Here is a 143,851-nt window from a genome sequence, read left to right as displayed (position 1 = left end):
CGAGAACTCACTGTCACAAAGAGAGCACCAAGCCATGAAGGATCCACCCCCATAATCAAAACACCTCCCACCAGGCCCCACCTCCAGCATTGGGGATTAAAATTCAACATGAGATTTGGGCAGGGACAAATATCCAAATGATATCAAATATTTTTGTCCACTTTTTCTGTGGTTTGTAGTCAAAAGCATTCCTAACTTATATTAATAAGTGAGACTTCAATAGCCGAAGATGCTTCAGGGAGAGAATTTTTGGCACAAAGCACAGCCTGAACAGGAGTACAGAAATAGGGAGCCTAAGGGCCATGTATGACGAAAGCAAGACCTCTAGTGTGGCTTGAGAACAATGTTACTAAGGCCAAGTAACTGAAAACATTTTTAAAAAATTGCAGGTCATAGGCCGGGTGTGGTGATTCATGCCTATAATCCCAGCACTTTGGAAGGCCGAGGCAGGTGGATCGCCTGAGATCAGGAGTTTGAGACCAGCCTGGCCAACATGGCAAAACCCCATCTCTACTAAAAATACAAAAATTAGCTGGATGTGGTGGCAGGCGCCTGTAATCCCAGCTACTTGGGAGACTGAGGCATGAGAATTGCTTGAACTCGGGAGGTGGAAGTTGCAGTGAGCTAAGATTGTCCCACTGCACTCCAGCCTTGGTGACAGAGTGAGACTCTGTCTCAAAAAAGAAAAAAAAAAAAAAAAATGCAGGTCATGCCCATTCATTGGCCATGAAATCAATTTAGTGGGCTGTAACCAGCATTTGTTTAGTTTTGTTATCTACATGAATTTTTAATAGCTTTATTTATAATAGCACCAAAGCGGAAACAACCCAAATGTCCTTCAACTGGGAAACAGTTAAACTGTGTTACATCCATGTCATGGAGTACTACTCAGCAATAAAAAAGAATGAATCATTGATACAGGAAACAACTTGAATGGATCTCAAGGGAATCATGCTAAGCAAAAAAAAAAAAAAAAAAAAAAAAAAGGCAATATTAAAAGGTTACTTACTAAATGGTCCATTTTCACAATATCATTGAAATAGCAAAATTATAAAAATGGAGAACAGATTAGTTCAATGGTCCCCAAACTTTTTGACACCAGAGACCGGTTTCATGGGAGACAATTTTTCCATGGATGGGGAGCAGGGGTATGGTTTTGAGATGAAACTGTTTCACCTCAGATCATCAGGCATTAGGTTCTCAGGAGGACCATGCAACCTAGATCCCTAGCATGTGCAGTTCACAATAGGGTTCCACTCCTATGAGAATCTAACACGGTGGCTGATCTGACAGGAGGCGAAGCTCAGGCAGCAATGCTTGCTTACCTGCCACTCACCTCCTGCGGTGCAGCCTGGTATCAGAAAGTGGCCGGAGGTTGGGGACCCCTAGATTAGTAGATGCCAAAGGTTAGGGGAGGAGGAAGGGCAGGATGTGGCTGTGGTTTTAAAAGTGCAGCATGAGGAATCCCCAGGATGAAACTTTTCCATATCCGACTGTGGTGGTGGTCATACAATTCAATACCTGTGATAAACTATATAGAACTAAATGTGCACACACACACACACACAACTGGGTGCATGTAAAACTGGTGAAATTTGAACAAGATGAGCGTATTGTATCAACATCAACTTCCTGGTTGTAATATTGTACTATAGTTATGCAAGATGTTACATTGAGGGAAACTGGTGAAGGGTATGGGAGATTTCTCTGTAACATTTCTCACAATTGTGAGTCTACAAGTATCTCAGAATAAAAAGTTAAAAAATATATGAAACACAACTTGGTGGCTGGAGGTTGGCAAGGTCTACGAGAAAAGGATACAAGATGTTACTGAAAGATAGAGGAATGTGTTCATAACAGAGATGGGGAGTGCTGAGAATATCAATGTGCAGCAAGCCAGCTCCTTTCAACTGAAACTTGTTATATCAACATTAATGCAAACTTCCTTTTTACTCCCTTAATTCTATTTCAAGTGACTAAAGATCTGCTATATTTTAGGTAACTTGACAGAACATTTTCTACTGGCTTCCCTTGAATTAAATTTAAAAAAATGAGCTCTTCTTGGGGGAAACTTTGAATGTGTAAACACTTTGATTTATATTGAAAATGCTACTTACTTCATTTCCTGTTCATATATCAGACAAAAAAAGACTTTTCTTAAAATATTCAATATGTCACTAAACAACTGATTCTTAAAATTAAAGACAGAAATAGGCCAGGTGCGGTAATCCCACCTTTGGGAGGCCAAGGCAGGTGGATCACCTAAGGTCAGGAGTTCGAGACCAGCCTTGCCAACATAGTGAAACCCTGTCTCTACTAAAAATACAAAAATTAGCTGGGCTAATTCCTTCAACTGGGAAAAATTCCTTCAACTGGGAAACAGTTAAACTGTGTTACATCCATGTCATGGAGTGCTACTTAGCAATAAAAAAGAATGAATAATTGATACAGGAAACAACTTGAATGGATCTCAAAGGAATCATACTAAGCAAAAAAAAAAAAAAAAAAAGCACACCTGTAATCTCAGCTACTCGGGAGGCTGAGGCAGGAGAATCGCTTGAACCTGGAAGGCGGAGGTTGCAGTGAGCCGAGATCACGCCAATGAGCCGAGATCATGCCACTGCACTCCAGGCCTGGGCGAAAGAGCGAGACTCTGTCTCCAAATAAATATATAAATAAATAAATAAATAAAAATTAAAGACAGAAAGAAAACCTTATTACTATCATGCATCTCAAGGTAAGGTAGGAGCTCTTAATATTTTTGTAACAATTGAATATAAAAGTTTAAAATGCATCGTGCCACAGCACTCCAGCCTGGGCGACAGAGCAAGACTCCATCTCAAATAAAATAAAATAAAAGTTTAAAATGCTTGTATATACAATATTTCCTATTGTGAGTGATAGTCAAAAATGAAATGTTTAAGAAACACTGTAATAGAAAATGTTGAAAAGGTAAGCTGGGCTAGATTGTGAATGTCAGTCTGAGGAATTCTGGTTTCAAGCTGCCTTCCATGAGGAGCCCTGTCTTTACCACCACATGTAAAGACAGGGGGCGCTTTTCAGGAGGGAAATGGCTAACCATATACAGAGAAACAATGGACTAAAGGGTGAGAGAGACAAACTAGTGGGCAATAAATTATGTCAGTGGGCTGCAGGCTCTAGAGGGGCAGAAAAGAAAGTGTATTTTTGGGTTACTTTCAGTGCAACTGATAGAAATAGAGTGCAACCTCAGGTAAGCAAAACAATGCATTTATTAGTTGACATAACTGGAAAGAATGTGAGGTAATTTAAAAGAATCAAACAAAATAAGCTGCAGGACATCGAAGCTTCAGTGACAGCATGGCGACTTATTACTGCTATGTCTCTCCCTCTCTCCATGAGTGTGGCCTCACTCATTTCAGCACAGAGGCCCTGTGAATGTGGTGGTAAAGACAGTGCCCATTAGTCTGGGATTCACTTTCTTCTCCAACTTAGCAAGCTTAAAGAACTTTGTCCAGAATCCAGACATCAATCAGCTCCGAGAGGCCCTGCTTTGGTGACATGCCCATTCCTTGCTCTGAATCTTTTACAAGGTTTCAGTTAAAGCGCTTTTGGCTGGGAGCTACTGATACCCATTTAAAAATGGCTTAAATCATGAGGATGATATAATATTTTACTTACAAGAAGCTATGAGGTTAATATAGTGACTCAGGCTAGGCGCAGTGGCTCATGCCTGCAATCCCAGCACTTTGGGAGGCCGAGGTGGGCGGATCAAGAAGTCAAGAGATCAAGACTGGGCCAGGCACAGTGGCTCATGCCTGTAATCCCAGCACTTTGGGAGGCTGAGGTGGGCGGATCACAAAGTCAGGAGATCGAGATCATCCTGGCTAACATGGTGAAACCCCATCTCTACTAAAAATACAAAAAATGAGCCAGGCGTGGTGGCGGGCACCTGTAGTCCCACATACTCAGAACGCTGAGGCAGGAGAATGGCATGAACCCGGGAGGTAGAGCTTGCGGTGAGCCAAGATCGCGCCACTGCTCTCCAGGCTGGGTGACAGAGGGAGACTCCAACTCAAAAAAAAAAAAAAAAAAAAACACAAAAAAAAAAAAAAAAAAAAAGAGATCAAGACCATCCTGGCCAACATGGTGAAACCCCACCTTTACTAAAAATACAAAAATTAGCCGGGTGTGGTGGTGCGTGCCTATAATCCCAGCTACTCGGCAGGCTGAGGCAGGAGAATCGCTTGAACCCAGGAGGCAGAGGTTACAGCAAGCCAAGATTCCGCCACTGCATTCCAGCCTGGGGACAGAGCAAGACCCCGCCTCAAAAAAAAAAAAAAAAATATATATATATATATATATATATACTCAATAACATCAGGGGCCCTTGTAGGCTTCTCTGCTGTTCTCTTAACTTTCCCTTCAAGGGCAAGATGGCTCCTGCATATCCCAGAATCATATCAAGTAGCAAAGTCTAGGGCAGGAAGAAGCAAGTCCTTGACTTGTATCCATATTAAGGGTGAGGAAAGTGTCCCAGGAAATATCCTGTTAAATTTTATGGAATAGGATACACATGTTGGCATAGCCTGTCGTTGGTGAGGCAAATTGGATAAAATATGGCTGGCTTGGACCAATTAACCCTATACCCCCTAGAGTTGGAGAGGTACCCTCAAAGCACATGGGTTCCCAATATCTAAAACATAATTAGTCTAACAGAAAGAACATAGAGAAAAATGGTCAGTATATATGCAACTAACATATCTTCCAGGCAATGAGAATGGGACGTTGTATTTGTTTCCTACTGCTGCATAAAAATTTATCACTAACTCAGTGACTTAAAACAAGATGCGTTTCTTTTTTATTTTTTATTATCTTTATATTTCTATATTTGGGGGGCACAAGTGCAGGTTTACTATATGCATATATTGAATAGTGGCGAAGTCTGGGCTTTTAGTGTACCCATCACCTGAATAATGCACATTGTAACCAATAGGTAATTTTTCAACCCAAGGTGCATTTCTTATCTCACAGTTTCCATAGGTCAGGAGTACAGCTCCTGGCACAGCTTACCTGGATTTTCTGCAAGGCTGAAATCAAGCGGTTGGCCAATGCTGGGTTTTTACATGGAGGCTCAATTGCAAAAGATCTTATTCTAAGCTCACTGAGGTTGTTGACAGAATTTATTCCCTTGTAGCTGTAGGACTGAGGTCTGTGGATTCTTGCTGGCTATTGGCTTGAGGCTGTTTTTACCTCCTAGAAGCTGCCCACAGTTCCTTGTCAGGTGGGCTTTCCCCACATGGCTACGAATTTCATCAGAACAGCAATTAAAGTCTCCAGAGCAAGTCTCCTAGCAAGATGAATCTCATACAACGTAATGTAATTATGAATGTGACATCGTCTCACCTTTGCCATAGTCTATTGCATAAAAGGAAGTTATAGTTTCTTCCCACACTTAAGGAGAGAGGGTCACATGAAGGCATGAACGCCAGGAAGTGGGGATCCTGTGGGGGTCACCCTAGCATCTATCTGCCGCATACACTATGAGTACCCAGGCCTGGGTCACATACCCAGCTCAGTTACCAGAAGAAGAAAGATGAAAAAGCTTTCTGGGAAATTAAAAATATAATTCCTTCAGTTCACATAAAAATGGAAGAGACATTCTGAATATATAATTGCCGTGACTTGGCAGCCATTGAGTATGGCGTAGGGAAGGGAGGAAATAAAGATGACTCAGGGCCTCAAAGCCAGCCAGTGACTGGAAAGAGGACAATGCTATTATTGAATCTGAGGACTTATAAAGAACAAGAAGAGAAGGGAGTCAGATAGAGATTTATCTGAAGTTCCCATAGGAAATCCGCATGGAGGTGCCTACCTGGAGCTCAAGACAAGGCCTGAGACATAGATTGGGACCTAATCTACCTAGAAGCAGAGGAAATTTACAGCTGTGGGAATGGATGACACATTTGTGTATGCAGCAGTAGGTGACCATTTCCTCCTACGTGCCTGCTCAAAGCCTTTCAAATTGCCACTGAAACTCCTTAAGCTTACAAAGTCTTTCATGGTCTAGCTCTTGCTTACCTCTCTAGATTCTTGATTGACCTTCTCCCTAGAACACTATTACACTTCTTACAGGTCTCCAAAAATGCCGTGTGCTATTTTCTCTAAGCCTTTGCTTACTATTTCTCACTGCATAAAACACTCTTCACCCCTCCCCTTATCATTGCCTGGCTATGTATCTTTTGGGTCTCCATGTAGATTATACACTCTGGAAAGCCTTCCATGACACCAACTTAGATTGTCCCCTCTATGGGCTTTAAGAGCATGTGGTACAGCCCCTTTCTGTAGTTCCAATAGCACTGTATTGTCATTACCTACTTACTTTTCTCTTATGAAACTATAAGCTTCTTGAAGATAGGGATGGTGTCTAGCCACTTTCTTAGCACAGTCTTTAGTAAATGGAAGATGCTTAGTAAGCATTTGTTAAATGAATAAGGAGTGAGTGTTAACTTATCTCTCTCTCCGTTCAAACTCCTTTGCTTCTAAGTGTCAGAAAGCCCAATCCAAAGAGCTTAAGCAAAAGGAGGAATTCGCGGCTCATATAAGCAAAGAAGTCTAGAGGAGTCTCCTGCCCATCATTGAACCAATCATTGGTCTTTCAGGAGAATGCAAGGCTCTGATTGGCCAAGCCTGTGTCACATGTCAACCCCAGTTCTGCTGTCCCAAGACCATTCAGGCTGGGGATGAGGGATGGTGCTGGAAGTGGGAAGGGGCGGAGTCTCCAAACTACAGTCCTGAACTTTCTCTGGAATTTTGGTGAGGGGATCCTGGGTAACCCTCAAAAACAAATTTCTATTAAGTAATGCCTACAATTCAGGGGGATAGAGATGACACAGATCCAGCAAAGAAATTCTAGGTTAAGCAGTCTGAGAAATGGGCAAAGAGCTAAGAATGTATAGTGTCATGCAAGGAAAGGTGACTAATATTTGTTTAGCACTGACCATGTGGCAGGAGCTTTTCACACGATATATCATTTAACCCTCACAATAACTCTCAAATACATAGTTATTCCCAGTTAACAGAATCTTAGGGTAAACTGAGTCTCAGAGGGAATATGTAACTCACTTAGGCCACACAGTTCCTGGTGTCAAAAAAGGTTAGGGACTGCTTCATTAAAGGAACAAGGCTTTATTCATTTTTGTCTCCAGCCTAGGAAAGGGCCTTACTCATACTGTTCATCACTAAGTATTTGTTTTTTTTTTTTTTTTTTTTTTTTTGAGACGGAGTCTCGCTCTGTCGCCCAGGCTGGAGTGCAGTGGTGCAGTCTCGGCTCACTGCAAGCTCCGCCTCCCAGGTTCACGCCATTCTCCTGCCTCAGCCTCTCCGAGTAGCTGAGACTACAGGCGCCCGCCACCACGCCCTGCTAATTTTTTTTTGTAGTTTTAGTAGAGACGGGGTTTCACTGTGGTCTCGATCTCCTGACCTCGTGATCCGCCCGCCTCAGCCTCCCAAAGTGCTGGGATTACAAGCGTGAGCCACCGCGCCCGGCCTCAAACATGTTTTTAGGACAGGTGGAAAGAGGTTGAAAATGAAAGAAAATGTTGATGAAGCAATGTTTCCCACGTGGTTCAAATTCTAGGAAAAAGCCTTAGATAAAAAATTTCCATTTTTCTTCTCCCAGAGTGAGACAGAGAGAGAGAAAAGTATGGCCTTGGGAGAGTCTGGGCCAGAGGGAAGAAAACCAAAAGCATTCTTTTCAGCTTCCTTGGTCTTCACTGTGAAAAAGTAAAAGTTCTCATTTCTACAACTCTGTATACACTGACCTGATATTTTAATTCATGCCTCATCCTCACAGTGCCAAGCATAGAATAGAAGCTAAAATAAATGTATAAACTCACTGGGTTGAATTGAATGAAATCAAATTATCTTTTAGAAAAATTTGAATGTAGCCTTCAGAAAGGGCAGCTACCTATAAGCCTAACTTGATTGCTTGCCAGGACTTTGGTAGGTGCTGTGGGAAGATGGAGGAAGGCAGTACAATGTGCCCATGTTATCTGTTCTACAGAATGTCTTTGCTGGGCAAATACGTCCTTATCATTTTCCTTTTTCAATGCAAGCTTCCACCCTACTTCTTCAGGACACCTGGGCTTGGGCAGTGATTACTAGGTTGACTGTTTGTAATAACAGGTCTGTCTTGGGAAATTACAGGCTATGAGGTCTCAGAGGTTAGCAATCAGAAGAGATTTACTAAGCCTTCTCTGACCAGTTCCAGAGCTGTCCTTCTTAGCAGACTGTGAAGCAGGTGGCAAGGCTGGTCACACTGCCTCTGTCCACATGCTATTCTGTCCACTCCCTAAGGGTCCCTGCCACCAGCTGAGAGAGTGAAGCCTTGGCCTGCTGGGGATGCCTCCAGCTGCAGAAGGCAGCCTGACCTTGAATTCAAGCAGGCTTTGAATTCTTTGCCTCACAGAATGAGGTAACAGAAAGATGGATGATTGCTGATTAGAACACTGTGACCTGAAAAAATTAAGTAATCCACAGTGAAAACTCATTCCCCTGTCTCTGTTTAGTCTCTGACAGGAATAAAGGATGGGATAAAGGGTGGGGTAGGGAATGGGGTGGTGCCATCAGGGGGCCCCCTTTGGCCACCAGTAGGTGCCTTTATTGATGTGTTCCCATGAGAAGGAACAAAGAAAAGGGGTTGGAATAAAAAACAAGAAAATCCTGTCATTCATGGCATAGATGAGCCTGGAGGACATTATGTTAAGTGAAATACACCAAGCACTGAAAGACAAATACTGCATGATCTCACTCATATGGGAGATAAAATAAATTTTTTGAGCCCATAGAAGTAGAGAGTAGAATTGTGAGTATTAGAGGCTGGGAAGGGTGGGTGAGGGAGGGGAGGAGGGTGAGAGTTCTGGTGCTTTGCAAATGTGGTTAACTATATTTTATATTCTCAAAAAGCTACAAGATGATTTTGAATGTTCACAACACAAAGAAATGGTAAGTGTTTGAAGTGATGATATGCTAATTACCCTGATTTGATCATTACTCATTGTATGCATGTATTAAAATAGCACTCCAGCCACGCGCGGTGGCTCACGCCTGTAATCCCAGCACTTTGGGAGGCTGAGGCAGGCTGATCACAAGGTCAGGAGATTGAGACCATCCTGGCTAACATTGTGAAACCCCGTCTCTACTAAAAATACAAAAAATTAGCTGGGCTTGGTGATGCGTGCCTGTAGTCCCAGCTACTCAGGAGGCTGAGGCAGGAGAATTGCTTGAACCCGGGAGGGGGAGGTTGCAGTGAGCCGAGATTGCACCACTGCACTCCAGCCTGGGTGAAAGAGCAAGACTCCATCTCAAAAAAAAAAAAAAGAAATAGCACTCCATATCTCATCAATTTGTACAATTATTACATGACAACTAAAAATAAAAGGAAAAAGCAAAGAGGCTGGAGAGAAAGGAGTGTAATTCCACCCCTTTGTGGTAGTGGAGGTCCAGGAGGAGGCTGGGCTAGGCAGGGAAGCAAGGAACTCACTTGCCCAACTGCAGAGATTTCAGATCTTCCTGTTTGTACAAGCAGGTGGTTTATTTCTAAATAAGCTATTTTGGATTCTTACTTTGCACAGAGTTTGTACATGTTTTCTGCAAAAGCCCAGGCAGAGGCCTCTGGGAGGGGAGTTTGGTGATGAAGTCAGCCAGAATGAGGCTTTTGATATATGGAACTTTTGCCTGATTTCAAGCAATATATCTTCTGCTCCCTTTATTCTTTCCACTTTCTCAGCTCCACAAGCCACGTGGTTTTCTTTTTTATCCAACAGGTATACATGAATCAACTGCCTCTCTATGGTAGAGTGTCTATTATTCTAACAAGGGCCAGCCCCAGGAAAAATTGCAACAGTTGAAGGTGAACTTCTCCTCTTCCCCCCTACCCTACCAACTCTGCAGCACGATCTAGTTGTCAAGGAACCCAGAAAATTTGTGGTTTAAGGTGTGACCTTTCTCACAGTGTGTTTTCATCCTGATAGGCCTATTACATTTTGCTTTCCTGTGCATTTTCTCATTTGGCCAGCAACCCTGTGAATAAAACACTAGTGAGCATTATCTCCCAAAAGGTATTTTGGACCACTTATGAAATTAACTGTCATCTTCTGAGAGCTTGCTACCTGCCAGTCGCTGTGCTGAATGCCTTACATACCTCAACTAATCATCATAATCACTGTGCAGCTGATACTCTTATCCCTAATTTCCAGAGGAGAAGCTAGGTGTACATAACTTGCCCAAGGTCACACAGCTAACTAGCGGCAAAATCAGGATTAAGGCCTGGGTCTGACCAAGTCCAAATCCTGTGCTCTTATCTCTTTCACCATTCTGCCTGTGCAGAAGGCAGGACAGGTATTAGTATGCCTGTTTTCTTTGTCTTTCTTTTCTTTATCTTTTTTTTTTTTTTTTTTTTTGAGACGGAGTCTCACTCTGTCGCCCAGGCTGGAGTGCAGTGGCGCAATCTCGGCTCACTGCAAGCTCCACCTCCCAGGTTCACGCCATTCTCCTGCCTCAGCCTCTCCGAGTAGCTGGGACTACAGGCGCCCGCCACCACGCCCGCTAAGTTTTTTGTATTTTTAGTAGAGACGGGGTTTTACCGTGGTCTCGATCTGCTGACCTCGTGATCCGCCCGCCTCGGCCTCCCAAAGTGGTGGGATTACAAGTGTGAGCCACCGCGCCCGGCTTTTTTTTTTTTTTTTTTTTGAGACAGGGTCTCACTCCATTGCCCAGGCTGGAGTGCAGTGGCTTAATCCTAGCTCACTGCAGCCTCGATCTCTTTAGCTCAAGCAATCCTCCCACCTCAGCCTTCTGAGTAGTGGAGACTACAGGTATACACCACCATACCTGGCTAATTTTTGTATCTTTTTTTTTAGAGGTGGGGTCTTGCTATGTTGCCCAGGCTGGTCTCAAACTCCTGGGCTCAAGCAATTCTCCCACCTTGGCCTCCCAAAGTGCTGGAATTGCAGGTGTGAGCAGCTGCACCTAACCATATACCCATTTTCTAAAGAACTTTTTCTCTTTTATAATGGAAGTTCAGAGAACTATTTCACAGAATTCCCAGTGGCAGAGTTGGGGCTAGAGCCCCTTTAATAGATGACGACAGAAGAAAAATTCCTACCTCCTGAATGGGCCACCATATAGGCTTCTAGGCACAGTAATAGGAAATGTAGAAACCTCCCTGTACCTCTCACATCATGTAGTCAGCGCCTGACTCGTACTTCATAAATTGAGTCCAGGCTGGCCGCGGTGGCTCACTCCTATAATCCCAGCACTTTGGGAGGCCAAGGCGGGTGGATCACGAGGTCAGGAGTTCAAGACCAGCCTGGCCAACATGGTGAAACCCCATCTCAAAATTAGCCGGGCGTGGTGGCGGGTGCCTGTAGTCCCAGCTACTCAGGAGGCTGAGGCAGAGAATTGCTTGAACCCGGGAGGTGGAGGTTGCAGTGAGCCGAGATCACGCCACTGCACTCCAGCCTGGGCGACAGAGCGAGACCTGTCTCAGAAAAATTAAGTCCAAATAAAATGGAAGACTCTCCTGAACCGCCTGCAATATGGCTTTGTCCCCTGCCACTCCATGAAATCGCTCCTCTCCGCATCATCTGTGACCTCCTGGCTGAATCGTTTTTACCTCATATTTGTGTCTGTCTTGGCCTCTCCGCAGTGTTTCATTGCTTATTGGAACTCTCTTCTGCCTTGATTTTAGGGTAGCAGCCTGTCCTGGTTTTACTGCTACATTTCTGGCTTCTTCTCAGCTTTTTCTCAAAGGCTCAGGTTTCGCTGACTGCATTGGTCATGGTTCAGGTGCAGAAAGCATAGCCTGCCCTAGCTAGTTTAAACCAAAAGGATTATTGCAAGGTATTAGTTGGCTTACAGAATCAGTGGGAAAGCTGAAGAAGTGGATTTGAGGCTGAATTACTAGGAACAAAGTCACACTCAGAACTGAGTTGCCCGGGGAGTTGCTGCTTCTGCCACAGTTAGGGAGTGTCAGCTGAGCTAGCAAACTCACAACCTAGAGCGGCTGTGCTCTACACAAGCAGAATAGATGCTTCCTGCTCTGCCCGCCTTGCCCCCCAACAACTCATTCAACTCTGAAATTGGAGTCTTATGTCAGTGTGTCTAATTGTCACAACCTAAGTCACATCCTTAGAAACCCTACCTGGAGGTATTTGGAAAATGTAGTTTTTGGCCTTCCAATTCTGCAATATGGGAAGGCATACTCAAAGAGATTGAAATAGACATTGAGTGAGTCAGTCAGTTAGGTTTTATTTTTTTCCTGTTGCAATATACCAATAACAGACAATATTCACATGCATTACTCACTCCCTTGACTTAAATTCTGATGCAGTTTCCTAAAATTTAGCTGGAAAGTAAAGCATAGACCACAGACTACTCGGGGAAGAGGTTTTATATTCATAAAAACATATTATAAACATGTAAGTGAAATATTCATTGAATGATATACCTGTCCCATGAATGTTTTCTTCCTTTCTATTTTTTCTCTTTTTTAAACTAAAAATGTAATTATTGGAAAAAATAAAGAAAAATTGGAAATAAATATAAAGTTATAAAGAAGCACTACAATACTTGAATCGCCATTGGTATTAGAGGTTATACAGCGTTCTTCTCTAAGAGCTAGGACAAAGACAAGCTGGAATGTGAGTTATATGTGCTATTTCCTCAGCTCTGGCATTAACATCATTCCAAATAATATTTAAAAGCAAGTAGCAGGCCGGGCACGGTGGCTCATGCCTGTAATCCCAGCATTTTGGGAGGCCGAGGCAGGTGGATCACCTGACGTGGGGAGTTTGAGATCAGCCTGACCAACATGGAGAAACCCCGTCTCTACTAAAAATACAAAAAATTAGCTGGGCATGGTGGCGCATGCCTGTAATCCCAGCTACTCGTGAGGCTGAGGCAGGAGAATCTCTTGAACCCTGGAGGCAGAGGTTGTGGTGAGCTGAGATGGCACCATTGCACTCCAGCCTGGACAACAAGGGCGAAACTCCGTCTCAAAAAACAAACAAACAAAAAAAGCAAAAAACAGGTAGCTGAGAGTGCTGTTATTAAAGGCATAGCCTGGTACCTATTTTAATTTATGAAAAGCGAGTCATTCACAATTTTAATTCTTTACTACTTTCCAATTTTAAATACAATGTATATAGAAACTATCTCCACGTATGGGTGTGATTACCACTGTACCTTGCCATTCTGCATGCAAATCTGATTACATCATGCCTTGCTAAATAGCTTTCAGAGGCTCCACACCCCATTGAGATAAAGAGTAAGTTCCTCCAACTAGCATTTCACACCCTGTGTGAAGTGGCCCTTGCTCCAGCTCCTGCCATGTCTCCATATCCACACTCCATTCCAGCCGAAGCAAACCAATGACAAGCTTTCCAATGCACCATGCTGTTTTCTGACTCTGGCTCTTTGAAAGTACTACTCCATCTAGAGAGATTATCTTTCTCTCACTCTTGCCTTGTGAGAACTCTAATTATTCCCCCAAGATACAGTTTATGTGTCACCTTCTCCCAGAAGCTCTGCCTGAAATCACTCTCAGCCCATACCCAACTCCCAGGCTGAATTAGGTGCCCTCTCCACACCACCCTCCCCTCACCCTTCATTTTCTTTTTTTTTTTTTTTTTTTTTTTTTGAGACGGAGTCTTGCTCTGTCGCCCAGGCTGGAGTGCAGTGGCGCGATCTCGGCTCACTGCAACCTCCGCCTCCCGGGCTCACGCCATTCTCCTGCCTCAGCCTCTCCGAGTAGCTGGGACTACAGGCGCCCGCCACCACACCCGGCTAATTTTTTGTATTTTTGGTAGAGACGGGGTTTCACCGTGGTCTCGATCTCCTGACCTCGTGATCCGCCCGCCTCGGCCTCCCAAAGTGCTGGGATTACAAGCATGAGCCACCGCGCCCGGCCTCACCCTTCATTTTCTCCAAGGCTCCCTCAGCACCCTCAGCCATAGCACACTATTGTTTTTTTTGTTTGTTTGTTTTTTTTTTTTTTGAGACGGAGTCTCGCTCTTTCACCCAGGCTGGAGTGCAGTGGCGCAATCTCGGCTCACTGCAGGCTCCACCCCCCAGGGTTCATGCCATTCTCCTGCCTCAGCCTCCCGCGTAGCTGGGACTACAGGCGCCTGCCACCTCGCCCGGCTAATTTTTTGTATTTTTAGTAGAGACGGGGTTTCACCGTGTTAGCCAGGATGGTCTTGATCTCCTGACCTCGATAGCACACTATTGTTAACTGTCTATTTACATATTGGTTTTTCCCATTAACTGGTCTGATTTTTAAATTTGGAGGTTGATTTTACATAAATGTATTACTCCAAAATAGTAGTGCCTAAACAAATATTCGTAAAATGAATGAGTAATCAACAAATGAACAAATGAATGAATAAAAATGTTGGCTTCTCTAGTACACAATCTACATATGCTTTATGCAATTTATAAAGACTATTCACTTGCCAATACAGAAAAAAAAAATGATTTTGCATCCTATTGCAGGCATCTAAGCGTGTATTATTAGGTTAGTTAAAATTTTGGCATCAAAGATCAGGTACAGTCTCTCAGGCCTGTAATCCTAGCACTTTGGGAGGCCAAAGTGGGCAGATCACTGAGGTCAGGAGTTTGAGACCAGCCTGGCCAACGTGGTGAAATCCTGTCTCTACTAAAAAATACAAAAATTAGCCAGGAGTGGTGGTGCACGCTTGTAATCCCAGCCATTTGGGAGGCTGAGGAGGAGGATTGCTTGAACCTGGGAGGCGGAGGTTGCAGTGAGCTGAAATCGTGCCGTTGCACTCCAGCCTGGGAGACAGAGCAAGATTCTGTCTCAAAAAATAAAAATAAATAATATCTTGGCATCAGAATTTCAGGAACTGAGAGCTTGTTAGGCAAGAAGACTAAATAAGTGGTCTTTAACTGGAGCTTATCGAGTGGTCCATGAACTCCCTTAAATGATTTGCAAAATTATATTTATGTATTTGCGTAAGCCTGCACCTCACATTCATGTGTTCTCCTTTATAGGGCAGGTCAACAAGGCTTCTTTGTTTTTTTTTTTTTTTTTTTTTGCTCACTGCAAGCTCCGCCTCCCAGGTTCACGCCATTCTCCTGCCTCAGCCTCTCCGAGTAGCTGAGACTACAGGCGCCCGCCACCACGCCCGGCTAATTTTTTTGTATTTTTAGTAGAGACGGGGTTTCACTGTGGTCTCGATCTCCTGACCTCGTGATCCGCCCGCCTCGGCCTCCCAAAGTGCTGGGATTACAAGCGTGAGCCACCGCGCCCGGCAACAAGGCTTCTTTGAAAGGAGGAATGGGGCCTGGTGCGGTGGCTCACGCCTGTAATGCCAGCACTATGGGAGGCCGAGGCGGGTGGATCACTTGAGGTCAGGAGTTCAAGACCAGCCTGACCCACATGGAGAAACCCCATCTCTACTAAAAATACAAAATTAGCCAGGCGTGGTGGCACATGCCTGTATTCCCAGCTACTTGGGAGGCTGAGGCAGAAGAATCACTTGAACCCGGGAGGCAGAGTTTGCAGTGAGTCGAGATAGCACCATTGCACTCTAGCCTGGGCAACAGAGCGAAACTCCGTCTCAAAAAAAAAAAAAGAGAAAAGAAAAAAGAAAAGAAAGGAAGAGTGGAAAGCAGCCAGGTCTATTGAAGACAAAGCACCATGGAAACACTTTAATAGACAATGAGGAGACTGAGAATGGGGTGGGTGATCAAAAGAATGAGATGGTAGCTGCAAAGAAGGGACAATTCAAACATTTTAATTTATTATTGGGTTCTCACCTAGTGAAGTGTGCCACAGTCAAATATAGCATTAAAAATATATTTACCAATCCAAGTGTGACAGGATCAAACTTTACCCTCCCCCCACACTCCACTCTATTAAGGAGTCTGTGTTTGCCCTTTGTGTGATGTTTACTATGAGGGAAGGAGAATTGAAAAGTGCAGAGAAAGACAAATTTAACTTACAAAAATTTTCTGCATATATACTTGTAAAGGAAAGGAATACATTCAGAAGGTAGATGAAAGGGGCTTTTAGGGTTTGCCAGCAGCAGATAAGACAGATGTAGAGAGCAGCAGCTTGGATGGAGGGAACTCAGAAATGAGCTGTCCAAGTAGGATTTTTTTAAAGTATAATTTTTTTTTAATTAAATATGATAAAACTTCCTTTTCACCAGGCTTCCTAAAGACATAAATTATCTTTCAAGGTCTTGGGAGGTAGATTCGTGTGTCTGATTAGTGTGGGTTCCACATGGCAACAGGCCTCAAAGCAGAAGCACACAGGCCTTGATTTATTTGTTGGGGTTACACAAGCTTCCCTGCCTGTTCTGCTGTGGGACAGCCTGGAATCCACACCCATACTAGCCTATTTTTGGTCTGGGTTGGGTAGCTTACAAGGAATGTAAGAGGCCTATTGACCCCTTATCAGTAGTTTCATTAACCAAGCCACTCCCAGATTTTCATTTGTTTTGTGGGAGGTCTGGGTCATCAAGTGGGGAAACTTCCCCAGAACAAGCTACTAAGTCTCTGAACAAAGGAACACAAAAGGTGTTACCATTTTTTCCTGAACAATTGGTGGGTTTTTTGTTTTTGTTTTTTTTTTTGACAGAGTCTTGCTCTTTTGCCCAGGCTGGAGTGCAGTGATGTGATCTCAGCTCACTGCACCCTCTGCCTCCTGGGTTCAAGTGATTCTCCTGCCTCAGCCTCCTGAGTAGCTGAGATTATAGGCGTGTGCCACCACGCCTAAGGGAGGAGACCATGCCTCATATTGTCTTAGGCCCAATTTCCGCCTCCAAAGAAAGAAGAAGTAAAAACTAAAAGGCAGAAATGAAATCCACAGGCAGACAGCCCGGCGCCACACCCTGGGCCTGGTAGTTAAAGATCCACCCCTGACCTAATCGGTTATGTTATCTATAGATTACAGACATTGTATAGAAAAGCACTGAAAATCCTTGTTCTGTTCTGTTCCGTTCTAATTACCGGAACATGCAGCCCCCAATCACGTACCCCCTGCTTGCTCAATTGATCACGACCCTCTCACGTGGATCCCCTTAGAGTTGTGAGCCCTTAAAAGGGACAGGAATTGCTCACTTGGGGAGCTTGGTTGTTGGAGACATGAGTCTTGCTGAAGCTCCCGGCCGAATAAACCCCTTCCTTCTTTAACTCGGTGTCTGAGGGGTTTTGTCTGTGGCTTGTCCTGCTACAGCCTGGCTAATTTTTGTATTTTTTTTTTTTTTTTTTAGTAGAAACGGGGTTTCATTATGTTGGCCAGTCTGGTCTCGAACTCCTGACCTCATGATCCACCTGCTTCAGCCTCCCAAGGTTCTGAGATTACAGGCGTGAGCCACTGCACCCGGCCGCTAAGCCCATTTTCTTGCAGTTATCCTCCTATGCAGATAGCAACTTTATCCAAGGTTCGTTCTCCCTCCCAGGGCAGGCTCCATTCAATGACTGGTCAATGTTCCCAACATGAGGACAACTCTTCAGGGTCATCCCAGTTCCAGAGGCCCATGTGGTGCAAGAAAGCAGGCGCTGAAGCTGGTCATCCACCAACTGGCTGGAAAGAAGGAAAAGAATATCTAGGGACCCAATTCACTATGCCAAAAGAAAAAAACATTAAGCTGTAAGCTGAGTCATGGAAGAAACTGCCTTTCCTTTTGTTCCTAAGCAAATAACTACAAATACAAGGCTAAATATCTCTGCAGGAGATATTTAAATAAAAGGCTAAATACCTCCACTCTATGTTCACCTTATATAAAGTGCCGATTTACTGAGCACAATATGAATACATCACTGACTATCCCCCTACCTACTCCTTTTCCCTTGCAACATGTGGATTACCATAACCTCCTTCTTTCCCCTCCAGCCCACTTTCCCTCTTTGAGTACTGAAGACCTCAAATTCATCTTTAGAGAAAGGCACAGACCACAGATTACTTCTGTGATTCTGTGTTCCTTTCTTCTGGGCCTGTCGTTAACCTTGGCAAAATAAACTTCTAAATTGATGGAGCCCTGCCTCAGATACTTTCTGGTTGACAGACCCATCACGGGTGGTTGGTAGAGCATGGATAAAGCATTGCACACAGTAGCAGAATGATTGCTAACACTTTCTGGAAGGGCATACCTTTGGAAGGGAATGCACTGGCTGGGGCAATGGAACCAGTATTTGAGAAGCATGAGGAAATTAGCAATTATAAGGACAGTAGGATCAGATGACTGTTGCTGAGGGCAAAAGATGTTCTGGAGAAAGACAAGGAAAGGCTGAGGGTGATTCACCCAGCAATTAAATCAGCTAAACATAAAAGTCAGAGGGCTTTCTTGTCAGTACAAGGTACGCTCATCTCCTATAGCTAGAGGACAGACAAGGTTGAAGATCAGGCTAGGCACTGAAGCATAAAAGTAGCAAGGTTCCAAAAAAAAAAGATTAAATTCTCAGCAGCTAAAGGAGGAAAAGGACTATAGGAGCTGCAGGACCTGGTCAGTCTGCACCAGCAGAGCTGAAAGAGATTGAGGCAGGAGAATAGGGCCTAGAGACAGGGAACTTAAGGCCAGTTTGTGCTGACTTCTTAAAAGAGAAAACACCAAGGTCTGGGAGCAGGAAATCTAAGGCCAATTCATGCTGACTTCCCAAAGCTGGGTCAAAAGGAAAACACCTGGGACTGAAGGCAGGCAACCTAAAGCCAATTAACACAAACTTCCTAAGGCTAAACCAAACGGGAAAAACTCCATCTCCCCGCTCCGAGTAACAAAGGATCAAAGGCTACTCTCCCTGCAACCCTCCCCCTTCCACCACATACCAGATGGAAAGGGACAGTGCCTTGGATTAGCTGCAGGCCCAGCACGGGCTGTCCCTTTTATCTTCATAGGGCCCCAATTCACCTCAGCCTTTCTTTCTTTTTGTTTTGTTTTTTGAGGCGGAGTCTCACTCTGTCTCCCAGGCTGGAGTACAGGGGTGCGATCTCGGCTCACTGCAACCTCCGCCTCCTGGGTTCAAGCGATTCTTCTGCCTCGGCCTCCTGAATAGCTGGGACTACAGGAGCGCACCACCATGCCCGGCTAATTTTTGTATTTTTAGTAGAGACAGGGTTTTACCATGTCGGCCAAGCTGGTCTCGAACTCCTGACCTCGTGTTCCGTCCACCTCAGCCTCCCAAAGTGCTGGGATTACAGGCGTGAGCCACCGTGCCCGGCCCACCTCAGCCTTTAATTAGCCACAGACCCAATCCTTCATCCAGGTAAGGGGTATCTGATAAGAACTTCAAATGGGGTACTTAAAGCCCAGAAAACTTTGTAACCAGGCCCTTGAGCTGCTTGCTTGGGCCCACTACCACCCTGCGGAGTGTTTTCTTGCTTTAATAAATTCCAGCTGTCAGGAGCCAGGCACAGTGGCTTACACCTGTAATCCCAGCACTTTGGGGGGTCAAGGCGGGAGGATCACCTGAGGTCAGGAGTCCGAGACCAGCTTGACCAACATGGTGAAACCCCATCTCTACTAAAATTACAAACATTAGCTGGGGGTGGTGGTAGGCACCTGTAATCCCAGCTACTCAGAAAGCTGAGGCAGGAGAATCGCTTGAACTCGGAACGTGGAGGTTGCAGTGAGCCAAGATTGTGCCATTGCACTCCAGCCTGGGCGATAGAGTGAGAATGTCTCAAAAAAACAAACAAAAAACACACCAAGGACCTGGACAACTAGTAGTCGAGACCCTCCACTGGTAATAAGATGATGTATGGGTTTAGATTCTGAGGTTATAGGATCAAGAGGAAGAGGCTGAGGGAGAGTTGATTGATATGGGACCATTTTCTGGGATATAGGATTTCATATCCTGGCATGGACCCCAGTACACTGCTGGGATGGCTCTTTACACATTTGGAGAAAGTGATGCCCACGTTAAATGAGAAGTAAATATCAGAACTTCTGTTGCAAACAGTGGAAAAAGGAATCAAATATCTCCTAGAAAGGGGCATGTTTGACTGAATTTGTTATGTAAGGCTGGAAAACCCACCAGATGACTATTTTCCATGGTGGGGTCTAGAGGACATTTCATTTACCAAAGCAATAAAGAAAGCTCTGATAAGAGGGACAATTCATCTTGACTGGAATCAACAAATATTTTAGCTTTGCCTCTGTCTTTCCTGTTTACAAGGCCCCAGACAGCACCACTGTCCAAGGCTTACAGAGTGTTTGATCCACTGGGAGGAGATCCTACAAAAGATCAAACTGGAATAAAGAACACACTTTACAACCCATAAGATGTGACAGTGAGTACACGGGCATGGGACTCAATGGCTCTATCCATACTGTTACAGGTAGATAGGCATGAGCGGGGCAGGAGAGTGCTCTCCCCGCACCCGCTAGAAATGTCGAGTGATGGCTCAGCAATTATCGCATTGCCTCTCTAAAAATGACAATTTGGAAGCACCAGGGAGAGGCCAATTCCTGATGGTCCACACCTCTTAACATCAAAATGTTAATTGAATGCAGGCCCTAGGGAGAAGCAATTTCCTGGGCATGCATGTTAAGAGACAAAAATGTTGACGTATGATCTTCCGGGTACACTCCACTGGAAAAGGGAAGAAAGCCTCAGATGGGCATGCATATAACTCCCTACACACACGGTGCCTGCTCAATTCCAAAGGGTAAGGAAAGCAGCACACATGCGGAAAGCCCACCCTAAGGGAAGAGTTATGGGAAAGAGGTGAGCCTGTAAGTCCTGGGATCAAGGTTAAAGACCCCTTTATTTCTGTCTCCTTTTGCACCCTTTTCTTTCTTGGACATTCAGGTGTCCGGCTGAGTCTCTTTCAAGAGAATTTTCCATTCTTTCCTGTTCCAAAGATTTTTAAATAAACGTCCACTCCTGCTCTGAAACTTGCCTGGGTATTTTTTTCTGCTTTATGCCCCTCATTCTAATTCTTTCTTCTGAAGAGGCACAGACTTAAGTTGCTGTGGACCCTATGGATTCACTGCCAGTAATTCGTGGTAACTCAGATCTCTTCCATCGCTAACAACACTGCACCACATAGAGCAGCAGAATGGCTTGTAGAGGTGCAAATGAGAGGCCAGCTTGAAGGTGAGACTTTACAATGTATATCCTTTTTTTTTTTTTTTTTTGAGGCGGAGTTTCACTTTTTCACCCAGGCTGGAGTGAAGTGGCATGATCTCTGCTCACTGCACCCTCCGCCCCCGGAGTTCAAGTGATTCTCTTGTCTCAGCCTCCCAAGTAGCTGGGATTGTATGTGCTCGCCATCATGCCCAGCTATTTTTTGTATTTTCAGTAGAGATGGGGTTTTGCCATGTTGGCCAGGCTGGTCTCAAACCCCTGACCTCAAGTGATCCACCTGCCTCAGCCTCCCAAAGTACTGGGATTACAGGCGTGAGCCACCAGGCCCGACCCTTACAGTGTATATCCTAAAGCAACATCATCATATGGTGTGGTGTCCCAAACAGGTAGAACACACAGTTTTGAGAACCAAGAGGTAGGAGCAGGAGTGGCCCTGCTTACCCACACCGCCAGGGACCCACTTGGAGAATGTTTGCATCCTGTCCCTACAAGTCTGGGCCCTGTGAGTTTAGAGATCTCCACTCCCGGGAAGAGGATGTTCCACCAGGGTATACAGTAAGAGTCCCATTCTATATGAAGCATTGTCTGTTGCCCTGTTACTTTAGGTCCTTCCTGCCAAGAAATCAGCAGGCATGAAGAGGTAACTAGTTTTAATCTTCTAGAGGAGGTAGCCCTGTTGTTATAAAATGGAGAAAGGAAAGAATATTTCTGACTCCAGGTGATCTACTTAGTACTCCCTTGCAGCAGCCAGAGCCTGAGGAGGGCAAGGTGATCAGGAGCTCAGTCCCCTGAGGGACAAGTGTCTGGGTCATACCACTCAGGAAAGCCACAGGGTGAGGGGACTCTATCATGGATAGAAGACGGAGATCATAAATACAAGTATATTTTGTTTTATTGCACTTAGCAGATACAGTGTTTTTACAAATTGAGTGTTTGTGGCAACCCTGTGTCCAGCAAGTCTATCAGCTCCATTTTTCCAACAGCATGTGCTCACTTCATGTCTCTGTGCCACATTTTGGTAATTCTTGCAATTTTTCAAACTTTTTCATTATCATTATATCTTTTGTGGTGATCTGTGATCAGCGATCTTTGATGTTACTATTGCAATCGTTTTGGGGTGCCATGAGCCATGCTTATACAAGACGGTAAATTTAATTGGTAAATGCTGTATATGTTCTGACTGCTCTAATGACTGGCTGTTCCGCATCTCTCTTCCTCTGATTAGGCCTTCCTATTCTCTGAGACACAACAATATTGAAATTAGACCAAGAGCTCTAGGATTCTATTGTTTTGTCTCCCTCAACCTCTCCTGAATAGAGAATCTTGAATTTCCTTCTGTTTAGAGTTTTTTGTGGCTGTTGCTGTCAACCTCTGTCATCTCTAACTCTTCTCAAACTTTCTCATACTTCCTGGCTTCAGTTGCTCTGAAAATCCTGAGTTCTTTCCCTTCTTCCTACTGTAAGGTTATCAGCCCACTAGGATCTTTTTTTCCAGGGTCACAGGTGTCATCTTTTGAACAAGTCAGTACTGTCTTAGAGATAACATAATTGTAGTTCTTTACTCTGGCCCCATTTGGACCAAGATTTCTCTGATCCTTTTGGGAAAATATTTGGTTTGTTTCATTCATGCAACTAAAATAAATAAGATATTAAAAAATTGAGAAAAAAAAAGAAATTAGACCAATTAATAACCCTACAATGGCCTCTAAGTGTTCAAGTGAAAGGAAGATTTGCACGTCTCCCACTTTACAGCAAAAGCTAGAAATGATTAAGTTTAGTAAGACATATTTATAGCTGAGGTGGGCAGAAAGCTGGACCTTTTGCACTAAACAGCCAATTTGGGAATGCAAAGGAAAAGTTGTTGAAGGAAATGAAAAGTTCTACTCTGGTGAACATACGAATAATGAGAAAGTGAAATAGCCTTATTGCTGATATGGAAAAAGTTTGAGTTGTCTGGATAGAAGATCAAACCAACTACAACATTTCTTCAAGCCGAAGCCTCATCCAGAGCAAGACCCTAACTCTTTTTAATTCTGCAAAAACAGAGAGAGGTGAGGAAGCTTCAGGAGAAAAATTTTAAGCTAGCAGAGGTTGATGCATGAGGTTTAAGGGAAAAAAAGCCATCTCCATAACTTCAAAGTGCAAGGTGAAGTAGCAAGTGCTAATATATTTAGAAGCTGCAGCAAATTATCCAGAAGATCTAGCTAAGATCATTGATGATGGTGGCTACTCTAAACAAGAGGTTTTCAATGTAGATAAAACGGCCTTCTATTGGATGAAGATGACATCGAGGATTTTAATAGCTAGAGAGAAGTCAGTGCCTGGCTTCAAACTTCAAAGGACAGGCTAACTCTCTTATTAGGAGATAATACAGCCAGTGACTTGAAGTTGAAGCCAGTGCTCATTTACCATTTTGAAAATCCAAAGGCCCTTAAGAATTATGCCAAATCTACTCTGCATTTGTTCTATAAATGGAAAAACAGGCTGAGATGACAGCACGTATGCTTACGGCATGGTTTACTGAATATTTTAAACCAACAGTTGAGATCTGCTCAGAAAAAAGAATTCCTAATGGAAAGCACACTTGACTTGGAGACTTGGAGTCAGTGGAAGTAGCCTCAAGTTGTGGCTGAGGTCGGTTACCATCTGTGTGTGTGTTTTTTTTTTTTGAGATGGAGTCTCGTTCCATTGCCCAGACTGAAGTACAGTGGCGCAGTCTCAGCTCACTGCAACCTCCACCCTCCACCTCCCGGGTTCAAGCAATTCTCTTGCCTCAGCCTCTTGAGTAGCTAGGATTACAGGTGCCTGCTACCACTCTCAGCTGATTTTTGTATTTTTAGTGGAGACAGGGTTTCACCATGTTGGCTAGGCTGGTCTCGAACTCTTGACCTCAGGTGATCCACCTGCCTCGGCCTCACACGGTTCTGGGATTACAGACATGAGCCACTGCTCCCAGCCCCACCTGTGTTCTGGCATGGTGGCTCAGAACACCAGCTTTGGCATCATACAAACTGGATTCCAGTCCCAGGCTACCTCTTGCTATTTATGTGTTTGTCCTTGAAGAAGCTGCATAACCTTCAGAGCTTCAGTTTCCTCATTTGTAAAATGGAGACATAGCAGTGCCTTCTGCACAGAAATTCTTGCAGGGAGGAAAGGATATATGGTCAAAATGATTTCAGTCCCCTTTTATGCCCTACAAAATGCTGTGTCAAGCTGTACTCAGAAAAATCCACATTACTGGCCGGGCGCGGTGGCTCACACCTGTAATCCCAGCACTTTGGGCAGCCAAGGCGGGCAGATCACGAGGTCAGGAGATCAAGACCATCCTGGCTAAGACGGTGAAACCCCGTCTCTACTAAAAATACAAAAAATTAGCCGGGCATGGTGGTGGGCGCCTGTAGTCCCAGCTACTCGGGAGGCTGAGGCAGGAGAATGACATGAACCCGGGAGGCAGAACTTGCGGTGAGCCGAGATGGCACCACTGCACTCCAGCCTGGGTGACAAAGCGAGACTCCATGTCAAAAAAAAAAAGAAAAAAGAAAAATCCACATTACTTCTGCCCTCTACCTGAAGGTTGGAGTCTTCAATTCTCTGGGTTGTCCAGTGTATTGGAGCTGCCCAGCACAGTTCACATGCTCTTGGGCAGACGGTGTTTGGTGATAGAGAAAAGTTGTTGGGTATTTAAAGCAGATACTTTGTTGGCAGAACTGAGATCTAGGCTGAAGTGAGAATGTGTTGTGACCTAAAAAACATATTATGTTCCAGGGTCTCAAAAAATTTGAGAAATAAGGCTTGTTGACATTAATACCAGACGACATTAGCAGACACTGTATAAATGATAGTTATTTTAACCTATTTATAGTGGCATTATTGGTTTTTCTTCAATTTTTCAAAAAACCATTTGTCAAGATTACAAAGCTAAGTGCTGGGGACATGAAGGTGAATAACAATTCCTGCCCTCCAGGAAGATCATAATTTAATAATCGAGACAGCCACTTGAAAGATTATAACTACAGCATATAATTATAACTATAAAACAATGTAGTAACCTCTGCTGTAAAAATGGCTTTCTTGGCCGGGTGCGGTGACTCATGCCTGTAATCCCAGCACTTTGGGAGGCCGAGGCAGGCAGATCACCTGAGGTCAGGAGTTCGAGATCAGCCTGGCCAACATGGTGAAACCCCGCCTCTACTAAAAATACAAAAATTAGCTGGGTGTGGTGGCACATGCCTGTAATCCCAGATACTCAGGAGGCTGAGGCATGAGAATCACTTGAACCCAGGAGGTGGAGGTTGCAGTGAGCCGAGATTGCGCCACTGCACTCCAGCCTGGGCAACATAGTGAGACTCTGTCTCAAAAAAAAAAAAAGAGAGAGTGCTTAGCATGATAATTTCATCATCCTGTGGCTGATTCTTTGAGAGTCTAGTAAGAACATACTAATAATTAAAGTCCTGGGGTCTTGCCATGGACTGACAGGCAAGAGAGGTCTTGCCATGGACTGACAGGTGAGGAGTGGAGAATATTGAAAGTCTGCAGTCCTGGTTAGAAAATGGGCAAAGAAGGAAAGAAAGCTAGAGGCTCCTACAGGAAAGATGTAGGGTGTGGCATGGTGGCTCAGAACACCAGCTTTGGCATTATACAAACTGGATTCCAGTCCCAGGCTACCTCTTGCTATTTATGTGTTTGTCCTTGAAGAAGCTGTATAACCTTCAGAGCTTCAGTTTCCTCATTTGTAAAATGGAGACATAGCAATGTCTTCTGCACAGAAATTCTTGCAGGGAGGAAAGGATATAAAGTATCTAAGTGCTTGGCACAATCCCAGGCACATAGCGTATGCGCGATAAATGCTAGAAATTTTTATTATCAATCCTCTTTCTTCTTGTCTTGAAAGTAGTGAGTTTGTGCAATAAAAGAACATCAGTGGTGCATTTCCTCTTTCGCAAGCAGCAAATAACTATCAGACTACACTTCCAGGGGAAGTCCACATTCCTTGTGGACATCGTCCTGAAATGCTGGTCCCAAAGGGCATGGCCAAAATCGAGATGCAGGTGTTGAAAGACGTTTTATTTCTCACTCTGTCTCTCTAACCTTAAAATCAGCCAGAGTTAAGGCATCTGGATGACTCATAACAAGCATCTGTAGAGAAAAGTACTTTCTGCTCTGGTCAGAGGAAGAATTAACAAGCCATTTGGTATTGCAACCTTCTCAGTCAGAATGCCAGGACTGGCTTCTTGCCCTGTGCCTGAATTGTCGCCAGTAATCCATTTTAACTCCTTTTAAATTCTGAATAGTGGCATCAATGACTGTGAGAGTTTGGGGTGGGGTTGAAGGGGGCAACTTTTTGAGGCTTGAATATGCACAAATAAATTAGGTGGCTATTTAATATTGGGTATGTTAATCTGTATTTGTAATACAACAGATAAGATACATGCATTATTTAAAATGTCCTGTGGTTTCAATTTTGTAAGATTGATGAGATGGTGGATGTATTCGCACTTGAATTAAATTAGAAATATTGGTCATCATCTGTCATGTAAATTAAACTTAAGCCTTAGGCCATGATTTCCTGATTTTATAATCAAGAATGCCTTTATCCCTCATGGGCATGCCAAAGTCACCAAATTGTGCCTTTGCTCAACCAGGATGTTTAGTTTCCACTAGATAGTTCCACTTTAAGACTACAGAACTTAAACTTCCTCAGGAATGTCAGTTTTGCAATATGGCCTCTAAGTCACGGTGTTCACACCCTGGAAAATTCTATGATTTTCCCAATACTTTATTTATTTATTTGAGACAGAGTCTCACTCACTCTGTCACCCTGACTGGAGTGCAGTGGCATGATTTCGGCTCACTGCAACCTTCGTCTCCTGAGTTCAAGTGATTCTCCTGCCTCAGCCTCCTGAGTAGCTGGGATTACAGGCACAGGCACGCACCGCCACGTCCAGCTAATTTTTGTGTTTTTAGTAGAGACGGGGTTTCACCATGTTAGCGAGGCTGATTTCTAACTCCTGGTCACAAGCAAGCCGCCTGCCTTGGCCTTCCAAAGTGCTGGGATTACAGGTGTGAACTACTGCGCCTGGCCCCCAATACTTTTAAAATAAATCTTTTTTGTGCTAAATTAGCTGGAGTTGGCTTCCGTTGCTTACTGCAGAGAGCCCTGATTGACATACATCTTCTGTGCATCAGTTTTTCCATGTGACATGTTGGGACAATTAATTAAGTATTATAAAACTGGGTATTAAAATGTTAAATAATAGTCTACATATTTTTTGTGCAAATAATTGCCAAGAAAATTATTTCTTTTTCTTTTTCTTTTTTTTTTTTGAGACGGAGTCTCGCTCTGTCGCCTAGGCTGGAGTGCAGTGGCGCAATCTCGGCTCACTGCAAGCTCCGCCTCCCGGGTTCACGCCATTCTCCTGCCTCAGCCTCTCTGAGTAGCTGGGACTAGAGGCGCCCGCCACCACGCCCAGCTTATTTTTTGTATTTTTAGTAGAGACGAGGTTTCACCGTGGTCTCGATCTCCTGACCTCATGATCCGCCCGCCTCGGCCTCCCAAAGTGCTGGGATTACAAGCGTGAGCCACCGCGCCTGGCCAAGAAAATTATTTCACATTTAAAAATGCAATTATACCACTTGCTTTTTTCTTCATTATTCCATTTTCTTTCAATGACATACACAGGTATTAAAATAAGTAAAAAAAAGAAAGTTCTTGAGTGTGTTGGAAAATGGGTTTTTTTTTTGTTTTTTTTTTGAGACAGGGATCTTTGCTACTCACTCATTACAACTCTGCCTCCCGGTTCATCCATTCTCCTGCCTCAGCCTCCAGTACTGGAACTACAGGTCCCCCACCAGCCACTAATTTTGGGTTTCACCATGTTAGTCTGGCTGGTGATCTCCTGACCTCGTGATCCACCCGCCTTGGCCTCCCAAAGTGCTGGGATTACAGGAGTGAGCCACCACGCCCGGCCGGAAAGTGGTTGGTTTTTAAAACAGCTGTAGCGGGGCGCGGTGGCTCACGCTTGTAATCCCAGCACTTTGGGAGGCCGAGGCGGGTGGATCACGAAGTCAGGAGATCGAGACCATGATGAAACCCCGTCTCTACTAAAAATACAAAAAATTAGCCGGGCGTGGTGGCGGGCGCCTGTAGTCCCAGCTACTCGGAGAGGCTGAGGAGGAGAATGGCGTGAACCCGGGAGGCGGAGCTTGCAGTGAGCCGAGATTGCGCCACTGCACTCCAGCCTGGGCGACAGAGCGAGACTCCATCTCAAAGAAAATAAAAAATAAATAAATAAATAAATAAATAAATAAAACAGCTGTAAAGCATCTTGGTGATAGAAATATTATAATACCTTGAACATTATGAATATTGAAATTTTGCTTAATGAAAAGTGTTATTTTTGAAAACAAAACGTTTTGAGCTTCTAGGAAGAATGATGACATGAGATGTAAGATATTCTTATTTAAGCATGTTACTATAGACCTATAAAGGACTTAGACACATGTCCACATGCAGCTGCAAGAAATGGCAGGACCAGCTCATCATGGGGGTTCTACTATATGAACCAAAGAAAGAATGGACATGAGGGTCTTTGCCACATGGGTTTCCTCCACAGCAAAAAATACAAACAACAAATGCATAGATATTTATATTTCACATTTTCCTTTAATTCAATGTTGTTTTAGTATCAGCTTTATATTTTACATGGAGTAAGCATTTTTCTCACTGGATAAGGTCTGTATTTCAAAGAGAAACTTGAAAAGAACTAGGTAAGATGAGGAAATATATGGAGACACCCAGTCACAAAGGCCAATAGTTGACCCAGTGGCAGTCAGAGCCTCCGTAATTAGAGATTTGTGCTTAGTGGGCAGACAATGCTGTATTGGGCAGTGGGAGAAAAATGGCAGCAATATTAGGGCAACAAACACACAACATAGTCCTGATTTTCTCCGTCTGTGTCCCTATTATCCATCTATGCAATGAAGATTGAATAATTGTTTCTTTTTTTATTTAGAAAGAAAAAATGTAAACTCATGCTTTAATTATCTCAAATACTTGATGATAAAAAATAAAACAAAATAAACTCATGGTTCAGATTGTTCTGAAGTTTCAAGGAAATTTATGCTTCTGTTTTCACATTTTTCCAACTAAGTATTATTTGGTGAATTAATGTCAGATTTTGTTTTCTTGTCTATGTCACTTATGGTTCAAACCATAGAGTACATAGAATTTAATATGGAACACTGATGGATATAAAATAATACAAAAAATAGGATCCCTGCTTTCAAAGAGCCCTTAGACTCTCAACTATAGGGCCCGGCACAGTGGCTCATGCCTGTAATCCCAGCAGTTTGGGAGGCCGAGGCGGGCAGATCACTTGAGTCCAGGAGTTCGAGACCATCCTGGCCAACATGGCGAAACTCTGTCTGTACTAAAAATACAAAAATTAACTGGGCTGATGGCACACGCCTGTAATCCCAGCTACTCGGGAGGCTGAGGCACAAGAATCGCTTGAACTTGGGAGAGGGAGGTTGCAATAAGCTGAGGTCGTTCCACTGCATTCTATCCTTTATGACAGAGTGAGGCGCTGTCTCAAATAAATAAATGAATGAATGAATAAATAATCTCAACTATGAGTAACTGCAAGGATCTGCTAGTTGATCTCCCTGAACACTGTCTCTGTTCTCTGTCCAGTTCACCATCCACTCTGCAGTTAATTTCCCACTGTTTTTATGATGTCTCATCACTATCATCAATGGCTTCCCATTTCTGTTAGGACAGCTTTCAAGGCCCTCCACAATATGGCCTGAACCTACTTGTCTGATGTGGTCTTCTACCACCAGGGAGAGTGAATCAGGCAGCTAGGCCAGTGTTTCAACTGTTCCCAGACCAGCAATCCAGGCTCTTCCTCACGCTGTTGCCCCCAACTCAGCATGCCCAGCCTCCTCCTTTCCATCTATCCAGGTCCAGCCATCCTTCCTCTTCATTGAAACTCTCCCAACCCCTCCCTTATATATCCATATCTTGCTTCTGATTTCCTTTTCATTCTAGGCATTTTCACATTGCTATCTAACTGCTTTAAGAGTGTGTGCCCTTCCTTTTTTATTTATTAAACAAATGCTTAATGAACACTTACTGTCTGCCAGACGATGTGATCAGCACTTGACAGACAGCAGTGAACAAAACCAACCTTTTCTCTACCCTCATTCTACCCTTAAGTGAGGCAGGATAAACTGTAAATAAATAAGCCAGCACAAAGTAATTCCAAATGCTAAGGGCTACAAAGGCAAAACCAAAAATATTTGGAAGCTATGAAAGAATAGCAGATAGAACCTAAATTAGATGGGTTAGCGGGTGAAGGCAGGGTGTGGTCAGGGAAAGTCTCTAAGGGAGTGGCATTTATTTTTATTTTATTTTATTTTTTTTGAGACAGAGTCTTGCTCTGTCACCCAGACTGGAGTGCAGTGGCAAGATCTTGGCTCACTGCAACTTCCACTTCCCGGGTTCAAGCGATTCTTCTGCCTTAGCCTCCCATGTAGCTGGGACTACAGGCACCCGCCACCAGGCTTGGCTAATTTTTTTTTTGTATTTTTAGTAGAGACAGGGGTTTCTCCATATTGGCCAGGTTCGTCTCGAACTCTTGACCTTGTGATCCGCCCACCTCGGCCTCCCAAAGTGCTGGGATTACGGGCATGAGCCACCGTGCCCAGTGGGAGTGACATTTAAAATGAAGAATGGATAGGAGTTAGGAAGTTGAGCAAATGGTAGCAGGAAAAGTATTCCAAGGAACAGCATCTGCAAAGGTCCTGGGGTAGGAAGGAAGAAACTCAGTGAATTTGAGGAACTGAAAGAAGTGAGGGGAGGCAAAGGAAAGTGGGGAAAGATGAAGCCCCTTCTTACCAACTAGACCTTGAACTCCTTAGGCCCAGGGCCCCCATTTTATCTTTTGTGAATCACCCCTCACTCCCACCCTAAGTACTGAACACAGTACTTAACACATGGTATAGCAATATGTTAAAGGATTTGACTATTTAGTAGCATGATGCTACTAAATCATCAAGAATGATGTAAGAAATTAGAACAAAGTATAGAGTAAAACAATCAAGCAGAGCAGTTTTAAGACTCTGGTAGGTCCCAGGCATTTCTAATCTCAGAGGCTCTGCTACCCCCACATAGTACAAAATATATTGAACCCACATTTTACATCAAACACCATGTATATCATCACATAATTAGAGTAGAATTGAGTTGCAGTTAATTAATTTTCATCGTGTTAAATTTATGGACACTTAAAGATACATATATTAATTTTGATTTTGCAAACTTTTTTTTTTAATGTCATTCTCCCCTCATCCCTGAAAGTCTCAGACATTTTTGTGGGCCCTAGAAAGAACTGTAGGTCCAGGAATACTCATTCTATTCTGTAGAAAGAGATGTTGCCTGATTCCAGATTTGCCAATAAGAGCCAATTAAAAATAGAAGAAGAACTGTAGGTTCTGAGCGCTTTGCCTAATGGATACAAGGCCCGGCAATCAAGGGCTGAACTGGAAGGAATCAACAACAAATGCTAGAGCAATTCAGGGAAAGGAGGTATCAGTAAGGGCAGGAAAGCTTACGTGTCATATCTGTTAACCCGTTGATCTGCCTGGCCAAGAACTGCAGCTCCTAGGAAGCAGAGGAAGTAAGGGGACACTGTAGTCTGGGCATAACTTGGACCCCAAAGTTTCTCCAAGCAGAAACGAATGGGGTCAACTTGAAGGACTAGAAGCCTAGGTAAAAGTATCCATGCTTTCTTTCTTTTTTTCACTGTGCCCCAGAACTGAGCAGACATGTATCTTTTCAAAGTTTGGAGTACACAAGAATGGACACTGTCAGATGTTATGAAGGCAAATGTCAAACCATTCAGGGAAAAATCACAGATCTGATTACATGGCCTGAGACGCTAAACAGGAGGATGTCTCCAGAGAATAAGAGAACTGTCAAAAACTGAACACTGAGGATACAATGAACAATGGGGAAGGCAGGAAATTGAGAGCTGGAGAGACCCGTCAAGCTGAAATGCAAACTCATTAGTCAGCTCAGATTTGAAAAATGCCACATCGAGAAAAGAGAATGTAGATGCAATGAAGGTGGCTTAGTCTGCTGGGGCTGTCATAACAAAATGCCATAGACTTTTCGATGGCTTAAGGCATAGAAATTTATTTCTTACAGTTCAGTAGGCTGGGAAGTCCAAGATCAAGGTGCTGGCAAGGCAGGTCTCATCCCAAGGCCTCTTCTCTTGGCTCGTAGGAGGCTGCCATTACTGTTTACTCATATGACCTCCTGTTTGTGTGCTGGGGCTGTGGCGGAGTGAGCTCTCTGGTGCCTCTTCTTATGAGGGCACTGACTTCAGTGTGACAGTCTCGCTGTCAGACCTCATCTAATCCTAAGTACCTCCCAAAGGCCCCATCTCCATAGGCCATCACATTGGGGATTAAAGTTCACTTCAACATATAATTTTCAGTGGACACTATTTAGTGCATAGCAGAAGGATACACCTAAGAGAGGGACACCTAAAAGAGGGACTTTCAGGACAGCTGTCAAAATGGATGAAGCCAAGAATGAGCTGTTTGAGAAAAATAAGAACTTTTTTTTTTTTAAAAGGCAATGTAATATTGCAGAAAAGAGTAGGAGCATTGGTTACAGACAGACCTGGGCTGAATCCTGTTTATTAACTGTGTAGCCTTAGATAAGTTACTTAATATCTCTGAGCTTCAGTTTCCATAGCTGTAAAAGGAACATTAAAAATGTATCACAGCGTTGTTGTAAGGATTAATGAGATGAAGGGTTTAAAGTACTGGCACAGAGAAAAAGCCTTCTAAAGGTTTTGATGGGGGATGGAAGGTACAGGCATGTTGTTGAGGAGCGAATGTGATGGTTGATAGGTGACACGGAGAAGCTGGTTCATGCTGAAATGTGCTGGCTCATGAGTACCACTCTCACTGAGCAGGAGGTAGGACTGGGTGACTTCTCTAGTGCTCTCCAACTCTGAAATCCCATTAATCCCCATATCTATGAGGAAGCAGATCTGTTCATCTCATCTGCTTTGTTGTTACTATCCATTCGTGCTCTGCATTTTTACAAATATTATCTTATTCAATCTTCACTACAACCTGAAACCCAATAGTAATAATAATAGCGATTATTATTCCCATCTTACAGATTAGCAAACTGAAGTTCAAAGAATTGGATAACCTAGCCCAAGATCAGACCTTTGGAGAATGAAAGAATCTGGATTTGCACCCGGAACTTACTGTCTTCCACCTCTAAACACCAGCTTCCCTGTTCCAACTTTTCTAAAGTTGAATGTTTTTCATACAAATATCAGTAGGAAGACATTGAGGCACAAAATAAGTGGGGTATTGTATGAGAATGCCTAGCTTTCAATGAGCTTATGTCTCCAGGCTTGGACAAATTCCGGCTGGGGTACCAACAGAATTTATATATGAGAAGACTGTTGGCAAGCTTTTCAGGGACTGTGGGGCCAGGGAGAGATGCCAGAAGACTGTGGCTGGGTACACACTGTTCCATTTTGTGAAAAGGGGAAGAAGGTTGATTCTGCAAACCATAGATGCCAGAGTCCTGGGCAAAGTTCTTGAAGGGCATCCTATAAACATAAAAGAAGGGAAGTCATTGCTAGGCACCAGCAAGTTTTCACTGAGAAGAGATTATTCCAGATGAACCTAACTTCCATTTCTCATAAGGTAAAAAATTGATATGGCTTTATTTAGACAATACATTTTGCTTGTTTTCATGAAGCAGTTGAAAAATCTATTTTGTAAAAAAAAATAAAAAATAATAAGACTGTTTCCATGAGAAATATAATTTTTTGGTTATTCATTTTAAAAATTTGATATAATTATAGATTTACACACACTTATAACAAATAGTACAGAGGCCAGACACAGTGGCTCATGCCTGTAATCCCAGCACTTTGGGAGGCCGCGGCGGGCAGATCATAACGTCAGGAGATTGAGACCATTCTGGCCAACATAGTGAAACCCTGTCTCTACTAAATATAGAAAAATTAGCTGAGTGTGGTGGCATGTGCCTGTAATCCCAGCTACCCAGGAGGCTGAGGCAGGAGAATCGCTTGAACCCAGGAGGCAGAAATTACAGTGAGTCGAGATCATTGTGCCATTGCACTCTAGCCTGGCGACAGAGCAAGACTTCGTCTCAAAAAAAAAAAAAAAAAAAAAAAAGAAATAATATAGCGAGCTCCCCTGTACACTTAGCTCAGTGTCCCCAGTGGTTACATTTTGTAAAACTGTAGTATAATAGTACCATCAGGAATTGGCATTGACACACTCATTGATGTTGTTCCAATTTCCCCAGTTTTACTTGTATTCATGTGTGTGTGTGTGTGTGTGTGTGTGTGTGTGTGTGTGTATTAAGTTTTATACAATTTTATCACTTATGTAGTGTTACTTATCCACTATTGCAGTCAAGGTACTAAACAGCTCCAACTAAAGAATCTTTCTTAATGGGGGAGATAGAACTTTAAACCTTGAAGGACAAAAGAGAGAAATAGTATTTTAAGTGAGAGAAGAGCAAAAAGAAAATCAGAGTCAGGGATGAATGTTGGATATTGGGGAGAGGGTCTTGGCTCTATTAAAGGAAAGGATTGCCACATTATAGACATAGTCATTGGGTCAGTTAGGTAAGATGCATAACCCCATTATAACTGGCCTTGACGATCATGGACCATGCTACTTAGATATAAAAACAGTAGGCCCGACGCGGTGGCTCATGCCTGTAATCCCAGCACTTTGGGAGGCTGAGGCAGGCGGATCATGAGGTCAGGAGATCAAGACCATCCTCGCTAACACAGTGAAAACCCGTCTCTACTAAAAATACAAAAAATTAGCTGGGCATGGTGGCACGTGCCTGTAGTCCCAGCTACTCAGGAAGCTGAGGCAGGAGAATCGCTTGAACCCAGGAGGTGTAGGTTACAATGAGCCGAGACCGTGCCACTGCACTCCAGCCTGAGCAACAAGAGCAAAACTCCGTCTCAAAAAAACTAAAAAACAAAAAGCAGTATACCACCTAACTCTTTTTTTGAGACGGAGTCTTGCTCTGTCGCCCAGGCTGGAGTGCAGTGGCGCGATCTTGGCTCACTGTAACCTCCGCCTCCTGGGTTCAAGTGATTCTCCTGCCTCAGCCTCCTGAGTAGTTGGGATTACAGGCGCCCGCCACCGCGCCTGGCTGATTTTTGTATTTTTAGTAGAGACAGGATTTCACCATCTTGGCCAGGCTGGTCTCAAACTCCTGAGCTTGTTTTCCACCCGCCTCGACCTCCCAAGGTGCTGGGATTACCTGCGTGAGCCACTGCACCTGGCCAGAAGTCCGGATTTTTATAAGCAATCTCCTAAAATGTAATGTTAGCAACTAATTTTAAAAATTACAACAAAACAGTTACCCTGGCAGAATTGAGTCCACAAGCCATGAGCTTGCCCTGTGAGTATTCAGTGTTGCAGGTGCCAATAGTCTTCCAGTCCACATCCTCCCTTACAGAGAAGAAAGGGACTCTGGAGGCCACACAGCTGGTTGTAGAAGCAACAGGTCAAGAAGCCTGCTGACAAAGCCAGAACAATCTTGTTGCAGGTCGGATTTAAGCATTTATTTCTCTACCAGTCAAAGTCTTCTAGCAGCCAACTTCCCACACCAAGGACTATCAGGTCTGTGAATTTTGTTTTGTATTCACTCAGGGAAATCTTTACTACAAAGAGAGGAAGTGGAAAGCCAGAACATGCGGTTTTAAGGGTTTGCTGTTGTTTTATTTTTGTTTTTTGACTGGATACTTTTTTCTTTCTTTCTTTCTCTGGTCTCTTCCTTTCCCCTGACCTATCCCTGCAGATCAACTCCTTTGCTGCAAGGATATGCTTTTAGCTAAGAGTCAGCTTGAAATAAGTTTGCTAAACTCATTCATTTTAGGTGTTAATAGCAGCAAGGTAGCCCAGGTTATCTAAGGTCCAAAAATGATAGCCTGCAGTCATGCGTTACCTCCTCTGGGGGACATTTGCAGTTGACTATTATTCGTTTTACTTTCTTCTTCTTTTTAAAAAGTTCCCAAGAGCTGTAAATGCAGTTTACTGTTCTTTAACTCTAAAGTCAACTTTCTGTCTCTGGAAGTGCAGGCCCCTCAACAACAGATGATGCGGAGAGGTCCTTCAGGTGTCCCGGGGAGTGAGAGAGGGACCATCTTTGAGGTTATTAAAAGTGTCTGAATATGGAGAGAAAGGAACCAATTGGTGAATCTGGGAAAAGGGCAGATGGGAGTTCCTTGGACCCTTTTGGAAACTTTTCTAAGCTGGAAATCATAGAAAGAGGGAGAGGGGAGGGGCAGGGAGAGAAGTGGGGAGGAGGAGGAAGTTGCTTAAAAAAGTGAAGTCTCTTAAAAAAGTGAAGGAGGCTTGGAGGAAGCTAGGGGAAGGTAGCTGAAGAAGGAGTGAGAGTGGGGAGGCCGGGAGAGGGAGGGAGGTGAGCGGAGGCCCGGGGCCAGCGCGGTGGCTGCTGTGCGACGCTCTGTGGCTGCAGTGCTGTCTGTCCATCGGTCCGTGGGGCGCCAAGCGGCCAGGGATGCAGGATGTCCGTGGGATGAGGGTGAACACCTGGCAGGCCCCCTGGCTGACAACGCCCTCGTCGGGTTGGGGGCGGGACGGGGGACAGCCACCTCCTCGTCCCCGAACCTGAAGTTCAGCTTCCGCGAACAGAAACGCTTCTCCCAGGTGAGCTGGGAGCCAGGTGAGCGAGGCATTTGAGGTCAGTGCTCGGTTCATCTGGGCCCGGACACATGAAGTGCAGGCCTTGACATACCGAGGTCTTCCAGTTTAAGAACCCACTTTTTTTTTTTTTTTTTTTTTTTAAAGACGGAGTTTCGCTCTTGTTGCCCAGGCTAGAGTGCCATGGCGATCTCGGCTCACCTCAACCTCCGCCTCCCGGGTTCAAGAGATTCTCCTGCCTCAGCCTCCTAAGTAGCTGGGATTACAGGCATGTGCCACCACACCTGGCTAATTTTTTGTATTTTTAGTAGAGACAGGGTTTCTCCATGTTGGTCAGGCTGGTCTCGAACTCCCGACCTCAGGTGATCCACCCTCCTCGGCCTCCCAAAGTGTTGGGATTACAGGCATGAGCCACCGCGCCCTGCCAGGAACACACTTTTTCCTATAGAAATCGCAGGGAGTAAGATAGCAGGGTGAGGTAGGGGCTGCGGTTGGAGAACAAACCTGTGGGAGAATGGAGATGAGAGCCATTCGTGAAGGCAGCCTGGGGACTGGTTCCCATGAGAGAAGCTCCAAACGTCAGTGGGAAACCTAAAGCTCTCAAACTGTCTTCATGTACTTTATTATTATTTTTTTAAGGTGTTGGGGGTGGGGGACGGCTATGTGAGAGGAGGGCAGGGGCCAAGATCCCTTGTTTTTCTTCCTCTTTTCTCCAACCAATTAACAGATGGAAAGGTCTCAACCAATGAACAGACAGAAAGCAGCAGCAGGCCTTGCTCCTAGGTAGAAAATGGGGTGGGGAGGAATCAGCCTGAGGCTCCCCTCCACCTCCACCTCCCCTGGTGGGGTCCAGTGAGAGCAGTCTAGCACTGCTTGGAGGGACTTTAAGTGGCTTTATGAAAAGGCCTGCCATCTAAGATGGTAACTTGAGTTAATAACTAAGGAGGAAGCAAAGGAATTTGTGTAGCACAGAGTTGTGAGCCTGATGAGGAGGCGGTATTGCTAAAGTCGGATCATGAAGATGTCTTACATCAAAATAAATCATAAGGCAAAGAAAGGAGAACAGAAACTCTCATTTCCTCTTGATCACTGGCAGTTGGCTAAGCTGTCATTTTCAAGTGGAAGATGCCAAAAAGTCCAGTAATAGAGTAATTTTTCAGACAGGTAGACAGGAAGCATACTATTACAATGAGACTACAGTAAGTCTCAAGGTGGTGGCAGTGACTCCCACCTAGATAGAATTTTAGGAAATATGTTTAATTACTACATGAAAATATTCATGGAAATCATTAAAGTCCTAAGTGCCAGAATATGCAGTCCTGCCCACGTCAAGAATTTGCCATCAATAACAAGCACAGACTTTCCAGTTACAAACAGCTACCTAGAAAGAAATGACAAAGTACTGATCCTTTCTCCAAGCTGCTGATCTGATAACCAACATGAGATTTAGTATCTATAATGACTGTCTCACTTCATCTCCTGTGCCTATCATAATTCCTAGCACATTAAAAGGGCTCAATAAATATTTGTGGAATGCATTGCTGGGTTCATAATATTTACCACGTTGTATTTATTTTACTACCTTAGAAACAATCTCTAAGATGACAAGTTATAGCCATCTTAGCAGGCATCCTGTGAGATCTGGTCTTTTGAATTAACTTTACGATGCTACAGCAACTAAAAGCCTTAGTTAGGATTAGGTGAGTCCAATATGCTTGTTTTATAAGGAGAACACTTGAGACAAAGAAAGGGGAGGTAACTTTCCTAAGGTCACACACCCTTTGGAGCTAGAATATGCATGCATCTTCTGACTCGTAGCCCCGCCTAGGATGGACACCAGCTCTTAGAGAAAGAGCAGCTCAAAAAACACATCATGATATTATGGAAGTAGATTTTCATTAAGTAAGAAACAGCAGGAAAGCACTGTAGTATGAAAGAAAGCACTGCAGTGGTGTGTCAAGAATGCTTTGCAGTCTCAGTTCCTCCATTAGGCAGCTGATTAGACATTCCAAGTGACTTGGCTATGGAGAGCTCTGAGATCTAGAAATATCCAATGCTAATGTTAAAGTCTATTCTTCCATGTGGTTTTTCTTTCTGAAAACTTTAAGGAATAATTGATTTTTTTTTTTCACTCCTGTCAAGCAGGTCCTTCCTCATAATAGATTCAAATATAGAGTAAATTTTTTAACTAGAAGGCAGGAGCCCGAGATTGAAAAAGGTCTTGCCTTTTTGTCTTAAAACAAAACAAAAACAAAACAAAAAACTAACCATCTTCATGTGCCTGCTTGTGGGGGACACTAGATGATCAGGGCAAGTAAAACTGGTGAAGCAGTTTGGTTTGTCAGGGCACTCTTTGAATTTAGTGTGTGGGAGGGACTTCCTGTAGAATTTTGCCAATTTTTAAAAAAAATTTTTTAAAAAAAGTTTTTAAAATTTTTTTAAATTTTTTAATTTTTCATTTTGGAGACGGAGTCTCACTCTGTTGCTCAGGCTGGAGTGCAATGGTGCGATCTCGGCTCACTGCAACCTCCGCCTCCCGGGTTCAAGGGATTCTCCTGCCTCAGCCCTCCATAGTAGCTGGGATTATGGGCCACCACGTCCGGCTAATTTTTCTTTTCTTTTTTTTTTTTTTTTTGTATTTTTAGTAGAGACAGGGTTTCTTCATGGTATTCCTAAAATACCAACATGAAGGTCACCAACTTCTGACCTCAGGTGATGCGCCCGCCTCGGCCTCCCAAAGTGCTGGGATTACAGGCATGAGCCACTGTGCCCGGCCCTTATTTTGGTTTTTCAGGGCACTCCTTGATTTTAGTGTGTGGGAGGGACTTCCTGTAGAATTTTGCCAATGTGTTTGCTTGGTGAAGAGTATCAGAATAAGGGAGGAGACCACCCCTCATATTGTCTTATGCCCAATTTCTGCCTCCAAAGAAAGAAGAAGTAAAAACTAAAAGGCAGAAATGAAATCCACAGGCAGACAGCCCGGCGCCGCGCCCTGGGCCTGGTAGTTAAAGATTGACCCCTGACCTAACCAGTTATGTTATCTATAGATTCCAGACTTTGTATGGAAGAGCATTGTAAAAATCCCTGTCCTGTTCTGTCTCATTCTGATTACCGGTGCATGCAGCCCCCAGTCACATACCCCCTGCTTGCTCGATCGATCAGAACCCTCTCACGCAGACCCCTTTAGAGTTGTGAGACCTTAAAAGGGACAGGAATTGCTCACTCAGGGAGCTCGGCTCTTGAGACAGGAGTCTTGCCAATGCTCCCGGCCAAATAAATTCCTTCCTTCTTTAACTCCGTGTCTGAGGAGTTCTGTCTGCGGCTCGTCCTGATATAAGAAGGCCAGGAAAAATGAAAAGTCCTTTAGAAGGGGTCATTAAAGAGAGGAAGTCTGTGTGAGGAAAAGAATGCAAACTGATATCCACACTAAGAATGAGTCTTATTTTCTCTGAGCTGTTTTACTTTGGCTCTGGTATTGCTGACTGATTCTGTAAGAACATGGATGGAAAATACTGATGTGTGGTTACACAGATATAATTTCATTCGTACCCACAGTCACTTCATAATGGAAGGCCTGATATTCATCAACTAACTCAACCCTGAGCTTCCACAGTTACCTGGGGGAAAATTTCATTGACTTTTATTAGGAAAGTCACACACACTCACACATCACTGTACCCAACTCAGCTCAAAGGCCCCCACCACCCTCAAAGCATGCTTTCAGCATCAAGCTCGGGGGGGACTGCAACGTCTTGCACAAGCTGTCCTGCAAAGGAGAGCCATTGCTGGTGTGCTTGTGGCTGAGAGTGAAGAGGCTGAGCAGGTGGCTTCCCTGGCCCAGACAATGCAGGTCAAACTGAATCAATATTGGAGAACCAAAGCAGGTCATCTGTTCTCTGTTCATAGAGCCAGATGCCTGATCTCTTAGCGCCTACAGGACCAGAGCTCTCTCCACATTGTCCCATCTTCAGCAGGACCTCTGAGTGGGCAGACATCCCCGACAGTTGGAGGCAAACCTTCCTGATGTCTTAGGAGACATTTTACTTTATCTTTGAAAAGCTGGCCACACATCTTCAAAGGAAAACCATCCACATAAAATTGCCTCTGTCTGTGTCTCAGAAAGTAGCTACTGGGTTGCATTGCTGGCCTCCCTGGTGCCTCTGTGGCTTGCTGCTAAGTTCCTTGGGGTAGACAGATCTATTGCTGAGCATGCCTTCTATGAGGCTGTGGATGCCATCTGTGCTATCACCTGGAAAACCAGCCTGACTTTGAGGAGGTGCTGAAAGATAGCACAGATAGAGAAGTTCTGGACCAAAGATGGCTTCCTAATGTGTGCTGGGGCTTCTGGAGGCACCCATATTGAACTGTCCTGCCCCAAAGGGCAGGAAAGTAACTATTAGAACTGGCATCAATACTTTTTCTGTTAGAAGAAATTTAAAAATGTAATAAAGGAAATGGATAGATAACAAAGTGAACAAAAGGAAAAGAAATGTAGGATTTTAATTAAAAGATCCTTAAATGAATTGGGTTTCTTTTTTTTTTTTTAAAGACAAGGTCTTGCTCTGTTGCCCAGGCTGGAGTGCAGTGGTGCAATCATAGCTCACTGTAAACTTGAATTCCTGGGCTCAAGTGACTCTCCTGCCTCAGCCTCCCAAGTAGCTGTAGCTGGGATCACAGGCATGTGCCACTACCCATGGCTAATTAAATTTTTTTTTTTTTTTTTTTTTTTTGTAGAGACGGGGCATCTCGCTATGTTGCCCATGCTGGTCTCAAACTCCGGACCTCAAGTGTTCCTCCTGTCTCAGCCTCCTGAAGTGCTGGAATTTACAGGCATGTGCCACTGCACTCAGCTCTTGTGTTTCATTCTGTCTCAGCTTTGAAGCAGGGAATAGATAGGCCTCTGGATCAGGGCTTTTAATGATTATGGCTAGGCCTTAGCTAAAAAAGGTCACGGTGGAGAGGCCTAAGTCTGTGTTTTTATTACCCTTAGTCTCTTCTGTTATTATTTATGTATTCAAAAAGCGTTTGAAGATCTCCTTTATGCCCAGGCATTATATTAAGTCCAGAGTATTCACCAATAATAAAAATGCCCATCGTCTTTGGAAAACAGTATGGTGGGTCCTCAAAAAATTAAAAATAGAATGATCAGCAATCCACTTCTGGGTATATATCCAAAAGAACTGAAAACAGAATGTCAAGAGATACAGAATGTTCACAGTGGCGTTATTCACAATAGCCGAGAGGTGGAAACAACCCAAATGTTCACTGATGGATGAATGGATAAACAAGATGTGGTGTATACATACGATGGAATATTATGTGGCCTGTCTATTATGAAGGAAATTCTGTCACATGCTATAACATGGATGAACCTTGAGGACATTATGCTAAGTGAAATAAACCAATTGCAAAAGGAAAAATACTACATGATTCCAATAATATGAGGTATCTAAAGTAATCAAATTCATATGTATGTATAGAAAGTAGAATGGTGATTACCAGGAGCTAGGGGCAGGGGGCAAAGTTGTTGTTTAATGGTGCTATGATCTGAATGTGTGGATCCTCTCAAAATTCATGTGTTGAAACCTAACTCCCGAGGCGATGATATTAAGAGGTGGGGCTTTTGGGGAGGTGATTAGGTCAGGAGGGCAGTGTTGTGGTCAACTATCTTCAGGGGCCTCTTGATGGTTGGCTTCTCCATGATAGTAAGCCTGTGTCATATCTCTGCTGGGGCTCAGCAGACCCCATATGGATCCCACTGTTGTGCCTGAGATGGTCCCACTATTTCTTGGCCTGGGAGCATGAGGGCTGAGTCCACTGGTGGAAATCCCAGATTGGTCTTGTTAAAGAGAAGCAGCACCAGTCACTTTTTAAAGAAAGATATTTTATTCGAACCACTGCAGTACTGAAGAGAGACTTTAGTATAAACTGAGCTGACCTCCAACTAAGGCAATGGTAAATGGGACATTCAAAGGGAGATCATAGAGGTAATTAAAACGGGGTATGAGGAAGTAAAAAAAAGAGACGACAAAGAAAGTCTGGGAAAAATGGAAAATTACAGAAGGGGTGAGTGGAAAATTACTGAAAACTGTTTGGCAAAGTGAGTTGGGACACAGTACATTTTGCAGCTTAGCAGCATTGTGTTTCTCTGAGCAAAGACTTAGCACAGGGGCTGGGGCCACCTTTAGGGACTGCCGTGGTCTGAATGTCTCCCCAAATTCACATGTTGCAACTTAATCACCAATGTGATAGCACTAACAAGTGAGGCCTTCAGGGGGTGATTAAGTCATGATGGTGGAGCTCTCATAAATGTGATTAGCGACCTTATAAAATGTGATTAGTGACCTTATTAGTGGCTGGAGGTAACTAGCCCCCTTTTGGTGTTCTGCTTTTCTGCCATGTGAGGATACAGCATTCTAGGCACCATCTTGGAAGCAAAGACAGAAGCCCTCACCAGACACTGAACCTGCTAATGCCTTGATCTTGGACTTCTCATCCCCCAGAACTATGTGGAAATAAATTTCTGTTCTTTTATAAATGACTAGGTTTCAGACACTTTGTCATATCAGCACAAACAGACTAAGACAGGGACACAGTCTAGTATAGGCAGAAGCCAGGCTGAAGTCTGGTCAAGTCTCTTAGCACAGTGTTTGGGCAAGTCCTTGGTGCTATGTGAAGGTTCACAGTTCACAACTCCTTCCTGCTGCATAGCCTTCCTATTGGGGCAGTTTGGAGGCTGTGAGTGGGGAAGTTTGGAGGATTCCTCTTCTTTCTTTCCAACCCCAGTGGGTGATGGGAGGGTCAGGGCGGACCTCACTTAGCCAGGCTTAACTTGAAAGATCCTGCACCTATTTCTACCTTTATTTCAGAGAGTGGCTGGTCATGCAATAGGTAAGGGACAATGTTATTGAAAAAAGACTCCCAAGGATGCCCGCGACTGCTGCAGAATTTGCTGAGGTGATTGTTTTCATCCTCCTTTAACTGCTGGAGCTCATCAGGGATGCTCCTAGAACAACAGATGCTTCTGTGAAGGCTCCAAGGTAGTTGAACTTGCTAATGTCCTAGACCCCTGTGCTCTGCCACTGCTTTGCTCAAGCTAGAGCCTAAGGCAGGGAGGAATGGAACCAGAGAGTTGTTCTCCTGGCTGTCATTCACCCAGGCTGACCCATTTAGAGACCCAAGTCCTGTCCAGAGCCCAGTGAGACTGGCTGTCTCATGAGTCTATCTCATGGCTGTGTCCTTGGCCAGCCACAGCCACCCAAATCTGCTGACAGGGAGAGATAAGTATGGACCTGTTGGTTTTGTCCTCTCTTGAAGCAAATAGCGGGCTTCCTCCAAGTAAGCCACAAGTGGCTCTGCCCACACATATCTGCCTCACTGTAGTGTACGAAATCTGTGCAAATATCTCACTGACATTCAGCTTTCCTCCTTACTTGCCTCCACCTCAATATGGCTGTCAACCAGCTCACTGCTGTCCAGTGAGCAGGTCTTGTATGCTGGTTGGCCAATGAGGAAATGGGCCCAAGGTGGGCCAGCTGGCCTCCAGGAGACATTGCACCCAATGTCTTCGTGAGAAAATCCCTTGAGCTACAACTTAACAGAACAGATTGGTTCCCACAGTGCAGTTGACAGAAATATCTTGCCAGGCTAGACTTCTTTCTCTAGTAAGAGAGCACCACCCCACCCACAGCTGTAAGCACAGCTGATTTCTTTTGAAAAGAGAGGATTGTGGCCGGGCGTGGTGACTCACACCTGTAATCCCAGCACTTTGGGAGGCCAAGGCAGGTGGATCATCTGAGGTCAGGAATTTGAGACCAGCCTGACCAACATGGGGAAACCCGGTCTCTACTTAAAAATACAAAATTAGCCGGGCGTGGTGGTGCATGCCTGTAATCCCAGCCACTTGGGACGCTGAGGGAGGAGACTCACTTGAACCCGGGAGGTGGAGGTTGCAGTGAGCCGAGTTTGCACCATTACACTCCAGCCTGGGCAACGAGAACAAAACTCTGTCTCAAAAAAAAAAAAAAAAAAAAAAAGGAGAGAGGGAAAGAGAGAGAAGTTTGTTACCATAAAGACCAGGGCTGGCTTTGGCAGGCCAGGGCTGGGTGTGAGGGAATGCTTGTGGGGTTCCATGCTTCAGCCTGGGACAAAGGGGTGGGAAGGATATGAAAACTTGGTATCAGGAACTGCCACATTCCTCTCCTCTATCCTCTCAACCATGGCTCCCTGTCAAACCCCTCACAAAGTAAAAAAAAGTCAGGCTCAGGAATTGGTGATACTGATACTTCTGGGGCCCCAGAAAGTTCCTGTTCCCAGACACTGTCCCCAACCTGTTTCCTTTGTCTTCCTAAGAAGGCACTCTGTGGGCCAGCTAGAACTAGTTTAAGTGTCCCAACTTAGAGCCAAAAATGGAAAAAGTGTAAAAGTGCCGGACGCGGTGGCTCACGCCTGTAATCCCAAAACTTTGGGAGGCCGATGTGGGCGGATCACCTGAGGTCAGGAGTTCGCAACCAGCCTGACCAACATGGAGAAATCCTGTCTCTACTAAAAATACAAAATTAGCCGGGCATGGTGGTGCATGCCTGTAATTCCAGCTACTCGGGAGGCTGAGGCAGGAGAATCACTTGAACTCAGGAGGCAGAGGTTGCAATGAACCAAGATGGTGCCATTGCACTCCAGCCTGGGCAACAAGAGTGAAATTCAGTCTCAAAAAAAAAAAAAAAAAAAAAGAAAAAAGAAAATGCATAAAGGTTTCCAATTTTGAGGGCCTAAAAGGGGGACCATGAATTCAATGAATTCAATGAATCAAAAGAGAAAGGCTGGGAGGGCTCATGGAACAAAAGGAAGCTGTATGAATGGAAACAAGAGGGCAAAAAATCAATTAAGATCTGAAGTTGTGTATTCAGTGTTAATTCAACAGACATTATTAAGGCCTACTCTATGTCAAGCACTGGGCTAAGCGCTCAGGGTAAGAAGCAGAACAAGACATGGTTCACTGGAGTAAATAGGCATGTAAACACTAATTGCAATACGATGAAAGAAGCACCCAGTGAAAAATGTCAAAGCAAGAAGACTAGGTTCTTCCATCCCACTGTCTTTTATAGGGATGTGGTGCTGGCGGCTTCTGTGTGAGCAAAGGCAATTGAGAGCCCTCTACCACAACCCTTTCTCCTTCTTTCCCCTTCTCTCCTTTCTATCCTTTTCTTTTGTCTCTTCTTTCCTCCTCCTCTACTGCCATAAAATGGCACCTAAGGATACTCACTAATTCCATTAATAGAACAGAGTTGAATACAAGTGTCCCCCCTCATCTGCAGTGTTGCTTTTCTTGGTTTCAGATACTCACAGTCAACTGTGGCCTGAACATATTCAATGGAAAAGTCTAGAAATAATTCATAATAAATTGTCCTTCATTCTGAGCAGCATGATGAAGTTTCTTGCTGTTCCCTGTGTTCTGCCTGGGAGGTGAATCATCCCTTTGCCCAGTGTATGTACCCTCCCATTAGTCACTTAACAGGGTCTTGGAGATCACATCAACTGTGGAGGTATCGCAGTGCTTGTGTTCAAGTAACGCTGTTAGAACAGGCAGATAGTTAGACGTGAGCATGAGAGGGAGCCCCTGGAGGAGGAAGCACTGGAAAATCTAGCACCTCAGAGACTGCCTGAAACATGCATGCTAAATATGAGCAGAGAGGAGGGGAAATATCGAAAGGAATGTCCCCTCAAGAAGGGGACACTGAGAAATGTTACTTCCTCAAGATATGCAGAAAGGAATACCCTGAAACGCCCCTTAAGATGCCCAGTAATCGCCTGTAATCCCAGCACTTTGGGAGGCTGAGGCAGGTGGATCACCTGAGGTCAGGAGTTCAAGACCAGCCTGACCAACATGGTGAAACCCCGTCTCTACTAAAAATACAAAAAATTATGCCAGGCGCAGTGGCTCATGCCTGTAATCCCAGCACTTTGTGAGGCAGAGGCGGGTGGATCACAAGATCAAGAGATCGAGACCATCCTGGCCAACATGGTGAAACCCCGTCTCTACTAAAAATACAAAAATTAGCTGGGCATGGTGGTGTGTGCCTGTTGTCCCAGCTACTCGGGAGGGTGAGGCAGGAGAATCGCTTGAACCCGGGAGGCAGAGGTTGCAGTGAGCCGAGATTGCGCCACTGCACTCTAGCCTGGGCACGACAGAGAGAGACTCTGTCAAAAAAAAAAAAAAAAAAAAGGCCCAGTAATCATTCATTCTGTGGTTAAACTGTCAGAATGTAGCTAGCTACATGCTAATAGGAGGGGAAAAAGGGCAAAAGGGGAATTCCTAAGAGATACACAGGAGCAATAAGTACAGATTTGACCTTCCTGCGGTGGTGGTTATGACACACACTGCCATTAGGTAGGATTCATATGGATCACTGGGCCCCAATCATGCGCGTTAACCAACAGTAAGGGAGGGTCCCACAAGCCTGGTCAGGAAACCAGATGGGGACAAAGGCAGAGACTTAAGACAGAAGCCAGGAAACTAGACAAAGACAAAGGCTTGAGACAGAGGCCAGAACTTAAAACAAAAAGTCCAACATCATAAAAACTGCATTGCAGAACTCTTGGGGCTGTTCCCAGCCAGGTCAGCCCACTCCTCTCTTACAGTGTACTTTTATTTCCATAATAAACCATTTTTGCTTGCTTCACTAACTGGTCTCTTGGCTGAATTCTTTTTGTCAAGAAGACAAGAACCAAGGATCCCCACATTTCCCTACAACAACCCTTATTAAATTTAATGCTGGCCCAAAATGTAAGAGTAGTGATGCTGGTATATCATAATTTTCTATTTTATTATTAATTATTGTTTTTAATCTCTTACTGAACCTAATCTATAAATTAAACATTATCATATGTATAGCAAGAAATGTAGTATATATAGGATTTGTACTATCTGCCATTTCAGGTATCCACTGGGGGCATGGGAAGGTTTTGCTAACCCCATGTTTTAGTCCATTTTTGAGTTGCTATCAAAGAGTACCGGAGACTGGGTAATTTATAAAGAAAAGAGGTTTAATTTGCTCATGCTTCTGCAGGTTGTACAAGCACGGCACAAATGTCCACTTGGCTTCTGGTGAGGGCCTTAGGAAGCTTACAATCATGGCAGAAGGTAAAGGGGGAGCAGGCACATCACATGATGAGAGTGGGAGCAAGAGAGAGAGACAGGAGGTGCCACACACTTTAAACAACCAGATCACAGCAAGAACTCACTTATCACCAGAAGTATGGTGCTAAGCCATTTGGTGAAGGATCTGCCCTCTTGATCCAAACACCTCCTACCAGGCCCCACCTCCAACCTCCAACACTGGGGATTACATTTCTTTTTTCTTTTCTTTTCTTTCCTTCTTTTTTTTTTTGAGATGGAATCTTGCTCTGTCATCCAGGCTGGAGTGCAGTGGCACATTCTTGGCTCACCGCAACCTCCACCTCCCGTGTTCAAGTGATTCTCCTGCCTCAGCCTCCCGAGTAGCTGGGATTACAGGCACATGCCACCACGCCTGGCTAATTTTTGTATTTTTAGTAGAGAAAGGGTTTCACCATGTTGCCCAGGCTGGTCTCGAGCTCCTGACCTCAAGTGATCCACTTGCCTTGGCCCCCCAAAGTGCTAGGATTACAGGCATGAGCACTGCACCCGGCCTGGGGATTACATTTCAATAGGAGATTTGGAGGGGACAAACATCTAAATCACATCACCCTATTCTAAGGAAACAGAACTTCCTTGTGGAAATGGGATATCCAGCTCCTTAGTCCTCTGCTGTGGGAGGGCATTAATAATAATGTTAGATTATTATTTTGTGGACAGAACTTTCCTAATCAACAAGAAACCAAGTTTAATTCCTAAGATCTAAACCAGTCAGATAGAAATAACTCAACACAAAGAAAAGAGGAAAGTATTTGGATGGTTTGGCCTAATGTGTTCCTTTTGAATTTTAATTTTTATTTATAAAAGATAATAGCTTGAAACTATTATCAGTTTCAAACAGAAAATAGTTTGAAACTCACACTCACTACCCAGGTTTTGTATATGTTAACATTTTGCTTCAAGTATTTTTTTTAAATAACATGTTTATACTCAACCAAAGACGTGCCCTTCTTTTGTCCCTCTTCTATGAGTGGGTTTGTGTCATCCATCCCAGGAATACTGTTATATTTTGCTATATTTTTGTGTTAGCAAAATAAATAGTAAGTTTGTATGTTTTGAAACTTTATATAAAAAGGCCTAATACTGTGTATATCTTTTGTTACCTGATATTTTCACCCAGGGTTCTCATATGGTAGCTCCATTAAACTTCTGTATTCTACCAAAAAATAAACTAGTTCATTGCTTATTTATTTCCATCGTATTTCTTGTGCTTTCTACTTACCATGCTTTTCTTTTATTTTTTCCACCTCTCTTACTATCTTCTTTTTATTTATAGTGTTTTCTTTGTTTCCTTTTCCTCTATTACTTTAGAAATGATACATTCTATTTTTATTTTTCTAGCCTTTATCCTTAAATTTTTAACACAAACAACTGCCTTCAAAATCTGCATTCTCCTCCCAAATAATACAAAGACCTTAGATTTTTAACTTTGGCTCTAGTCACTTGCCATGTTATTATTGTCTAAAGCTGTGCTAATACAATAGCTACTAGCCATATGTGGCTATTTAAATTTAATCAGTGTTAGATAAAATTAAAAATTATTTTCCTTAGTTGCATAGTCACATTTCAAATGTACAATAGTTACATGTGGCTAATGGCTACCAGATTGGACATAGCAGATACAGAACTTTTCCATCATTGAAAAAAAAAATACTGCAAGACAATCCTAGTTATTTACATCTAGTTTTAAACTCTCTGCCTAGTCATTATTATTTATTTATTTAATTAATTTATTTTTGAGACAGATTCTCTGTCACCCAGGCTGGAGTGCAGTGGGGTGATCTGGGCTCACTGCAAGCTTCGCCTGCTGGGTTCACGCCATTCTCCTGCCTCAGCCTCCCGAATAGCTGGGACTACAGGTGCCCGCCACCATGCCCGGCTAATTTTTTTTTGTTATTTTTAATAGAGACAGGGTTTCACCGTGTTAGCCAGGATGGTCTCAATCTCCTAACCTCGTGATCCACCCACCTCGGCCTCCCAAAGTACTGGGATTATAGGCGTGAGCCACTGCAGCCGGCCTTCTAGTCATTATTAGTAGTACTGATTTTTAGAGTCAAGACTTTCTTAGATTTACCTTCGTGTTTACCAATTTATTTGCTTACCATTGTTTTTTGCATTTATAGGGATATAAAATATAAATCCTAAGCAAAAAATATTAAATTATTTTTCATATTATATCTCCATTTCCCCCACTCTGCCATCTCATGAGCAATTTCCTCAGCTCCATCTCCTAGTTCATCTCTTTTCAAATAAGTATGCTCTGCTTTCAACCAGTCCATTAATTTAGTCTTTCAATAATGTATTTTTGAATCCTAAAAGTATGATTTGCTCAAATCTACTTTTCTTTGAGGGTCTTGTTCTGTCCTGAGTATTTCTCTACCTTTAAAAAACATTTCATTTTAAATATGTTAATTTTAAAATGTAATCGATTTTTCTGGACCTTAGTTATCTAAACTATGAAATGGAGCTTTAGACTAAATGGCCTGTAAGGTGACTTCCAGCTCTGAAATTTTAGTATGTACTCTGACATTCATTTATTTTTTAAATAAATATTGTTGGAGTACTTTGCATTTCCAAGTAATGAAGGTGGCACTGAAGCATGCCACTGAATAAAGAATGATTATTTTAAAAGCCACTTTCCCCAGACCTCTACAGGCTCTGAGCCAACACCTTCAGTTTTCTCATATCCCCTTCCTGTATTAACATAGAGAGAAACAGGTGGCTGACCAGATGGACAGAGGCCAGGAAAAATTTCCATCTGGGTTTGGTTTCAGATCAGAGCTATTTTTTGGAGGCTCATCAAAGAATCCAGTGAAAGGCTGGGAAAAAGAGGTGAACATTAGATCTCTAAGCTTCTCAGATATTTTTGTTTTGATCCATATAGTACATAAAATATAAAATTAGAGTTCCAACAGCTTTTCTACACTCTCTAAAACCAGCAGAATACAGGAGGGCTGGAAGAACAGTAACAAAGGACTGTGTTTCTTTTTATCTAAAGATTCCTGAAATTGACCTGGAAGAACGTAGTAAGATGCTGGAAGGGAACTGTGGGTATGACCTGAGGTGAGGGATAGGAGAGGTGATTTTATTATATTTCTCTGAAGGGCAAGTGATTGATCAATACAACCATTTCTGCAGCTTGTATCTCACAGTGCCTCGCAAGCATCTTTCAGGTTTTGCTCCTGTGTTGTCAAATGTTCTGTGAGTAAAGGATACAATGAGATGCAGTTGTCCCAAGCCCTGGCTTCTATCAGCCTATCACACTGATGGTGTGAATGCTGTGGATAGGAGCTATAGTTTCTGAGGCAAATAACATGGAACCAATTAAAAGAAATATTCAACTCATTTCAAGGAGCATTGGCTCTCCAGCCCCCTTTCTAACCAGATGCAGTCATGAGGCTTTTATAATTTTATTTATTTCCTTTGCTTAGGTTTTTAGAATAAACTTGATTAAGGCATACTTCATGTATACTTTCCCTTATTGAGACATACTTTGTATATGGTACTTTGTTTTAAAATTCAACAAAATATAACTTCCCTTCCTTTTCTATACTGTCCCAGACAAAGTTTTTTTTTTTGAGATGGAGTCTCGCTCTGTTGCCCAGGCTGGAGTGCAGTGGCGCAATCTTGGCTCACCGCAAGCTCCGCCTCCCGGTTTCACGCCATTCTCCTGCCTCAGCCTCCCGAGTAGCTGGGACTACAGGCGCCCGCCACCATGCCTGGCTAATTGCTTTTTGTATTTTTTAGTGGAGACAGAGTTTCATTGTGTTAGCCAGGATGGTCTTGATCTCCTGACCTCGTGATCCTCCCGCCTCGGCCTCCCAAAGTGCTGGGATTACAGGCGTGAGCCACCGCGTCCGGCGCCAGACAAAGTTTTGAAACTAAATGTCAAGGTTGAATTATTCTTTTGACTACTGATGTTTTGGGAGACTTGACTGTCTCTGAAATTTCTTTTCCTTTGTGTTAACTATAAAACAACTGTTCATTCTAACTAAAGATCTAAATAAAGATCTTTAACATTTCTATGCTTTCTGTAAGCCCTTGAGGCATTGTGTCTAATTTATGCTACCTACATATAATTTTTATCCTTCTATATTAGCCTGTTTTCATACTGCTGATAAAGACATACCCAAGACTGGGTAATTTACAAAGAAAAAGAACTTTAAAGGCTTCACAGTTCCATGTGGCTGAGAGGCCTCACAATCATGGTGGAAGGTGAAAGGCACATCTTACATGGTAGCAGACAAGGGAGAAATGAGAACCAAGCGAAAGCTGAAATCCCTTATAAAGCCATCAGATTTCGTGAGACTTATTCACTACCACCAGAACAATATGGGGGAAACTGCCCCCACAATTCAGTTATCTCCCACCAGGTGCCTCCCACAACACGTGGGAATTATGGGAGTTACAATTCAAGATGAAATTCAGGGGTGGGGACACAGCCAAACCATATCACTCTCCTTTTCCCTCATTCCTGCTTCTATCCAAATAGCTTTTGTACCTGTCAGTTTTCCCTCTGAAATGTCTTGCCCTCATCCTTTGCTTTCTGATCCCTTTTTGAACATCTTTTCCTGGCCTCATTTCTCTTTTTTTTTGTTGTTTGCTTTTTTTTTTTTGAAACAGAGTTTCACTCTTGTTGCCCAGGCTGGAGTGCAATGGCACAACCTTGGCTCACTGCAACCTCCGCCTTCTGGGTTCAAGCGATTCTCCTGTCTCAGCCTACTGAGTAGCTAGGATTCCAGGTGTGCGCCACTATACCCGGCTAATTTTTGGTATTTTTAGTAGAGACAGGGTTTCGCCATGTTGGCCAGGCTGGTCTCAAACTCCTGACCTCAGGTGATCCGCCCACCTCGGCCTCCCAAAGTGCTGGAATTACAGGCATGAGCCACTGAGCCCTGCCCCAGCCTCATTTCCTTTTATTTGATTGAAATAATTAATTCTACACATGCTCTGGCCAGATTAATGTTCCTAAAGCACAACTTTGATAGTCTCTCCTTTGCTCAAAAGCCATCAATGGCTCCCTTTTTCCTACTAAATCAGGTACTATGTACTTATTCTGTTGGCTGTGACCTCTAGAGTCAGGCCCAATGTACCCAGCTGCTTTCAGTCGTACCTTGTACTCACCTTTCCTGTGGACCCTTCATTCTAGTCACATTAGTATCTCCTAAGGGCTTGGCCATGTCTGCCTTTACTGAAAATGTCCTTGCTGCCACATCTCTCTAGAGGCAATATTGCCCACTTTTGATCCTCAAGTCAAATACTCCCTCCTCTCATTAGCCTTCCCTCAATCAATGCAAATTTATATGTTATTTTTAATAAATACGATGCTTTATACTATGCCTATATCACGTATTTTTAACTCAATTAAAATATTTTAAAATAAGAAATACCTGTTCACTTAATATTGAAGTAAATTCTACTGAGTGTAAAGGATCAGATTCTACATTTGAACGTTAACATATTCATTTGTTTTTTTGTTTTTCGAGACAGAATCTCACTCTGTTGCCTAGTCTGGAGTGCAGTGGTGCAATCTTGGCTCACTGCAACTTCTGCCTCTCAGGTTCAAGCAATTTTCCTGCCTCAGCCTCCGGAGTAGCTGGGACTACAGGTGCACACCACCATGCCTGGCTAATTTTTTGTAGAGATGAGGTTTTGCCATGTTAGCCAGGCTGGTCTTGAACTCTTGACCTCAGGTGATCCACCTGCCTTGGCCTCTCAAAGTGTTGGGATTATAGGCGTAGCCACTGTGACCAGCCCTCATTTGTTCTTAAATGCTATTTGATATAGTAATAAAGATCTGGGTTCAAATCCTACCCCTGCCTCTTGCTAGTACAGAATTCTGCGTTTTAAACTTTAGTATTCTCACTTGTAAAATGAGGATTAAAAATGACAACTTCACAAGGTGAGGTAAAAATTAAATGAGATTTTATGGTTTATAAAGTGCTTAGCAAAGTGTCTGGCACACACACAGTACATGCTCAATGAATGGTTAGTATCATTTCAAGCTAAATGATAAACTATTTCAAGAGAGATTTTTATACTCTAAAGCTTTCTGTCTAACGTAGCAGTCAGTATCCACATGTAGTGATGAAACACTTGAAACATGGCTAGTCTGAATTGAGATGGGGGTAGTACACACGGGATTTTTAAGACAGCAAAAAGGAAAAAAAAAAGTAAAAGTAATCCCAGCACTTTGGGAGGCCTAGGTGGGGGAATTGCTTGAGGCCAGGAGTTCGAGACCAGCCTGAGCAACATAGCAAGACCCTATCTCTACAAAAAATTGAATTAGCCGGGCATGGTGGCACACGCCTGTGGTCCCAGCTACTTGGGAGCCTGAGGCATTGCTTGAGCCTGGGATGTTGAGGCTGCAGTGAGCTGTGATTGAGCAACTGCACTCCAACCTGGGTGATAGAGCAAGATCCTGTCAAAAAAAAAAAAGAAAAAGAAAAAATTCTCAACACTTTTTAATATTGATTACATGTTGAAATGGTAATATTTTGGATATGTTAGGTTAAATATATTACTAAATTAATTTCAACTGTTTCTTTTTTACTTTTTAAAATGTGGCTACTACAAAATTTAGAATTATGTATGTGTGTTGCATTATATTTCTATCGAGCAGCACTGATCTAAAAGTCTTTGTTCCAGGACAGAATTAGGTATACAGATTACAGATGCTTAACTAATATTTGATTGTTTGGTATGGCTAAAGCTCTTCATCATTTTAAAAAACATTAATTTCTTTTTATTTCTTTTTTCCCCTACCATGCCAATGTACATCATTTTATTACATTAAGGGACTGTATCTTTAAAAATGCATGCTTACAACAAATCTAGACAGATTTACAGCATGGAGTTATTATTAGAGCATTTCATAGGCTATATTCATATTCACTCAATTTGTTTTTAGTCATTTCCTTCTGCAAATCTGTGGCTCTAAGCATTGAAGCAAAGCTCTTCAGAGCATCAGTAAATACTTGTACAATTAAGAATGGGGACTCAGCCAGGTGCAGTGGCTCACACCTGTAATTCCAGCACTTTGAGAGGCCGAGGTGAGTGGATCATGAGGTCAGGAGTTCAAGCCTGACCAACATGGTGAAACGCCGTCTCTACTAAAAAATTGGCTGGGCATGGTGGCACCTGCCTGTAATCCCAGCTACTTGGGAGGCTGAGGCAGGAGAATTGCTTGAACCCGAGAGGTAGAGGTGGCAGTGAGCCGAGATCGCACCGCTGCACTCCAGTCTGGGCAACAGGGCGAGACTTCGTCAAAAAAAAAAGAATGGGGATGACTTCTTATGGACTAAGAAATCAGACTACTGAAATTAACCTTGGCAAATACCAATGAATCACTAATTGTTGGCAAGCCAACTGTGTTGTTATATTTAATGGGAAAATCAGGATCACTGATGTTCTCTGTCTGGCTCCTGGATTTTCCGGCTCTTTTTAGCATATCTAACCGGAAGGACTCCAGGAAGCAACAGAAGCGTGCAAAAGGGAGACAAGAAAGGTGATCAGACTCTTTTATTTATTTATTTATTTTTTGAGACAGAGTTTCACTTTTGTCACCCAGGCTGGAGTGCAATGGCATGATCTTGGCTTATTGCAACCTCTGCCTCCCGGGTTCAAGCGATTATCCTGCCTCAGTCTTCCAAGTAGCTGGGATTATAGGTGCCGGCCACCATGCTCAGCTAATTTTTTTGTATTTTTGGTAGAGACGGGGTTTCACTATGTTGGCCAGGCTGGTCTCGAACTCCTGACTTCAAGTGATCCACCTGCCTGGGCCTCCCAAATTGCTAGGATTATTAGTGTGAGCCACTGTGCCGGCTGATCAGACTCTTTTAAAAGAGTCTTCTAAAGGAGTGCATTTGGTATTCCACAATGTTCCTTGAGCATGGAGTAAATGCATCTGATGGCTTCCAACACTGTCAGAATCCGAGCCAAACAATACCCTGCCTATGTTATTTTTTTTAGCCAATTGGACTTCCAGCAGAAAAAGGTCCCACTCAAGGAAGTGTCTGGGTTGGTTGTATTGTATAAGTTTTTTTTTTTTTTTTTGAGACGGAGTCTCGCTCTGTCGCCCAGGCTGGAGTGCAGTGGCGCAATCTCGGCTCACTGCAAGCTCCGCCTCCCGGGTTCACGCCATTCTCCTGCCTCAGCCTCTCCGAGTAGCTGGGACTACAGGCGCCCGCCACCACGCCCGGCTAATTTTTTTTTGTATTTTTAGTAGAGACGGGGTTTCACCGTGGTCTCGATCTCCTGACCTCGTGATCCGCCCGCCTCGGCCTCCCAAAGTGCTGGGATTACAAGCGTGAGCCACCGCGCCTGGCCACTGTATAAGTTTTTTGGTGTAAGTGGGAAGGGGGCTTGAGTTTGGTTGTCTGGATTGTTTCAGAATGCACTACAGTGCTTCTTCCCCTTCTCCTATCCCTTGACTCCTCTCCAACTACCATTCACCACCACTACCAACAGTTAATATTTATTTAATGCTTACTACATACCAGGCACTTTTTTCAGTAGTTTACATCTGTTATGACTTCACTGGATACTTAAAGCTTTATTTGAGTTAGATACTACTAACCTAATTTGAAAGGTGAAGAAACTGAGGCACAGAGTGGTTAAGTAACTTGCCTAGTCGCACAGGTAATATACAGAGCAGCCAGAAAGAGTAACCAAATCTGCCTGTCTTGGTGCTTGAAACTCTAGATGCTATAGCATCTGAAGATTCTGACTTCACACTGCAGAACTGTGAGGTTAGGGCAAGCCTGTGCCTGCAGATGATTCCTTGAGCTGCTGTGACACCTGGAGGCATAGATTTACTCACCTCCAAGCTTTGGTGGCCTTTGAGTAAATGTCAAAGGACTACTAATGAATTATGGCACTTTCCTGAGTGCCTAAACAAGTCATTAATTACAGGGTATTATTTGAAATGTTTTGCAACATATAATGTTCATTAGTTTGAACAAAGGTATATATAATTTCATGTAATAATATTTATTATGGATTTGTATTGTGTCTTTGGGTATTTTTTGGACCCTGCGGACATAGAAAAATGGCAGTATTACATCTATTTTGCAATCTCTTTGCAATCTTGTTTTCTTTCCATTCTCTTCCTGTATACTCTGCTCTCCAGGGAGCCCCCTAGCGTTTAGGCAGCCTTGGAGATGGGCTTGAGTCTATTAAAGTCTAGGGTGGAAAGAAAATTGAAACGGAGGAAAGCAGGAATGTGACCCAAGTATGGAAACTGTAGATACACTACTTTATTAGCTTATATGTGCTTTTTAATTTTGAATCAGGATAGAGGAGGACCATGGGCTAAGCTCAGCTGGACTTTTTATGAGATATGTACAAATGCCCCTAATTTTTCTGTAGCAACAACCTGCTTGACTTTGGGCAGTTTGCAGGTGTCGTGGATAACAAAGGAAACACATTTTCTCTGCTTAAAGATTTCATGCCCTAATGAAAGAAGGGAGAAACATCAATTAAATATCGGTGTGTCTTTCCCAGCTGAAGATGGTTATATTGGGACAAATCAAGTCTATCAAAGACCATGGCATGATTAATTCATTAAATAGAATTGTCTTCTTTTTTTTTTTTTTTGAGACGGAGTCTCGCTCTGTCGCCCAGGCTGGAGTGCAGTGGCGCAATCTCGGCTCACTGCAAGCTCCGCCTCCCGGGTTCACGCCATTCTCCCGCCTCAGCCTCTCCGAGTAGCTGGGACTACAGGCGCCCGCCACCACGCCCGGCTAATTTTTTGTATTTTTAGTAGAGACGGGGTTTCACCGTGGTCTCGATCTCCTGACCTCGTGATCCGCCCGCCTTGGCCTCCCAAAGTGCTGGGATTACAAGCGTGAGCCACCGCGCCCGGCCGAATTGTCTTTACATAGTTTCCAAATTTGCCATTAGCTCATGGAATGTTAGAGTAAGACAGATTATCAGAGATATTCGAATTCAGTTTCTTCATTTTATACTGTATATAAGGAAACAAGCCCAGAAAAAAGTGTGAGAATCAAAGATATGGCTTTCAGATTTCCACTCTTTTGGACTTTCTACTACAAATGACTCGACTTCTTTGCTAGTTTGAACTAAGCTTCCCGGTTCTTTTAGTGTTAATTTCAAATTGTTTCCAGAGCAGAGGATATCTCAGTATTCTGTCCAATAAATTCATAAAATAAGAGTTATGAGTAAAAAGTCTTAAGTAAATCAGTAATTACCTCTTGCTATATAACTGCAAACAGTATCTTTATTCTAGAATTTTCTTTTTTTTTTTTTGCCCGTTAATAAACACAAAAGCAAGCAGTCAAATGACAGCATTTTTGCTTTGGCTAAGGATCGATTTATCTGCCCACTAGGATGGCACAAAACATATAGTAACTATAAACTGGATAATAACTAGAAATACATATACCCACACAAATAGATGGCATATATATTTAGGCAGATTATTCTTAGAATATTTATCAGTACATAGTGAGTCCTGAAGACTTTAAAACATAAGCTAATACTTGGCTGAAATTTCAGATAAAGAGTTATCAAATGTCTGATTTTGGGCAATCTAGTATTTCAGCTTCTTGCTCAGTAAAATTAAAAACACATGCTGGGGCAATGGACCTGCTCTTTATTGTGCAGAGTGGTTACATGGGTGTAAGCACAGGTAAAAATTTACTGAGCTGTACACTTAAGATTTGTGCATTTTACTGTATATACATTATATCTCAAAATAAAACTAAAAATATAACAAAAAGCCAGCCACGACGGACTGAAAACAAACATACAAATTTGGACGTGAAATGATTTTTTAATCATTATAGTTTCAGATTTGCTTTTAGTTACTGATTGATATTTAATCAATGTGGCATGAAACACTTTTCCCCCTCTTGTGCTGCTAGTTCAGTAAGCTAAGTTACTTAAAAGGATCCTGTGATCTTTTTATAAGACCAGACAGCCTTTAATTTACCGCCTTTAATTTAGCCGTTACTAAGTAAGATGGAGTAGTAACGGTTTCCAGAATTTGTGTAACACACGATGAAGTCTCTAGAGGGCAGGGTAATCACAGATTTTTTTTTCCACTTCATCCTTCTCTGCGGCGATGTCTTTATGGAGTTCGTCAGGCAACGGTATCAGATAGCAAATGGGTTTTTAACTAACCTTTCCCTAAGATATTATAGTTCTATATTCTATCCTATAGATTCTCAAAATCCACTTTTACACTAGGATGCCACTTGAGGGCAGTTCTGATTTGGATGTATCTTAAAAATGATTTGCTTTTATGTTTTCATCTCCCTGCGTTATAAAGCACCATCCTCTGACGTTTAGTCTACTTTCAAGGGAAGTCCTACCGCCGGCCTGAATTTGGTCGTTGCATCGGGTCAAAAGTTCTGCAGCTTGAAAAACTCTGCAAAACATCCGGAAAGGAGGGAGAACACTACAACTCCCAGAACGCAGCGCTTTCCCTCTCGCCAGCCTGTCCCCTCCAACTGCCCAATGACCAGCCTCTGTGAGCCTCCTCTCAGCCCTATTGGTCAGTTTGCTCGTCAGTGAGGGAGGCGGGGGGAGGGGAGGAACAGAGAATCCCGGATGGTACGTTTCCCGCCACCGCGGGGCGCCCAGCGGAAAACCCGAAGAAGAAGGAGCTTTTGATTGGACAGTCGCTTTTCTGCCTCAGAGAACTCAACCAATCATAATGTTTATATGCTCCCAAGGTCCCCGCCTCTTCCTCGAGGTAACCTTTGGTGGCGGGAAAAGTTCGGAACTTTTCGCGCCGGGGTGGAGTCACCCCGGGAACCTCCGCGCTACTTCGGTGGAGGTAGTTCTTTGGCAGCGGGCATGGCGGGTACCGTGGTGCTGGACGATGTGGAGCTGCGGGAGGCTCAGAGAGATTACCTGGACTTCCTGGACGACGAGGTGAGGGAGGCGCCGGCGTGCGGGCTCTAGCGCTTGGAGCCCCTGCGGACGCGGCCCGGCCGGAAAGCCAGAGGCCCTGCAGACCCCCAGACCGTGTGCCGCAGCGGAGCCTGCCAGGCCCGAGCCTCCCGCCCCAATCTTGTAACTTCTCAACGCCGGACTCGCTAGTTTGTGTTCGATAAGTGAACTCTTAGGAAGCCAACTTTCTCCTAAGTACGAGCGATGGTCCAGGCGCGCGAGAGGCGATAGGTTCCCATTAAGTGCAAGCAGATTGGCAAAGCCCACCTCCGCCTTTTGCATTTCACTGCTCTCTCTTGATTTGGGGAGACTGTGGGGGAGGGGCTGCCCTAGGGCTATAGTGACCAGCCGCATTGCAGAGTGCTCAGATTTTAGGGACTGACTTTTTACCCGGAGGAAAAGACTCCCTAATTCGGCTGCATTTTTTTTTTTTTTTTTTTTTTGAGATGGCGTCTCGCTCTGTAGCCCAGACTAGAGTGCAGTGGCGCAATCTCGGCTCACTGCAAGCTCCGCCTCCTGGGTTCACGCCATTCTCCCACCTCAGCCTCCCGAGTAGCTGGGACTACAGGCGCCTGCCACCATGCCCGGCTAATTTTTTTGTATTTTTAGTAGAGACGGAGTTTCACCATTCACAGGATGGTCTCGATCTTCTGACCTTGTGATCCGCCCGCCTCGGCCTCCCAAAGTGCTGAGATTACAGGCGTGAACCACCGTGCCCGGCCTGCATTCTTTTTCAATACCAACTAAGATGCAGATTAAAGTGTTTTGTGTGCAGGCCAAGGGGATTTTATGTGCAACCCAAGACTTAAAGCCATAGAATGTTGAAAAACCATCTTGAAGGGTTGATGATGTGACCAAATAGCTGAGATTCTCTATTCCTTTAGGTCGAGCTATGAGAACCCTTTCCGTATTAGAGATGATTGGGAGAAATATTACTTTTTACATAATTCTTAAATGAAAAGCCATTTTAATGTGACTATTAAGAGTCTGTTTAATTTACATTTTTATTGTATCTATTTGAAGTGCACGTTTTGATATACATGGTGAAATGATTACTACAGTGAAACAACATATCCATCTATTCACGTTGTTACCATTAACATTCACATTGCTAGATTTAACTTAACATTTTAACAAAGTTTGCACTTATTGTCCATTTAGACTTCTCATGAGCTCATTTTAATTCTCCACTAAAGACAGAAATTACAGCATGCAGAAAAGTTGTCCATGATGATGGGAATAACAGCATGGACCTTGAGGAAGTCATTATAATTCTTACAGTCCCCTCTTAGGGTGTTATTTCGAATCTAAAGATAGTGAATGAAAGAGAGAAATTGGTGAGCACATACATACTGGGGATTTAGCTCTGCTGCAGAGATTGACTTAGCTATCTGGCTGTGAGAACTACTTCTGTTTAGAAACATCGTTTTTGAATTTGTGGCTATGGTGATATTTGGTGGCTGTTTTGCAGGAAGACCAGGGAATTTATCAGAGCAAAGTTCGGGAGCTGATCAGTGACAACCAATACCGGCTGATTGTCAATGTGAATGACCTGCGTAGGAAAAACGAGAAGAGGGCTAACCGGTGAGTGGCAAGGGGATATACTGGCTGTCAGTGAGAATGGCTCCCTTCCCTCTTGGCCAGATTGGAACAGCCTCTCAGGAGAGGACTTGTATGAAACAGGATTGATTAGAAGCCCTCATAGCTCACCTGCACCTATTTTTTTTTTTTTTTTCCGAAAAGTAGGTGGTTGGCATTTTCCTCCCAAATGCCCCTCCTTCCAATGTTTAGCTGAATATGATTTTTATATCTTTGATAAGTTGAATTAAAGTTGGTCCTTAGTTCTGGTATTTTACTGAGTCTTATAGGATGGTATTTTACTGAGACTTATAGGAGAAAGCAGAAGCTGGATTTTCTCATTGTTTTTAATGATCTAAGAATGTCTGCTGTTTTGAGGATCCATTTTTTTGAGTTCTGCCCTGTCTGATTTTTCTTTCTCTTGCTTATGTACAGGCTTCTGAACAATGCCTTTGAGGAGCTGGTTGCCTTCCAGCGGGCCTTAAAGGATTTTGTGGCCTCCATTGACGCTACCTATGCCAAGCAGTATGAGGAGTTCTACGTAGGATTGGAAGGCAGTTTTGGTTCCAAGCACGTCTCCCCGCGGACTCTTACCTCCTGCTTCCTCAGCTGTGTGGTCTGTGTGGAGGGCATTGTCACTAAATGTAAGTGGGTTAAAGGGGGCCCACTAAGGAAATGAATAGACAGGGAGATGGGGAAAGCAGGAGAGGGAAAGTAGACCTGGGTAGCCTGTGGCTTCAAAGAGGTGGAGCATTGGAATTATGTGGTAAAACTTGGAGGGGCTCAGGGTGTACAATGTTGGGGGACCTTGAGTAATCACATGTGTTAGTAGAATGATGAATTCTGCTGAGAGCTGGAGGAGTCTTGGCTTCTGGCAGTCTCTCATTCCAACCCCTAACTCCACCTGTTTATTAGTTGGGATCGGTGGTACTTAAAATTTTATGTGGATATGGTGGTGGTCTATATATAAATAAAAAAGTGAATAAAAGGTAATACTGAAATATCATAACCTAGTCAAAAAAACACAGTATTTGGGGTCATCATAGGCTTGCATAGGTTTGAGTTCCACCTGTATCATTGTCTAGTTGGGTGAGTTTATATATGCACATTTTCCATTCCTAGGTTCTCTAGTTCGTCCCAAAGTCGTCCGCAGTGTCCACTACTGTCCTGCTACTAAGAAGACCATAGAGCGACGTTATTCTGATCTCACCACCCTGGTGGCCTTTCCCTCCAGCTCTGTCTATCCTACCAAGGTAAGGGGGATAAATCCATTGAGCTGTCTTGGAGGTTGGAATCAAAGATACCTGTTTTAAGGCAAGGAATTGTGTAATATCTGAAGTCTTTTTTCTGTAAAGGGTGAAAAATAAGGATTAATCCAAAGGAAAGATTGATTGCAGGCCAGAGTTTAATATGAAAATCCCATAATTCTTATTTATTTATTTGTTTTTAAAGATGAGGTTCTCCTGTGTTTTCCTAGGTTGGAGTGCGGTGGCTATTCACAGGTGCAATCATGGTGCACTAAATTTGCAAACTCCTGGGCTCAAGTGATCCTCCCAAGTAGTTGGGATTGCAGGCATGTGCTACGCCACCTGGCTTCACAATTCTTATTTTTTTTTTTTAGAGACAGGATCTGTCTCTCTCAGGCTGGAGTGCAGTGGTGCCATTATAGAACACTGCAGCCTGAAACTCCTGGACTCAAGGAATCTTCTCACTTTACCCTCCTGAGTACCTGGGATTATAGGCATGCACCACCAGGTCCGCTAATTTTTTTTCACTTTTTTTCTAGAGACAGGGTCTCGCTATGTTGCCCAGGCTGGACTTGAAGTCCTGGCCTCAAGTGATCCTCCTGCTTCCATCTTCCAAAGTATTGAGATTACAGACATGAACCACCATGCCCAGCCACAACTCTTATTGTTTTTTTAAGAAAACACTTGTTCATTTTAGAAAATTACGGAATAATCAAAAGAAGTCATCTACATAGATGTTTTAACAATGTTATAATGCAATTTTGTAATCTGCTTTTTAAAAAGTAGAAAAATAATGCTAGACTGTTATGCAGTCTTTACAAATATTTCGTTGTGGGTTTGGGAGCAGGTCGGCATAGGAAAATGCTTTCTTCTTGGTGTTCAGATTGATCTGGATTGAGGATAATGCAGGGCTTTCCTCTGGAGACAAAAGATCATTAATATTGATTACTTGATGTCTGAACTCATTCTATCAAAGAATTCCTCTCCTCCCCTCATCAAATTTTAATTGAGGACTACTGTATTCAAAGCACTATTAGGCGCTATGGAGGACAAGGATATAAATAAGACCCAGTCCTCGTCATCAGTCTTCACAGTGGTGGAGAAATGAAACATACAAACAAAAACAAGAATGAGTATCTTAGAATTATAACTTAAACATACTTTAGCATCATTTAGTCTACCTCCAGATGAAATGCTGAGATCAGAGAAGTTTAATTTGCTTATGATCCCAGTTAGTGACGGCCTTAAGGACTAGGACCTGTGTCTCTTTAGTTCATGCCAGTTGTATTTTCTAAGTCATTCTGTTGTCTTCTTCGGACCTTAAGCTCCACTTTTTTAGAATTTCCTCTTCAGGAAGTACTTGGGAAGTACTCTTCTGTTGATTACTGTGGCCAAGCTTCTTAACTTGAAAAGTGAAATACATTGGACCAGATCTTCTGGAGGTTGTCTATGATGATGCTTAAGAGTGTGGGCTTTGGAGTTAACACCTGTATCAAGTCAAGACTCTGCTACTTAACTGTGTGACCTGGGGGAACTTAATGTCTCCTAGTCTCATCGTTTCCTTGTCCATGATGTGTGAAAATACCTTCTTTACAAAGTTGTTGTGATAATTACATGAGATAATTTTGTGAAGTAATAGCACAGTGCCTGGCACATAGTAAACACTCAATAAGTGACAACTGTGTTTTTAGAAAATTCAAATGTGAAGGAAGTAAAACTTCAATATACATAGAGGAAAGCTCACATAAGTATATAGCTTGATGAATTTTTACAAGCTGAGTATACCTGTGTAACCAGCTCCAAATGAGGAACTATTAGCACTCAGAAGTCCCTCTTGAGGGCCCATGTTACCTAGGGATAACCACTGTCCTGATGTCTAACAGTATGGATTACTTTCGGCTGTTTTTCTGTTTTATTTAAATCCTTTTGGGCGTCATATGCTCAACACTGTGTTGATGAGATTTATCCATGTTGTGTATAGGTGTGTTTCATACATTTTTATTGCTGTATAGTATTCATTTATGTGAATATACCGTGTTATTTAACCATTACACTATTGATGGCATTTTTATATTTTAAAATTTTTGACTGTTAGGCATAATGCTGCTATGAGCATTACAATGCATGGCTTTGAGTGAATGTTTCTGTTGGGTATTACCTGGGAGTGGAAAAACTGCTTCAGATGTAAGCATATATTCAGCTTTAGAGGGGAGGTAAGAATCTTAATTTGGATGTTAATATAACCATAGTCCATTCAAACTGTGGTTTGCCCCTTCCATTCGATGGTTGTTACTAAAACAGACGGGAACACAAAAAGCTAGAGAAGGTACTTGGCTTTTTTTGTTCTTGAATAATAAAATTTTATGAAGTCATCTTATTTGCCATGACAGGTGAGTGTGGCATTTTTAAGACAGGACGGAGATCACTCTGTCCTCTGTGTGCCTTTTTCTAGGATGAGGAGAACAATCCCCTTGAGACGGAATATGGCCTTTCTGTCTACAAGGATCACCAGACCATCACCATCCAGGAGATGCCGGAGAAGGCCCCGGCCGGCCAGCTCCCCCGCTCTGTGGACGTCATTCTGGATGATGACTTGGTGGATAAAGCGAAGCCTGGTGACCGGGTTCAGGTGGTGGGAACCTACCGTTGCCTTCCTGGAAAGAAGGGAGGCTACACCTCTGGGACCTTCAGGTAAAGGGTCTGCCTTAAAGTGTATGGAATGCTGTTGACAGCTTCCATTTCTGGTAATATCCTTTCTCCAGTTTGCCGTATTCCAGAGAGTTATATCCGATAGGTGGAGCACTCTACCTGCCTGGGAGACAGGATACCTTCAATACCTCTTTTCTATCAGATAAAGCTGGTGATACTTACCATCATATGCCAAAAATGAGAGTTATTGGTGACAATGATTACAGCCTCATGGCTTTCCTGGGAGTTTCTCATTTAATTACGCTTCATCCCCATACACAGTTCTGTCTGAAGTTCTGTGGGTCAATTCCAGAGGTGGGGCATGATCAGCATATTTGGATCACAGACAGAACCAGTTGTTTAATTCACAACAGCTACCTGCCCCCTCCCTGCCAACTCTGATTGGCTGGTCTAGTTTGGTAGCCTAAAAAGGCTTACTCCTGCTAGAGGTACTAACTACTGATGTTAGGAATTGAATATAATGGGTTTCCTCTTTATTCCCTTTGTCCCAGGACTGTCCTGATTGCCTGTAATGTTAAGCAGATGAGCAAGGATGCTCAGCCCTCTTTCTCTGCTGAGGATATAGCCAAGATCAAGAAGTTCAGTAAAACCCGATCCAAGGTCTGGGCATCCTTTAGAAATTTGAGGGTGGGAATGGATTTCTAAGAGTTGTGTTTTGGTGCATGGCTATTTTTGTACTAGATCGGAAGGAAGGGTTGAGGTTTTTTTCTCTAAAGTGTTTGGTGTTAGCTTTTTCTGTTTTTGTCTCAATCAACAAGTGAAGGGTGTTTTTGCTGTTTGTTCTTTAATAATTCTGTTGTTGTTAAACAGAATTTTAATACCTGCTACCTGCTGGGCTGCTAAATGAGCCTAGTACAAATATTAGGATAGGTGTTAACTTATCAGCGTACCAATAAGTCTATTTATTACTGAAGACATTAGTGATGCATTACTACTTAAACATTTTTTCTTTGTTTTAGTTCTCCAACTTGTTTTTCTTTTTCTTTTTAAGATAGGATGTATATCCACATTTAGAATTGAACTACGTATATGAATGTGTGATGACAAAGGTTACTGTTCAAGCACAGTACATGTTCTTATTAAACCTACAATGTTTTGAACCTGGGGATACTTTTTTCCCTTAAAGATTAAACCTCTAAACAAGTTTTGGAAGCCAGGCTGCCTCTGTGCCTACTCTGATAATGGCCTGATAGTGTGATTTGTCTTAGAAGTTTTTGCAGTTAGGAACAATATATACCTGTTTGTATGTTTCTTCAAGTATTTTCTTTCCTTTTTTTCGAGACGGAATCTTGCTGTGTCACCCAGGCTGGAGTGCAATGGTGCGATCTCTGCTCACTGCAACCTCCACCTCTTGGGTTTAAGCGATTCTCCTGCCTCAGCCTCCCAAGTAGCTGGGATTACAGGCGCACACCACCACGCCTGGCTAATTTTTTGTATTTTTAGTAGAGACGGAGTTTCACCATGTTGGCCAGGCTGTTCTCAAACTCCTGACCTTGTGATCTGCCCGCCTCGGCCTCCCAAAGTGCTAGGATTACAAGCGTGAGCCACTGCGCCTGGCCCTCTTCAAGTATTTTCTATAGGCCAAAGTATATAAAGTGGAGCTCCACAAAGTCCCATTGAATCTCACTAGGCTTGCCATTGGTTATTTCTCCTGTAGGATATCTTTGACCAGCTGGCCAGGTCATTGGCCCCTAGTATCCATGGGCATGACTATGTCAAGAAAGCAATCCTCTGCTTGCTCTTGGGAGGAGTGGAACGAGACCTAGAAAATGGCAGCCACATCCGTGGGGACATCAATATTCTTCTAATAGGTATGATGTTGGGGATTTGCTTTAGACTGTTGTTCTTATGGAGTGGTCGTGGAGACCTATAATATATAAGATTGTATATTCTGTATTTAGCAGTATTTCAGTCCTATCAAAGGACAAAAGGCTAAAATGAATCTTTTTTTTTTAAATCATGTCTGGAATTCCTGATTTATAGTATATAAAATAGTCTTCCATGAGTGGTGAAGGGAAAAGTGAAGGAAAAATATTAAAATCCACTTACCGTATGACTCTGTTGTGTCAAGAGCTGTGCTAGAAAGGCAGAACTTGCTGGATGTGCTGGGGAGTTTGCTAGAGAGTCATCACTGCCCCCACCCTACAGGAGACCCATCCGTTGCCAAGTCTCAGCTTCTGCGGTACGTGCTTTGCACTGCACCCCGAGCTATCCCCACCACTGGCCGGGGCTCCTCTGGAGTGGGTCTGACGGCTGCTGTCACCACAGACCAGGAAACAGGTAAGGGTATAAGGGTCCTTGGCAAAGGCCCAGCAGAGAGACTGAGCATAGATCCTTTGTGTGCCCTGGCTTGTGTTCTGAAGATACAGTTGATAGGTTAGTTGGGGCAAGATTATAGAGGACTGAGTATTCAGCAATGGTGGGTGAATTATTTAAGTCTTTGGTGTTCATCTATTTACAGGAATGTTTTTGATTTAAAAGATTAAGTCTTAGCACATTAGAAAGGAAATAAAAGTGAAGATTATACTGTTTTATGAACTAGAGGAAGGGATTTGGAAACCAGTGAAGAGAAGGCAGAGGTTGGGATATTACTTGAGGATGAGGCCGAAGAGAGAATCTATAAAGGAAATTTGTGAGAAGCTACTTACTTAGGGGTCAAAGTGGGACAAAGAGATAATACTTAGATTGGAGCTGAAAAGGTGACCCACCAGGGTTTCCTCTAAGTTTCTCGGAGCCAACACACCATTGCCGCATTCTCACGTGCAAAGTGAGAGATTCCTAGGAAGGAGATTGAAATCCTTCCCTCTGGCCCCTATAACCTAGACTGTAGCACGTATTTTTACCTCCTCACTTCCCAGGAGAGCGCCGTCTGGAAGCAGGGGCCATGGTCCTGGCTGACCGAGGCGTGGTTTGCATTGATGAATTTGACAAAATGTCTGACATGGATCGCACAGCCATCCATGAAGTGATGGAGCAGGGTCGAGTGACCATTGCCAAGGCTGGCATCCATGCTCGGCTGAATGCCCGCTGCAGTGTTTTGGCAGCTGCCAACCCCGTCTACGGCAGAGTAAGTGGAATCAGGCCCCAACCATTGTCCTCACCTTCATTTGGTTTTGCTGACTAACTGGGCTGAGAAGTGTATTCTAGGTGACCCAGGGGAATAATAGGCCAAAGACTAAAAGTAAGGCCATTTTCTTGTTGTTGTCCTTTGTTTAGAGCAGTGTTCCTCACCCATTCCTGCACAGCAGAATCGCCTGGAAAGTTCCTTATTTGAAAGTAACTTTTTAACAGTACAGTTAAACAGTCCATTTAACATATTTAACAGTCCATTAAATAAAAAGACTACATGCATGTGGTGGGAGAATTTCTAAACAGAACAGGGATATAGTATGAAAACGAAAAGACTTGCTTCTCTCTCCTGTCACTTTGCCAAGAAATAACAGCTTTGAAGTGTTTCAGGAAACAAAAATTTAAGCATGTACCAGCAAATACACTATTTCCTTGTTAAGAATTATCTCTTTGTTTTTATCATGACTGTGATGTGCTAGATATAATCTTTTATATTTGTCTGTGTCTGGGGTTTGGTGAGTTTTTCCTTTTAAAAAATAGATTTCTAGTATTCCATCATAGGGATGTATTTAACTAGTCTCCATCTGATGGGTATTTAGTGGTTTCCTTTTTTTCCTCCCTATTTTGAATGAAGCTGTAGTGGCCATCCCTTTAAGTGTGTGGATAGATTTGGGAATATATCTGTAGTATAAATAGCAAGGAAATTACTGGATTAAGAGTTATGTGCATTTTTCTTTTGGTAGAGATTGCAAAATTACCCTCTTTAAAGATTGTACCATATTAATACTTCTATTAATGAATGCTCATAAATGCTTTGTATTTACCAAGTCCTTTTATCCTATCAGTAACTACCTCACAATGTGTAGTTATCTTTATTTTACAGATGAGAAAATGGAGGTACAAGAGATTATGTAACTTGCTCAAGAGCCACAAACTTGAAAATCGCAGAGCCAGGATTTGAGCCCAGAGCTCATGCTGTGTCCTGGCAGTTTATAATCAATCCCACAGTGTATGGGAACACCTTGTTGCGATGGTGTTTTTTAATACGTACAGTTGCATGGTCCCCAGCTCAGTTTCTGAAGTGAAATCTCTGGAGTTGGGGCTCTTGGTAGCTATGGTTTAGAGAGGCTCCACAGGTTTGGTTTTTTTTTTTTTTTTTTTTTTTTTTTTTTGAGACGGAGTCTCGCTCTGTCGCCCAGGCTGGAGTGCAGTGGCGCGATCTCGGCTCACTACAAGCTCCGCCTCCCGGGTTCACGCCATTCTCCTGCCTCAGCCTCTCCGAGTAGCTGGGACTACAGGCGCCCGCCACCACGCCTGGCTAATATTTTTGTATTTTTAGTAGAGACGGGGTTTCACCGTGTTAGCCAGGATGGTCTCAATCTCCTGACCTCGTGATCCGCCCGCCTTGGCCTCTCAAAGTGCTGGGATTACAAGCATGAGCCACCGCGCCCGGCCGGTTTGGTTTTAATGTGTAGCCAAGGTTGAAAACCATAGGTTTTAAAATTAATGACAGGGCTGGGTGCAGTGTCTCACGCCTGTAATCCTGGCACTTTGGGAGGCTGAGGTGGGAGGATCACTTGAGCCCAGGAGTTTGAGACCAACCTGGGCAATATAGTGAGACCTCATCTTTAAAAGTAAAATGAAATAAAATAAATGATAATGTATGTTTATGTCATTCTCAAGAGTGATCGGGAAATATAAGAAAAATGGCAGGACCTGAAACGTGAACATGGTCAAAATCATTATTACCTAAAGGTTGTTACGTTCTCTGACTGTGAAGTGTATGTGGATGGGTAGGTATCAGTCCAGTAGGCCCAGAATTGAAAGGAGAGTATTGGGGTTTTTGAATCCCAAGGAAAAACTCCCTTGATTCTTTTTTTTTTCTGAGACATAGTCTTACCCTGCCACCCAAGCTGGAGTACAGTGGAGTGATCCTGGCTCACTGCAGCCTCGACCTCCCTGGGCTCAGGTGATCATCCCACCTCAGCCTCTTGAGTAGCTTGGACTACAGATGCGCACCACCATGCCTGGCAGATTTTTTTTTTTCTTTTTTAAATTTTTATAGGGACAGGGTTTTGCATGTTGCCCAGGCTGGTCTCGAACTCCTGGGCTCAAGCAATCCACCTGCCTCAGACTCCCAAAGTGCTGGGATTACAGGTGTGAGTGGATGTGCCTGGCCAGTTTCTAAGATGTTATGATTTATAGATCATTGACCATTTTAGTTGAGGTTTTACTCGTATCTTCTAAGGGACTCCAAAAAGTTCTAAGTGCTTGTAGCCTAACCAACTTGCCCTGTCTTTATGACAGGTAGGGGAAAGGGATCATCTTTCAGAGTCAGGTCCTGCCTTGGGAATGAGAAGAGCAGAATAAGGTTTGGGAAGCAGGGGCCTGGTTTTGAGACCTACACTCAGCCTGTTAGAGGTTCCTGTAGTAGGAAGTGGGGCTTCCTAGGAAGCTCAGTTAAAGAAGGGTTGCAGGTAGAAGAGATGGTTTACATTGTTTAATAGCTTTAAAATACTTCGCTTTTTCACTGCTTTTTGTCTGTTTTGCTCTTTGAGGTCAAGCCTTCCATTCCCACTCCCAGAACTGCAGCAGCCTTGTTGTTCTTTCTTCCTATTGATGTCATGTCCACTTCTGTTGTCTTCGCATTCCCCAGTATGACCAGTATAAGACTCCAATGGAGAACATTGGACTACAGGACTCACTGCTGTCTCGATTTGACTTGCTCTTCATCATGCTGGATCAGATGGATCCTGAGCAGGATCGGGAGATCTCAGACCATGTCCTTCGGATGCACCGTTACAGAGCTCCTGGGGAGCAGGATGGCGATGGTGAGGCCATAAGAATAATAAGAGTAACTAATGGAAAGGGGCTAAACAGATGGTAGTTTCTCAGGCCCAACCCAGGTGGTGGTAGGTGTTTCCGTGTCTGGGTTGATGTTGAAGAGCCCTCAACTGTTTAGCCACCTGCCCTTCTTGCTTACTGGAGGTTATCCTAAGGTGTGTCTTTTGTCCATTTCTGGGTCTGGGGATAACTGAGCATCTTCTGTGGGCCAGGCAGTTCCACCATCTTTATTTGTGGGTTCCATGTGTCTGATTCTTTTTGGGCCCTTTATGAATCTTGGTGTCTCCCCTTCTTGTGCTATAGAAGAAGCAATTTCCCCTGGGTTAAACTCTTTATTACTCTCCTTTCTCCTAACTTGGGTGTACCAGCTATGCCCTTGGGTAGTGCTGTGGATATCCTGGCCACAGATGATCCCAACTTTAGCCAGGAAGACCAGCAGGACACCCAGATTTATGAGAAGCATGACAACCTTCTACATGGGACCAAGAAGAAAAAGTGAGCATTCTCATAACTCTTCCTCAAGGGAACCTGAAATTTGTGTTATATTAGAACATGTGTATATCTAAGCTTAGCTAAGGCATTATGTGCCCAGATCAAAGCCATGCCTGGAGTCATAACCATGTGGACTAATTTTGTAATTTTCTTCTTTTCTGGGTCCACAATATATCCTTTATCCTGGCCAGTTGCCTTGTAAATGTTTGGGTGATTCAGCCCAGGTTCAGGTCTTTTCTTAAAATAGAGTTTTGATGATATGCCTAACTGATGGTGGGTGTGCCTTGTACATGAAAGATGGCAGGTGTCATGTAGCCATTTGTGATGAAGGGTCAGCAGATAGCAAACATTTGAGACTTTGTAGGTAGACTTGGGTGAAGGAGACGTGTGATCAGGTGCTCAAAGCATGAAATGTGGGATCTTACACCTCTGTTTTTGGCCATGATGCAGGAAGAAGCATAGCATAATCTTCAAAGCTGTTGGTTTAAGAATGTAGAATTTGGAGTCAGAATTTGGAGTCTATTTAGGTTCTCTGAGCTGTAGTTTTCCCACCTACAAAATAGAGCAAATAATACCTAAACTTTCTACCTAAACTACCTAACTTACAAATAATACCTGCAATAATTAAATAAAAATATGTGAAAGAGTCTTGTATATGTTCCATATAAATGGGAGTTATGATAATGGGTTCTAGGCTTTGTCTGTTTTGACCCTGGCTTTTCTGAGAGGCAAAGCCACTAATCCAGGCAGGTGGTAAGATGTGGCAGGGAGATGGAATTCACTGTGTGTGGCTCCAGGGAGAAGATGGTGAGTGCAGCATTCATGAAGAAGTACATCCATGTGGCCAAAATCATCAAGCCTGTCCTGACACAGGAGTCGGCCACTTACATTGCAGAAGAGTATTCACGCCTGCGCAGCCAGGATAGCATGAGCTCGGACACCGCCAGGGTGAGTGCCTGGGGAAGCCTGGACCTGGGGTCCCTTAGGTATATGGCTGGGCAGGAGTCCCTGCTATCTGGGAGCTTTGAAAGCATTTTAACTTAGTGACTTTTTTCCTGGTCTGAAGAGCTTCCTGTTATACGATTTTAATCATTTCCTTTTATAAAGGAAAATGAAATAAAGACCCCAGAGATAACATGTCTCTCATCAGTTAAAATGACATTGACCTCCAGAAGCTGTGATTCATTCAGCAAACATAGGAGTGACTTCTGGGAAGTGACCTAGTCTCTCCTCTTACAAGCAGTGTAAAATTAATAAACACTCTTTTCAAAGAGCTCAGATCCAGGAAGGGGAAGCACAAAGGTAGATAGACATCCGTACATATTTATAAATATTTACCCCAGTGTAGTACTTACAAAGGAATGAATGTGAAAGGCTATTTGAGTATAGACGAAGAAACTGTTAATTTTCTTTTCGACTTCCTGAAGGGGTATGAATATCAAGGAAGGATTCCCAGAGAGTATGATATTTGGACTGGACTTTGAAAAAATGACTAACGGGCAACCATGATGGTTATTCAAAGCAATTTCTGGTAACCTAATATAGGTGTCCATGAATTTGTCTAAATCTTTTTTTTGTTTTGTTTTTTGTTTTGTTTTGGCGAGACGGAGTTTCACTCTTGTTGGCTAGGCTGGAGTGCAATGGCGCGATCTCAGCTCACTGCAATCTCCACCTCCCCGGTTCAAGCGATTCTCCTGCCTCAGCCTCCTGAGTAGCTGGGATTACAGGCATGTGCCACTACGCTCGGCTAATTTTGTGTTTTTGATAGAGACCAGGTTTCTCCATGTTGGTCAGGCTGCTCTGGAACTTCCTACCTCAGGTGATCCGCCCGGCTTGGCCTCCCAAAGTGCTGGAATTACAGACGTGAGCCACCACGCCTGGCCCAAAGTTGTCTAAATCTTTTAGGGGCAGTGTAGTTCACATAGGATTTTACAGCAGAAAGACCCAAGTCCAGAACTCTTATTGTGTTACATAGACATAGATTCTTGGATTAGACATGATCCCAGATCATCTACTCCAGCCTCACCCACTCTGTCTTCTCAAATCCCTGCTGGGACTTTTTTTTTTTTGAGATGGAGTCTTGCTCTGTTGCCCAGGCTGGAGTGCGGTGGCATGGTCTCGGCTCACTGCAACCACCGCCTCCCGGGTTCCAGCTATTCTCCTGCCTCAGCCTCCCGGGTAGGTGGGACTACAGGTGCGTGCCACCATGCCTGGCTAATTTTGTATTTTTAGTAGAGACGGGGTTTCACTGTGTTGGCCAGGCTGGTCTCAATCTCTTGACCTCGTGATCTGCCCACCTCGGCCTCCCAAAGTGCTGGGATTATAGGCATGAGCCACAGCGCCTGGCCGGGACTTTTTAATACCCCCAGTGACAGCATGCTCAGAACATTACTGTTTTGAAATTTTAGAATATTTATTAAGCTTAAACCTATTTCCCCACAACTTTTACCTGTGGGTGTTAGTCTTGTTTTCTGGAGGTTGTGTATCACCTGTCTTCCTCATTAAACAGCTTACTTTCTTTTTAACTGTTCCTTTCCACATGCGAACTTCTGCTGTGTCCCAGGCCCTCTCATTGAACCTAGAACTGAGCATCATACACTATTTTAGTTGTCTTAGTGTGGGGTCTGTAAGTGAATTCCAAGAGAATTTGGATTCTCTAGGTCTGCTAGTGCAGGCCAGGATTTCACCAGCTTTTTAGGTGGTTCAAGAATTAGAACTTGTCATGGAGTGTATGACTTCCAAACTCCGGTAGCTTTCTAAATTATTACAAGATTTGATGAATGAATTTAAATGTGAATGTATTTATTTTTGAATGTCATTGTGGATATACATGGTAATTTAGGAAACTTGAAACAAGAAGTGACCAGGATACGTCAATGATGGGTCATTAATGGGAGACCCGGGAGGTGTGACAGAAGGAAGTAGTTTCTTTTTTTTGAGATGGAGTCTCGCTCTGTTGCCCAGGCTAGAGTGCAGTGGCATGATCTTGGCTCACTGCAACCTCTGCCTCCCGAGTTCAAGCAATTCTCCTGCCTCAGCCTCCTGAGTAGCTGGGATTACAGGCATGCGCCACCATACCGGGCTAATTTTTTTTGTATTTTTAGTAGAGACGGGGTTTCACCATGTTGGTCAGGCTAGTCTCAAACTCCTGACCTCGTGATCCACCTGCCTTGGCCTCCCAAAGTGCTAGGATTACAGATGTGAGCCACCACGTCCGGCCTGGAAGTAGTTTCATGTCTGATCCCAGCTCTGCAGCTAGCTTTTGGACTGTGGACAAATCCTTTCACCTGTCAGGTCAGCTTCCTTATCCATAAAATGAGACAGGATTGGACACATCAGAATCACCTGAAACTTGTACACATATCTAGTCCTAAATACTGAGATTTCTGATTCGTTCATTTCCAATTCATTCTGATTGATTAGGTCAAGAAGGCCATTCAGACAATAGCATTTTAAAAGATAAAAGCACCCCGGTTTGTTATTCACTGGCCCCTGTGAGAAACATTTGTTAGGAATGTGTCAAGAGTTCTCCTTCTCCGGACTGAGTTTACTCAAGTTACATATTTGTCCTCAGAGTACTTCTTTCCTATCCCTCCTTTAGTGTGACTTTGGAAAATCTCCTTGAAGGTCTTTGAGTCCCATTTCCTTCATGTATAAAACTTCTCCAAGTTATTAAGAGGGTGAAATGATAGAATATATATAAAGGCAAACTTCCTGCTGCATTGCAGGCCTGCAATCACTGATGATTTTTCTCCCTTCTCTTTTCTACGTTGTAGCCTTTTATCTTTCCAGTTGTTAGATGCCTAATTTTCTTCCCTGTTCACTTGCTCCTCCTTCCTGCAACACTCTTGTGTATATTTCCTTGATCATTGCTATCATCTTTCTCATTTTTTTTTTTTTTTTTTTTGAGGCAGAGTTTCGCTGTCGCCCAGGCTGGAGTGCAGTGGCGCGATCTCGGCTCACTGCAGGCTCCGCCCCCTGGGGTTCACGCCATTCTCCTGCCTCAGCCTCCCGAGTAGCTGGGACTACAGGCGCCCGCTGTCTTGCCCGGCTAATTTTTGGTATTTTTAGTAGAGACGGGGTTTCACTGTGTTAGCCAGGATGGTCTCGATCTCCTGACCTCGTGATCCGCCCGCCCCGGCCTCCCAAAGTGCTGGGATTACAGGCGCGAGCCACCGTGCCCGGCCCATCTTTCTCATTTTTATATGGTATCTATAGAGAACACAGAGCTCTGAATTCTCTGCTTGGGCCTCCTGGGGCTTTTCTGGTAGTGTCGTTTCCCTTTCTGTGCAGTAGGATTGATGGGCATGTCTAAAAGACGAGGGATAAGCAATCCTCCCTTTTCTTCCCTAGACATCTCCAGTTACGGCCCGAACACTGGAAACTCTGATTCGACTGGCCACAGCCCATGCGAAGGCCCGCATGAGCAAGACTGTGGACCTGCAGGATGCAGAGGAAGCTGTGGAGTTGGTCCAGTATGCTTACTTTAAGAAGGTGAGGATTCAGATGCCTGGGCATGAGAGGCTCTCCTGAATATATTACAGATGCATGGGCTTCCCAGCCTTCCGTGGCTGACAGCTACATTTGGATTGTCAACAGAAAGCAGTATTTGTCTTCTAGTGATCAGTCTGCCTCACTCTTTCCTCTGAAACACTCAGTGATTCTCAACCCTGACTGCACCGGAGAATCAGATGGAAAGCTTTAAAATGCTGATTCCAGGGTTCCTAGAGATTCTGGTTTAGTTGATGTGCTGTACTTTCAGTTAGCTGCTTCTCTGTCTACCCCTACTTCCTTTGCATCTTAAAGGTATTTTCAAAAGAGCTACCTTGGTAATCTTCCTTGTCCCTCTATACCTTTCCTCTTGGTAGTCTCTTCAAATGTCCCACTGGCACCTCAGAAGCTCATATTTAAAGTTGGACTCTCAAACTTGCCACTCATCCTGTTTCTCTATTTCTGTTTGTGGCATTGCATCTCTGTCATTTTAGATATCGAGCCTCAAAGCCTAGACTCCCTTTTCCTAGTTGCCCACTCCCGCCCCAGTCTGGTGAATTTTAGCCTTTTGGGGTTGAGTTGTGAGTCTGATAAACTCTTCCTTGCTTTTTGCTAGGTTAAGGGTTCAGTTGTGAGTCTGATAAACTCTTCCTCACTTTTTGCTATGTTAAGAATTGAGTTGTGAGTCTGATAAACTTCCTCGCTTTTTGCTAGGTTAAGGGTTGTCCTGAATTTCAATTAGACACCTGATTTATAAGGAAATGGATTGTTTTTCACTTAACCATTATGGGCTAGACATTCGTTTCTTTATTCAGGAAACATTTATTGAGTACCTACTATATAAACAGCATTTAACATACTTCCCAGCATTTTAAAAAGATGGGTAGCAGTCTCTACTTCTGCCCCTGGTCCTGGGACTTAGGGACAAGTGGAGCTAGGTAAACCATTGGAAACATGGAAGTCATTCCTGCTTATGATGCAGAAGGGACTGGGAGTTCTTGATGAAGTTCCCCTGCATCAGTGACCCCTCTAGCCCAGCCACACTTGCCTTGGTCTTAGGTTCTGGAGAAGGAGAAGAAACGTAAGAAGCGAAGTGAGGATGAATCAGAGACAGAAGATGAAGAGGAGAAAAGCCAAGAGGACCAGGAGCAGAAGAGGAAGAGGTAAGGTGGGGCAAGCAAATGAGATTAAAAAATTGGTGGCCAAAAAGTTGGTGGCGCATGCCTGTAATCCCAGCAATTTGGGAGGCCGAGGTGGGTGGGTCACTTGAGTCCAGGAGTTTGAGACCAGCCTGGGAAATATGGCAAAACTCTGTCTCTACAAAAAATAGAAAAATTAGCCGGGCATGGTGGCGGACACCTGTGGTCCCAGCTGCTCGGTAGGCTGGGGTCAGAGGATTGCTTGAGCCTGGGAGGCAGAGGTTGCAGTGAACCAGGATCGTGCCACCACACTCCAGCCTGGGCGACAAGAGAGAGATCCCATCTCAAAAAAAAAAAAAGTAATAAGTTCCAGTGGGACTGGGGAGAGGAGTAGAGGGTAGAAGGTGGAACCAGCGGTGCTTATTGATGTCAGGTTGTTCATGGAGGGTGTTCCTAGACCTGCAGGGTTTGAGGATGAAGATAACCTGGGTAGGTTGGGAGCGGTGGCTCACGCCTGTAATCCCAGCACTTTGGGAGGCTGAGGCAGGTGGATCACGAGGTCAGGAGATCAAGACCATCCTGGCTAACAGTGAAAACCCGTCTCTACTAAAAATACAAAAAATTAGCCTGGCGTGGTGGCAGGCGCCTGTAGTCCCAGCTACTTGGGAGGCTGAGGTAGGAGAATGGCGTGAACCCAGGAGGCAGAGCTTGCAGTGAGCGGAGATCACACCACTGCACTCCAGCCTGGGTGAGAGAGTGAAACTCCATCCGTCTCAAAAAAAAAAAAAAAAAAGATAACCTGGGTAAAAGAGAAGGAGAGCGAGTCCTTCTCTTGTGCTTTTGACCCCTCTACTGAAGAAATGCTAAATAGTAGGAACAGCATCCCAACCACTGAGGGTTTTGAATATATACTTCAAAATTCTAAGAGAAAAACCTTCATGCTTATGGTTGAATTTATAAGGGCGAGTGATGTGGAAAAGAGCATTGGGAAGCAGCGCCTGTTTGTGTACTAGTCTGGGGACTTGGTCTCGTTTAGAACAAGCAGCAGTTTGCAAAGGCCTAAGCCTAGTGCTTCACTTTGACTTAGTGGTTCTGTTTCCTTTTCTCCGTAGTTAGAGGCACAAGATGGGGCTCCCTTGCCTTTCTGTCTCCAAACTCTTTCTCTCTCTTAACTGCTGTGGGTATTTTAGAAGGAAGACTCGCCAGCCAGATGCCAAAGATGGGGATTCATACGACCCCTATGACTTCAGTGACACAGAGGAGGAAATGCCTCAAGGTGAGTGAGCGCCACTTACTGATGAAAGAGGTTGTTCCTGTGACTCTTGGACTTTTCCAGTTGCTCTGTGCACTTTATTTTCTTGTGGACTCTTGTTTGTTTGGCTCCCTGCTTGGGGCCTATGTCCAAGAGGTTAGTCCCAAGAGAGCTTCAGGGGAAACTTTGGAAAAAGCTTTGCTATATTGTGTACGCCTCCTTGATGAACTGTGCTGTGCTGTTTTACCTGGTATAAGCATTTCAGATAATATGTATGTTGAGGGTCTCCTGCCTGACTAAATTCCTTCATCATCCAATGAAGATTTCCCTTTATCCTACTTGTTCTGCCTGGCCCCACAAGAACCCTAGGAAATAGGATTGTTCAGCAGGCTGAGTGAGGGATTGGGAGTGGAGATGATTTCTCTAGTGTTTGTGGAAATGGCTTCACCTTGCTCATCTTCCCCATCTCTACAACCATTAACCCTCTGAAGTACACACTCCAAAGACGGCAGACGCACAGGAGACCAAGGAATCCCAGAAAGTGGAGTTGAGTGAATCCAGGTGAGTACGGATGTTGCTCCTGCCCCTTCAAGAATTCTGTGTATCACTGAGGAAGGGACTTTGTTCCCTTGGAGAGAGTGGGAAACTGCTGGTCATCGATAGAACTCAAAACTAGAGGCCTGTGGCTTTTAACATTTTATATTCTCATTTAATTTCAAACTTATTGAAAAGTTATGAGAAAAGCATGAAGAACTGGATGTCCTTTACCCAGAATCTTCAGTTGTTTAAATTAATAATTCTCTCTTTCTGAGAGAGAAGAGTTTTATGATAAGGATAAAACTTATGTCTTACTGTAACCTCAGATTCTTCTTGGTGGGATAGATACATTTTGGCCATTTGTTTTTGAAATGAAGAATTTTTACCACCAGGGTTTTAGGAAACATTTTTATCTATGAATTTTGTTTACTGGACACCAAAGAAACTCCATAGCCAAGTTTTATGTTTTTTCTTTTTATACTTCAAACACATAACACAATGTATTTACTGAAAAAAATTTGAAAAACATTGAAAAGTATTTAGAAAAAAAAATTAAAGTCAGTTGTAACTCTATCCCTCAAGGACAACCATTCAACCGTATCTTAAAATGCTTCTTGAATCAGCTCGTATAGATCTCACTTTTTTTTTTTTTTGAGACCGGAGTGTGGTGTTTATTTTTTACTTTTTTACAGTGTTTATTTTTTACTTTTTGTAGAGACGGGGTCTTACCATGTTGCCCAGGCTGGTCTTGGACTCCTGGCCTCAAGCAGTCCATCTGCCTGGGCCTCCCAAAGGGCTGGGATTACAGGCATAAGCCACTGTGCCTGTTTAATCTCATTCTTTTTAATGACTGCAGGGTTTCCATGGTATGGATGGGTAAAAATTTAACGAAATTCTCTGATGGTAGACATTTGGGTTGTTCCCTGTTTACAGTAAACAGTATTAAATTTATCAGTGTGCACTCATGCAAGTATAGCTGTGAGTTCCTAGAAATGGGCTGCATGGGCGAAAGGATATACGCTTTTAAGGCTTTAGTAAGTGCTGCTAAATTGTCCCCCATTGACACTGACTGGGTTACTATTTTACAGTGAATGGGAATGCCAATTTCCCACACGCGAGTACAATAGTTTAGCTTTAAAGGGGGCTCCTCAAGGGTAGCGCTGCCATCAGAGGCAGATGTGTGTGTGAGAAAGAATATTGAGAGGACGCCTCTACTGTGTTAATACTACGGATTTTCCTAGTATAGCTCTTTCCTGAGAGCATTTGGGTTTGTTTACTCCTCTTCCCCCTTTCTCCTGTCTGGGGCAGGTTGAAGGCATTCAAGGTGGCCCTCTTGGATGTGTTCCGGGAAGCTCATGCGCAGTCAATCGGCATGAATCGCCTCACAGAATCCATCAACCGGGACAGCAAAGAGCCCTTCTCTTCAGTTGAGATCCAGGCTGCTCTGAGCAAGATGCAGGATGACAATCAGGTCATGGTGTCTGAGGGCATCATCTTCCTCATCTGAGGAGGCCTCGTCTCTGAACTTGGGTTGTGCCGAGAGAGTGTGTTCTGTGTTTCCCACCCTCTCCCTGACCCGAGTCTTTGCCTCTACTCCCCTAACAGTGTTGAATTGAACTGAAGGCGAGGAATGTTGGTAATGAAGCTGAGTTCAGGACTTGGTGGACCCTTTGGGAATGGGTCGTGAAAGCTGCCATGGGGTGAGGAAAGAGGAGACAGTGGGAGAGGACAATGACTATTGCATCTTCATTGCAAAAGCACTGGCTCATCCGCCCTACTTCCCATCCCACACAAACCCAACTGTAAATAACATATGACTTCTGAGTACTTTTGGGGGCACAACTGTTTTCTTTTTGCTGTTTTTTTTTTTTTTTTTTTTGAGACAGAGTCTCGCTCTGTTGCCCAGGCTGGAGTGCAGTGGCACAATCTCGGCTCACTGTAAGCTCCGCCTCCCGGGTTCATGCCATTCTCCTGCCTCAGCCTCTCCGAGTAGCTGGGACTACAGGCGCCCGCCACCACGCCCAGCTAAGTTTTTGTATTTTTAGTAGAGACGGGGTGTCACCGTGGTCTCGATCTCCTGACCTCGTGATCCGTCCGCCTCGGCCTCCCAGAGTGCTGGGATTACAAGCGTGAGCCACCGCGCCTGGCCTTTTTTTTTTTTTTTTTTTTTCCCTCTAGAGCACTTTGGTCTAGACTAGGCTTTGGGTGGTTCTAACTGGTGGAGAGAAGCTCTGAGGCACGTCATGCAGGTCAAGAAAGCTTTCTTTGCAGTAGCACCAGTTAAGGTGAATATGTATTGTACCACAAAACAAACCCAATATCCAGATGAATATCTGAGATGTTGAATAAACGTAGCCATTTTGTACACATGGTCTTAATAGTCATAGTGTGTTTTTTATACATAACATTGAATTGTTTTCCTTGAGAGCAATTGTGCAGTTTGCTGCTCCCGCATTTGCAGCAAACTACCACAAGGTGGCAGCAGCCTTCTGTGAGCTCTCTGTGGGTCATGTCTTCTCTAGAGGCAGTTTTCTTCCTCAGCAGCACCAGCATTTATCAGTCAAAATTGATAGTATAGACCAAACCCCGCCAATTTAAAATAGCTAAATGGCCACGGGAGGCCAGTGAGTAAAAGTTTAGGAGAAGAATTGTCCCTCTGTCTGGCGCTTTTTGCCTGAATCTAAACTTAACCCTTCATAAAGATAGAATACCTGATATGTCAGATGCCTCAAAATCCTGGGAGTTCTTGCCCATAATGAGATCTTGTTACAGGATCTTTTTTTTTTTTTTGAGACAGGGTCTCGCTTTGTGCCCAGACTAGAGTGCAGTGGTACAATCATAGCTCACGACAGCCTCGACCTCCTGGGCTCAAGTGATCCTCCTGCCTCAGCCTCCCGAGTAACTGAGACCACAGACACGTGCCATCATGCCCAGCTAAGTTTTTATTTTTAGTTTTTTTTTGTTTTTTTTTTTTTTTTGAGACGGAGTCTCGCTCTGTCGCCCAGGCTGGAGTGCAGTGGCGCAGTCTTGGCTCACTGCAAGCTCCGCCTCCCGGGTTCACGCCATTCTCCTGCCTCAGCCTCTCCGAGTAGCTGGGACTACAGGCGCCCGCCACCACGCCCGGCTAATTTTTTGTATTTTTAGTAGAGACGGGGTTTCACCGTGGTCTCGATCTCCTGACCTCGTGATCCGCCTGCCTCGGCCTCCCAAAGTGTATTTTAGTTTTTAGTAGAGATGAGGTCTCTGTTGCCCAGGCTGGCCTTGAACTCCTGGACTCAAGTGATTCTCCCATCTCGGCCTCCTAAACTGTGAGATTATAGGCGTGAGCCACTGTGCCCAGCCTATAGGATGTTTTTGAAACTACCTGGGTGTCCACTTTTTGGGGTTGGTTAGCCTGTTTGCACAAAAGCTTGTGATGGGGCCAGGGCGGGACTTCTGTCCTACCGTTACATGGTTTGAATAGCTTCTGAAGAATTTTTCAAGTTACTTAATCATGTGACTTTATGGGGGGCCTCGGTCACATGGATCGGAAGCTGCTTTCTGGTGGCAGATGTGGCTCTGAAGTTGTGCCAGTTCTTGGCTGTAAGATTGCTGAGGTACTTTCTTCGTTTTTGCTGAGGGGTGATCCTTTACCACAAAGCAGGAGATATTCTTTGGTTCGTTAGGACAAAGGGATTTTTCTCTTAAAGGGAGTAGTACAAAATTGTTGGGGAATTCTGTTTTATCTGTGATTTTTTTTTTTTTTCCCCCCTCACAGATGCGAGATCCAAGTCTTGTTGGAAGTGGTCTAGAGAGCACAGTTTCAAAGGAGAGTGCAGTGGTACCAGAAGAAGGAATTTGCCATTTGTTGAGCATTGGCAATGAATCAGAAGTTGCGCTAGGTACAGCAGTGGGTGCAAAAGTGGTGCTTTCTGCTCTGAGGCCTCTAGGCTGGGGATATGTCAATATGTTGGTGAAAATTTCAAAATATAAAGTATACAGCTGGGCACAGTGGCTCATGGCTGTAATCTCAGCACTTTGGGAGGCTGAGGCAGGCGGATTGCTCGAGTCCAGGAGTTTAAGGCCAGCCTGGGCAACATGGCAAGACCCTGTCTTTATTAAAAAAAAAATTAAGTATGATTATATACCAAATGAGGGCACACACAGAGATATAGGAATCCAGGGAGGACCATGAGGATGTCAGGTGCGACTGATGGGGTACAGCTATGAAGAACAGTTCTAGGAGTTCTTAGGGATCTCCTCAAGTGATTTGTTCTAGAAAGGCGAACATTCTGTCAGTAGGACTCTTAGTCTGTCCTTCACATCTGAGGAAACTGAGGCACAGAGTAGGGGGATATGTGCACCTACCATTGTGATAATAGCTGTAATATCAGGTTTACTTTGCTGACCATTTCATCACTCTTCAGGCTAGTCACAAGAATAGTAGGTAGAAGACTATATAGCAGCCACAATAGATATTAATTGTATTAAAATAGCATGATTCAACCTTTACACTGAGTTTTAAGAAACTTGTGTGTGTAGTTCCCAGCTTACAAGAACAGAAAAGAGCTGGGAAGCTTTTCCAGGATAGGTTCTTGCTTGTTGACAGGTGATCCACTGCAGGACCTACTGTGGGGACCTGAAAGAGGCTGCTCAGGTGGGCTGACATGTCTCAAGGCCAGTCATCCCCGAGGGTATCGCTGTTGCCACCCTGCAGAGATTGCAGTGGTGACCCAGATTCACCAGAGAAAACCACTGAATTATCTATGTGCCTCATTCCAAAAGAGAAGTCTGTTTACATTTAGGTTTGTGGTCTGAAATACTGTAGTTAAAATAATTTGGGGAGCTTAGAGAAGTAAGTTGTTGTATCTTGAAAAATGGCACCTTATTCCTTAACTCCCCTGGATAAATGAAGTGGCAAAATGAAAGGGTGGTTTTCAAAAAGGACAATTTGGTAAAGATTGTTGAGATTGAATCTCTTCTCCACCATTTACCAAATATCTTCAGGTAAGTTTTATGCTACGCTTTATTTCAGCTGTAAAATGGGGATGATTCCTGCCTTGTGGGATGCTTGTGAGACATAATTGGGAAAGCAGATGGCAGGTTCCTGCCTGGCGTATTACTACTTCATGGCAGTGGTTTGATTACTGCAAGTTCGAGGGCCCATTAAAACAAAGTGATTCATTTTGACAAATGTTTATGAAACATGATCCTTTAATCAAAACCATTTACAATGATTTCACCCTGGTTGCATTCCTGAACTCTCATCCCTTCCCTGCCTTTCCACTCTCTGATGGTGCCCACATTCCGGTCAGTGTGGCTCTGAGGCAAGCACTTCCCCTTGAGAGGACCCTCTCGGAGCTAGCTCGGCAATGTGTTTTTCAGCTTTCTCCTGAGGACAGTGTTACCTCACAACTGGGCCGGGTGGTAGGAAAACATCAAGGGGGATAAAGAGGAGAAAGGTTCACAGAAACCAGTGAATCTGCCAGCCCTCTCTTTCTCATGTCTTCTGAGGAGATTTCAGACTACACCAGTTGTCCTAATGATTCTGAGCTTGTGAAGTGAGCTCTGCCTGGAGGGTTTGGTCAGTAGAATATGGCAAGTGCAAGAGTCACCTGTGTGCTGGCTGCCTCAGGTGCTCAGCCCTAACAAGCTCTGTGCAAGCTCTTTCCCTTCCTTGCCATGCTTTCCTTCCCCCCTCCTCAAGAGCCAGGTAATGCCACGTCTGCTGTGTACATGTAGGGAAGTGGGGAGGGTGGAGTGTTAAACTTGTTGCATAGGAAATCTCACCTGAGAGCCAAAAGGTTGGCAGGGTGACATGAGCCCTGCACTGGTAAGCAAAAGCATGTGCATCTGAGTTCCTTTTCTGACAATAGGTACCAGAGTTAACATGCCAAGCTAGGCTGGCCACTTAGAGGAAAGTGCATGGTTTCTACATCTGGAAAAGAACGTGATTGAACTACATGATTTCTGAGGTCCCTTCTGGTAATGCATGTCATTTTCTTTTCTTTCTTTCTTTTTGAAATTGAGATAGAGTCTTGCTCTGTAGCCCAAGCTGGAGTGCAGTGGTGCAAACATGGCTCACTGCAGCCTCGACCTCCTGGGCTCAAGTGATCTTCCTTCTTGAGCCTCCTGAGTGGCTGGGACCACAGATGCACATCACTCTGCCCGGCTAATTTTTACATTTTTTGTAAGGACGGTGTTGGTGTTGCCCAGGCTGGTCTTGAACTCCTGAGCTCAAGTGAGCTTCCCACCTCAGCCTCCCAAAGTGTTGGGATTATAGGCATGAGCCACCATGCCTGGCCATGATTTTCTTTACATTCAGTGCCAGTTCCACCCACAAGACGTTAGCACTGGCACCACTTGATAAAACTTGGGTTGGACTGCTTGGAGAGGCAGGTCAGAATGGGTTGTTGGTCACCATGTTAAATATGCCTTTTAGGGACAGTGATTTCTATGCTTCCTTATTTTGTGGGTAGTGTCCCAGGATGTTGCCAATTATTTCAAGAGATTTTATTGAATTTCTAGAAGACTTTTTTTTTTTTTTGGACACAGAGTCTCACTTCGTCACCCAGGCTGGAGTGTAGTGGCGTGATCTTGGCTCTTGGGTTCAACTGATTCTCCTGCCTCAGCTTCCCAAGTAACTGGGATTACAGGCGCTTGCTACCATGTCTGGCTACTTTTTGTATTTTTAGTAGAGATGGGGGTTTCACCATGTTGGCCAGCCTGGTCCGGAGCTCCTGACCTCAGGTGATCTGCTCGCCTTGGCCTCCAAAGTGCTGGGATTACAGGCATAAGCCGCCGCACCTGGCCATCCTAGAAATACTTTAGAACAAAATTAATTTTAACTCCACTTTAAATTCCTGAAAAGTAAACCTGGTTTACTTTCTTTTTCAAGTCTGGTGCCTTAGTGATGTGTCTTGGATTCTGGCTGGTCCATTATTAACCAGCGTGTAATCCTAGCTCATTCTCTTCAGTCTTTTCGTGAATATTTTTACTATTAAGTTCTAAGTATTTTCCCACAGCCTGTGGGGGGATATTAGCCTCTGCTGAGATTTACCATTCTGATAATAGTTCTCCCAGCAGGTACATTTTGTGGCAAGCTAAACCTTCCTAGCTTGAAGTACCACTATTTAACCTTGCAATAGAAAGGTCAGCTCCTGTAATCTTGCGCATGTGTGCTGCTTTTCTAGTAATTTTAGTGCATGTAGTCCTGAATAGGAACCACAATAAAACCTGATAAAAACCTCCAAAAACAAAAGTGTGTGGTTGTTTTTTTTTCTGTTTGAGACAGTCTTGCTCTGTTGTCCAGGCTGGAGTGCAGTGGTGCAAACACGGCTCACTGCAGCCTCAAACTCCTGGGCTTAGGCAATCTTTCCACCTCAGCCTCCCAGACAGCTGGGACTACCATGCCTGGCTAATTTTTAAATCTTTTTGTAGAAATGGGGTCTCTGTGTTGCCTGGGCTGGTCTGGAATTCCTGGCCTCAAACAATCCTCCAACCTCAGCCTCCCAAAGTGCTGGCATTACAGGCATGAGTCACTGCACCTGGCCTATTTAAAGAAACTTACTATGAATATAACATGGAATATTCAGGAAGCTAGAGAACAAAAATTACCTTACTACCCTAATATAACTACTATAACTCATTTTTGGTGAATCTTAAAACCAATTTTAAGAGTGACACTTCATAGAATATCCAGTTGTATAAGCAAGTTTCAGATTAGGCACTTGAGATTAACAAACTGGTTTAGGAATTTAGGGACAAAAAATGTTTTTGAAACTGAATTTAAAGTCAGATGTTTGAAAATCTGATTGCAGGAGAAAGGCAAATGTTCACAGGTCACATTTAACCCTAATGGAGAATAAAAAGCCGAGAAAATTGGTTTACCAGGGATGATGTATATAGGTTCTAAACTCCCAACCAAACTTTGGCTCCCAGGCACAACTTTATGTACCCATGACTGGGGCAGATGAGAAGCGATGGCCCTGCTGCTATATACTAGGCACCATATAAATTATAATAATTAAATCTTCCGCCCCATGACGTGGATTTTATTATCTCAATTTTATAGAGAAGGAAATAGGCCTAGAAAGATGAGATAATTTGCCCAGGGTCTCAGAGCTAGAATGTGGAGATCCTACTGGCACTCTTGATTCTTAACTATGGTGTTTTTTTTTTTTTTTTTTGAGACAGAGTTTTGATCTTGCTGTCCAGGCTGGAGTGCAATGGTGCGATCTCTGCTCGCCACAACCTCTGCCTCCTGGGTTCAAGTGATTTTCCTGCCTCAGCCTCCCAACTAGCTGGGATTACAGGCATGCGCCACCACGCCTGGCTAATTTTCTATTTTTAATAGAGATGGGGTTTCTCTATGTTGGTGAGGCTGGTCATGAACTCCCAACCTCAGGTGATCCACCCACCTTGGCCTCCCAAAGTGTTGGGATTATAGGCGTGAGCCACTGCACTCAGACAACTACTATGTTCTAACCAGCATGCTGTGTGCTCCCTTCAAAGGGCTGGGAGTGCTCTGGGGAGCTGGAGGTGGTCAGAGCTATATCTATGAGTGAATCTCGTGGATGGGATGACAGAATTCTAGTGTGACGAGGTGTGTGGGTACTGGTATTCAGAGATGAAGTGGAAGACCATCCCTAGCTGGTGATGATGAAGTGGAAGACCATCCCTAGCTGGTGATGATGAAGTGGAAGACCATCCCTAGCTGGTGATGCCGTCTGAGCCATCTCAGGGATTTGCCGTGAGAGCAAAGGGGCCTGTTCGGCAGTGACTGGTGTTTGCTATTTCATATTGTCTCACAAAGCTTGTGCTAGTGTAGTCACTCTAGTTACCAGGAAACTGCCCTGCTGGAGCCTGTTAACATTCTTAAACGAAGAACAACTCAAATATTTTTTTTTCCTGTTACAAAACTAGGATCTTTTCATTGGTGAAACACTATAAATAACCATAAGAAATAAAAGATACTTATGATCTAGTCACCCACAGAAAACTTATCTGGTATGTTTTTTCAGATACCTGTAGCTGGATATTTGTTATCAGTTTTTCAGATTACAAATTATGCTGTGATGAAAAACCATGTTGCCAAATTTTGGTTCACATGCTTATTTTACTTAGGACAATTTCCTAGATGTATAATTGCTGGACCAAAAATAGGAACATTATTAAAATTTTAGGTATGCCTCACTAACTTGCTGATTTATATATATCCCACACGTATGTATGAGGATGCTTTTATTGTCCTGCGTCTTTGCTGACACTGGGTATAATCCTCAATCCCATCCCTACCTTTTAAAAATTGCCACATTTAGTCTGGTTGAGATTTGAAGTTTATTTTTAAGATCTTGCACATAGACTTCTCATGACGTAATACTTTCAGCAATATCTGCAATTCAGAGTTATGGAAGTGGTTTATGAAGTCTTCCTATTATTAACAGAGAAAGTGCAGAAAAGGCAACTTTTACCACTGTATAAGCTTTGAGAACCTGAGGTGAAAAGTTGGTGGAATATTGCATCTTAAGAACTATCATTGGCTGGGCGCGGTGGCTCATGCCTGTAATCCCAGCACTTTGAAAGGCTGGGGTGGGTGGATTGCCTCAGCTCAGGAGTTTGTGACCAGCCTGGGCAAGATGGTGAACCCTGTCTCTACTAAAAATACAAAAAATTAGCCAGTGTGGTGGCACGTGCCTGTAGTCCCAGCTTCTTGGGAGGCTGAGGCTGGAGGATTGCCTGAACTCAGGAGGCAGAGGTTGCAGTGAGCTGAGATCGTGCCACTGCACTCCAGCCTGGGCAACAGAGCGAGATTTTGTCTCAAAAAGAAAAAAAAAACCCCACTATTATTGAAATGACCTGGTCTGATCTTGTTTCCATTAATCTTCCTAATACAGGCTGGGTGCGGTGGCTCATGCCTATAATCCCAGCGTTTTGGGAGGCCGAGGTGGGTGGATCACCCGAGGTCAGGCGTTTGAGACCAGCCAGACCAACATGGTGAAACCCCATCTCTACTAAATACAAAACAAATTAGCTGGGCGTGTTGACATGCCTGTAATCCCAGCTACTTTGGGGGCTGAGTCAGGAGCATCGCTTGAACCAGGGAGGCAGAGGTTGCAGTGAACTGAGATTGTGCCATTGCACTCCAGCCTGGGCAAGAAGAGTGAAACTCCATCTCAAAAAAAAAAAAAAATCTTCCTCATACAAAGATAAATGTATAAAAGATAGTGTATAAAAGCTAAAAAGGGTTTAGAATAAAAAGTCCAAAGACTAATTTCATTTCTCATTTTTAGAGAACAGAATTGCTCAGGTATCTTAACCCCAAGTCCTAGGTATCACTTAGAAGGTGCTGCTTGCTTTATAAGTTTGGTCCTCTGACAACCCCTCAACTTTTTTGGTGCCAGGGACTGGTTTCATGGAAGACAGTTTTTCCCAGTCGAAGGGTGAATGTGGGGCTGGAGAGCAGATGGTTTTGGGGTGAAACCATTCCACCTCAGGTCATCAGGCATTAGATTATCATAAGGAGCGCACAACCTAGATCCCTCACACATGCAGTTCAAAATAGGATTCCCTCTCCTATGAGAATCTAATGCCCTACTGATCTGACAGGAGGCAGAGCTCGGGGCTATTCCTATTATAATAATTTCCCTCCTTTGTCAGCACATTGTTAAAGAGCTGATAGTGTTAGACCAGGGAAAAATGGCACCGAAAGAGTTGGAGAGAGGGATCCCTTTATTTGTAGACAGAGTCTAGAGGGAGTCAAGAGGCCTGGGTCCATGCCAAGCTTCTCCACCACTGGCTATCTAGGAAAGCCATTCAATCCCCATCATCAGCTGAGTGGGTTGCACCAGATTGTTTCTGAAGACCTGTGTGGCTCCTGAAATCTACGATAGGTGCAGATATCAAAGATAAGGAGATGTCTTGCCTGACTTAATGGCTAAACTAACGGGTTTCCAGGTCTAGGGATGACCTGTAAGGTATCAGAGATGTCACAGGATAACAAAGTTGCTAGTGAGTTGTTTAACGCAAAATCTGCATAATCGACATAAATGTGCAATCTACATGAAGCCTTCTCTCCAGCTTAAACAAGGGCTGGGCTCTGCATAGCCAAGAACCTTTTCAGTCTTTATTTTTTCCTTGGTGTCCTTTCTCATCCACCTTCCTTTGACACTACCCTGTCCCCAGTCCCCCTCAGGGCCAAAAGCATTAGAGAGAGCAGTGGAATGAGCCCTGCTAACTTAGGAGCTCCTGCCTTCTGCTCTGGAGCCTGGAGGGCAGACAGAGGAAGAGCAGGCAGGTTCCACTTTTCCTCCCCAGGTACCTCCCCATGTTCATTTTTTTTCTCCTTTGCCCTTCATACATCCTTCAAGCCCTTACCTCTGCACAGATGAACTGTCCCTCACAGGAAACCCATTTCATTGTGTCCTTCCACAGCATTTCAACTGAAATTAGGAGAACCTGAGAATCGTCATTCTGAGTCAGATCTGTGCAGGAGTGAAAGTAACACATTTCTCAGAAGTGTGGTTGTTTCAGTGCTCTCACTGGATCTCTGCTGCCTCTTATTCTCTTCTCAATCCGGATCTTCATGGGAAACATACAGTTATGACACTTGGAATTTTTAGCATTTGGAGTCATGTGATTGTTTTCCACAGAAAGAGGAAAAAACTGAAGAGGGTAGAAGTTATATTACCCCACCCCACATACATGTGTGCATCTGTGTATGTGCATGTGCGCACACACAGACACACACGCCCCCACTTCCAAGACTGAAATTGTATCTTTAAATGAAATACCATTTTTTTTTGTTGAATTTCCATAGGATCACAAATTTGGAAGGGACCTTGGAGGTGGTCCAATCCAAACAGCCCCTCCATGCATAACTCCACTCTGGAACGTCACTACTAGATGTTCATCAAGCTTTGGTGTTCTAGAGACAGTCCAATCTCTTTCCCTTTTGAAAAATTTCTAAAGTTTTGAAAATATGTGGTGTAAGTTTTCTCTAGAACATTCCAACTTTAATCATTTTGTTGACAACTTTGTGAGTACTGATATATTAGAAATTGAAGGTAGCAAGAAATTAGGTAGAAGAAGAAATAAGCTAGGATTAACATCAAATTAAATCAAGTGAATAAATATCTACAGCTATGGGTAGAATAATTTGCTAGGGGTGTGAGAATAGTGGGAAGGGCAAAAGGCAGAAAGAAGTCACAGTTGTCTACTTCAACAAGTTTAAGATCCAGAGAGCAGATTAGGAATAAACACTTTAAAATGTAAAAAGCCAAAGCACATACAAATAGCCAAAGCACGTACAAATAGCCATTCAAGTAGACAGTTAAAAAGTTGTCTCTCGTTGTCTCCAGTTAATTGCTAAATGAAATGTCATGAAAGTATGATGAGAGTTTGGAAGAAGGAAAGACACAAGTGGGTTTTGGGTCTGAGGACGTGGATATTGAGGTTGGATAGAACCCAGGTGAGCAGAACTGAAATGGTATTCCAGGAACAAGACACTAGCCTGGAGAGGGTGAAGACTCAGAAATTCAAACTATTTTGTGGAGCAAAAGCAGAAAATTGAGTGTGTCGCGTGTGGAGGGTTTGGGAAAGAATTTGCTTTAATAAATGAGGTTGAAGGGCAGGCATGAGATTTGGGCCAATGCCTAAAGGCTTGGGAATTTAATCCTGGGCAAGAATGGAGTGAAAGGTCATCTTTCCGGGCCCAGGCTTGTCATCCCCACCCAACATCCCCAAACTCTGTTGGTTGTCAGTATGACGACTCGGGGAAAGGACAGGAGCAAAAGTTGCTGATCCCAGATTCATCAAGCTGAGGAGAAATTTTGGTGGGAGGAAGCCAGGAAAATGTGACAGCGTTTGACAGATGCTCAGCTGGGCTTTCCCCAGGCATTGCATTTCTGGCAGCATGTTGATTAATTCCATCCACCTCAACGCAGGAAATCAGCTTGCTTGCTGAGTAAGTGAAGTCTGCACGGAACCCTGAGGAGTTGCTGCCAGCCCGCGGTTGCAAGGACAGACCACGCCCACGGAGGCTGCCGCCGAACGTTGACAAAGAACAGCCTCAGTTTCCCACTATTCTCTTCATCCCCACGCTTGCCAAAGAACCTTCCAAAGTAGGAAGATAGGTATGGTTCTTAGCTACGAGGGAGTGAAGCTCTGAGATTTAAGACGTCTTTTTTTTTTTTTTTTTTTTTTCAAATCTCAATGGCCTTTCAAGGATACTTGAGTCTCAATTTCTATTTCAGAAAATGTCATGTGTTCCGTGAACCTCACTGCAATTTTATGGGAAGTTCAGCACCTTCCCTAATGTTCCCTAATGAGGTACATCCCAGGCTTTTATGTGATATGAATCATTTAGGCACCTTGTGAAAATGCAGCCTGATGAGTAGGTTTGGGATGGGGGCTGGAGAGTCTCCAATTTTAACAAGCCCCCAGGTGCTAACAAGCTAGATGCCGCTGTTCCCAGGACCAAACTTTGAGCAGTAAGATTCTCCTAGATTGCAGGATTGAGGGGTAAGAAAGAGCCAACTTTCTCATTCTAAATCTTGCTCTATCCATACGTGCTGCCTCCCCTCCTGAGGCTGTTGTCCTCTCTCTCTCTCTCTCTCTCTCTATATATATATATATATAATATGTATATATATAATATGCTCCATGTAGACATCATAAACCTGTTTTGTATATAAAGAGGTTTACCTTAGACATGTAAATAATGGAAGAGAATTAATGAATTAATTAAAGAATTAAAGCACAACATACACATTGAAACAATTTGAATGTAAGGCTCATGACTCTTAGTTCCCTGGTCATCTCAGATACTAGGAGTTTCTGGCTGGCAGCTCTCCTCGTTTCTCTTCTCTCTAGGGTTAACTAAAATTCCTAGTATTATAATTATTTTGAAGACAAGATCTTGCTCTGTCACCCAGGCTGGAGAGCAGTGGCAGGATCATGGCTCACTGAAGCCCTGACTGCCTAGGCTCAAGTGATTTTCCCACCTCAGCCCCTCAAGTAGCTGGGGCTACAGGCACACACCACCATTCTCAGCATTTTTTTTATTTTATTTTATGTAGAGACGGAGGCCTCTCTGTGTTGCCCAGGCTGGTCTTGAACTCCTGGCCTCAAGTGATCCTCCCACCTCAGCCTCCCAAAGTGCTGGGATTATAGGCATGAGCCACTGTGCCTGACCATATTATTTTTTATGTGTAGCAATTTCCCTGTCTTTACCCTGGAATAGGCTCTGTCTTTGCACTTCCAAAAAGGTAGGTTCTCTTCAAGACAGAAGTGCCATCTGGTCTGATATAAAATTCACAGCTCTCTTGGAAGGAGAAAACTGTTATGGCAATTTTTTTTTTTTTTTTTTGGTAGCACCTTTTTCTTCCTGTTACCCAGCACAGAGATTGGTACAGAGTGAGTGTTTAATAAATGATGTTTCTGCTAACAAGTAGATAAAACTTGAATGCAAAAGCCTTCACAGGTCCACAGAATAGATTCAGAATTGAGAGGTCCCTCATGCGATCTGGAACTTTGTCCAGCCACTTAAGCTGTATTCCGTCCGGGATCCTCACACGGCACTCTGGGGAAACTCCTTTCTGAAGTCTTTTTTTCTCCTTACTTTTCTTTTCTCAGCTTTTGCCTCTGATCCCCTTCTCTCACTGCTGTCTCTCCTGGCTTTTTTTTCATCAGAAGATCAGAAATTGCATGCTTTGAGAAAGAGAGAGAATGAATGAGAGACAATTACAGAGACAGAAGGGAAAGGAAGACTTCTGTGTTTTTTATGTTTTGTTTACCTATACCCCAAGTAATTTCTACTTTCACAAATATTGGCATGTGAAGACCCTAGCACAGCGTTTTCATCTGACAAATGATCATTTCTTTTCTTTTGTTTGAGATAGGATCTCGATCTGTTGTCCAGGCTGGCGTGCAGTGGTACGATCACTGCTCACTGGAGCCTTGACCTCCTAGCTAAAGTGATCCCCTCATCTCAACCTCCTGAGTAGCTGGGACTACAGGTGTGCACCACCATGCCTGCCTAATTTTTGTATTTTTTTTTGTAGAGACGAAGTCTCACCATGTTGCCCAGGCTGGTCTCCAACTCCTGAGGTCAAGCTATCTACCCGCCTCGGCCTTCCAAAGTGCTGGGTTTACAGGCGTGAGCCACCGCACTCATACCTAATCGTTACATTTAAAAAGAAGGGTTAGTTTCTATGAATTGTGATTTTGTGGAGATTCTAGAAAGTGCATAATGGTTTTGAATATTTGACTCAAATAGGAAACATTGAATTAGTAGTTTCAAAAAAATCTGAAACTGGAAATCTTTTGCATTAAAAGGAAAAAAAAACCCAAGAATGATGTAGAGTTTGTGGGGTCTGTAGTTTTCTGCTTTTTGGGAGAGGCTCACTTCCTTTTTACTCTGTGGTCCCTGGCTCCACTTCTTGGAAGGTTTAAAAAATTTATTTTTTCTCCCTGTAATCTCTTTGGTCAAATCTGACATGGTGTTGGTGAATATACCTTTCTTAGAGCTTTAGTTCTTGTTCCTTGATGGTTGGGGGACTGAGGATTGGTTCCTGATTAATTTCTAGAGCTCTCTCAAAAACTTAGTAAACTTCTAATCTGAGTCAATTCTTTTTTTTTTTTTTTTTTTTTTCGAGACGGAGTCTCGCTCTGTCGCACAGGCTGGAGTGCAGTGACGCAATCTCGGCTCACTGCGAGCTCCGCCTCCCGGGTTCACGCCATTCTCCTGCCTCAGCCTCTCCGAGTAGCTGGGACTACAGGCACCCGCCACCACGCCCGGCTAATTTTTTGTGTTTTTAGTAGAGATGGGGTTTCACCGTGGTCTCGATCTCCTGACCTCGTGATCCGCCCGCCTCGGCCTCCCAAATGAGTCAATTCTTTTTGAGGCATAATTCCTAGAACATTTCTATTTCTTTGTTTCTTCATTCCTATAACTCTGTCTTGATTTGATGGCAGATTACTAGAACTATACTTTTACACTTTTAATTGAGTCCTTTTATCCAATTAAACATTTTTTTCCAGATGCTTCATTCTAATTCTCGCCCTTCGGTAATTTACTTGGTTGAAAGGTTTTGTTGTGCATTTCTCTTTCAAAGGCTTTTTCAATCTTCTATTGCAACCTTACAGGGCTCTGAATTTCTTAATTTCTTTCCTTTTTTTTTTTTTTGAGACAGAGTCTTGCTCTGTTGCCCAGGCTGGAATGCAGTGCCGTAATCTTGGCTCACCTTTGCCTCCAGGCTCAAGTGATTCTCCTGCTTCAGCCTCCATAGTAGCTGGGATTACAGGCACCCACTGCCACGCCTGGGTAATTAGGGTTCTGAATTTCCGAACTGTCTTCGTTTCCTTTCATTTTTGTTTATCAACCTGCCAACTCTTTCCTGAGCTCATCTCTTTCATGTGTTACTTTGCCAAATGCAGACAACAGTATCCAAACACATGCAACTAACATTCTGTTTTCTAATCTCTTTCTCTAGAGCTTCAAGTTTATTAGGTACAAGATCTGCCTCTCAAGTTATTGCAGGCAATGGTTTAACTAAATGTTTTGCCATTGTAGAGCATGGATTATCATCTATCCAGCCTACAATTTTATTGCCATTATGGCCTGCTACCTGACCACTGTTTCATGCTTTTTGTTATGATAGCACTTTACTTCAAGGCATAAATTTCTGTAACTGCAGATATACTGTCATGTTGCAGTAGTATATCTTGATTAGATGCACTTTTTTTCTTTTTTCTTTTTGAGAGAGGGTCTCACTCTGTAACCCAGGCTGGAGTGCAGTGGCACAATCTCTGCTCACTGCAGCCTCAACCTCCCGAGTAGCTGGGCTCAAGTGATCCTCTGGCCCCAGCCTCCCAATTAGCTGGGACTATAGGTGTGCACCACTACACCCAGCTAAGTTTTGTATTTTTTGTAGAGGGTTTTGCCATGTTGCCCAGGCTGGTCTCAAACTCCTGGCCTCAAGTGATCTGCCCTCCTTGGCCTCCCAAAGTGTTGGGATTACAGGTGTGAGTCACCACACTTGGCTAGATACCCCTTTTTAAAAGTTGGATTTGTTAAACTAAATGTGTACATTTATTTTATCATTATTCCCAGAAATCTCGTGTTATTATCTTACTGGTTTATATGTGCGTGTTCACTTTTTTCCATGACTATTTTAAGCTCATTAAGGTAGAGACTAATAATATAGTCTATTGCCTGTGCTAGTAGCCCCAACAAAATGTATCATGGCTTCAAGCACATATGAGGGCATGAAAACATCTTGCTGATTTGGATGTTTGACGAACTATAATATTTTACCACATTTGAGGCTGTGTGTAACTCATTGCTAAGACAACAGAGTCTTTTGGTATCTCTTTGTGGGCTCTTGGAGTTGACTGTAGTCATTCTCACTGTCAGTGTGTTGAATAATGGCTCCAATGCATTATTGAAACTCTTAAAGCTGGTGACAGGTTAGATCATGAGTGGTATAGAGCCAGTCAGTGAAGGGTTCCACCACAGTCAGCCATCTGCCCATCGTATGTTCGTTATTGTGTCCCTGGTATTAGCACATGATTTACATTATGGGAAGTGCTCAATGAATGTTAGATAAGAATCTGGATCTGTTGATTTAGTTTGAACTCAGTGGTAGCCAGTTACCAGTGTGGCATCCTGATAAGACAGTTGTTTTTACCCCAAGGGGGAAAACTGTGACCAAAGATCAGTGTTGCCTCCTGCTTACATGAAGAACCATTTTGTTCTCCCCTGCAGTCTAGCAAATCCTCTTGTTTTGAACGAGGTACTCTTGGTTCCAACTGATTTATTCATTCTTTCTTTCAAGAGAGCTGGTATATTCTTCTATGCATTGAGGTACAGCTCTGAATGGAAAAGAGATCACTGAAGAAACTGAGTGACTCAATCCACTCAATTTAGTACACATTTAAAGGTCTATTGCACATGTTGCTTTGGGAGCATGAGTGATGCAAGCAAAGATGAAAACATGGCTCTTGATTTCATGGAGCTAGCTCCACTGTGCACATGGAAGGTCACTCCCAGGGAGGCCTTGAAAATTCTCCATAAGATGGGCTTAGGGGGTTCAGTCTGGCTAGAAGGGGTTGGCCAGGGGACTTGAGTCTGTCTTTGCATAGAATACACTGTTTAATCTAGATTGTATATTTGAGGATGTATATTTGGAGAAGGAGGCTGGTAGAGATTATTGGGAAGCAGGGTAAAGTTACTCAGATATATGAAGACCCCAGGGAACTATCCTAAAACATGTACGTGAGGGCAAGATACACAAGTATTGGCACAAGAGGTTGAGGAAAGGAACAATGCCTGAAAGGGTGATTTGAGGAGATCTTTTTGTAGAAGTTACACTTCTGGTTGTTCCAGAGAGAGGTGCAGAGGACTGCACAGGCATGGAGGGGAGGAGGGTGGATGGAAGGCCTGTAATCACAGAATTTTGATCAGTTTTGGAGGGCCTTCCAATGAACCTAAGAACAACTTTCTCTTCATTTTCTTCATGTGAAGAAAATGACAAAGAGTTGTTCGAACATGTTACGCTAGAGGAAAATAACTTTGCCCTGCTAGAATGTGTCCTGCCTTGTGAAAAGATGATGTATAATTTTACCCAATCTTAATGGATGTAAAAAAAGATAAATTACTGTTTTGTGGGGAATGTCTGTGTATCTCTAGGGCACAATGCCTGACATATAGAATGTGTTTAACAAATGTTTGACAACCTGAACTGAACTGATACAAATTAACTTTTTGCAGATCATTTAAATTTCATGTCAGAGCATTTAAAGGCTTCTTTTTTTCCTTCAAAAATTAGAAACAACATTTATTGTTTCTTGTTAAAATATGACACTCTCATGAGAAAAGAGTATGCAGAAAGCCTTCCTTCACCCTGGGTTTTCTCACTTATCCCAGCAGGCTGGGCCTGTCCTCACTGTGTAGAAAGGAAAGTTTTTCACCTATTCTTGGGAAATGAGGCTACTCTACTCTAGTTTTACTTTTGATTACTTGTGTAAAAAAAAAAAAAAAGGCAAAATCCAACAGCTAATAGGTTATCTCTTCCTGGGCATATATGCCCAGTCCACTTGGACACAGATGTGGGGCTCAAGTCCAAATCCCCATGTGCAGCCCAGGATTAGGTGGTACCATGGAAATCAAGTGAGTGTTCCTGGCTAGGGATTGAAGACGATCTCAGCCCCTGGTCAGCTGGTTGAAAACATCCAAAGTGCCTCCAGTGAGAAGCTGAGATTACCTCTTTAATGAGAAACACTTTGGGTGTGGTAGGGCCAACCGTCAACTGGTAGGCAGTATTCTTGCCACAGGTAGTATCTGGTCTAGAAACTACTAGATCTCCAAATCCTCTTAAGGTCCCTTACATTGACAAGAATGAATTCAAGTTGCGAAATGACACACCAAGTTATACGAGGTAGAGGATGTCATTAAGGCAATAGTCTCACCAAGTCCATGCGCAGAGCTCTGATCCCACCGTCTCCTCCCCTCATTCTCCAAGTCTGCTTAGTTCTGCCCACTACTCTTCCTTCTCAGCGACAGTTCCAGCATCCAGAAGTCTTGAGCAGCCTTCTGCCTCACAAGTTGGGGGTGGCCCAATTAAGAAACTTCATGGCAACTTCAAAGCCAAGGAAACAGGCCGCATTGGCTTGGAAGGCTCAGGTCATCACTGCATCAGACCCTTTAGACAAGGATGTGATTCCTTCATCCCAGGTCAGCTCCCTCAGCACATCTCCAAAACTGTTAGGATGTTTCCCAGGAGGTGCAGTCTGGAAGGGAGACTTGAGCACATCTTGGGGGACTGCCATAGCCCAGTTGAAGATCCCTGCAATGCACCCAGCCACCAGGATTCAAGGCACACTGAGCTCACGGGCCTGCTTTCCTTCTGGAGTGAAGATATTTTTTAGCCATTCATATGTCATGAAATACGTTCCACTGGCTGGAACATCTCACATAAGGGTAAGCACGGTCCCTTTGTAGATGCCTTGGATCTGAAACTCCTGGTACAACTTCTTTGCACAGTCCAAGGTTCCAGTGTACTTGGTTTCCCCTGAAGAAGGCTGAAAGTGTAACAAGCACTTGATGGGTTCTCCAGGGGTCACAATGCCTGTGGTGAATGTACCAGATAACATCCCAGCTGCAAACAGCTGGGGATAGCCGAGCACATCCTCTGGGTGTTTCTGTCATAGTTGCTTCCTCAAACCAAACCCAGAGAAGCACACAGCAAACATGGGGGTGACACCGATGATAAGGGCAGCCATTCCCTGATACAGCCCTGTGATGCCCCTTCTAAGAGTCTTTGGGAGAGAGTCAAAGGTCCCACAGTATATGGGAGTCTGTCTAGGCAAACTCCGTGGCTGTGTCTGCAGTCGGACCTTGACAGTGTCCAGAGGGTGCCCCATGAACACCAGGCACGTGCCACTAAAGCCGCTGGCCAGCAGGTTCTTGAGCGAGCTGATGGCCTTTGGCTGGTAGGCTATGGTCAGTCTGCCTGTCCCTCAGTCTGTCAGTTACTGGGCCATCCTGGCTCTGCTGCCCCAGCTGCAGCACCAGGGCTGCCAATCTTGCATTTAAAGGCTTCTACTTGCTAATTAATTTTGGTTAAAAAAAAATCATTCTTAGAGATAGCCAAAGTAATGGGCATTTAAGTGTTGTATAAATGTGATTTTATGTATATGTATATTTGTCCATGGCTCCTGGTTCATAGCTCCCATAGTCTTATTACATCCTAAGTGATAAAGATAATAAGCATATCTTTTGTTAGGGTATTTAGCTTTTTTGTCTTTGGTTCCTGAAGCAGCTTCAGACAGCTTCAGAGCAATAAAGGTGAAAAAGACCGTCTTTTATTGTAATGTTGGGGTGCTTTAGGCCTAAGAAATAGGCCTCAGAAAAAAGAATCTCCCTCTCTGAACTTCTCCTGCCCACCTTTTCTCCCCAAGACCATAGAAACGGAAAATATCCTGTCATCTAACATCACCCCCACACCTTTTGTCTTGGAGCTGGTCATAAAGAAATTCTTTGATTCACCTTGTCTAATCGTAGGCCATAAGACCCTCAATTCAGGAAAGGTCCTTCCCTCTACCCAGGAGGAAGGAAGGCTGCTCAGAGAGGCCAAGAAGAATCTGAACAGACAGGCCTGGCTGAGTTTCCTCATTCAACCTATTAATATCAGGTTATACCCTTTTAATCCAATCACATTTGTTTACAGTTTTCCATGTTGTAATCATGTCTGCCCAATGAAGACTCCGTAAAAGGCCCAAGAGGATGGGATACAAAGAGCCTTTGGACCACTGTGTGGAAGTTCTAAGAAAGGTAAACAGTAACTCATCCCTGTGCTGGGAGAGTGGTGCACCCCAGCTCCATGGGAAGGAACACTTCTGTGCTTGCGACCCTTTCATACCTTGCCCTATGTACCTTTTTATCTGGCTGTTGACTTGTATCCTTAAAAATATCCTTTAGAATATACTGGTAAATATAAATTAGTGTTCCCTAAGTTTTGTGAGCTGTTCTAACAAGCCTAATCAAACTCAAGGGGTTGTGGGAACCTGAACTTGAGGCCAGTCGGTCAGAAGTCCCAGAGGCTTGGACCTGTGATTGGTGCTTAAAGTGGGAGTGGTTTTGTGGGACTGAGCCCTCTCAGCCTGTGGGATCTGGCTCTACCTACCTGGAGATAGCGTCAGAATTGAATTGGATTAGAAGATGCTTAGCTGGCATTGGATGAAGAATTGATTTCTTGCTGGTTGATGGAGATGAATCCCCACATATATGGTCATGGAAATCTTTTTTGTTGCTGGTTGTGGTGTGAGAGCAGAGGAAAACAGTTTGTTTTTTCAACACAATGAATAATAATTATTTATTAAGCACCAGTGGGAGTCTAACCATGCGGTTAAAAAATAATTAGTTCTGGGAGATAACAAAACTACCAGGGTATATCATTTCTGAATTTTTTCACTGATGTCATTCATTTCTTTAGTTTTGTTTTCCCATTCATAAAATGGAGGTAAAGATAGTTTAGTACCAAGCCTCCTGTAAGGATGAGTTTTCTCCCATTTAAATCACGATTCATATTGCATGACTAGAAAGTAGAACATATGGTCCGTGACAAGGGTGTTGGCAATTTGTGGAAGAACAAAAAAGATTTGACAACAATTTCTAACTTGGTTCATCTCTGTAGTAAATTAAAAATTTTGCTCTGATTTGTGGGCAATGGGGGTGGAAGTAGGGTAGAAGGAAAGAAAAATTTGGTCCTTTTCCTGTCATCCTTTTCTTTAGGGTCCCCCTTTTGTTCCCCTTCGGGAAATGGAATAAAAAAAAAACCCCTGCATTCGTCAGTAACTCCGGGTCAACCACAACTTAAAGACAGTAAGCAGGTCAATCAAAACAGGGGCAATGATTGCTATAAAACTAACAGGTACTCTTATTGATAGAACACAGGCATACACAGGAAGATACATTCACAGAAAGAGCTTCCTGCACAAAGCAAGCCACCAGCGCAACATGACAGTGAAGACCCTGCATGGCCCAGCCATGGTGAGTAGCAGCAATCATTCTGGTTTAAGGACAGTCATGCCTAGGATTTCAGAAAACAGGATCCTAAGGAATTAGGTTTGATTGGGGTCTTTTTGGAATTACTTCTTTAAAAAACAGAGATGACTTTAATTTTCACTCCTGTCTGGTGGAGAAAAAGAAAAAAATAACTAGAAAAGTTATAATGGCATAAAAGTGCAGCTCCTGGCCAGGCGTGGTGGCTCATGCCTGTAATCCCAGCACTTTAGGAGGCCAAGGCAGGCGGATCACATGAGTTCAGAAGTTCGAGACCAGCCTGACCAACATAGCGAAACCTGGTCTCTAATAAAAATACAAAAATTAGGTCGAGCCTGGTGGTTCACGCCTGTAATCCCAGCACTTTGGAAGGCTGAGGTGGGTGGATCACTTGAGGTCAGGGGTTTGAGACCAGCCTGACTAACTTGAAACCCTGTGTCTACTAAAAATACAAAAATTAGCTGGGCGTGGGGCAGTTGCCTGTAATCCCAGCTACTCCGGAGGCTGAGGCAGGAGAATGGCTTGAACCTGGGAGGCAGAGGTTGCAGTGAGCCAAGATCATGCCACTGCACTCCAGCCTGGGTGACATAGTGAGACTCTGTCTCAAAGAAAAAAAAAATGCAGCTCTTCACTCAATGGCTTTTGCCCAGGTGGTGTTAGTGTGTGCAGTCCTTAGCATCACAGACAACTAGCATGTTCTCTCCTGTGGCCATCCGTTATAGAGTCAGGTTGGCCTGAAATTCTTATGGTGGGAGCTTGGCCAGCCCTTTAGGGATTATGTACATATACATTTTAACCAAGGAAACTGGGGCCTCAAGAGGTTTAATGATTCCCCTGAGACTACAGGAGTGCCCTGGATGGAAGAAATGAAATCACCCAGTGTTGACTTTGGACAGCTCCTAGAGAAGGGAAATTTCCCATGTCTCTGATTGCTGTTTATTTATTTTGCACCATCTCATTCTTCTTGGAGGAAAGAGAGATGTTAATGCAATGAAAATCTAGCCCCAGCAGGTCTGGAATCTTGCCTGGCATTAGTCAGATAAGGCCTGGGAAGAATTTACTATAGAGGTACATGAAAACAGGGGTTAGGAAATCCTGCATCATATTACTGGCTTAGATAATTTCCCTTTTTTCTCCTTTTACAAGCCATACAACTTAAAAGAGCTTGAATATCATAAAAGGTTCATGGCATATAGCAACGGTATGTTTTATTTTATATTTATGTGTTATTTTAAAGATTACATGTAGCTCAGAAAAGTGCCATATTTAGGGGCATAGGCTTTGATGTCAGGCAGACCTGGCTCCACTGCTTGCTAAATGTAGGATTTTTGGGTAAGTTATTTATCTTCTTTGTGCCTCCGTTTCCTCAGCTTTACGGTGGGGATAACAATGGCATCTTTCTCATGGCATTTATTGGAAGGATTAATTAATATCTTTGAGAATAAATGAGTCTATACTCTGTACTGGCAGATTTGTGTATGCTTAATTTTCAGTTAATTTGGCCATTCTAATAAACGAGGACTGATAATGATAGAGAAAGCATTCAGTAAGTGTTAACTGTTCATATTAATATTGTTATTATTATCCTGGAAATTCTGATCAATCCACTGAAGTAGATGGGAATACTTTCCACTTTATACAGATGAACAAAAGCTCAAATAAGCTATTTATTTAACATCGCTGGATACTGTAAGCACAAGAACTGGCACACCAATCTAAGCTTTCTGTCTCCACATACAGTATGCTTCTCTTTGAATGGATCAGAGGCAAGATTTCTGAATTTAAAGCCATTGTATCCAAGCAATTCTGTTGGGTAGCTTTGTGCTCCATAGCTATTTCTATTTCTAGTTTCCTTAAAGAAATCTGTTGGGTTGTCAGCAAGAAACCTAAGAGTGCAAGGAGCATTGGAATAGGATTAGAAGTTGAGAGGTGCAGGCAGATAGGACATCCTCAATAAGTAGTTGAGGCAAATTCTCATGGACCTAGAGGTTGGCCAGGTGCATGCTTACATGCGTTCACACATTGCTGGTGAGTATAGAGGATGGATGTTCAGGTTGCTCAGGTGGGCTCACATTAGAGTGAGGTGCAAAGCTAGGCTGAGAAGGTTGGTGTCCTGTTACAGTTCATCTTCACCTTGTGCTTTTCCTTGCCTCTGTCCTCTATTCTACAGACTGAGAGCGATATCTATTCATCTGCTTTATAGGTGGCATATAAGAGTTCAAGTCATGCTCTGGATTTCTGTGAGAGGTGCTGTTTAAATCATTCTTAAGAACCAGCAACAGCCTGGTTCAGAGCTCCTGCTCTGTATTACATAACCGCTAAAATCTACAGTTTCAGATCAAAAGCTTTGTGGAGCAAATTGGAGTAATTTGCAGACATCATCTGATTTCCTGATAACGAGCTATGTGACCTACAACACTTATGCACAGCTAGTACAGCTGTCACATTACTTAAAATACTTGGCTCTTCTAATGAGACAAAACTAAGATTAATGTTGGTAATAATAAAAATGACCTTCAATGACAGTAGCACCGACTACTGACACCTAGGCTTGAGTCCCCAGACTGGGACTCATAGGCTGGTGAACCCAATCAAGTTATTTATTCCCTCTGGGACAGAACTCTTTCACCTGTCTAATTGGGATAATTAATACTAGCTCTGATTACCTCACCAGGTAGTTGTGAAAATCCAGTGTTTAAAGAGATGTAAAAGAATTTTCTAATATACTCTAAGAATATATAAGCAAGTGTAATAATGACTTGTTAGAAGCATGGTAATTATTGCTAAATCATATAACTCCAATGTATGTATTTAAAAGTTTTCACAATGAAAATTAATAGTGATTCAGTGAGTATGACACAGAAGAGGAAAGAGAAAACACAAAGGAGGAATTTACTTCAGAACCCTAAAGATGTGATTGGTAGGCTTGGGAAGTTATCTAAGACCCTCTAATATAAGTTGGCATCTTTAAAAAAAAAAGTCATAGCAGGCCAGGTGCGGTAGCTCAGGCCTGTAATCCCAGCATTTTGGGAGGCCGAGGTGGGCAGATCACTTGAGGTCAGGAGTTCAAGACCAGACTGACCACATGATGAAACCCTGTCTACTAAAAATACAAAAAATTAGCAGGTGTGGTGGCGCACGTATGTAATCCCAGCTACTCGGAAAGCTGAGGCAGGAGAATCACTTGAACCTGGGAGGCGGACATTGCAGTAAGCCGAGATTGTGCCTCTGTACTCCAGCCTGGGCGACAGAGTGAGACTCCATCAAAACAAACAAACAAACAAACAAACAAACAAACAAACGCCATAGCAGTTTGTCAAGACAGAAGGTATATGAGTGTAAATTCCACATCTATCTAGTCCGCTGTGTAGTGCAACATAGAGTTAGCAAGAGTCGCCAGTACTGGATACTTAATAATATGCTGCCAGTGTTCTTCATGATTTATATGGATCATCTCATTTAATCTTCACATATTTATTTTTTTTTTTTGAGGAAACAGAATCATAGCTTCTAAGAGTCCTGGAATTGAGTTACAGACCCTGGACTTCTGACTCTGAAGCCCATGCCCTGAGCTACCACACTATAAAGTCAAGAACTAGTTGTTGAATGAATGAACGATTGTGGGGGATGAAAGCTGATTGCTGATTATCTAAAGGCAAATCAGCCTCATTCTGACTTTTCTGGGTCAACCTTGCTTTCAGCTTCTTTTTAGTATCAACTTCCTCAGTATGGCAAATACCTAGTATGGCAAATGGACACTATGACCTTTTTGTTTACTCTTATTGTTTTTTGTCTCTAGTATCTGCAAAATATGAAAAGGAGGGCCTATGAAACCAACATGTCTAATCACCTTCCCTACCTTAACTCATGGAAGGTGTGAGCCTGAACAATGCTAAGCCTAGAGAATAAAAATAACTTATCTTCAGCTCTTTTTTTTTTTTTCCAAGAAGGAGTCTCACACTGTCGCCCAGGCTGGAGTGCAGTGGTGCGATTTCGGCTCACTGCAACCTCCACCTCCTGGGTTCAAAGGATTCTCCTGCCTCAGCTTCCCAAGTAGCTGGGATTACAAGCGTGCACCACCATGCCTGGCTAATTTTTATATTTTTAGTAGAGACGAGGTTTCACCATGTTGGCCAGGCTGGTCCTGAACTCCCGACTTCGGGTGATCCGCCCGCCTCACCCTCCCAAAATGCTGGGATTACAGGCGTGAGCCACCACACCCGGCCTTCAGCTCTTCTTCTGTATTATGTTGAGAGTTGGTGATGGGCCTTGCGCATCCCCAGTAAGGATCGGTGGCAATGGTGGGTGAGCAAAGCATCGTTGTGACAAAGGGAATCTGGCAAGATTTTTAGCTTTTCTTTTCATTAGGTCTTAGTGCATTTTCATTCTTTGCGCATTCGTGTAACACCAGATAAACTGGCATTTCAACGTAAGTATAAAAAAAATGCTCCAGAGCTAAAGAGAAATAGTTTCCATATTCTCTGTTGTTGTGCATCATTAGTGCCCCGGTTTCTTTCAATTAGCATGGATAATTGGAACTTTGCTATCGTTGGTTTTGCATAATGTTTTTCTTAATGCAGTGAGCTTAACTAAATAGTTCAATTTAGCTGTATCATTTTGTTCATTCATTCACTCACTCACTCTTTCATTCATTCCAAAAGTGTTTATGGAACATGTGTAATATGCAGGAACTTACAATCTAATGGGTGTAGATCTGACAGGAACACAAATACTACATTTCCAGACAATTAAAAAATGCTGCTTGAGTGCTAGATGATCAAAGCTTTATAATTTAAGGATAATAAACATACTTCTGATTGAACCATTTTAGAGACTGTTCTTAGAGGAGATCACATCTGAGCTGGGCCTTAATGGAAGAGTAGGATTTTGACAGACAGGGTATTCTAGGCAGTGTATTCTAGGTAGAGGGGTGGCTCCGAAGAAGGATTTTGTGGGAGATTCATGGGATATCAAGTTGGAAATAAAAACAAGAGCTATCGTTTATTAAGCCTCTATTTTTGTTATACAGATTTATAGGTGTTTTATATAGAACATTCTATTTAATCTCATTAGTAGTCTTATGAAGTTAGCATTATTATCCAGTTGGAAGGAAGAGAAGCTAGAGGCTCAGCAAGGAAGCCAGGATAGGATTTTAACTCAATCTCAGACCCTAGCATCTTTCTGTCTCGCTGTTTGGGAGCTTTTAGACTACGGAGGGCTTCAGTTACTAGCTAGGCTAATGAGTTTAGTTCTCAGTTTGGCACCTTGATACCTTTAGGTGTGAGTGTTCCCATTTCCAGGTGAGGAACTGAGGTGCAGAGAGAAGCCCTGATCCCATAAAAGGGCAGGAGTGCTGAGTTCCGCCAGACCATGCATCTCTTGCTAGTAGGTAGTAGGTGAGGCGAGTCTCTAACTGATTGCAGCATCTTCTATTTTCCAGGTCAAGTACTTGCTGCTGTCGATATTGGGGCTTGCCTTTCTGAGTGAGGCGGCAGCTCGGAAAATCCCCAAAATAGGACATACTTTTTTCCAAAAGCCTGAGAGTTGCCCGCCTGTGCCAGGAGGTAGTATGAAGCTTGACATTGGCATCATCAATGAAAACCAGCGTGTTTCCATGTCACGTAACATCGAGAGCCGCTCCACCTCCCCCTGGAATTACACGTAAGTGCAAACGAGACTGATCTTCACATTCTTTGGAAAAATATGTTAATTCATTCTAATCATAAAGTAGAAAATGTAGAATATATAGAAAAAATAAAAGGGAAAATCCTCTTAACAATGAAAACTTCACTTTACCTGGGAGCTCATATCTTTCTTGTTTTGAACTAGGTTCACCTTTGTGTTCAAAAATATCACCTAATATTTTGGTTCCACATTCTCATAGACTTTGTGCCTTTTTCTGCTTCATGTAGTTCTAGGATAGAATTCACAAATTTTCCTGTGTTGGAAGAGAGGGCTCTTTAAAGCAGATTGCATAATTATCTCCTCATGAGGATAAATGGGAAACAAAAGTCGGTTTAAGAGATTCACTCAGGTTAGACATTATCCTTTAAGGGGTGGGAATGAGTGGAGGAGAAAGGCCAGTCTGGGAAGTGGGATGTTAGGTGGAGACCTTCAGGGTACAGTCTTGTAATTTGGCATTAAGATACAGGTTCTTGGAACACCAAGCACTCCCTCATACTCTCCAAATGTAAGTATAAAAATAGATTCCAGGGGCAACTGAAGTGCTTCTGGGGTTGTCACATAGCTTCTCATGTGAGTGTGTTATGAGAAAACCTTGGGACTGTAGTGCCCCCTGCCTCAAACTGGGAAGATGTGGAGAGACCAAAGAATGACTTGGACAAGTCCAGCTTAGCGAGTGGATGAGTTTATTAAGACTTACATATGGGGCGCCCTAGGGATACAGCAGGACAGATCTAGAGATCCGCTCCGCCTCCCATCTCTAAGCTGCTCTTAAGCGAATTTTCTGGCTCTTTGCCTACTGTGTGTGTCCAGCGGGACTGTTTTCCTTGGTAGGTTCTCAGATACTCTCTGACATGTTTGGGTTCTCAGTGGCCTGCTCCTCGGCTGTGCATGGTGGCCTTGGCTCACTGCCTATCCTTCAGGTTTCAGACAGTGGACACACACCCTCAAGTAAGCTGGTGGGAGTCGTGTCACACTACAAGTGGAGTATGTCCAATGAGTGGCAAGCTGGCAGGATAAATGTTGTGGTCTTTATGCCTCCAGGCAGAGGGGCCTATTAAAGGAGAAATGGAGAGAAGGTCTGAGATTCACAGACCTCTGGGACTGTGGCTTTCCTTTCCAAGCAGCAGGCTCTGTAGACCGACTAGTGATGGAAGACTGACTAATGACGTTCAATCTCCAGGCAGAGAATAAAGAATAATAATAATAATAATAATAATAATAATAATAATAATAATAATAATGCCAATGAAAGATCTAATGTTAATTGAATGCTAACATTTGTACAGTGGGGTATTTTGTATGTACTTGTATCACTGAGTATTCTCAACAGTTGCATGAGAAAATGGTATATGAAAATCCGCATCTTATAGTTGAGGAAACTGAGGCTTACAAAGGTTAGCCACTGCCAGAGGCTGGTGTATGCTTCCAGGCTGTGTGGCTCCAGAGCCTGTGCCACCGCCCTGCAGAACTGCCTCCCTGCAGGTGAACACCCAGTGCTGTGGGGCTCTCATTCGCTGTCTTCCTCCCCCATGCCTCACCATTGTGCTTTGGCTTGCCCCTCCTGCAGTGTCACTTGGGACCCCAACCGGTACCCCTCGGAAGTTGTACAGGCCCAGTGTAGGAACTTGGGCTGCATCAATGCTCAAGGAAAGGAAGACATCTCCATGAATTCTGTTCCCATCCAGCAAGAGACCCTGGTCCTCCGGAGGAAGCACCAAGGCTGCTCTGTTTCTTTCCAGCTGGAGAAGGTGCTGGTGACTGTGGGCTGCACCTGCGTCACCCCTGTCATCCACCATGTGCAGTAAGAGGTGCACATCCACTCAGCTGAAGAAGCTGTAGAAATGCCACTCCTTACCCAGTGCTCTGCAACAAGTCCTGTCTGACCCCCAGTTCCCTCCACTTCACAGGACTCTTAATAAGACCTGCATGGATGGAAACAGAAAATATTCACAATGTATGTGTGTATGTACTACACTTTATATTTGATATCTAAAATGTTAGGAGAAAAATTAATATATTCAGTGCTAATATAATAAAGTATTAATAATTTAAAAATACTTCAGGTGTTTGTTTGCAATCCCAGCTTGTACTCACAGACTGTGTAGCCCTGCACGTTTCGGAATTCTATATGCCTATCGTTTGTTTTTCATATTTCCTCACCAGTGTTAGAGTTGTTTTGTTATTAATGGTGCTTGGAGGTTGGTTACATAGAGAGTTAAGGAAAATGGTGCAAACAGAACTCGGGTTCCCTAGTGACACTTTACTGCTTCATTATCCCGACTACATTATTTTACAAAGCAAGTACTTCTTGGCCACTGTGCTAGCCAGTGGAGACACAAAGAAAAGTAAGAAATGCATATGGAAGGGCCATGTGTTGATAGAGGCCATCCAAAGAGCCCCTGGTCATAAGGGCCATGGTGGCCACTTTGTTTTCTCCTCTGACTTCTGGGCCCTTTAGGGGTCACTGTTTGTCTTTTGTCCGTCTCTTTCACATCTTAGGGGCACACAAGCTTCCAGATTCTGATCTCCATGCCACTCTGAGGAAACTCAGAGGTCTTCTGGTGCTTCTGTTGCACACCACATTTTCTCCTTTACTTCCACCATGCCACTAACTCAGAGCACATCTGCAATGCTGCTGCCTCCCAGGTTCCAGAGAGAAAGTGGGCTGTAAGTTCTCACTCTCACCTAGGACTTGGCTTGAGGATGGGCAGTCAGCAGGAGCCCGGTTCCCATTTTGAACTGTTTAGTCTTGGTGGGTGTGGAATGGGAGTGGTTGGGGAGGCTAGCTCTTTCTCTATCTCTTTGCTCCAGAATCTTGTGCTTAGGATATAAATATTGACTTTTGTACTTCAAGTGTTCAGGTTCTTAACATGTAAAATACCTTCCTCTCATAGCTGTCAGCTTCACAATTTTGCTCTGAATTTCACAAGTTCATTGTGATGCTCACATCTGTGTGAAGAAAGTTTTCTGTTCATTTGGGCAGTAATAGCTGTACCCTAAGGGTAGTGCATGTAAAAAACCCTCTGTCTGAGTAGTGGGGGAAGTATAAAGGAAATTTCAGGGAGAAAAGGATTGCACCACTGAGTGTATCAAGATATTATCTCAGCCCGGTGTGGTGGCTCATGTCTGTAATCCCAACACTTTGGGAGGCCAAGGAGGGAGATTTGCTTGAGACCAGGAGTTCAAGACCACTCTAATCAACACAGAGAGACCCCATCTCTCTCTCTCTCTACACACACACACACACACACACACACACGCACGCACGCACACACGCACACACACACACACATTTAGCCAGACATGGTGGCGCACACCTGTAGTCCTAGTTACTTGGGAGACTGAGATGGGAGGATCGCTTGAGCTAGAAGTTGGAGGCTGCAGTGAGCTATGATCTCATCATTGCACTCCAGCCTCGGTGACAGTAAGACTTTGCCTCAAAAAAAAAAAAAAGACATTATTTCATATTTCATTACACATGTACACATGTACTTTCAAGGCAGTGTGCCAAATACTGTAATCAAGGTGTGAAATGTTAGGAAAATATAGGAAATTCCTGGAAAGTTTCAGAAACAAGATGACTTTTGCACTGAGATAAATATGAATTGGTTTGGAGGAAGTTGTGGGAAAGGCATTCCAAGCAAATGTAGCAGCATGAGCAAAGGCAAGAGATACAAAAAAACCTGGTATGCTGGGGGACTGGAAGTAGTTCTATGTGCTCGGGATAGTGTGGACATGGGGACACGGTGGGGAACAAATATTTCTTTAATGAATAAATGAATGAATTTATTTGGTAGTAGACAACAGTGGGCAAATGGGCCACTCACGGATGGTTTTGTAAGCTCCATTACAGGAACGACAGGAGTATAGCTATATTTCACAAGATAACTTTGGTGATAGAGCACAAAAGAGATCAGAAATCTGAAGGCCTGTGAGAAGATTAGAGAGAAAGCAATTTCACTCCGAAAGAACACTCACATTTTTAGAGCTGGATGAGCCCCTATAGATCACCTGGTCAACCTTTCTCATTTGCAAACGTGGCCCACAGGAATTAGGTGACTTGCTCAAAGTCACTTGCTAGTTAGTAGCAGAAACAGGTTCATTGACTCCAAGTTCATGACTTTGATAAGGGTTTTGCAGCAATGCTGTAGTGTGTGCAATAAAGACCCATTTCAGTCATTTCTCTATGTGGCCTCAGGCTGGCCCTGGGAGAGAGTGCAGAAATAACCCCGCACCGCACATCTCCAAATACATCGTATGTGGTGCTCTGGAGCCTGGGGCCCTGAGTCACAAAGCTTCCCTTTGTGGCTTCTGCACTGAGGGATGGCTGTCCTTCAGGAAACTGCATGTCTTCTCCTGCTCACAAGGTGGCGAACTGTGTCCAGTTGTCCCCAGATTCCTCAGTATACGTTGAAAGGAGAGAAATGACTGCTTTATGGGTAATTTATTTGGTGACTGGAAGCCACTGCTGAGGCAGAGTGAGTAGACTGTGTTCTTCTGCTCTGCGCTCAGCTTTCTGGGAGCGCCTTTGTTTGTCCTGCAGGAGAAGTGGCTGAAGTTGAGCAGTTTAGGTGTTCAAGTACACCATTGCTTCATAATGTGTGGAGAGAGAAACCTTTCTTTCCACATGGAAACTTGAAAGCATATAGTCTTTTCTTTCAACATCCAGTTCTTTTTGATGAATGCTTGGCTAAGGGGAAAAAAAACAACATATTCTTTCTCTGTCTCTGTTTCTCTCTTCCTTTCCCGTTCCCTAACTCCCCAAATTTGGATAAAAGTCACCTATATATATAAAGCTCTGTGTGAGAAATTTTACTTGTAAGTTACAGTGAGAAAAAGAGAAAGTTGGTTTTTCTTCCCCCACTCCCTTCCATAAAAGGAGAGGTAGAAAATATGCATTTAATATGTAGACAGCTTTTGGCTTTGAATCCTGGTTCTACCATTTTCTGCTTGTATGAATTTAGTCGATTTTGTCCTTCTGAGATTCAGCTTCTTCATACGTTAAATGAAATATAATATCTATTTTAAAGAGCTCTGTGTCAAGCAATCAAAATTTAAAAAAAGGTAAATTACTTAATACAGTAACCAGGTCATAGTAGGCTTGGTAACTGGTAGTCATTATTTCAAGAGGCACAGGAGGACTTAGGGTTCCCATTTTGCTTGGCCCAAAGAAACTCAGAACCCACTTTTATGTCTAAATACCACAGTTTGCTGGCAGATTAGACATTCATAAAGGAAAAAAAAAAACACAGTTATATTGTTCCTCATGGTTTTCAAATTTGCTTTCTTTAATTTCTATACATATATTAATATAGTATAGTATATATAGTGCAGGTATATATTAGTATATAGATCCTGTGTATAAATCAATTTTGCATCTGTGAAAAGTTAAGAAAGCTATAGATTTAGGGGCCGGGCGTGGTGGCTCACGCTTGTAATCCCAGCACTTTGGGAGGCCGAGGCGGGCGGATCACGAGGTCAGGAGATCGAGACCACGGTGAAACTCCGTCTCTACTAAAAATACAAAAAAATTAGCCGGGCGTGGTGGCGGGCGCCTGTAGTCCCAGCTACTCGGAGAGGCTGAGGCAGGAGAATGGCGTGAACCCAGGAGGCGGAGCTTGCAGTGAGCTGAGATTGCGCCGCTGCTCTCCAGCCTGGGCGACAGAGCGAGACTCCGTCTCAAAAAAAAAGAAAGCTATAGATTCAATTTGTTAAAAAATTCCCCCTGGACCCAAATGTCTATCGTATCCCATTCCACTGGTATAAATTGGAAGAAAAATATTTTTAGCTCAATAAGTTTTAGGAGTGATACATATTCACCTAGATAACTGTGTGCTTTAAAAATTGTGACCTATTTCTGGCTCCCTGCCAGTTCAGTGGGTACTGATTTTGAGAATTTTGTTCAGTAGTGAAGAAGAACATATTTCAAAACTAAGATAAAAAATGATCACGATTTGAGCATCAAGATGTTCTTGCTGGCAAAATGTTGATTTCTTCTCTTAAATGGTACAGATGTCATGGCAACATCAGAGAGCATGGCATAATGATGTAGTGTGGACGTTGTGGACGTTGGAGCCAGATGCCAGGTTAAAATATCAGTTCTGGACCTTACTAGCTGTACTAGTTGCTAATGACTTGGGTCATGTTACCTAGCCTCTCTGTGTCTTTTTCCTCAAATGTAAAATAGAGATGATAATAGTGCCTACTTCATAAAGTTACTGAGAGAATAGAATAATAATCTATAAGGTTCTTGGAATAGTTACTGGCATGGTAGGTGTATTGTTGAGTATATTATTAAGAAAGATAAAATCCATCTATTGTTCTACCACAATAATAGATCACGTTAATATTTTTCTTTCTCTTCTGCTCATTTGCCTCACAGATATATATTTTATAAGGCTGTAACTGTAAGATACATGCAATTTGTATTTGGTAATTTTTAACTTCACATTATACTCTATGTATTTCCAATGTTTCCATAAAGTATTCACAATGATTTTTAGTAGCTGTGTAATTCTTTTAAGTTGATGAACCAGAATTTATTTAGTTATTCTTTTATTTTTGGACCTTTAGCTCCAAAAATAAAAGAATAACTATTAACTTTAAAAAGTTAAATAATGCTTGTAACTGTTTTAATTACTTTTTAAAATTATAAACTATATAATACAAACAGAAGAGTTTATGTCTTTGCATATGGATAGTTGCCTTGAATATCAAAATTCTGTACGTGTGTGTGTTTTCATATCTATAGCCTACCTTGGGGCAAATTAGTTAATTTCTCTGAGTCTTCGTTTCCTCAACTATAAAGTGGGGTGATGATGTCTGTCTCATAGGATTGTAAAGTGGATTAAAAGAAATAATACATGGAAAGCATTTAGGGCAGTTCCCAGTTCCAGCGAGCTGTTTTAGTCTTAGTGGTTCTGCAGAGCCTGTGAATGAATGTTTCCACCTTTAAATTCTTGTTTTCAAAGCCAAAGAAATCAATGCATTAGACAAAAATGAGTTTATGAGTTGTTCTGGGGTTGTGGCTGTGAACATATTCAGAGCCTTCTGATTCCACTGGCTTACCTCCGTGGTTTTGTTACGTGCTATCTATAGGTGACACACCGCAGCCCTTTGTATGGCCTGAGGTGAGGACCAGACTTTGTTTATAGTGGTGACAACACCAGAAGCCCTGTAACCATTTCCCACAACCACATTCTCATGGCTTTGACAGAAATCAGCTCTGGGAGGCACTGCTTGGATGGGGCGTGTAGGCTGAACGTTGGAGTGGGATCTAAGTGTGACTGTCCCCCTTGTACTACACTACACTTGATCTTAGCCAAAAGGCCGAGAAGCGATGACTGTCCCCCTTGTAAGGGACACCGTGCTCATGGAAAAGTGCTTAGTATTCTGAAGACACTAATCCATCAGGCAAGAGTTCCCCAGGGTCCCAGGCATCTGCGGATCTCACATTCCTGGGCTTCTCAACCTCTAAGGGAAAAAACACTCAGACTTCCCACAGACCACTTGTCAAAAGCCTGTTTGTCTTCTGTGGTCACCTCAAACCCCAAGTGGGATCCATTAAGAAAGCAAGGTTTGCTTCTGCCTTTTGATATTGAGTGTGCTACATATGGGATGCCAAACTTCTGGCTACTGTATTTGAAAGTACAGAAAAAATAGAATTAAATATAAAAGAAAACAGATCTTTCTGTTCGGATCTATGTTGCTGAGCTTTGTGAGATCTGTTAAGAACTATGATTTTGGTTTAAGAATTGGAATGAATTGTGGTTCTTGCCATATGGAAATGAGTTTTGTTGGGTGAAGCAATGACATAATTACTCCTACTATACAGTAGATGAGTACCAAGGGATTCTCCATGATTCTCATTAGTACTAGAATGCTTTGTGATAAAAGCTAACACTTGCTCACTGGTTACAATAGAAAACACACTTCTAACTTCACATGCATGCACTTAATTAATCATCATCATAACTCTGTGAGGTAGGAAATATTAAATAGGCCCATTGTACGTATGAGAAAATTGCGGCACAGATTGAGATAGTCTCTTTCTTAAGGTCATAATAGTGATATGATGGTAGACTTCTGCATTTCATCACCAAGCTCCATTGCCTTTTGTGGGAGATCCGCCACAAGTCACTTTCCTTTGTGAGAGGCTCTAAACCATGGCATCTTTTCTGAGGATCACTTTTTCTGTGAATGGTCAGGGAGAGCAAGCTACAATATTTGCTTAGTCATACAATTACGACATTTTAAGCTTTGTGGTAAGCTCATTAGAAAGCTAACCAATAGATCCTTGGGTTGGCCAGCTTCCACCAATATCTCGAATTATAATGGCCCTCATCTTGCTTCCCTATGGGAAGTCCAGTCCTTTGCCAAGCCCTTGTCCCCAGGGTTTTCTGGGAAGCTTTAAGCAACATCCTCATTTCCTCTAAACTTTTCCTGAAATTGTTCACCACTTTGACCAACTGTCTGGTTTTAGACATCAATTCCTGCCCCACTCAGCCACCTGCAGATAGAGGCCTGGTAACCTCTGTCAGGCTCCATGATTTCCAAGCCGAAGTCATAAAAGTCTATGCAGCTTCCACGTTATTCCCTTCAAATGTTCACTGTCGGGAAGCCAACTGCCATGCAAGAAGTCCAACTACCTTTTCCCTCCAGGAAAGGCCACTTGTAGGTGCTCTGGTTGGCAGTCTCACAGGAGCTCCCAGCCAATAGCCCGTATCCATTGCCAGCCATGTGAAGAGTCCATCTTGGACGTCCAGCCTAGCTGAGACTTCAGTCGATGAAACTCCAGCCAATATCTGAATGCAACATCATGAGTAGGCCAAGCTATATCATCTGTGGATTCCAGTGCAAAACTTAAAGTGTGGATCCTATTGTTAAAAAAATTAAGACTGTCAAGCAGAACATTAAAACAACTGTGGGGCCCTTTTAAGTGCAGGACCCTGTGCTACTACTACACAGCCTACATGCCTATGATGCTTGCCTGCTTACGTGATCTGAAGAGAATTGCCCAGCTGAACTCTTCCTGAATTTTTGTGATCAAAATAAAATGGCTTTGGTTTTACATAATATAATTTTGGGATCATTTATTACATGGCACTAGTAATCACATGAGGTTCCAAGAACAATTATTTTAGACTGCCATAGCCCAATATTATTACATTTTCTTTTCTTTCTTTTTGTTCTAGAGACAAAGTCTTGCCCTATTGCCCAGGCTGGAATGCAGTGGCCCAATCACAGCTCACAGCAGCCTTGAGCTCCTGGGCTCTAGTGATCTTCCTGCTTCAGCCTGAGTAGATAGGACTACAGATGTGCACCACCACAATGGGTTGATTATTTATTTACGTAGAGACAAAGTCTCACTATTTGGCTTAGGCTGGTCTTGAACTCACGGCCTCGTACATTCTTCCTAGCTTGGCCTCCCAAAGTGTTGGGATTACAGGCATGAGCCACCACACCTGGCCTACATTTTCTAAATGTTCACTTAGCTTGATATTTGTGTCTAAGGAAGCTGGATTATATCTAACCCATTCTATTTTTTGTTTTATCATCCAGCAGGAATTCAAAGTTGTGCCTTTATATCTTTGCTGCAATTTTGGCTATCTCAACAACTAAAATGAAAAGCATGAAAATACACACCTCTATATAATAACCAGCAACAGTACACAACAGCCCAGTATATATCATTAGTTAGAAAGACACTTTTCTACAAAGGGCATAGTCTGAAGAAATGCAACTCTGCCTACAATATATATGACCTTTTACATCACCTTTTACAAAGGGCAATTTAGTCCCCAGGAACCATGGCTTTTCAAGTGTCTCTTTACATCTGCATAATTAAAGGGCCCACATACATGCATTTTTCAGAAAAAAATAAGGAGCTTCAAGACATGTTTTATGGAAGGCAGAAAAATGCTTGCCTCCTGGAAATGCAGATTTTCAGATTCTACTGTTTGCCCCAAGATACTGAATGAAAAACAAGCCCACACTTCATAATTTATTCTGAAGTAAAATAGAGCTGAGCCTCTGGTTTCAGTTATTTATCAGCACTGTATTAATAAGCATTGCTGTGTTAGAATAGAATATGAATAGAATATGGTCATGAATTTATGTTAGAATATGGTGATGAATTGATGTTCATAATGACAACCTTAGATACCGTTCTCTACATAATCAAGAGAATGTTCTGTTGTGTTACAGCCCCAGGTGTATCTGATTTTCTTCTTTGAAAATTTTTTGGCCGAGCATGGTGGCTCAAGCCTGTAATCCCAGCACTTTGGGAGGCTGAGGTGGGCGGATCATGATGTCAGGAGATCAAGACCATCCTGGCTAACACGGTGAAACCCCGTCTCTACTAAAAATACAAAAAGTTAGCCAGGCATGGTGGCAGGTGCCTGTAGTCCCAGCTACTTGAGAGGCTGAGGCAGGAGAATGGTGTGAACCCAGGAGGCAGAGCTTGCAGTGAGCTGAGATCATCACGCCACTGCACTCCAGCCTGGGCGACAGAGCAAGACTCTGTCTCAAAAAAAAAAAAAAAAAAAAAATCTTTCCTGCATGATGTGCTAGGCTGAATAACGTTCACCAAAGATATTTATGTCCTAGTCTTTGGAACCTGCGAATATTCCCTTATATGGCCAGAGAGACTTTGCAGATGTAATTAATCAAGGATTTTGAGATGGGAAGATTATTCTGAATTATGTGGGTGGGCCCTGAATGTAATCACTAGATTCTGCATGAGAGGCAGGCAGGAGAGATTTGACTACAGAGACATAAGGCAATGTGAGGATGGAAACAGGTGCTCCAGAGGTGGCTTTGAAGATGGAGGAAGGGACTACAAGCCAAGGAATGCAAAGACTGCAGCTTTGGAAGCTGGAAAAGGCAAACCATGATTCTCTCCTAGAACCTCCAGAGGATGCAAAGTCTGGCTGACACTTTGATTTTGGCCCAGTGAACTGTAAGAGAAATGTGTGCAGTTTTAAGCCAAGAACTTTGTGGTAATTTGTTAAAGTAGCGATAGAAAACTAATAGCATGCTTATGTGTATCTGAGTGCTTTCTTCTTCTTTGAAAAATCTTTCTTGCATGGGTAACTCTTCATCAAATTGGATATTTGATTAGCCTAAGCATTCTGTTTCCAGGCTGGAAGAGCGTTCACTCTAGCAATTATTAGGCATGATCTACCCATTTGCAATCTCTATGTCAATGTCTCCTTCTGCAAAGCCATAATTCAGGTTCATTTTGTCTAGGCCCCAATTCAATTCAATTAGTCTATTACAGATGATTTGCTTTCTCCAGTGGCCAGCCCAGCTAAACAATGTGTTTGATGACAGCAGAAGATGCAGGGTGGGAAATGTCTCTGACTCACCCATGTGGTGGATTCTGAAAGCAAGCAGCAAGGATGCTGTTTCGGTTTGACTGCTGCATGCCCTGTGTGGGACAATGAAGAGCGCTATGGGGCCCAAAGTTGGCTTCTCGCCATCTGACCCAAACAGACAACTTCTTACAGTAACCCCAAGGGAAGGAAGTCAGTGTTGGTGGAGTGCTCCTTCCACAAACTTAAACTGAGATGTCTGACCTACATTTCTAGCCTCCAAAATGACCCTCATTTTACTCGTAGTGGTTCAAGGTTAAATGCATAAAAGTTAACATTGCATGACAATCATATTTAATATAAAGATTATTTGAAATCCGTTGTCTTCACCAAACTTCTTGAATCTGATACATGAAAGGGCAGTAGGGTTGAGTGGGTAACCATTTGTCTTTGTGGGTGTGCTATTTCATGTCTTTAGGAAAACTCGCCTCCTCCACTTCCAGTGCCTCCGCTCTTTGTTCCTATCCCTGTATGGCTCCAGGAATGTCAGCTATGGCTGCAACTCAAGCTTAGAAAAACAGACCATTTCTCTACGTGATGTAATTTATGAGGCACTGGGAGGAGACTCTGTCTCCAAAATACATTTTTGTGCGCTGCTGAAATACTCTCTTTAAGACATCACTTTTGAGGGCTTTTTGAAAAATATGCACTTCTAGAAGGTTGACACATTAACCTGGTAAGGTAGATTCCATTTTCTAGATATCCTCTGAAAAACCTTCCTTTTAAACATGCAGCAAGATGTTCCCCACTGGGGAGTCACAGATCAATATGGCACCATTCTTTCTGTTATGATGCTCGTGGTTGAGAAGGGAGACAGAAAAAAGTTAGCAAATTCAACCCCTGTCAGCTGGGGTCATCATGTCTATTGAAATTTAGTCAATAATTGGTTCAAACCACCCAGTGGGCCCTCCCTCCATACCTGTGGGGATTCCTTAGGGAATCTTAGCCTTCCTTTAGTGTGCTGGCTTCCTAAGGTGCTGCATTGTTGATCTTCTGCACTCGCGGCCCACCTCCTGCAAATGGCACTGCTCTGAGCTGACCTAGATGCTTTGCCTTGTGGGAAAAGCACACTGGGCATTTGCGTGTGTGGTAGATGTCACCAGAGATGTAGAGTGACAGAGGGATCTACTCAGCAGCACTATGGTGCAATTAACTCCATGCTTAATAGTAGGTATTCTTGTTCTTAAACATTCTTCGGCCACCATTGGCATTGAGGAATTGTCAGAGGCTAACACTTCTCCATGGGCTCCTTCCCTGTTTCCTGGTAGTTCTGCCCCTGACTCCATCTTTCCTCAGCCCTCACCTTGTCCCCCTTCCTGCTTACCACCTTCTATTTGCAGTATGGTTTAGCTTTTTGTTTCTCTGTTGTCTGCTAATGCAGGTCCTGGAGACCTTATCCCTTGCACCAAATACTGCCTTTCCAAGTATTTTGCAAACATTTCTACTCAGGGGAAAAAATAACGCCACTCCCTGAGGGCAAAAGCAATTAAGTTGGTTGTGGTTTTAAATAGAAATTTCTTTTTTTTACATGTCTACAAAAACAATTCCAATACAGTGTGACAAATATAACAATATAAATAGATATGAAGTACAGAGTCAAGATGAAAGAAAGTGACATTGAGTTTCTTTTCGATAGAGGGTTGGTCCTATATGGGTTGCCAAAGAAGATGACATTGGTGTTCCAAGTAAAGGATGATTGGGCTGGGCGTGGTGCCTCACACCTGTAATCCTAGCACTTTGGGAGGCCAAGGCAGGTGGATCACTTGAGGCTGGGAATTTGAGACCAGCCTGGCCAACATGGTGAAACACTATCTCTACTAAAAATACAAAAATTAGCTGAGTGTGGTGGCTGGCACCTGTAATCCCAGCTACTCGGAAGGCCGAGGCATGAGAATCACTTGAAACTGGGAGGCAAAGATTGCGGTGAGCTGAGATCGTACCACTGCTCTCCAGCCTGGGTGACAGAACGAGACTCTGTTTCAAAATAAATAAATAAGTAAATAAATAATTACATTAAATAAAGGATGAATAGAAGTTTACTAGGAAGACTGGGAGGCAGAGGGGTTTTTGGTTGGAAAGCACAGTGTGTGCATGGGCACGGTGGCACAGAATGTCATCCCATGCTCAGAAAATATGAATGGTTGTCAAAGCAGAAGCATGAAGTACAGTTTCTGGGGCAGGGGGGCAGAAGAACATGTGACCAAAGAGATAAACGGGGACCAAAATATGAAGTGACTTAAGGGCTTTAAGAAATTTGGATTTTCTTCTCCAAATAATGGAGAGCTACTTCAAGGTTTTAGGCAAGGGAGTGAAATGATCAATTTTGCGTTTTAGGGAGCTCCCTCTGGTAACAGGGTGAGATTGGATCAGATTTGATCAGGTTGGTGTTGTGTGGAGATGCTATGGTTGAATGTTATTGTTAAAACTCAAGCAAGAAACAATGAAGTCCTGAAACATCAGTGGGGCTGGAGGATAGGGAAATATTGAATCAGTAGGATTTGGTGACTGTTCATCTCTGATTGGGGTTGGGGGTGGGGAGAGGCTAAGGAGACAGAGGAGTTTGGGAAAACTTTCCAGGGTCTGATGGGGCCAATGGGTGGATGCCTCGGCTCGAAACCAAAATGACACTATTTAAAGACAAGCATTTTCCAGGTAGAGAAGACAGTGAGTTTAGATGTTAAATATGATGCCTATGGGTAATTGGATATATTGATCCAGTTTCATAGGAAGAAGCTGAAGGTAAAGTCCAGAAATAGAAATTGTGGAGTTCTTGGGATAGTTGGTGATTCAGTCTATATAATCTGTGGTTCAGAAACACAAACCAGGGAAAGATTGTATATTAGGCATGCACACCTTAATGTGTATTAGTTTTATGAGGTTCTTTTTCCTTACTGCCAACTGAGATTATTTCACCATAAAAGGGAATTTTCTTCTGGGAAAAAAATTAGAGAGACCTCGGATGTATAGTCCTTGATTTTGATGATGAAGGGTACCGTGGAGTCACTGGATGTCTGGAGGATGAGGAAAAGAGAGATAGAAAGAAGAGGGTAGGACACCAAATAACATCTTTCTCAACTTCACAACTTTACCTGTGGCTTCTCTTGGGCAAGAAACCCCTCCAAAGGATCACTGGTATCTACAAGGAAGTCTTCATAAGTTATGATTCTTTTATTATTTATTCTCTCACTCATTCCTCTGGTTTTTCTGCAAGTTTCCACGTGTACAGGCAATGCCAGTTTGGAAAACAACTGTTCTGGAAAGCCTGGGATAAGATTCTCACGGGAGCGTGAAGGATAAATTATTTAGCAAGGGCTGAGCCCTCCCATCCATCAGGAGTTATTGCTGCTTCCAGTGTCTAGCGGGCACCTTGCAAGGTTTTGTCACCTATTCAGCTTTCCTAGGATTTTCTCAGAGATATGTCAACATACAGAAACCAATTTTATTGGAGGAACTCTGTACTAAGGCCACCGGTTTCTGTGACAGCATCAAGACACTGGAACTACCTAGAGCCTCAGCCAACAAAGGAGAAGAAAGTGCTCTCTTTTCATTGGGAGTTCACGGCCGGGCTGCACCTGGGCACATTCCCCATCATATAAGCAAAGTTTCTTTGCAGTAGGAGGGGATGAGGCTAACACTCAGAGGCAGAGGCAAGCAGAGATGAGAAATGGATGTAGACAGTGAGAGTCCTGGTAGGTGGAGAGTTCAGTTCTAGTTCCTGGGCCTTAGGTCCTATAGCCCCTTCCCCTTCCCAGTCACTTGGGCCAATAGGTGTCATTTTGCTAAAGCTGATTTGAAGACAACTCCTTGGGGGATATTTTCTTGGGGGAAGGAAAAAGAGGTCTCAGAGGAGACCAAGATGGAAGTAAATGACCAGAAGAGTGAAATGTGGGGGAAACCAAGAGTGGAGACGTTTTTCAAAAAATGATTAGAAGATGATTTTGCAGAGATCAAGTTTGATTGCTTTATTGTCACAGAAGCCAAATACAAAGGCTTAGGAGGCAAGGAGAGGTGAGGAAGTAGAAAGTGACAGGTTCTGACTGCTTGGTCATCGCAGCTGGCTGTGAGAGATGCAGTCGTGGCTGTAGCAGTTACCATAAGGATTGGGAATGGTGCTCTACGACAAAACACTGAGACTCAGCCATCAAAGGAAACAAGTATTCTCTTTGGTTTTGGTAAAGGACCCAGCTGTCCTCATCTGCACAATGAGGTGACCATGGCAATGTGAGCACTGAGGATGTAGCTCTCAAGGGTCTCCTGAGGCCTGAGAAGACTTAGCCTGTGCACTCTTTCACAACAGCATAGCCTAAAAGAATTGGGGCAGACAGGTCACCCTTGGTCCTCACATCTTGAAGTGTGCTGCTGCTTGATGTTATGGGAGAGGTTGCTAAACAAACACAAGGAGCATTATTCCTCGAGTCACTTTTCTCAAAACATTGTTGTACACATTTGTGCTGGATAAAGAGTTCTTGGGAAGTTTAACTTCTAGGCATCTTAGATGGACAAATCTCTTTTACAGCAGTAGGGTCCCACGGAGAAGAGGAGATGAAAGACACCAAGAATAAAATGAGATGAAAGATACCAAAGCGAAAGGGAATCACGCATGGTTTCAAGGAGGTGGCAGAGGGTGAGAGGGCAGACATGGGGACGAGTGCCTCTGAGGCAGAAAGAAGGGTCGTAACTGAGGAAAAGATGCACGTTGGAGGCCTTCAGCTCAGAAAGGTGCTCTGGGGAGCAAGAAGAGAATGATGGGGGGGTGTGGGTGGGCGTTAAGCTCTGGAAGAGAATGAAAAAAATTGGCAGAGTAGACATAGGGATTATTGGGGCAGATGTTCCTAAACCTACTCAAGGAACAGAACACCCACGAATCATAGACTTTTTGTGAGTTGCTGAGAGATATTGACAAATTTAATACATATCTCCTTAACAGGATTTACCTCAACCTTATAATTTGTCTGTCTTATGTTTACATTGTTTAGACGTGCTATGTTTACATGCAATAAAAACAATATACAGTCAATCACATGCATTTGTCCATTAAAAATCGCTCTGTAAGCTGAGACACAATACATGTCTCTAAAATTTGTCCTTTAATTGAAACTGATCTGAATAGAGATGAGAAAGTGGAAGAATAGTGTAGCTGAGTCATGATTATTCTTAAGATGGATCAACTTAATTTTCTTTTTCTTTCTTTTTTTTTTGAGATAGGGTCTCATTTGGTCACCCAGGATGGAGTGCAGTGGTGCAACATAGCTCACTGTAACTTTGAACTCCTGAGCTCAAGTGATTCTGCCACTTAAGCCTCCCAAGTAGTTGGGGTTACAGAAGTGTGTCACCACACCTGGCTAATTTTTTAAACGAATATTTTTAGATATGGTGGGGGGATCTTACTTTGTTGCTCAGGTTGGTCTTGAACCCCTGGCCTCAAGCAATTCTCCTGTCTCAGCCTCCCAAAGCACTGGGACCCATTTTCTAATATGTGCTGCTTACATAAACATGAGTGATTAAGATAATCGATTCTTCAAGTCACATCTGAGTACTTAGCACATGTATGGACACCTGTCTTACCTTAGTTCTCTTAGCTGTAAAATGCTCAAAGCCCATTTCAAGGCATTTAAGGAGTAATCCAAAATGAATACTTAGAAAAGTCGTGTATGTGGAACAACAATTTCCTTGTAGGACTTCCCTCCCTCCCTCCCTCCCTTCCTCCGTCCCTCCCTCCCGCCCTTCTTCCTTCTTTCCGTTTTCCAATTATTCTTTCTTATTTTGTTTAGAACTTATTTAGACTTGTTGATCTAGCAGTGTTTGAAGAGATTTAGAGAAATTGCAACTACAGTAACATTCAGGAGTATTCCAGATCGAGTTATGAATGACTGTGGAATATTTTGCTTTTTCCAAAAGTGGAGAAAAGTTTGTCCTGTTTAATTTTTCTTTAGCCCTCATCTTGAAGCTGACGCTGAGGATAGACAAAGAGTCTTAGAAGGAAGGAGAAGAGTCACCAAAGAGAATGGCTTTGGAGTGGTTTTCTCTCTGATTGTGCTTAATTCACCCATATTATTATTCAAAATGAGGAGTTCTACTTGGCTGCAGCGAAGAAAGCATACACACCCTTTTTTCCTTTTTTCTGTCTGGAACTGAGAACAGGGTTATAAGATTATTGTGGTGAGCATCACTATGGTGAGCCATCAGTTGAGCAGGAGGGCTGTAGACAGTTTGGTTAACCACAGAGCTTGCTGAGAGAGAAGGTGGACCGAGGCGAGAGAGGCAGGGGCTTGTGGGAAGCAACTGGATGTGACACAGAGATAAAGTCTAAGTTATGTGGGACAGTGAAGACATGTGAATAATTTATCCAACAACAACATCTATTCAACGGCAAAATGTTGAAACCAGATACTGTACTATGTACTCCGTGTGTCATTTAAGAAATTTTGGCAAATAATCTGAAATCCTCAGTTAAAAAAAATGTTAAATGAATGCTTAAGGCCAGTTGCAGATATTAAACTTTCTGATAGAAAGAAAATATATGATTTATAAAATAAATGGTAGCCTACAAATATTTTTCTTTTTCTTTTTTGGAACTTGTGCTTGGGCAAAATTATATGCTCATCACTGGTAAGTGAAATGGCAGACTGAATGTATGGTTCAAATATAAATACGATTTTTTTTTTTTTTTTTTTTTTTTTTTTACAGCAGAGCTTTTGCTAATATTTGGGCAGCAGGTAGTCTGAGATTGTATTCTCTAGTGATTAGCTCTTTCACTTTAGTATAATGCTTTTAAGATTCATTCATGTCATTGTGTGCCAGCGGTTTGTTCTTTTTCATTGTTGAATATACCCCATTGTATGGATATACTAAAATTGATTTATTCACACACTAGTTAATGGGCATTTGAGTTGTCTTAGTCTGTTTTCTGTTGCCATCACAGAACATCACAGACTGGGCAATTTATAAAGAAAATAAATTTATTTCTTTCAGTTCTAGAGGCTGGGAAGTCTAAGGTTGAGAGGTTGTATCTAGTGAGGGCCTTGTTGCATCATAACGTGGTGGGAGCATCCCATGGGGAGAGGACGAGAGTGTGTGTACCAGCTCAAGTTTCCCTTCTTCTTCATTTTTTAAAACAGCTTTTACTGGACACTTAATTTAAACATTTCTCATGTTATGAAAACCATATTAGAAGCATATTTTTGTGGCAGTATAATATTTCAGTTTAAAAAAATTAACACATAATTATACGTATTTATAGGGTACAATGTGCATTTCACACCTAGTCCCCAAAACTTATGTCCTTCTCACATGCAAAGTACATTCACTTTATCCCTGTAGTTCCAAATTTCATAACTTGTTCCAGCACCAAGTCAAAAGTCCAAACCCAAAGTCCAAAGTCATCTCAAATTCAAGGCAAACCCCTTCCAGATGTGAGCCTGTGAAATCAAACACATTATCTACTTCTGAAATATAATGGTGGAAGAGGCATGAGTAAATATTTCCATTCCAAAAGGGAGAGACAGGCAGGAAAAAAGGGGTAATGGGCCCCAAGCAAGTCTGAAACCCCAAAAGGGCAGACACTAAATCTCAAGACTATAGAATAATCTTATACTCTATGTGTTACCTCCTGGACACACTGGGGTTGGGAATGAACCCCAAAAACCTCAAGAAGTCCTCTTCCCTTAGCTTTCTTGGGCTCAGCTCACACTTCAGCCCTCTCATGCTGGAGTCTCATACCTGCAACTCTCCCAGACTGTTACTGCACACTGGTGGTCCTACATTTCTGGGGTCTCGGTGGCAGTCCCACACCCATGGCTTCACTAGGCATTATCCTAGAGGGGCCTCCTTGTGGCAGCCTCATCCCTGTGGCAGGTTTCTGCCTGGGACCCCAGGCTGTATGTAAACTCTTTGAAATCCAGGTAAAGGCTGCCATACCTCCATAGCTCTTGCATTCTGGGTGTGTGCAGAATTAGCACCATGTTCATGCCACTAAGTCTTAGCACTTGTGCCCTTCAGAGCTATGGCAGGAGCTGTACTTGGGCCTGCTTGAGACATGGCTAAGGAGGCTGTGGATTCCTGCACTGTAATGCCTGGAGCAAAAACCAAAGGGGGCTCTGGGCAGTAAGCCCATGTAGGGTGCCCTGGGCCTGTCCCTTGAAACCATTCTGCCCTCCTAGGCCCCTGGGCTTTTGATGGAAGGGGAAGCCTTGAAGATCTCTGAAATATCTTCAGGGCCTTTCTTCCATTGTCTTGGTGATTCCTTCTATCTGTGCTAATCTCCTCAGAGAATGATCTCTGGGTCATATCCTTGATTTTGTCTCCTGAACTGCTTTTTTTTTTTTTTTTTTTTTTTTTTTTTTAACTCTTTACAGGGTCAGGGTAAGAGTTTTCCAACCTTTCTGCCTTGCTTCCCTTTTGAGGATAAATTGCATCTTTAAATCATTTTCCCCTCTTGTAGCTTAATGTGAGCTGTACAAGTAGTCATGCAGCAGCTTGAATGCTTTGCTGGCTAGATATTTCTTCCACTAGGTATCCTAATTCATTGCTCTTAGGTTCTGTATTCCAAAAATCCCTTGGGCATGGACACAATCCAACCAAATTCTTTTCCAGTTTATAATAAGAATGGCCTTTACTTTGGTTTCCAATATCTTGTTGCTCATTTTCATCTCACACATCATCAGAAGAGCCTTTACTGTTTATATTTCTATCAGAGTTCTAGTCTTGATCACCTAAATAATCTCTAAGAAGTTCCAGACTTCCCCTCATCTTCTTGTCCTCTGAGCCCCTACAGAATTGCCCTTAATGCTCTGTTCTTGGCCACTGAGGATTTTTCTAGCCTGCTCCTCCAAATTCTTCCAGCCTTTGCCCAATACCTAGTTCTAAAGCCAAGTCTACATTTTCCAGGTATTGTTATAGCAATGACTCCACTCTTGGTATACGTTTTCTTGTCTTAGTCTGTTTTCTGTTGCTACAGCAGAATATCACAGACCAGGTAATTTGTAAAGAAAAGAAATGTATTTCTTGAATTTCTGGAGGCTGGGAAGTCCTGGGTTGAGGGGCTGCATCTAGTGAGGGCCTTCTTGCTGCATCATAACATGGAGGAGGACACCTGACGAGAGGCCAAGAGCAGGCTTGTCAACTCAGGTCTCTTGTCCTCTTCTTATAGAGCCACCAGTACCATCACAGGGGCCCCATTCTGATGATCTTATCTAATGCTAGTTACCTCTCCAAGGCTACCTCTTAAAGACTTGGAGGATTTGATGCCTCCAATCAACATATGAATTTGGGAATTAAGCTTCCAACACATTAAATTTGGGGAACATATTCAAACCACAGCAGATCGTTTACAATTTTTGGCTGTTATGGCTAACATTTTACATACAGGTCTTGTGTTAACTTATGTTTAATTTCTCTTGGATAAATACCTATGAGTAGGATTGCTGGGGCTTATGGTAAGGGTACATTTAATTGCCAAATTATTTTCCAAAGTGACTTGCCAAAAGACAAAATTACAACACATGTAATTTAAAATTTTTTATTGGCTTTTATTTGTGATTCTAGATTGAGGAACATCTCATTCTATGAAATAGAGTGAGTACTATGATGAGCTGAGCACAGGGGATTAGCTTTATAGGTAGAAAAGGGCTGAAGAGAATAGAAACAGAGAAGAAAAAGTGGATTGGTCATTTCAAAGTTATTTTCCTGCTAGGGTTAAAACAGAGGTGACTTTCTTATTTTGTTGACTCAGGTTGATTGGAATCTCCTCTTTTTTTTTTTTTTTTTTTTAAGGAAAACTGGCCCATTTCAAAGTTCAGCTTAATTATGTGGAACTTAGCACATGTGACTCCATTCTGGTTTGGACTGATCTGTTGGGGCCTACTGCAGGAGCCTAGTCTAAAACAACGGCCTCCCCTAAATTTTAACAGACTTTATCACTTTGCATTTCTGCCAGAAATGTATGAGGGTTCTAGTTCCTCTCATATCCTTGCCAAAACTTGGTATTGTCAGTTTTTAAATTTTGGTCAATCTAGTGGATGTGTAAAGGTATCTCAATGTACTTTTAATTTGCGTGTTACAATATAGCGATCTAAACATGCATTACACCAAAGAGATCTGTCCTTTCGTTTAGGTGTGACTGCTTGGGGCTTGCAGGTACAAGTGGCCAATCCCAGTTGCAAGTCCATCTTAGATGATGCCTTTATCAGAAAAATTGATTTTCTACCTGTCTTTTTCTGTCACCTTGTCTTGATCTTGTACTGACGAGCCTCTCTTCACAGAACATACAGTATTGTGCACGCGTCCCTTATGAGTAACCTGGTTCCAGTTTTATCCTTCCTTAGTGCTGAGCCCACCATTCGCCATTTTCTTATCTCCTAGTGGATTGGCATTCACCTTTGTTCTGAACCCACCCCAGGTGACACTGGGTTTTACTGCCTTTCATATTCATGCCACAGTCACTTGAGCGTAGTCATATATCAGAAACTTCGTTCAGTCATCACTGATAATTCCCATTCTCCTACTGATTTGGTGCTGTTCACAATGCCCAGTGATTCTGATTGATCTACTCCATTTTTAACAAATGTCTTGAGTCAGAGGTCTGAACCACAAAGTCCTGGACAGCAGAAGCCACATAAGAGAGACTGAAAGTAAATTTGAATGCTATGTTTATAAAGATAACAGCTGAAGCCACAGATCTTGGGAGCTCACCTACATTTAGGGTTCAAGACAAAGGAGTGAAACCAATGCAGAGACCAAATAAATTAATAGGGAGGTGAGAAAGAGTGTCACAGTATCACAGAAACTAAGGTAAGACAGAGTTTTAGGAAAGAGAGAGTGTTCATTTGGGTAAATGCTGCACAAACGTTTAGAAGAGCTGGGAAGATGCCACTGAATTTGAAATTGGGAGGTTATTTGACACTTTGGGAAGTTCAGTTTCAGCAAAATAGTAGAGTTAGAAGCCAGAATGCAGGCTGGGCATGGTGGCTCACACCTGTAATCCCAGCACTTTGGGAGGCCAAGGTGGGTGGATCACTTGAGGTCAGGAGATCGAGACCATCCTGGCCAACATGGTGAAACCCCTTCTCTACTAAAAATACAAAAATTAGCTGGGCGTGGTGGCGTGCGCCTGGGGTCCCAGTTACTCGGGATGCTGAGGCAGGAGAATCTCTTGAACCCGGGAGGCGGAGATTGCAACGAGTGGAGATCATGCCACTGCACTCCAGCCGGGCGAGAGAGTGAGACTCCATCTCACAAAAAAAAAAAAAAAAAAGAAGCCAGAATGCATAGAAATAGTTAATGAGAAAGTGGAGGGCATAAGTACAGATGTATTTTTCAATAAGTGAGGCAGACATAAACATACCTCCCTCTAAACCATCCTTTGTGCCTTCCAACAGGGTAAGAAGTGAACATCTTTCTGTGCTTTTGATCCCCATATGCCTTTGCCCAAAGACTCTCACTGTCCTGGACTTTCTCCTATATCTTCAAACTTTGATCGTTTCCTCCCTGCTTATCAACATGCTCAATAATTTTCAGTTTTCAAAACAACAAAATTAAAAATAACTATGAATAACTCATAGGTTCCCATGGCCATTACTCTATCTCCTTCGTTTTCTTAGCCAAGCTACTTGAAAAAGAGCCTTTTCTTGTGTCTCCCACTTCCTACTTTTCCGTTAACTCCTCATTCTATTCTAATCTGATTTTGGTCTCTACCACTCCAAAGAAGGCTTCTACCTTCTTCTTGTAGAGCTCAATGCCTTGGTTCACCACAGCTAACAGATGCCTTTCAGGTCACAACTTATTTGACATTTCTTGAAATTTCATTCAGATGACCACTTCCTTCTTGAAGTTCTCTATTCTGTTCACTTTTCTCTCCAATTTTTATTTGTGTACATCTTTGGTTGCTCTTTCTTTCGCGGGCTCTTCTCTTCTTTTTGATCCTTAGACACAAGAGTTGCGCAAGGCTCAATCTTTGGCTGTCAGATCCTTTCACTCTGTAATTTCCCTTAAGGAGACACCAAGGAACTCATGGTTTGTGATAATTGCTAACAGGTCCATGCCATGCTTTGGATCCCACCTGCTTTTGCTTAATAGACATTGCTACCTTAAGATCCTCAGACCTCTGCTGAGTTTCGGGCTCATTTCTCCATTTTTCCACTGGACATCTCCATTTGGGTGTCCCACAGATATCTTACAACATGCTCAAAGCTAATCCACTACTCTCATTGGCTCCAAACCTATTATTCTTCTTCCTTCCACTCCTTATCTTATTGAAAGACATTGCCATCCACCCCCATTAGCCAAATCAGAATCTAGGAGCCATCCTTGCCTCTTTGCACTCCTGCTTGCTTCTTCCCAACCACTCCATCAAGTCCTGTTGATTTTATCCTTAATATTTCTCAAATCCATCTCTTCTAGTCACTTTCACTGCCACTACCATACTCATTACTCTCTCCCTCAGGAAAATCATATCTTCTCAACTGGATTCATCCATCCAATTTCATTACTCAAACATGTTCAGCAACTGCCTATTATATGGAGGGTAGTATTAAAGGGGGAATATCAGCTTCTATTTAAGTGTTTTATTCTATTGTGGATACTTCCTCTTGACTGCTTCCTCACTAAACCTTAACTGATCTTTCCTTATTCCCACCTTACCCCACACCCCACACTGGTTATTCTGCACATTATAAAATTCATCATTCTCCAACCTGGTTTGGAGTCAGACACATTGATTAGAGAAGATTAAACTAATGAGGTGCAAGTAGAATGGGAACATAAACAGTTATTGGTGACTAGATATCAGAGTCAAGTATCTCAACTCCTACAATCTTTTAAACACATCTCTATTAAACCCTATAATCAATTTACTGTCCTTTGTCCTCAAGTTCTTATTTCCCTTCTAACCCAGCATACATCCCATGGCCAATCATTACAAACACTCTTTTTGCACATTTGCAGCCCTTTACCTCTTTCAAGCACTCTTTTTGCACATGCTTTCAGTCCTTTACTGCTTTCACTTGGTCCATAGTCAACTGGCAAAATCCCAACTCCAGTTAAATTCCAGTCTTCACTTATTCAGTGCTTAAAGCTACACTGCTGAATGTAACTGGAGAAAAACATACAACCATGCTGACTGGTCTCACTTTAAATATGTGACCACTAACTTCAACTGGGTCTGTAATGTTACCCAAACATCCATTTGCTCTCCCACTCTCCTACCTATTTTATATTTTCTCTTATCTCTTTATGCCAGTTATCAGTTTATTGCCTCTCATTTCCAGATGTACTTGATTAATATACTCCTCAAATTTCCAATATTAATATACTCCTCAAACTTCCACAATCTTTACACTCAGTAGATGGCCTTGCCTCTTATTTTATTCAGAAAATAAAAGCAACCCAGAAGAGAACATCTAGAAGTGCTATACATCTAACCACATTTCTGGGCCCATTTACTCTCCTCTAGCTCTGGATGACCTGACTTTACTCCCAGCTAAGGATGACTTCTCCATTTGTTCATGGGCTCCCATCCCCTCATCCCTACTTAAGTTTCTTGCTTCAGAATTCTTCCCTACAAAGGTGTCTCTGTTGTTATTACTTAATTCACATTGTCACAGATTTTCCCAAAATGGTAGTGCCACTTTGCAATATGAAATTCACTGAATACAATTTGAACATAGTGTTACATCCTTACATAATGCCATTATGACCAATGCTGCTTTATTCCTGAATTAATGATGTGTGTTCATTTTTTTCTTGATTAAAAAGTAAGGTTATTGGCCGGGCGCGGTGGCTCACTCTTGTAATCCCAGCACTTTGGGAGGCCAAGGCGGGCGGATCACGAGGTCAGGAGATCAAGACCATCCTGGCTAACACTCTGAAACCCCGTCTCTACTAAAAAATACAAAAAATTAGCCTGGCTTGGTGGCGGGCGCCTGTAGTCCCAGCTACTCGGGCTGCTGAGGCAGGAGAATGGCGTGAACCCGGGAGGCGGAGCTTGCAGTGAGCCGAGATTGCGCCACTGCACTCCAGCCTGGGTGACCGAGCGAGACTCTGTCTCAAAAAAAAAAAATAAAAAATAAAAAAGTAAGGTTATTATGGCTTCTTTGGTAACCCATTGCATCTCCCCCAAACTAATAGTTGTAAAAATTTTTTGTATAAAGCTACACGATCCAAATTTAAGACAGAAATATTTCAGTTGGATATTAAGAAGGACTTTTTGTTTTTTTTTGGGGGGGGAGGTAATGAATCACACTGGATTGTAGTATTTTTATATTTAAAGTGCTTAAAAAGTAGGCTTGATAATATTTTTGCATATGCATGGTATTACTTTCTTTTATATGGTATCTTTTGTTAAAAAAACGGACTGGAAGACCATTTAAACTCTTCCAAGATTGTGATTTCATAATTATCCAGGAAGCATCAGCCAAAGACCTACTCCTCCAGGAAGGCACTGGGCAGGCAAAAGTGAATGAGTCAGCCTTCCTACCTTTGTCATCCCAATAATTGACACAGGACCAATGTCACAGGTGTCTTCAGTAAATGTTTATGACTGAATCTTCATTATCATAATAATAATCATCATCACCACCACCATTATCCATATTTGGCACACATCTGGGTGCGTGCAAACCACTGTGCATTGTTACTCCTTTCAGGAACTCATGAGAGTAACCTATGTTGGTGTTCCGGCATGAGGCATGTGAAGTATAGGTCACCTTTGATCTGAGCCTTTTAAGCCTGCTTGCTTTTAACCACAGACATATACTGATTTCCCTTAATTATCAAGAATGAGCTTCATGCTTTGAGAACCAGCCTTGTCAGCTCTGCCCTCACCTGGTGAGAGTTGATGTCTGAGGACGTGGGGACATGTGAGGATAAACCACCACCCTTGAAGTTTCTAGGCATCTCTTATGGGTGCTTAATACTCTGCTTTCTGACTTGGTCTTTTTGTGACAGGCTCTGAACTTCTGAATCTGGATTTTAAATATGCCTTTGTAGTTAAACAGAAAAATCACATATCCTGTCCCTGTGTACTCTCTTTCTCTGTTTTTCCTAAGCCTTCAATTCCTTTTCTAACTTCTCTCTTCAGCTACTCTGAAATGTTTCCCAGGCACAGCTCAAATTCCCTTTTCTGGATGAAGCTCTTTCTGACCATTCCATCCAACAGTGAAGTGCCTTTCTTCTGAACATCCTTGACACTTACAATCTGTCTCACTAATTTAGCCTACATATACCTGCTGTGAGACCACAAACCTTTCTTTGCACTTATCGTCCATCCCTACTCCTGCTTTCCCCTCTGTAGTCTCTCTGAGGACAGGAATCACATCATTCATCCATAGCCCCTACTATGGTGGTCTACCCGAAATAAATGCTCAACATAATTAAAAAAATAAAGTGATTGATCCATATTGCATTTGATCCATGGCTCTGTGGATGACAGTTGTAACATCTGAGAAAAAAGTAAACTGCATTTTGTCATTTGTGTTTGCTTTGAACAACCAAGAAAAGCTGTTCAGTTGGTGCAGCCAACTGCTCTCTGCCTCTTTGCACGCCCTCCACCACCACTGGTGTTCCTAGATGCCTGCATTTGGTTTCAGTCCTTGCTGCCTGAGTCCACCTGTAAGCTTCTCTTATCACTTCCTGTTTCCTCATAGAACCCCCTACAAAGACACAAGAAAGTAAAATGCCTGAGGCTGGGATCCCAAGGATGGCTACTCTCCATTAATGTTTGAGGATGTATTGCTCTCCAATAATGTTGTGCTGTTATTGTCAGAGAATGCAAAGCCTGAGGCTTGAAGTGTGAGAGTAGGAATTTCTCAGAAAATCTGTCATTCCTGTAGAATTTTTCTTCTACACAGTCCTCTTGAGATCTTTAGTCATTAAGCCTTGGAACTTCAACCTCAATCTATTTAGCTGTGAGTAACTTGGTTGAGAACTCTACATTGTAGACTCTGAATAAGAAAATAAAAAGAAATATTTGTTGAGCTGTTTCTCTATGGAAAGTGTAACTGCCTCGTGGGTTCACCTTGCCCACTACCTAGACAGAGCCGATTTATCAAGACAGGGGAATTGTAATGGGGAAGGAGTAATTCACATAGAGCCAGCTGGGCAGGAGACCAGAGTTTTATTATTACTCAAATCAGTCTCCTCCAGCATGCTGGGGATCGGAGTTTTTAAAGATAATTTGGCGGGTAGGGGGTAGGGGCTTGGGAAATGGGGAGTGCTGATTGGTCAGGTTGGAGATGGAATCACAGGGGGTTGATGTGAGGTTTTCTTGCCATCCTCTGTTCCTGGGTGGGAACACAGAACTGTTTGAGCCAGATTACTGGTCTGGGTGATGTCAGCTGATCCATCCAGTGAGGGTCTGCAAAATATCTCAAGCACTGATCTTAGGTTTTACAATAGTGATGTTATCCCCAGGAGCAATCTGGGGAGGTTCAGACTCTTGAAGCCAGAGGCTGCATGACCCTTAAACCATAATTTCTAGTCTAGTAGCTAATTTGTTAGTCCTAGAAAGGCAGACTGGTCCCAACGCAAGAAGGGGGTCTTTTTCGGGAAAGGGCTATTGTCAATTTTGTTTCAGAGCCAAACCATAAACTAAATTTCTTCCCAAGGTTAGTCCAGCCTATGCCCAGGACTGAACAAGGACAGCTTAAAGGTTAGAAGCAAGATGGAGTTGGTTAGCTCTGATCTCTTTCACTGTCATAATTTCCTCAGTTATAATTTTTGCAAAGGTGGTTTCAAAAGCAATGAGCTTGGCACTTGCTAAGTGTGTCCGAATGGGTTCACGTGATGGATTGGGTGATTGAGGCTGAGAGAGCTTAAGTAATTTATTCAAACTCACAGCGTTAAATAACAGATAGAGCTAGGATTTAAACCCAACTTTAGCCAGAACTATATTGTCCTTAAAGCCCTAGGGCACAGTGTTCAGGGTTTATAAGCTTTCCAGATCCCAAAACATGCTTGAGGATTGGAAAAAGAAACTAATTGGATTCAAAATGCCAAAGTAAGCCAACAATTATCAAAATGAAGTTAAACTACATGCTTTTACAGAATGAAATATCGTGTTAGTCAACTGCAATTTTTTTCAATTCTAATAATTATTTATGAGTAATGCTAATTGTTGGATGTGAATGCATTTTTATGATTGGGTCGAATGTGCATGGGCCTTCAAAAGAGTGTCCAAGGCTTTGGAAAGCTGTAAAATGGACCTATTTATGCACCCCTACTTCTGGAGAAGCTGTATCTTTTGTCTTTTTTGATGAACTTTTATATCAAACAAGCAAGCTGGAATAAGGAGGAGAAAGAGAAAAAGAAGGAGGAGAGAAGGGGGAAGAAGGGAAAGAAGAGGAGGAGAAGGAATGGTAGGCATTATCTACCCTAGAGAGATGGCCTTGTTTCTTTTTTACTGCCATAAGCGCCTAATATAAAACATGCACAGATTTAGCACCCAATGAATACTTGAAAGAATGAGAAAACTCATCAAATCAGCAAAAAACATTATTACATTGAATTTTTCAGTTCCTCGTGCTGGTGTTTGATTAGGGCCAACTAGAAGGCAGCAACTATGGTGCAGGCTGACCTCCAAATGGGATGCAAATCCATGCAGAAGGGTAGAGGGGCCTTTGCAGCAGAAGAGGAAACCGACCGTGGCAGCAAATTCAAACGTGAGGCAGCAGATGTTATCTTAGCTCTCTCTCAGTTGGGTCACCTTCTCCCTGTTCATACTTCACCACCACACTAGTGGCAAGTCACAATTCCCCATTGGCCACTTTATACATAGTATAGCCAGTTACCTAGCTGATACAATAAAAAAACACAATAACAAGCCACATTTATTGAGCATTTTGTACACCCTGGCACTATCATGTTACCTCAATTAATTCTCAAAATAAACTTACTTTTTTCCCTAATGCTATCTTTATTTTTATTATGTAAAATAGAGGTGCAGAGACATCATATAATTTGCCTAAAGTCACAAAATTACTAAAGCTAACACCAGATTTTGATCAGCTCTGAAACACTCGAAAATGAGTTTATGTACTCACAGTATGCTCAGCTGCCTGAAGTTTTTAGTGATTTAGAAAAGGCTTCTTTGCTTTTCTAATTCACCTGCTGCTGATGCATGTCCCACCATGAGAGTAATTCTAATATTTCTTAGTAATTCTTTCATTTCACTCTGGAAATGAAAACGTGTGAGCAGTGATGATACATTTAATGTACACCATTCATGTCATAGTATGATCAGAAACTCTTCTGCAAGGCAGCTGAGGAAAAGATACAGAGAGAATAGAAAGCTAGATTTGATGAGCAGAAGTAAATAAAAGGGATGCTTTTGGAATGAAGAAGAGCCCCCATTTGTCTTACAATTGCATAAACCAGTTTGAATTTTAAATATTCTTTCCATTGCACCCTAAATCACTGAATCTATCCTGAAAGTTTCAAACTTTGAAGTTTATACATCTTCATCTCAAGTTCTCCTCTCCCAGTGTGGCCCACAGACCCCTTTTATTTTTTTTATGAGACAGGGTCACTCTGTCACCCAGGCTGGAGTGCAGTGATGTGATCATAGCTCACTGTAGTCTCAAACTCCTGGGCTCAAGCTATACTCCTTTCTCAGCCTCCAGAGTAGCTGGGACTAGAGTTATGTGCCAGCTAATTTTTTTTTTTTTTTTGTAGAGATGGGGTCCCCCTATGTTGCCTAGGCTGGTCTCAAACTTCTGGCCTCAAGCGATCCTCCTGCCTTGGCCTCCCAAAATGCTGGGATTACAAGCACAAGCCACTATACCCAAGCTCCACAGATCCCTCATGTCTTAATGTATTTTCCCTTTGGAAATATGGTCTCAGTTAGCAAGGTGAACTGCAGTCAACAGCCAGTTGACAAAATGCTGGGGAAAAGGATCACTGAATGGGCCAAAAGAAGCTGGATTTCATCTCATTCACGAGTTTATCCAGGGCAGGCCTGCAGTAGGTCTATAAGACAGGGCCTCTTGGTGGACACTTTGAGAATCTTTCAGAGCCCAAAACATTGCTACTCAGGGAAAAAGGTCATCCTCCCACCGTGAAATCCACCCAGGTGCACTGAGTTCACAGGTGGGGGTATGAGCCACACCTGGAGGTGGGGCAGCTGTAGAAATGCGGGAAGCAAGGATTTCCTTTGGTCTTGGGATTTGTTCAAGGTGGAGCCTTTGTTTTCCCTCCAGGAAATTAGTTCAGACTTTCTTGCCGGTAGCCTGGAAGAAGCCTGCACCCGTGGCCTTCCAACCATGCAGCCTGAAGAGGAAGGTGGAGAGGAAGGTTGGTGAGGTCCATAACTCAGGAATCCATCAAAGGTATGTATGTCTTTTTTCCATTTTTTTGTTTCAAAATTTATTTACTAAAAAATTTTATTAAAATTTTATTTTTAACTGTGGATACATAGTAGGTGCATATATTTATGGGGTATATGAGATGTTTTGATACAGGCATGCAATATATAATAATCACATTATGGAGAATGGGGTATCCAACCATTCAAGCATTTATCCTTTGTGTTATAAACACTTGAATTATACTCTTTTAGTTATTTGAAAATGTACAATTAAGTTATTATTGTCCATTGTCATTCTGTTATGCTATCAAATAGTAGGTCTTATTTGTTCTTTTTGGTTTTTTGGTACCGGCTAACCATCCCCACCTCCCCCCATCCCACTCTACTTCTCTTCCCAGCCTCTGGTAACCATTTTACTCTTTATGTCCATAAGTTCCATTGTTTTGATTTTTAGGTCCCACAAATATGTGAGAACATTGTATGCATTTCTTGATGTTGAAGACAAAGGGAGGGAGTCCATGAGGGTTAAATATGATAACCTAAGGAACATGCCTGGCATGTGGAGGGGCTTGTAAGTGTGGGGCTTCTGTATTTCATCTTTCCATTTGTCTTTTATGCTTCAATCTTAGTGCTTTTAAACACGAGGAAAACTTGCTGGCAGAAAGATCAGCCATAGAATAAGAGCTGGGGAAATAAGAGAAAGAAGGAAGGTGAGCTCGTGGGTTTCAAACATTGCTGAGAGAAGAGTAAGGTGAGGACTGAGAAATGACCATAGAATTTGGCAATATGATAGTCATTAGTGATGATAGCGGGAGCTGTTTTGAGGTAATGACAGGGTGAAAACTTGATTACAGTGGGTGTAATGATATTTTAAAATCTTTCCCAATTTGAGAGGTAGAAAATTACTATTACTATCCAAGCATTTCAATTCCTGATATTTCGATATTTAAAAGCTTCTGAACCCAATTTCCTCCTGTGTCCCCACCTCTGCCATGCCACCATAACTTTTTTTTTGATCCTGTTGGATTTATTTGTCACTTGAGACACCTCAAGGCTCAGGAAATGATGGAGATGGGACAGTCGTGATTGCATTTGATCTATAATCCATTTGGAAAATTTATGTCTCAAAGTAGACTTGTTGAGTCCTTCAACATGAATGGTTACGTAATAGTGACACAGAACACAGTATATGTGGCTCCAGGTCTTTAATCCTAGGACGCTGATGTTGACAACATAAAAAGATGAAAGCATATGTTTTAGCATTGCTTTGTGTGTATGAGAGCTTTTTCCTGATATCTGAAGATGAAGCTTTGTTTTTAAAGTATTTGCTAGATTTTATAGTTTTCTTCCAGTTTGGCTAGGTTTTCACTTTACTGTTTCTCTATTTGAGTATGCTGCCACCAGGGGGTGCAATAGCCTATAGACATGGTGGCCTGTTTTTGTTTTCTCTTTTGTTATTTGGACTGAGGTTTTAGGTTTCAAATGTTGATTCTGTCTTGGAGCCACTGTTAAATAATCTCATTTTTTCCATTCATTGGAATGAAAATGAAAATAACTTATTTAAGAATGAAAATAACTTGGCCGGGAGTGGTGGCTCACGCCTGTAATCCTAGCACTTTGGGAGGCCGGGGTGGGCAGACAACGAGGTCAGGAGATCGAGACCATCCTGGCTAACACGGTGAAACTCTGTCTCTACTAAAAAATATAAAAAATTAGCCAGGCGTGGTGGCGGATGCCTGTAGTCCCAGTTACTCGGGAGGCTGAGGCAGGAGAATTGCGTGAACCTGGGAGGTGGAGCTTCCAGTGAGCCGAGATGGCACCACTGCACTCCAGCCTGGGCGACAGAGCAAGACTCCATCTCAAAAAAAAAAAAAAAAGAAAAGGAAAAAAAAGGGAAAATAACTGAAAATAACTTATCGAAATAACCAAACAACAATTATTATTTATTTATTTATTTCAGATGGAGTTATGCTTTTGTTGTCCAGGCTAGAGTGTAATGGCAGGATTTTGGCTCACTGCAACCTCCACCTCCCAGGTTCAAATGATTCTCTTGACTCAGCCTCCCCAGTAGCTGGAGTTACAGGTGCCTGTCAACCATGCCTGGCTAATTTTTTGGAATTTTAGTAGAGACAGGGTTTCACTGTGTTGGCTAGGCTGGTCTCAAACTCTTGCCCTCAGGTGATCCACCCACCTTGGCCTCCCAAAGTGCTGGGATTACAGGTGTGAGCCACCACACCAGCAATTATTTTTAAAGCTGCCAATTTTTGGATCATGAACGGCACTCCCCATTTTAAAAGAAATAGATGATCAAATAAAATAAGAAATTATAAAGAAAAAGTAAAAATTGTCCATTCCTCTTGTTGGCATTTTACATATTTGTTTTCTGTTTTTCTCAATGTCTTATTTCAAATGCTATGGAAGTTTTATTCACAGTTTTGTCTCTCTCTTTGTATGTTTTAAATTATTTTGTTGTGATAACTTTCTAGAAGTGTAATTATTGGGCCAGAAAGCATGAACACTTTTAAGGCTCTTGAATTAAGTTATAAAATTGCTTTTCAGAATGTTGTACTCATTTATACTTATTAGCAGTGAGTAATTGCTCAGTTTAGCATATTCTTGCCAATGCTGTTTACTATAGTTAAAAGCAAGTTTTACTAATTTGATAGACAAAAGATTGTTACATTGAAGCTAAAAAAAAGATTGTTACGTGTGAATTTGTTTATTAGTGATAATATTTATCCATGTGCTTCTAAGACATTTTGATGCCTTACGTTACATAAACTTTTGTTATGACACGTTTATTTGTATCTTTTGTTCTTTTAGCAGGTATTCTTAATGCTTGTGTTATCAATTATCATGGACTTTTCATATTCGTTTATTCATTCAACAAATATTCATTGAGCACCTACCATGTGCCAGATACTGTTCTAGGCACTAGGGACACAGCATTGAACAAAGCAGACAAAAATTTCTGCCTGCATGGAGCTCTCATTCTGGTGGAGAGAGATAGACAAAAACAGAATAAATAAATTAAATAGATATGAGAAGGACATGAATGTCACAGAGAAAAATAAATTTGGGAATTTGGAAAGGGAGTGCCAGGGTGGCCAGTCAGAGGTAGGTCCCTGAGAAGGTGACATTTGCACAAATGAAGGGAAGGAGTTGTTCATCAGGCTGTCAGTGGAAGAGTGTACCCGGCAGAGGGAACAGCAAGGAGAAAAAACAAAGGCTGCGAGATGGGATTGTGTTTAGTGTTCAGGTTCATAGTTCATACCCTGGATATTAATCACTTGCAGGATTTGTGGCAAATATTTGTTCAATTTGTTGTTAGCGTTTCTGTTTAATGTTTAACATACAGACAATTTACAGTTTTCTGTAGCTAAATCTATTGTTCTTTTTCTCTGTGGTTTCTTCCCTAGCTTTAAAAAACTTCTAATTTTAAAGTATTTCATATATGCAAAACAATGACTGAAATATACGAGGGGTTTAAAAATTAGAAAAACAACAAACCCAAACACCAGACACCACAGCATGTGGGTTAGGAAGTGAAACCTTGCCAGAACCTTGAAGCCCTGGTGCCCCTTTTTTCTCCTTCTTTTTCCTCTAGGAGGAACCACTATCTTGACTTTTGTGTCCAACTTTCCATGGCTTTTCTTTATAGCTGTATCACACCTGTGTTTGCATCCTTAAATGATATGTTGCTTAGTTTTGAAGAACCAAATGCGCAAACACAAACCCAGCTGGTTAGGAGATGGCAATGTTCCCACTGTTAGAGGAGGCTCCCAGGAGCCGAGCTGCTTCCTTTATCTTGCTCGTAGTCTGGCTTCAGCTTTTCTGAGATTTTACGAGAGCACTTTCTGGGGAGATAATGAGGAAGACTTGGGGAAACCCTGAGGGCTATGGGGCAGGGCCAGTGAAGAAGACCTGGCCGGCTTCACCCAGAATCCAGTGTAAAGTTGTATTTGGGATGCATCTGCTCTCCCAGGGACCTCCTTTCCCAGCTCCCCTACATCTGTGAGATGAAAAGGAGACAGTTCTGGAATCCCCACATGGAGGAGACATGCCCACTAGGAACACCTCACTTGAACAACTGTGTGAGTGAGAAGCTTCTGTCTGGGTCTGTCCTTCAGCTCTTTAGCCTACCTTAACCGAAAATGCAGGTTCTTAATTTCCACCCGAAATGGGGTCAAAGTGAGCAGGGTGCTCTGCATTTTCCATTTCTGAAGCTACCTTACCTAATCTCTGGTTTTCAAAGGTATGTCCACACAGACATTTTGGTGGTTGAAGGGGAAATGAGTGCCTTTAATCCAGGCAGTGGGGCAAGGAGAAGATAAGAGGAAATTCATCAGCTTATAACCAAGGGAAGCTAAGGACAGGTAAGAACCTTGGATCGGCTTACCTGGCTATTCTGTCCTCAGATTCACAAAACCATTCCATGGCTTCAGGGGTATTGCTCAAGCATCCTTTAACATGTCTGTCTCTTGAATCACACAGCTCCAATCTAGACTGGGTACTCTCGACTCCTGGTGCAGCTATCGCCCTGGGATCTCCTTTGCCATCCCGGAGGGAAATTCCTTATTCTCTTTCCTGTGTTGACTCTGTTTCCCGTACTTCATATCTTCCTACATCTTGGTTTACTATCTTGTTTTGATGGAGCACATCCTCAAGTAGTTTCGTGAGAAAGGTTGCATGGGAGGCAAATTATTTGAGATCTTGCTTATCTGAAAATGTCTTTTTTCTTCCTTAGTCATATAGTTTCATCATGTTTGGAGTTTTATGTTGTAAATAATTTTCCTTTGGAATTTTGAGTACATTTTTCCACTCTGTTCTAGGTTCTAGGGTCACTGTTGAGAATTCTGAAGGTATTTTGATTCCTGGCCCTTTGTATCTGATCTGTTTTTCTCCCAAGAAGCCTGTAGAATTTTCTGTTTACCTTCAGTATTCTGAAATTTCACTAAGATGTGGCTTGGTGTGAGTGCTTCATTTAGACAGTTGATGAGTCTTTCTCTGGCAACTCATATTCTTCAGTTCTGGGGATTTTCTTTCATGTGTTTAGTTACTGATTTCCTCTCCTCCATTACTCACTGTTTTACTCCATTACTCACTTTCTATTTTGATATACAGTAGTTCTTCCTGGATAGGACCCCTGATCTTTTCTCCCATATTTTAATCTTTCTGCTCTATTTTTTGGAAGATGTTTTCAACTTTCTCTTCCAGGATTCTATTGACTGTTTCATTTCAGTTATGATGTTTTTAATTTCCAAGATAATCTTTTTTTTATTTTTGATATTTCCCTTTTTAAAGTAGTATCCTATTTTGATTTCAAGGATCTTCTCTATCTGAGGATATTAATTATATTTTTGAGGCTTTTTTTCTTGCATATTTTCTATTTCCTCCTAATGCCGTTCCCTTTCCCTTTCCCTTTCTCTTCCCCTTCCCCTTTCCTTTTCCCTCCCCTTTCCCCTCCCCTCTCCTCCCTCCCCTCCCCTCCCCTTCCCTCCCCTCCCTTTCTTTCTGTTGTGGGAAGTCAGGATGTTGTGGGAAGTCAGGGACCCCGAACGGAGGGAATGGCTGAAGCCATGGCAGAAGACCATAAATTGTGAAGATTTCATGGACATTTATTAGTTCCCCAAATTAATATTTTATA

The 143,851-nt window shown here is 43.0% G+C and overlaps 2 protein-coding genes, 1 long non-coding RNA gene and 1 pseudogene across 6 annotated transcripts; 3 read left to right on the top strand and 1 right to left on the bottom strand.

Moving 5' to 3' along the window:
* The first annotated feature begins 59,763 nt into the window (after window positions 1–59,763).
* MCM3 (minichromosome maintenance complex component 3) lies at window positions 59,764–81,677 on the top strand. Of its 3 annotated transcripts, XM_032140477.2 has the most exons (18): window positions 59,772–59,931; window positions 61,421–61,533; window positions 61,963–62,171; window positions 62,650–62,780; window positions 65,227–65,465; window positions 65,975–66,083; window positions 67,141–67,294; window positions 67,632–67,763; window positions 68,342–68,550; window positions 71,209–71,383; window positions 71,765–71,891; window positions 72,686–72,836; window positions 76,242–76,382; window positions 77,439–77,542; window positions 78,709–78,794; window positions 79,262–79,331; window positions 80,023–80,173; window positions 80,616–80,738. In XM_032140477.2, the coding sequence occupies exons 1-18, from the start codon at window positions 59,854–59,856 to the stop codon at window positions 80,736–80,738; spliced, it is 2,502 nt and encodes an 833-aa protein (XP_031996368.2). In that variant the 5' UTR covers window positions 59,772–59,853. The 3 variants fall into 3 exon arrangements, with proteins under 3 accessions (XP_031996367.2, XP_031996368.2, XP_031996369.1); XM_032140476.2 differs by lacking the exon at window positions 80,023–80,173 and having other exon boundaries at window positions 59,764–59,931; window positions 80,616–81,677; XM_032140478.2 differs by lacking the exons at window positions 61,421–61,533; window positions 80,023–80,173 and having other exon boundaries at window positions 59,879–59,931; window positions 80,616–81,677.
* Window positions 81,678–82,865: 1,188 nt separating this feature from the next.
* On the top strand, window positions 82,866–94,412 carry LOC131382137 (uncharacterized). Its single transcript, XR_009211345.1, has 3 exons — window positions 82,866–83,188; window positions 92,231–92,419; window positions 94,349–94,412. It is a non-coding gene; the product is annotated as an uncharacterized LOC131382137 (long non-coding RNA).
* A 4,473-nt stretch (window positions 94,413–98,885) lies between these two features.
* LOC116459809 (mitochondrial carnitine/acylcarnitine carrier protein-like) lies at window positions 98,886–100,282 on the bottom strand (annotated as a pseudogene).
* Window positions 100,283–100,541: 259 nt separating this feature from the next.
* Window positions 100,542–109,590, top strand: IL17F (interleukin 17F). Of its 2 annotated transcripts, XM_032140744.2 has the most exons (4): window positions 100,542–100,620; window positions 101,736–101,838; window positions 107,291–107,511; window positions 109,103–109,418. In XM_032140744.2, the coding sequence occupies exons 2-4, from the start codon at window positions 101,806–101,808 to the stop codon at window positions 109,338–109,340; spliced, it is 492 nt and encodes a 163-aa protein (XP_031996635.1). In that variant the 5' UTR covers window positions 100,542–100,620; window positions 101,736–101,805; the 3' UTR covers window positions 109,341–109,418. The 2 variants fall into 2 exon arrangements, with proteins under 2 accessions (XP_031996635.1, XP_058288657.1); XM_058432674.1 differs by lacking the exon at window positions 100,542–100,620 and having other exon boundaries at window positions 101,735–101,838; window positions 109,103–109,590.
* Window positions 109,591–143,851: the final 34,261 nt, after the last annotated feature.

Source organism: Hylobates moloch, unplaced genomic scaffold (assembly GCF_009828535.3).
Source record: "Hylobates moloch isolate HMO894 unplaced genomic scaffold, HMol_V3 SCAFFOLD_20, whole genome shotgun sequence".
In the NCBI taxonomy this organism is placed as follows: domain Eukaryota; kingdom Metazoa; phylum Chordata; class Mammalia; order Primates; family Hylobatidae; genus Hylobates; species Hylobates moloch.
Note: the sequence above shows the minus strand (reverse complement) of the source record. Positions and strands in the feature narration are given on the sequence as shown.

Excerpts from the sequence above, each read along its gene's own strand:
- MCM3 (XM_032140477.2), top strand. The coding sequence starts at position 59,854 with ATGGCGGGTACCGTGGTGCTGGACGATGTGGAGCTGCGGGAGGCTCAG. Across the intron at positions 71,384-71,764 it reads TGGGGAGCAGGATGGCGATG|CTATGCCCTTGGGTAGTGCT; the intron begins GTGAGGCCATAA and ends TGGGTGTACCAG. Across the intron at positions 71,892-72,685 it reads CATGGGACCAAGAAGAAAAA|GGAGAAGATGGTGAGTGCAG; the intron begins GTGAGCATTCTC and ends GTGTGGCTCCAG.
- IL17F (XM_058432674.1), top strand. The coding sequence starts at position 101,806 with ATGACAGTGAAGACCCTGCATGGCCCAGCCATG. Across the intron at positions 101,839-107,290 it reads CCCTGCATGGCCCAGCCATG|GTCAAGTACTTGCTGCTGTC; the intron begins GTGAGTAGCAGC and ends TCTATTTTCCAG. Across the intron at positions 107,512-109,102 it reads ACCTCCCCCTGGAATTACAC|TGTCACTTGGGACCCCAACC; the intron begins GTAAGTGCAAAC and ends CCCCTCCTGCAG.